This window comes from Triticum aestivum, chromosome 2A (genome assembly GCF_018294505.1).
Source record: "Triticum aestivum cultivar Chinese Spring chromosome 2A, IWGSC CS RefSeq v2.1, whole genome shotgun sequence".
NCBI lineage: Eukaryota > Viridiplantae > Streptophyta > Magnoliopsida > Poales > Poaceae > Triticum > Triticum aestivum.
The window spans coordinates 37951074-38095252 of record NC_057797.1 but is presented as its reverse complement, the minus strand read 5'-3'; the positions used below and the strand labels follow the sequence as shown (position 1 = coordinate 38095252).

At 42.7% G+C, this 144179-nt stretch overlaps 1 protein-coding gene across 1 annotated transcript in view; it reads left to right on the top strand.

The window, feature by feature from the left end:
- Positions 1-144135: 144135 nt before the first annotated feature.
- The window catches only part of LOC123187278 (acyl-[acyl-carrier-protein] desaturase 7, chloroplastic), a 1748-nt gene continuing 1704 nt past the window's right edge, over positions 144136-144179 (top strand). The window contains exon 1 of the mRNA XM_044599091.1: positions 144136-144179. This exon is cut by the window's right edge and continues 85 nt beyond it. Coding sequence (XP_044455026.1) covers positions 144158-144179 — 22 coding nt within the window. The 5' untranslated portion in view covers positions 144136-144157.

The following is a 144179-nucleotide window of genomic DNA, read 5'->3' as shown; positions in this document are numbered from 1 at the left end:
AGCAGATGTAGAATGATGTAGGTGTACCGGCCTATCCGTGGGTTAAGGGGGAACATTTTCGAAAGACTATATCTTGGTCATCATGTTCTCAAATGGGAGGCAATGCGAGAACTTCAAGGGAGGCGATCGAGTCTTGTGGGGAAAAGTGCGCAAACCTCTGCAGAGTGTTAAAACCTAATCGATTAGCCGTGTCCCCGGTTACGGACAACTTGAGCATCTAGTAGTGGAAATGCCGGGAGATCTCATCAGTCTTAATTAAGCAGTTGGGTTTTAAATGAAACTTTAGGAATGGATTGAGTTGGGTTTACCAACTCATCCTATGCTATACAATAGTGGTAGAATAATATCTTTTATTCTAGGGGAAAACTAGCTTTATGTAAAAACTAAACTTAGAGCTTTCCACCAGCCAAATTGCATGTACAAATAGGTTCATTATTCTTATGACGTGACTTGCCAGTACATTCAATGTACTGACCTACAGGGCTGCAACGTCTTATGCTGCAGGAATTTTCTACGACGAGTAAGAGTTACGTTGTAGGGTTAAGGTCTACACTCAACTTGCCGTTGGCGTTGATGGACTCCACACCCTTATGTTTGTTTCCGCTGAGACTTATGAGGTATATATCAGTTTTACGTTATTTATACACGTGATTGCACCTTGATATATATACATTGATGTACTATGTGTGCCAGCATACCGATCCAGGGATGGCACGTATACACAGAGGCTTGACCGTTTGAGGCCGGGTCTCTACAGAGATGGTATCAGAGCACATATTGACTGTAGGACGTGACCCTAGAAATTGGAAAGCCCTTAGGAAAGGATTTCTCTAAAACTTTATTTCCAAAAAAGATCCTTTACCTCTCTTCTTTTTTGAGATTTATCAAATCTTTCCTTTTACCCCAAATAGTTAGACAATACCCCTTTTCCCTTTGACCGCACGGAGGCAACTGATGAGACCACTCCGAGAAGGACAAGATATCAGACTTCACCATACACTAGAAGAGTTGAAGCTACAACAGTCAAAGACTCGAAGAATTTGAAGACACTAAAGAATTCCAAGATTTATATGACCTTTAGAAGACCAAACCCTTGTTGTATACTCACGTTAGATGCGATGATTCGTGAGCTATCATATTTGGTGTGTGTTTTCCGACAACAACAAATAAAACTTATTTTCAAAACTATATTGTTTGTATTGTGTTTATCTCTCTCTATCCCTCTTATCTTATCCCAAAACACTTGGACCCAATAGATGATGAATGAAGATGGACTTGTATTCTCTGGACCGATCACTCAGTTATAGGCAGAGCTATGGATTCAAAACATGGAGAATCACTTCAGGAGCAATTTTGTTGGAAGGAAGTATGAGGTTCAATACACTCTCTTCAGTACTTTACAAAAAGTGTTGCAACCTGGTGGAAAATGCATTAGGTCATACAAGGATGTAATGGAGCGAAAACTTGGGAGGAATTGAAGAAGACTCTGTTGGGATCCCGTCTTATCTGGAAGCACGGTGATAAACTGATGAAGGAACCTTGTGCCTGCAAGATATGCGGAGAAATAGGACACACCCATGAAGAACACAAGGATGGATGCCCTCATTGTGAAGGAAATCACCAATCTGAAGAATGCCCAACCATGAAGGTTACTTGTTTCTTGTGTGAAGGAACTACGCACTACCCTACCCAGTGTCATATTTATCCCAAGGTACAAGAAATTACCAAGCAGCAGAAGGAAGCAATGAAAGAAGCCCTCAGGGAAAGTTTAAGAAAACTGGTGATGAAAGAAGATGTTGACGACCCTGATGGAGAAAGCCTAAACATATTTTACTCCAATGCTTTCTATTCATGTGGAGAAGAAGGGCATTTTTCACAATATTGCATGAAGGAAAACCAAGAGTATCTGGGAGACTTCCCGATAGAAGAAGTGGAGTTTGATCCACATGAGATAGAAGAATTGATCTGAACAAAGAAGTCCAGGAAGAGAAAGAGCATGTGTCCCCAGAACAACCTAGTTTCTGCAGAAAAGGACCTGAGTCATATCACTTGTTACAGGTGCAAGGATTTAGGTCATTACGCTAGCAAATGCCCAACAAGGAAGCCAAGAACCCAAGGAGCCAAGATAACCACTAGGAAGCCCCTGGATTTGTCTGACGCCATTTGTTTACGCTGCAAAGGAGTAGGACATTTTGTCAGAGAATGTTTAGACCCGAGGAAAGCTTGAGCAGAGTAGTTGAGATCTTGATATTGGAATAAAGCATGTAATAAATGTGGAATACACTTTTATTTTTGGGGATGTTGATTTGAGTTATGAAATGGAAATTGTAATAGTTCGTGAAGAAATAAAAATTGATATGTTTGAAATCTCATATGAGGTGTTATGAGTTGTTTGTTGATTGTGAGTGCCTCCCTCACTATGTCACCCAGACTTAAACCTTGAACCCATGGACAAGCTGACCCAAACCTTTCCCCGAAAATAACCACATTTCACCCAAGGAAATAGATACATTATCCTAAGTACCCTTTCTATCTTATACCTGCAGATGACAACCCTTTACGAGTCTTTTCTGAAGGGTCCAGAAATGATCATGACCCTGACTAGTGATCGGGATTACCCAAAAATCCTGAAGGACATGATGAAGCATAGTCATCTTGAAGGAGATGCAGTCTACAAGGGTTATCCTTTCATGGAGAAGGGAGTTGAACTTTGGTATGTGGAGGTACACCTCCACCGTGTGAAGGGAGTTTTCCCAAAGACTATGGGTCAATACCTTTTCATTTCTCGAGTACCACGAGCAACATTCTTTGACTCTGTTCGTGAAGCTGCTATGGAAGCCATACGTCAGATTGGCGAAATACTTGAAGCAAGACTTCATTATACTCAGGAATACCTGAGGGAGGTGCATGCAAAGATGATGGAGATGAAGCTCATGGCCACCATGATGAAGCAAAAGGTCGATGATTTGAAGGACCACATCGCACAATTCTAGTGGGACTGAAGCATCTTCAAGAATGGCAATTGAATAAAGATGGAAGTAATGCTTGACCATACCAAACTATGTGGATGGCAACTTTTGTAATAGAGTACTTTTGAAATTTGAGTTTTGAGTAGTGGTTAAGGATATAATAAAGGATTTGATATGAAGAGAATATGAATTATGGATGAGCCAGTGCATTTTTGGCGATACTTGTTTGTGTGAACACTTGAACAATGGAAAAGAAAATGTATTCCATAGAGTGGAGTTTGGAAAAATGAGTTGGAGTTTGGTTTTAGTTATGATGGTTACCCCAAGAGTATGCAGGAATGAAGTGCTATTGGATTTAAAGGAGATGTAATGTTGGAATACGGAACAATAGTAACTCCAAAGATGAGTTAAAGATATACAAGTTTGAAGTGTGCCCATAACCCACAGGAACCAGGATTTGATAAGGGAACAAGCACAACCTTGTTGCAGGAAGAATTATGGAAGAAGCTGTGATTTCATCAGCGGATGTTCCATAGGAGGTTACGTAAACCCGAGAGTTGTGAAGAAACGATAGAGGTTTTGTTTGGCTTGCAGAACCAATGGATTTACCTAAACCCAGTTCGTGGAGAAGAAAAGCTCGACAATGCTTGTGAGGATGCCCAAGTGTTAGAATACATGATTCACTATTTGCATATGTGGCAATGATTCAAGTACGGGATGGATTGGCCCCCATACTGGAGACTTCTATCATGAGCTATCATATGTTGATAGAAAATCAGAGAGCCTTAAAACCCTAGAAGAGTGTCGACCCGACAAGCCAACAACCTTAGAATGGCAGGACGATGGAAACCCTGTACAGGCACCCGTTGCCAATCGTAGGTTATACAGTGAGATTCAACCCAGACCCATTTCCTGCAGGAGGAACCAGAAATTGTTGACCACCATGAGATTTCGATAGTTGTTTAGCATTGGCGACAGCCTGACAGCTAAGAAGACCCAGACTCGGAAGGATCTTATTTGATGCAAGGACTCCAGATTTTGAGGAAAGGGTCATGCCCTTACCTGAAGAACCTTAAAGAAAGAGTTACTCCGGGGAGTATGAGAGGACCGACGCCATCAACCCAAAGGGCGGAGTACATGAGTTTTTTTGGAACCATAACCATGCTTCTAAGGGTGGTAGCACCCCATACCTTGTGTTGATGAATGGATTTTCAAGAAGACCCCACCAAACCTAACCTTCTTTCTAGCCTCTCCGAATCTCGAGGATGAGATTCATTTTAAGGGTGGTAGTTTGTAACATCCCAAAATTCTAAATTTTGGAATGTTATATTAAATAAATTATTATGATTGTTGGTTTGATTGTTGTGTGATCGATTGTGTGAAAATGATTGAAAATTAAAAACTTTTTGAAAGTTGAATGAGAGGGAATAAAAGGACTTTCCCGAAACTTTCATCTTGCATTTTGATCACCATGAATTCAAATTCATTTCATCACAAAACCCTAGAGTGAAGATAATATGACTTCTTCCATTTAAAGAAATGAAAAGGGGTTTGAAAATGATGTGAATTCCATTTTGAAATATTTCAAACTTAGAAACTTTAAGCAACTCAATGAGTTCATGAGGGAAGATAAAATGACTTCTTCAAAACTCGAAGAAAGAGAGTTGGAAGTTGTTTGAAATTCCAAATTCCAACTTCAAAATCCTCTTGGAAGTTATTTAGTTTTAATTCAAGTTATTTTTCTCCTAAAAATAAATAAATGGAAATAAGGGTAAAATGATTCCCTTCACTGGAAAATTAGGAGAAAATAAATTTGAAATCATTTTGCTATTTTAAAAATGATTTTTATTGATTTTAAATGCAGCAGTAGCACTGTTTGACTTTTATGTTTTTATGGAATTTAGTTGAACTTGAAAAATAGTTCATCTTATTCTTGGTATTTTTTCTGAGCATTTTGATATATAATATGCCTATGTAAATTTTATTTATTTTCGTCTATTGTAATTTGTTTTCCTTCTGTAAAAAAAACACGCGCACCACCTGGACCGAAATCTTGTTCGGCCCAGGGGCACACGAGCCGGCCTGCTCGGGCTTTCGGCCCACAGCTCGTCTAGCCGCCGAAGCGGTACGCAGCCGCGATGCTCGCCCTCGCCTCTCGCCCGCACTCGCTGACCAGATGGGCCCGCCCCTATCTTCCCCAACCTCCCGCTCAATCCGCTCGGGATGAGCTTGCGAGCGTGCTCGCCCGAAACCGCCGTTCGCCTTCCGCTCGAATGAGCTTACCCGCCGCTCCCAGCGCCCCTACCCTCGCCTATAAAAGCCTCGGGACGCCCTCATCCGATCCCGCCCCTCCTCTGATCCCCACATCGCCTGTAGCCGCCGCCCCGCCAATTCGGATCTCGCCGGAGCCGAGCCGCCTCATCGTCGATTCTGTTGCTGGTGGTGCACCCCGGCCCCCATTCTCTTCGTCACTCGAATGCCCACATCCGCGCACTCCGTTTTGACATGATGGTTTTGCCTCTAGGTCATCGGAGCCGCCGCCTGGATGACCCGCGCTCTCGCCGGAGCATCGGAGCTCCGCCGCCTCCCTCCACTCGTCACCGGTGACCCCACCACCCGCCGACCCCACCAGCACGCCGCCCACGCCGCACCTGACCTCCCCGACCACTTCACCGCCACTGAGGATCGCCGGAGCCGCCGCCCGTCCGCCGCCCGACGCCTGCGCCGCCGTCTCCTACCGTCGTCGTCATCGGTAAGCAGTCGTTCGCCCGGTTCATTTTTATTAGTGTTAGATCAGTTAACTCTGGTTTTTAATAAACCGTGCGGTTTAGTTAAACCGATCTCGGTTTTATTGTATTAAACCGCGGTAGCTGTTTTGCTTAGATAGCGGTCGTTCGCTGTGTAAGCTTCTGTAGCGAACACCTTTTGGCCAGTAGGAATTTGCCACGTGTTAGGGACCTATTTGCGATAGTTTTCTTCACTGTTTAGTCCCTATAATTAGTAGATTAGTCCCTAAACTTAGAATGGCCACAACTTTTTACCCGTAGGTCCAAATTCGATGAAACCAACGGCAAAGTGTTCGTATCGAAGAGCTTTATCCAGAGAACCAACTCTGAAAATTTTGGCCAATTTAAAATTTGAATTTATTCAGGTTTGAATTCAAACTTCAATTGGCCATATCTCCTAAACCGTAGCTCCGATTGATGTGATTCTTTTTGCACCTTATGTCACTTCTTGTTAGCACCTAGAATTATTTGCATGCAAGTTATGTGTGTTGGATTTCCATTTGGTTTTCCAAGTATTTTGTGTTGCATGTTATTGCTCTCTGGAATGATTGCTTATGTATGTTATTTTACTTTGACGATAGACTATTCGGAGTGCAAAGCCGAGTACTATCGATCTCTAGAATTCAACTACCAATATCAAGGCAAGTTCACATTTGATCATTCTTTCAATTACTTGTGTTTTATATTATGCACTTAGTCCTTTTGTGGTAGGATTGCATGGTAGGATTTATTGTCGCCAGATGGCTATGCCGTTACCTAGTAGTTCATTTGAGGTAGGTCTGATCTATACATCCTTGTCACCACCGTGTAAGTTTATTTTTGCCTCGCTAAATGTAGACGTGGTTTGGGAAGCGAACATGGCGAGACATGAGTGACAAAGTAGTAATCAGGACCAAGACTTGTAAATGAACTACCTGGGCGGTATTTGGTTTGAATGGTGGCGAAGTACAGTGGGAGCTTGCATGGTTAATCCATGGTGGTGCACCACTAGTGGTCGGCCGCCCAGGCTCAAAGAGATCAATTGTATTCTCATGTCTAGAAGCTTACGTGTGCAGCCACAAGCCAATATGGGCTCTGGCTTAGTTGAGTAGTTAGTGTGACCCCTTCCGGGATGGGCTAGCATATGTAGAATGATGTAGGTGTACCGGCCTATCCCTGGGTTAAGGGGGAACATTTTTGAAAGACTATGTCTCGGTCATCCTGTTCTCAAACGCCAGGAAGTAAGAACTTCAAGGGAGGCGATCGAGTCTTGTGGGGAAAAGTGCGCAAACCTCTACAGAGTGTTAAAACCTAATCAATTAGCCGTGTCCTCGGTTACGGACAACTTGAGCATCTAGTAGTGGAAATGCTGGGAGATCTCATCACTCTTAATTAAGCAGTTGAGTTTTAAATGAAACTTTGGGAATGGATTGAGTTGGGTTTATGCTACCTCTTGAGCACTGCGTTGGTTTTCCCCGAAGAGGAAGGGATGATGCAGCGAAGTAGCGTAAGTATTTCCCTCAGTTTTTGAGAACCAAGGTATCAATCGAGTAGGAGGCTACGCGCGAGTCCCTCGTACCTGCACAAAACAAATAAATCCTCGCAACCAACGCAAATAGGGGTTGCCAATCCCTATAAGGCCACTTACGAGAGTGAGATCTGATAGATATGATAAGATAATATTTTTGGTATTTTTGTGATAAAGATGCAAAGTAAAATAAAGGCAAAGTAAATATCAAAGGAAATAACTAAGTAGTGGGAGATTAATATGATGAAGATAGACCCGGGGGCCATAGGTTTCACTAGTGGCTTCTCTCGAGAGCATAAGTATTCTACGGTGGGTGAACAAATTACTGTTGAGCAATTGACAGAATTGAGCATAGTTATGAGAATACCTAAGTATGATCATGTATATAGGCATCACGTCCGAGACAACTAGACCGATTCCTGCCTGCATTTACTACTATTACTCCACTCATCGACCGCTATCCAGCATGCATCTAGAGTATTAAGTTAAAAATAGAGTAACGCCTTAAGCAAGATGACATGATGTAGAGGGATAGACTCATGCAATATGAAGAAAACCCCATCTTGTTATCCTCGATGGCAACAATACAATACGTGCCTTGCTGGCCCTACTGTCACTGGGAAAGGACACCGCAAGATTGAACCCAAAGCTAAGCACTTCCCCCAATGCAAGTGTCGGTGTCAAAACCGGCGGATCTCGGGTAGGGGGTCCCAAACTGTGCGTCTAGGCCGGATGGTAACAGGAGGCAGGGGACACAATGTTTTACCCAGGTTCGGGCCCTCTTGATGGAGGTAAAACCCTACGTCCTGCTTGATTGATATTGATGATATGGGTAGTACAAGTAGATCTACCACGAGATCAAAGAGGCTAAACCCTAGAAGCTAGCCTATGGTATGATTGTTGTTTGTCCTACAGACTAAAACCCTTCGGTTTATATAGACACCGGAGAGGGATAGGGATACACAAAGTCAGTTACAATGGTAGGAGATCTACATATCCGTATCGCCAAGCTTGCCTTCCATGCCAAGGAAAGTCCCTTCCGGACACGGGACAAAGTCTTCAATCTTGTATCTTCATAGTCCAGGAGTCCAGCCGAAGGTATAGTCCGGCTATCCGGACACCCCCTAATCCAGGACTCCCTCAGTAGCCCCCGAACCAGGCTTCAATGACGACGAGTCCGGCACGCAAATTTTCTTCGACATTGCAAGGCGGCTTCTCCTCCGAATTCCGTGTACCTGTTGAATAATGTCTGATTCTTTGTAAATGTAGCGCTCCTTGGCTTCTACGCCCAATAATGGCCGTCTTCCACGTGTCAAACGAATACGAAAAGTCAAGGTGTTTTTATATTTACACCCCTAGCCACGTGAATGAGCCGCCTATTTAAGGGGATGAGGATTTAGATCCAAACCACACCTTCTCCCCTCCGCGAGTATTCATCAGAGCGTATCCGACAGAGGTCCATTCTATCATGGCCGGCCGCCGCAGCTCCTCCTCTCGTCCTTCCAGCCCTCAGCCTAGAGATTGGGAGAGATGCTCCATCCCGCACAACGAGCTAGTGACGCTCCAGGCCAAGGGATTTCTCCCCCGGCCTATATGGTCCCGGTTCGAGCCGAACTCGCCACCTATAATGGTGGAGAGCAAGCGGAGAGCGCCCCCAATCCCTCGAAAGGAGAGCGGGTATGCCTTGTCCCTTACTTAATAAGAGGGCTCGGATTTCCAATTCATCCGTTTCTTCGGGGGCACCTGGAGTTCTATGGCCTCCAGCTGCACAACCTCACGCCTGCCTCCATATTGCATATCGCGGGCTTCGTAGCCCTTTGCGACCTGTTTTTGGGCTGTGAGGCTCATTTCGCGCTGTGGAAAAGGCTATTCTGTCTTGTGCGCCGTTCTAAGAAGGGGTCAATATATCAAGTGGGCGGAGCCGAAGTGTGGCGCATCGCCAGACCGGATATCTATCCGGAACCCCAAAGAAGGCGTCCAAGGACTGGCCTTTGGTATGGTTTTATATAGAGGATGTCCCGCTGCCGGATCCTGTCCGGATCGACCTCCCTGAGTTCGACAGCGCTCCCCTAAAGAAGCACCTAAGCTGGCGTCCACGGAGCCCTTAGAGGGATAGTGACAAGGACGGTCTTTACCTGATGGGCCGGATAAAATTGTTAGCTCATTCCGGACTGACCATGATCGGGGTCATGGCCGCATGCATCATGCGGGGGGTGCAGCCGCTTCAGTATAGAGGCCACCCCATTTGGGACTTCAACGGGGAGGACGACGCCACCCGCCACGGCCGTAAGGGGCCGGATTCGGCTGCCGCTCTAATAAAGACCTTGTCCGCTTTGTACAAGGGAGAAGAGGAGGAATTTCTCCGCGTCAACCCACAGGGTGGATTTTCTATGTACAATCCCCCAAGTTGGGTAAGTGGACACTTTTACTTGCCCATCCGTTTTATATTCCCATCGTTAAATATTCAGTCTAACGACTTCAATGCAGGAACTGCGCCAGGCTGTTAAAGAAATAAACAACCCTCCTCCACAACCTGAGGATCCGAGACGGTCCCTCGACCCGGCCTCTCAAGAGGATCCGGACTTATCTGTGGAGCTAATTGATGGGTTGTTTCATCAATTGAGCAAGGACAACGCCTTGGTGGCCATTACGGCCGATTACCCAGGGCTACTCCCAGCCTCACAGGTAACTGAGACCGAAGTCCCAGCACTTTGAAAAGGGATCTATCCTTGCGTATTTTCGATTGCCGTGTGACAACCGTGTTTTGCAGGGGAGGTCCTTGAGACGGGAGGCCGAGCCTGCGGCGACTAGCCAATGAGGGGCGGCAAGGCCCCGCGGGCTGAAAAGAAGTGCGGTCCGGACTGAGACGCCGGCACAAAGGTATAGCGCGCCATCTTATTCCCAGGTGTTATTCCTTCAAGGCATATTAACGCTCGTGCTCTCTTCAGGACGAAGAGACCTTGCCGGACTATATCCGGAGAGGTTGCCAATTGCGCCTCCACCAGCCAGGCTCCAAAGCCTGGTCCGAAAGAGGAGGCGAACACAAGGCGTGCACCAGACGCTCCTCCGACAGAGGATGCGGACAGGCTGTCTGCCACCAATTCCGAGGTGGAGAGTGCCATGAACCACAGGCGTCGCTGGACAGTTCTTCGCGACGCTTGTTTCTCCCAAGAGGCATTGGATGCCTTCAATTCGGGAGATGCGTACCTCCGTGCCGCTCAAAATGGTCTAGCCAGAGCCACGGAGCAATATGTAAAGACATACGGGTAAGAAAATTTTGGTAATTATATATACCAGTAGCCCCCGAGACTTGAAGTAGTTAGAATAACTGATTTAAGGATCATTTGTTATGCATGTTCTTACAGAAAAGAATACCCTACTGTCCCAGGAGCTGGAAGAGTGCAAAGCCCAACTTGAGGCCGCACTAGCCGCGGCAGGGGAGCCCAAGGAGACCCCCTATGGTAATATACGCTTCGAAAGATAAGTATTTTGCAAAGTGCGGCGTGGGTGCAAATCAGACAAATGAAATTGCAGATGGAGTCGGATCAAATCCGGAAAAGCAACAACTCCTATGCCAGCTGAAGGCTGGTGAGAGTGTGTTGACAAAGGTGAGGCGGGAGAAGAACGATCTCCAAGATGCCAACACCAAGCTAGGCGTTGAACTGAAGGATGTTCGTGCCCAGCTGTTGGACTCCGTTAAGGAGAATCAGCGGCTTCGACGCGGCATATTTAGTAAGTGCTTAAACGAACTTTGGGAAAAGAGTTCAGCGAGGAAGTCAACTAACAGAGTAATGTCTGTAGGTATGCTAATAGGTCGTCCTGCAGAGGAAATGCCCGGTTCTATGGGTGACCTTCTTCCCGAGCTCTCACAACTGCACAAGCGAGTTCGGTAGGTGATGCAAGGCGTCGCCCAGGCCTTGTGGCCATCCGTCTCCATGCCCGAAGGCCTTGGAGAGCTTGTAGAGAAGTTAAAGGGAGCGCGGCGGCGCTTCCGATTGTGGAAGATGTCGTCCTGCCGTCAAGGCGCCAGGGAGGCTTGGGCCATGGTGAAGACGCGGTACACGAAGGCTGACCCAAACCACATGGCCGAGGTCGGACCCATGGGGCCCGATGGGAAGGAGATCCCTGTGATCTTAGTATACAGCCAAGTAGAATTGGCCGCAAAGTATTCCCAACAGGACTATAAACTAGACAGCCTGTTAGATGGTATTGAAGAGGAATACAATCAGTCAAATTGACTATGTAATTTTAATTGACATGTGTAATGCCTTCTAGCCGGATTGTAGATCGTTTGTCATGGCCGACCTTTTCACTTCAACCTCGGTACCTGACGGTCCGAAGTGTGTCCGAATACCCTCGCGGTTATATAAGAACCGGGGTATGCATGGAGACCAGGCGTAGGGGTCATTAGTGCTTGAACAGACAAGTGCCCAACTAGTTATGTTATATTACATGGTTAGTAAGAAACATCTTCCAGGGAGAATAGTTCCGTTAGGGGTTCCTTTCCCTGGGAGGCATGCCCTAAAGTGCATGTCCATTCTGCGAAAAGAGACACAGGAAAAACATCTAGGGGCGTATATATAAATAAGTGAAAAAAGATCATCTTTAGTTCACCGACCGAATATTCCCTTAAGAACACTAGCTTTTGGCTTCACCCAGTCTGAGGTACACATCCGGCTGACCCGGCAGTAACAATCGCAGAGGTGCTCCCTTTACCACCTAGCCGAACAATCGGGAACGTACGGGTAAGCGCAGGAGCCAGGCAACCCAGCTTGGCCAAAACTTAAGTCATATTGATGCATGTAATGGTGAATAAAAGGTACATGCGGAAGTGTGACACATGTGTTGGGCATGAAGCCCATATAAATAAGCTTTTGTTTAAAGAAGCCCCCAGGTTTAATGAGCGCGGGTGGCGCGTCACTTTATGAGCCTTTAAAGGCTATAAGAGAGAGAGAGAGAGAGAGAGAGAGAGAGAGGAGAAGGAGAGAAATGTAAGACAGAAAGTATATAAAAAATGGACAGAGGAAGGAGACGAACACAGAGTCCGGTGCTAGGCATAGAATCTTCGGACACGGGCTGCGTTCCATGGGTTCGGCTCGAGTCGGTTATCCGATGCATCTCGCAGGCGGTACGCTCCACCAGTCAGGACTTGGTCAATTATGAAGGGGCCTTCCCACTTGGGCTTGAGTTTGTCCTTTTTCTTGTCCGGCAGGCGTAGAACTAATTCGCCAACGTTGTAATTTTTGGCCCGTACTTCTCTGCTTTGGTATCTTCGAGCCTGCTGTTGATAGAATGCGGAACAGGCTTTTGCCACGTCACGCTCTTCCTCCAAGGCGTCCAAACTGTCCTGCCGATCGAGCTCGGCTTCTCTTTCTTCGTACATGCGCACTCGAGGTGAGTCATGAATTATGTCGCAGGGCAAAACTGCCTCTGCGCCATACACCATGAAGAATGGTGTGTATCCGGTGGTGCGATTCGGTGTGGTCCGCAGCCCCCAAAGTACGGAGTCGAGCTCCTCTACCTAGTGCGTATTAGATTCCTCAAGGGACCGCACTAATCTGGGTTTGATGCTGCTCATGATAAGACCATTTGCATGTTCGACCTGGCCGTTAGTTTGTGGGTGATAGACGGAAGCATAATCGAGCTTGATGCCCATGTTTTTGCACCAGAGTTTTACCTCGTCGGCCGTAAAGTTCGTGCCGTTATCAGTGATGATGATGTGGGGGACGCTGTAACGGTGTACAACCCCGGATATAAAGTCTATCTCCGGTCTAGATTCGACCATCTTAACAGGCTTGGCTTCTATCCATTTTGTGAACTTATCCACCATGACCAGTAAGTATTTTTTCTTGTGGGTTCCGCCTTTAAGGGGTCTGTCGTGGTTTTGTCACGGCAGATGTCCTAGAGAAAGGACTTAGTCGTGGAGCCATCGCTACAGGTTAGCTTGAAGGGGTTAAAGAGGACACAAGGACGCAAGAGAGTTTATACTAGTTTGGCCCCTTCAATGAAGGTAAAAGCCTACTTCTAGTTGTGATGGAATTGATGGGTGTTTCGATGACTAGGGAGCGAATAAGCTTCGCCTATGTCTCGAGTCGTTGCCTGTCCTCCTTGAACCGCCGCCGGGTCGTCCCCTTATATACATGGGTGACGCCTGCCGGTTCAGAGAGTCCCAACACCGGTTCATACTCGTATCCGGGTTGGTCTCTCCTTGTTCCTAACTCATATTACAAGTATGTGCACAAAGTTGATGTACGGCTACAGGTTGTAAACCGACTACGGGCCCTGGGCCTTTATCTGCCTCTTTGGTCTTTAACACCTTTGAACTACTGATGGAGTTAATCCGGCCCAGGTAGTCCGGTTTATGCCCAGTAGTAATATCCCCAACAGGGTCCAACCATGTCAAGCCCCCAGACCACGAAGGGCCAAGTGATGGGGATAGTTTGGAGGGTGGTGGGTGGCATATGGCTTTGGTTTGCAAAAAGTTGGCAACCAACGCATCGTTGGACTAAGTCCTGGGCGTCTGCCCGGGCCGTCGGCCAATAAAAGCCTGTGCGGAAGGCCTTGCTTACAAGGGACCGAGCTGCAGCGTGATGACCGCCGAGTCCGGCATGAATTTCTGCCAGGAGGTTCCGCCCTTCCTCTTCGGAGATGCACCTTTGAAGGACTCCGGTAGTGCTTTTCTTATAAAGCTCTCCCTCATGGACTTTATAGGCTTTAGATCGCCGCACTATGCAGCGTGCCTCATTTTGGTCCTCGGGGAGTTCCTGCCTAGTAAGGTAGGCAAGGAATGGTTTTGTCCACGGGGCGATGATGGCCATTATTACGTGGGCTGAAGGTGTTATTTCATTGGCAGAGCCTCCAATTATGTCAGAGTGTTCGGTGTCGGGCAGTGCGGTTGGGTCTGGGTTGTTATTGCCGGGTTCCCCTTCCCATACTATGGATGTCTTGAACAACCTTTCCAAGAAGATGTTGGGGGGGGGGGACTACATCGCGTTTTGCGCCGATGCATGCCAGGACATCTGCCGCCTGATTATTTTCCCGGGCTATATGGTGAAATTCGAGCCCTTCGAACCGAGCGAACATTTTTAGGACGGCGTTGCGATAAGCTGCCATTTTTGGATCCTTGGCATCAAAGTCTCCATTTATTTGGGATATTGAGAGGTTTGAGTCCCCGCGCTCCTCTAGGCGTTGAATGCCCATGGATACTACCATCCAAAGACCATGTAAAAGGGCCTCATATTCGGCTGCATTGTTGGAGTCTGTGTACATTATCTGGAGTACGTATTGAACTGTGTCTCCTGTGGGGGACATTAGAATGACGCCAGCCCCTAGACTGGCCAACATTTTGTAGCTGTCGAAGTGCATGACCCAGTTTGAATATGTGTCGTACTCTTTAGGGAGTTCGGCCTCCGTCCATTCTGCGACGAAGTCGGCCAAAACTTGCGACTTGATAGCTCGCCGTGGCTTGTAAGTTACGTCGAACGGGAGGAGCTCAATGGCCCTTTCGAGGCTACTGTTATTGAACACTCTTGAAAGTAGTGTCGCAGCTTCCGGGATGCCATAAATACCGCGTACGCAATCTTTTGATAATGCGGGTACCGTGACTTGCACGGAGTAAGGACAGTGGACACATAGTAGACCGGCTTTTGAAGGGGGAATTTGTGTCCGTCCGTTTCTCGTTCGACGACGAGCACTGTGCTTACGACCTGATGGGTTGCTGCAATGTATAATAGCATTGGTTCGCCAATGTTTGGCGCGGCCAGGATTGGGTTTCTTGCCAAGATGGCTTTTATTTCGCCGAGTCCGGCCGTGGCTGCATCCGTCCACTCGAAGTGTTCGGTGCACCGAAGGAGGCGGTAAAGGGGTAGGGCCTTTTCTCCCAAGCGGGAGATAAAGCGGCTTAGAGCCGCCAAGCATCCGGTTAATTTTTGTATTTGTTTGAGGTCCTTCGGGATATCCAATTGTGACAGAGCTCGGATCTTGGCTGGATTTGCTTCGATTCCTCTACCGGATACAATGAACCCAAGAGCTTTCCGGCTGGAACGCCGAAAACGCATTTTTCCGGGTTGAGCTTGATGTCGTATGTTCGGAGGTTACCGAATGTTAGCCTCAAGTCGTCTACTAGAGATTCGACATGTCTTGTTTTAACGACCACATCATCTACGTATGCCTCCACTGTTTTGCCGATCTGGTTTGCCAGACATGTCTGAATCATGCGCTGATATGTTGCGCCAGCGTTTTTGACCCCAAAGGGCATTGTGTTGAAGTAGAATGGGCCGTATGGTGTGATGAATGCCGTTGCGGCTTGGTCTGACTCTGTCATCTTTATTTGATGGTAGCCGGAGTATGCGTCGAGGAAACACAACGAATCATGTCCTGCGGTAGCATCGATAATTTGATCGATGCGGGGGAGATGGAAGGGATCCTTTGGGCAAGCCTTGTTAAGGTCTTTAAAATCAACACACGGGCGCCAGGATTTGTCCTTCTTTGGTACCATACCAGGTTTCCTAGCCAGTCTGAGTGTTTTATATCTTTGATGAATCCAGCCTCCAATAGCTTGGCTAGTTCCTCTCCCATGGCCAGTCTCTTAGGTTCGGAAAAACGCCGAAGAGCCTGTTTGACTGGCTTGAATCCTTTTAGGATATTTAAGCTGTGTTCGGCCAGCCTGCGTGGGATTCCTGGCATGTCTGAAGGGTGCCAGGCGAAAATGTCCCAGTTCTCACATAGGAACTCTCGCAGTGCGGCGTCTACATCAGGGTTTAACTGTGCCCCGATGGAAGCTGTTTTATTGGGGTCCGTTGGATGGACCTGGAATTTGACTATTTCGTCCGCCGATTTAAAGGAGGTGGACTTGGATCTTTGTCGAGTATCACATCGTCCCTATTCACCATGGAGTGCAGCGCAGTCAGTTCCTCAGCCGCTAGGGCTTCGGATAGCGCCTCGAGGGCCAGTGCGGCTGTCTTGTTTTCGGCGCGGAGTGCTATGTCCGGATCACTAGCGAGAGTGATGATTCCGGTAGGCCCGGGCATCTTCAGCTTCATGTACCCGTAATGGGGTATTGCTTGGAAGATTGTAAACGCTTCCCGCCCTAGCAGAGCATGATATCCGCTACGGAACGGGGCCACTTGGAACGTGACCTCTTCGGACCTGTAATTATCTGGCATGCCGAACACCACATCTAGTGTGATTTTTCCTGTACAGCGCGCTTCCCGACTGGGGATTATTCCTCTAAAGGTTGTGCTGCTTCGCTCAAAGCTAGCATCAACGTAACCATTTACGACAAGCTCTTTGTCACCTCCATACACGAGAAACATATCCTTAGTCCTTTTTAGGTATTTAAGGATGTTCTTGACCGTTGTCCAGTGATCCGCTCCTGGATTACTTTGGTACCTCCCTGCTAAACTTATAGCAAGGCACACATCAGGTCTGGTACACAGCATTGCATACATGATAAAACCTATGGTCGAGGCACAGGGAATGGATTTCATTTTCTCTCTATCTTATGAAGTGTCCGGGCAATGAGTCTGACTCAACTTCACACCTTGTAACACAGGTAAGAACCCTTTCTTTGACTGATCCATTTTGAACTCCTTCAAAATTTTATCAAGGTATATGCTTTGTGAAATTCCAATTAAGTGTCTTGATCTATCTATATAGATCTTGATGCCCAATATGTAAGCAGCTTCATCGAGGTCTTTCATTGAAAAATTCTTATTCAAGTATCGTTTTATGATATCCAGAAATTTTGTATTATTTCCAATCAACAATATGTCATCCACATATAATATTAGAAATGCTATAGAGCTCCCACTCACTTTCTTGTAAATACAGGCTTCTCCAAAAGTCTGTATAAAACCATATGCTTTGATCACACTATCAAAGCGTATATTCCAACTTCGAGAGGCTTGCACTAGTCCATAAATGGATCGCTGGAGCTTGCACACTTTTTTAGCACCTTTAGGATTGGCAAAACCTTCTGGTTGCATCATATATAACACTTCTTTATGAAATCCATTAAGGAATGCAGTTTTGACATCCATTTGCCAAATTTCATAATCATAAAATGCGGCAATTGCAGTAGGATTCGGACAGACTTAAGCGTCGCTACGGGTGAGAAGGTCTCATTGTAGTCAACTCCTTGAACTTGTCGAAAACCTTTCGCAACAAGTCAAGCTTTTTAGACAGTAACATTGCCGTCAGCGTCAGTCTTCTTCTTGAAGATCCATTTATTCTCTATGGCTTGCCGGTCATCGGGCAAGTCAACCAAAGTCCACACTTTGTTCTCATAAATGGATCCCATCTCAGATTTCACGGCCTCAAGCCATTTCGCGGAATCTGGGCTCATCATCGCTTCCTCATAGTTCGTAGGTTTGTCATGGTCTAGGAAGATGACTTCCAGAACAGGATTACCATACCACCCTGGTGCGGACCGAACTTCGATTGACCTATGAGGTTCGGTAGTAACTTGATCTGAAGTTTCATGATCATCATCATTAGCTTCCTCACTAATTGGTGTAGGCATCACTGGAACTGATTTCTGTGATGAACCATTTTCCAATTCGAGAGAAGGTACAAGTACCACATTAAGTTCTACTTTCCTCCCACTCGCTTCTTTCGAGAGAAACTTCTTCTCTAGAATGGATCCATTCTTAGCAACGAATATATTTCCTTTGGATTTGTGATAGAAGGTGTACCCAACAGTTTCCTTTGGGTATCCTATGAGGACGCATTTCTCCGATTTGGGTTCGAGCTTATCAGGTTGAAGCTTTTTCACATAAGCATCGCACCCTAAACTTTAAGAAACGACAGCTTAGGTTTCTTGCCAAACCACCGTTCATATGATGTCGTCTCAACGGATTTAGATGGTGCCCTATTTAACATGAATGCAGCCGTCTCTAAAGCATAACCCCAAAACGATAGTGGTAATGTTGGGGAACGCAGTATTTCAAAATTTTCCTACGATCACGCAAGATCTATCTAGGAGAAGCATAGCAATGAGAGGGGGAGAGTATGTCTACATACCCTCGTAGACCAAAAGCGGAAGCATTATGAAACGCGGTTGATGTAGTCGAACGTCTTCGTGATCCAACCGATCAAGTAGAGAACGCACGACACCTCTATAATCTACACACGTTCATCTCGGTGAAGTCCCTCGTACTCTTGATCCAGCTAAGGCCGAGGGAGAGTTTCTTCATCACGACGGTGTGATGACGGTGATGATGAATTTACCGACACAGGGCTTCGCCTAAGCACTACAACGATATGACCGAGGTGGAATTCTATGGAGGGAGGCACCGCACACGGCTAAACAATCAACTTGTATGTCTATGGGGTGCCCCCTCCCCCGTATATAAAGGAGTGGAGGAGGGGAGGGTCGGCCCTCATAGGGCGCGCCCAAGGGGGGGAGTCCTACTCCCAGTAGCTGTAGGTTTCCCCCCTTCCTAGTAGGAGTAGGAGAAGAAGGAAGAGGGAGAGAGATGGAAGGAAATGGGGGCCTGGCCCCCACCCAATTCGGATTGGGCTTGGGAGGGGGCGCCCTCCACCTGGCCACCTCCTCATCTCTCCCACTAAGGCCCAATAAGGCCCATTGACTCCCCGGGGGGTTCCGGTAACCCCCCGGTACTCCGGTAAATGCCTGAACTCATCCGGAACCATTCCGATGTCCAAACATAGCCTTCCAATATATCGATCTTTATGTCTTGACCATTTCGAGACTCCTCGTCATGTCGGTGATCACATCCGGAACTCCGAAGTACCTTCGTTACATCAAAACACATAAACTCATAATACCGATCGTCATCGAACATTAAGCGTGCGGACCCTACGGGTTTGAGAACTATGTGGACATGACCGAGACTCACTTCCGGTCAATAACCAATAGCGGAACCTGGATGCTCATATTGGTTCCTACATATTCTACGAAGATCTTTATCGGTCAAACCGCATAACAACATACATTGTTCCCTTTGTCATCCGTATGTTACTTGCCCGAGACTCGATCGTCGGTATCTCAATACCTAGTTCAATCTCGTTACCGGCAAGTCTCTTTACTCGTTCTGTAATGCAACATCCCGCAACTAACTCATTAGTCACATTGCTTGCAAGGCTTATAGTGATGTGCATTACCGAGAGGGCCCAGAGATACCTCTCCGACAATCGGAGTGACAAATCCTAATCTTGATCTATGCCAACTCAACAAATACCATCGGAGACACCTGTAGAGCATCTTTATAGTCACCCAGTTACGTTGTGATGTTTGATAGCACACTATGTGTTCCTCCAGTATTTGGGAGTTGCATAATCTCATAGTCATCGGAACATGTATAAGTTATGGAGAAAGCAATAGGAATAAACTAAACGATCATAGTGCTAAGCTAACGGATGGGTCAAGTCAATCACATCATTCTGTAATGATGTGATCCCGTTCATCAAATGACAACTCATGTCTATGGTTAGGAAACTTAACCATCTTTGATTAACGAGCTAGTCAAGTAGAGGCATACTAGTTACACTATGTTTGTCTATGTATTCACACATGTACTAAGTTTCCGGTTAATACAATTCTAGCATGAATAATAAACATTTATCATGATATAAGGAAATATAAATAACAACTTTATTACTACCTCTAGGGCATATTTCCTTCAGTCTCCCACTTTCACTAGAGTCAATAATCTAGATTACATTGTAATGATTCTAACACACATGGAGTCTTGGTGTTGATCATATTTTGCTCGTGAGAGAGGCTTAGTCAACGGGTCTGCAACATTCAGGTGTGTATCTTGCAAATCTCTCTGTCTACCTCCTTGACTTGATCGCGGATGGAATTGAAGCGTCTCTTGATGTGCTTGTTTCTCTTGTGAAATCTGGATTCCTTTGCCAAGGCAATTGCACCAGTATTGTCACGAAAGATTTTCATTGGACCCGATGCACTAGGTATGACACCTAGATCGGATATGAACTCCTTCATCTAGACTCATTCATTTGTTGCTTCCAAAACAGTTATGTACTCTGCTTCACACGTAGACCCCGCCATGATGCTCTGCTTGGAACTGCACCAACTGACAACTCCACCATTCAATAAAAAATACGTATCCGGTTTGTGATTTAGAGTCATCCGGATCGGTGTCAAAGCTTGCATCGACGTAACCATTTACGACGAACTCTTTGTCACCTCCATAAACGAGGAACATATCCTTAGTCCTTTTCAGGTATTTTAGGATGTTCTTGACCGCTGTCCAGTGATCCACTCCTGTATTACTTTGGTATCTCCCTGCTAAACTAATAGCAAGGCACACGTCAGGTCTGGTACACAACATTGCATACATGATAGAACCTATGGCTGAAGCATAGGGAAAAACTTTCATTTTATCTCTATCTTCTGCAGTGGTCGGGCATTGAGTCTGACTCAACTTCACACGTTGTAACACAGGCAAGAACCCTTTCTTTGCTTGATCCATTTTGAACTTCTTCAAAACTTTATCAAGGTATGTGCTTTGTGAAAGTCCAATTAAGCGTCTTGATCTATCTCTATAGATCTTGATGCCCAATATATAAGCAGATTCACCAGGTCTTTCAGTGAAAAATTCTTATTCAAGTATCCTTTTAAGCTATTCATAAATTCAGTATCATTTCCGATCAGCAATATGTCATCCACATATAATATCAGAAATGCTACAGAGCTCCCAGTCACTTTCTTGTAAATACAGGCTTCTCCAAAAGTATGTATGAAACCATATGCTTTGATTACGCTATCAAAACATATATTCCAATTCCGAGAGGCTTGCACCAGTCCATAAATGGATCGCTGGAGCTTGCACACTTTGTTAGCACCTTTTGGATCAACAAAACCTTCCGGTTGCATCATATACAACTCTTCTTTAAGATATCCATTAAGGAATGTAGTTTTGACATCCATTTGCTAAATTTCATAATCATAAAATGTGGCAATTGCTAACATGATTCGGATGGACTTAAGTATTGCTATGGCCAAGAAGGTCTCATCGTAGTCAACTCCTTGAACTTGTCGAAAACCTTTAGCAACAAGCCGAGCTTTGTAGACAGTAATATTACCGTCAGCGTCAGTCTTCTTCTTGAAGATCCATTTATTCTCTATGGCTTGCCGATCATCGGGCAAGTCAACCAAAGTCCACACTTTGTTCTCATACATGGATCCCATCTCAAATTTCATGGCCTCAAGCCAATTTGCGGAATCTGGGCTCATCATCGGTTCCTCATAGTTCGTAGGTTCGTCATGGTCAAGTAACATGACTTCCAGAATAGGATTACCGTACCACTTTGGTGTGGATCTTACTCTAGTTGATCTACGAGGTTCTGTAGTAACTTGATCAGAAGTTTCATGATCATCATCATTAGCTTCCTCACTTACTGGTGTAGGAATCACTGGGACTGATTTCTGTGATAAACTACTTTCCAATAAGGGAGCAGGTATAGTTAACTCATCAAGTTCTACTTTCCTCCCACTCACTTCTTTCAAGAGAAACTCCTTTTCTAGAAAGGATCCATTCTTAGCAACGAATATCTTGCCTTCGGATCTGTGATAGAAGGTGTACCCAACAGTCTCTTTTGGGTATCCTATGAAGACACATTTCTCCGATTTGGGTTCGAGCTTATCAGGTTGAAGCTTTTTCACATAAGCATCGCAGCCCCAAACTTTAAGAAATGACAACTTGGGTTTCTTGCCAAACCACAGTTCATAAGGTGTCGTCTCAACGGATTTAGATGGTGCCCTATTTAACGTGAATGCAGCCGTCTCTAAAGCATAACCCCCAAACGATAGCGGTAAATCAGTAAGAGGCATCATAGATCACACCATATCTAATAAAGTGCGGCTACGACGTTCGGACACACCGTTATGCTATGGTGTTTGAGGTGGCATGAGTTGCGAACGTATTCCGCATTGTTTCAAATGAAGACCAAACTCGTAACTCAAATATTCTCCTCCATGATCAGATTGTAGAAACTTTATTTTCTTGTTACAATGATTTTCCACTTCACTCTGAAATTCTTTGAACTTTTCAAATGTTTCAGACTTATGTTTCATCAAGTAGATATACCCATATCTGCTCAAATCATTTGTGAAGGTTAGAAAATAACGATACCCTCCACGAGCATCAACACTCATCTGACTGCATACATCAGTATGTATTATTTCCAATAAGTTCGTTGCTCACTCCATTGTTCCAGAGAACGGAGTCTTAGTCATCTTGCCCATGAGGCATGGTTTGCAAGCATAAAGTGATTCATAATCAAGTGATTCCAAAAGTCCATCAGTATGGAGTTCCTTCATGCGCTTTATACCAATATGACCTAAATGGCAGTGCCACAAATAAGTTGCACTATCATTATTAAACTTATATCTTTTGGCTTCAATACTATGAATATGTGTATAACTACTATCAAGATTTAGTAAAAATAGACCACTCATCAAGGGAGAATGACAATAAAAGATATTACTCATATAAACAGAACAACCATTATTCTCTGATTTAAATGAATAACTGATACGTCTCCAACGTATCTTTAATATTTGATTGTTCCATGCTATTATATTATCTGTTTTGAATGTTTAATGGGCTTTATTATGCACTTTTATATTATTTTTGGGACTAACCTATTAACCGAAGGCCTAGTGCAAATTGCTGTTTTTTGCCTATTTCAGTGTTTCGCAAAAAAGGAATATCAAGCAGAATCCAAATGGAATAAAACCTTCGCGAGGATCGTTTTTGGAACAAACACAATCCAAGAGACTTCGAGTGGACGTCAAGGAAGCAGCGAGGAAGCAACGAGGCAGGAGGGTGCGCCCAGGGGGGCCAGGTGCGCCCCCACCCTCATGGGCCCCTTGCAGCTCCACCGACCTACTTATTTCACCTATATATACTGCATATACCCTGAAAACATCCAGGAGGACCACGAAACCCTATTTACACCGCCGCAACCTTCTACACCCGTGAGATCCCATCTTGGGGCCTTTTTCGATGCTCCGCCGGAGGGGGGATCGATCACGGATGGCTTCTACATCAACACCATAGCCTCTTCGGTGATGTGTGAGTAGTTTACCACAGACCTTCGGGTCCATAGTTATTAGCTAGATGGCTTCTTCTCTCTCTTTGGATCTCAATACAAAGTTCTCCTCGATTCTCTTGGAGATCTATTCGATGTAATTCTTTTTGCGGTGTGTTTGTTGAGATCCGATGAATTGTGGGTTTATGATCAAGATTATCTATGAAAAATATTTGATTCTTCTCTGAATTCTTATATGCATGATATGATATCTTTGCAAGTCTCTTTGAATTATCAGTTTGGTTTGGCCTACTAGATTGATCTTTCTTGCAATGGGAGAAGTGCTTAGATTTGGGTTCAATCTTGCAGTGTCCTTTGCCAGTGACAGCAGGGGCAGCAAAGCACGTATTGTATTGTAGCCATCGAGGATAAAAATATGGGGTTTATATCATATTTCTTGAGTTTATCCCTCTACATCATGTCATCTTGCCTAATGCATTACTCTGTTCTTATGAACTTAATACTCTAGATGCATGCTGGATAACGGTCGATGTGTGGAGTAATAGTAGTAGATGCAGAATCATTTCGGTCTACTTGTCACGGACGTGATGCCTATATACATGATCATGCCAAGATATTCTCATAACTATGCACTTTTCTATCAATTGCTCGATAGTAATTTGTTCACCCACTGTAGAATATGCTATCTTGAGAGAAGCCACTAGTGAAACCTATGGCCCCCGGGTCTATTTTCCATCATATTAATCTCCCGTCAACTAGCTATATCTTTCGTCGTTTACTTTGCAATCTTTACTTTCTGATCTATACAACAAAAATACGAAAAATATTTATCTTAATATCTTTATTAGATCTCACTTTTGCAAGTGGCCATGAAGGGACTGACAACCCCTTTATCGCGTTGGTTGGAAGGTTCTTGATTGTTTGTGCAGGTACGAGGGATTTGCGTGTAGTATCCTACTGGATTGATACCTTGGTTCTCAAGAACTGAGGGAAATACTTACGCTACTTTGCTGCATCACCCTTTCCTCTTCAAGGGAAAACCAACACATGCTCAAGAGGTAGCAAGAAGGATTTCTGGCACCGTTGCCGGGGAGATCTATGCACAAGTCAAGACATACCAAGTACCGATCATAAACTCTTCTCCCTCGCATTACATTATTTGCCATTTGCCTCTCGTTCTCCTCTCCCCCACTTTTAAAATGATTTTCGAAAACCTTTGCCTTTTTCTTCGCCTTCTTCCCGTATGTATCTTTGTTTGTGTTTCCATGTTCCTTCTATTTGCTTTCATCTTTGCTTGCTAAAAACCTATTGATATCGATCCACTTAAAGTGTTCTACTTGGATCATCTTCGATCTCTATGCGCTCGTGCTGAAACCCCAACTAGCCTAGTTGATGGGAAATATTTAGATGAGCATGCTCATTTTGTGCGTCATCGTGTCTGAAAAAGGGAGACTCTTATGGGATCAAATAAACAGATTTCTGTGTTATGCTTGGTATCTTTGTGAAATTTATGATTTTACTTGTTGCTCTAGGAACCCTAAAAACACCTCCCCTACCTATGTGAGTTTAATGACAATGAAATCTTATCTTATTATGCAAAGGGTGTTTATAGTTACTACGATATCGAACAAATTGAAGAATTTGTTGCTTTTAAGGGTGCTTATGAAGTTGCTTCTTTGATTGAAAAGTATGATATTACTCTCTATGAATCTGGAAATTTTGACATACATAAATATTGCTACAAAAACTATGCTCATAATGTCTATGTCAAAGAATTTATTGAAAGAATGACCGTTGCTTCAGAAGAAAATAATTATATGCATGAATCTATAGATAATTATGATTCCGATGAGTTGATTGAAATATCCCTTGATGAGCATGATGCTTGCTATTCTTGTGGCCATGATGCCAATATTTATGAAGATGAATTTTCTATAGTTCCTTATGTTAAACATGAGGTTGTTTCTATTGCACCCATACTTGTTAGTTCTTCGATGAAAAGCATGATTGCGATGATTTTATTATAAATTCTCTTAATGTCAATTGTGTTAATGATATGCAAAACCTCAAGCTTGGGGATGTTAGTTTTTCTGTGACTACTATTTTTTGCAATGATCATGATTGGGGTGATTCTTCTTATGATCTTGAAAATTTATTTAGGCCCCATGATGAATATGAGATTGATAATAATGTTTGCAATAATATTGAAAGTGGGTTTGGGAGAGTGTAAACTTTAGATCCCACATATTTGGAGAATGTTCAATCTTATTAAGTTTTTGATAAAAGTGGGTTTGGAGAGGTCATGATTTAGTTAATGTTAATCCCACTATTTTGGAAGAGTGTCAACTTTGCATGCATGTGGATCGAGTTCAAAATATTTTATGTGATAGCTATTTTGTTGAATTTGCTTATGATCCCACATGTAATTATTATGAGAGAGGAAAATATGGTTGTAGAAATTTTCATGTTACTAAATTACCTCTCGTTATGTTGAGATTGCTATTGTTTCTCATTTCTTTCTTGCATATGCTAGTTTTTGCTTGTCTTGATAATTTCTTTGCCTATAAGATGCCTATGCATAGGAAGTATGTTAGACTTAGATGTGTTTTTCATATGCTATATGATGCTTTCTTTGTGCTTCAATTCTTGTCTTTCATGTGAGCATCATCGAAATTATCAATGCCTAGCTAGGGGGGTTAAACGATAGCGCTTGTTGGGAGGCAACCCAATTTTTTTTCCTTGCTTTTTGTTCCTGTTTACTAATAAATAAATCATCTATCCTCTGTTATTATTGTGTTTTTATGTTTTAATTAGTGGTTGTGCCAAGCAATGTTGAGGATATCGCCTCTCGTTAGCATCTCGGTCAGCTGGGGATTAGAGATTAATCAGAAATTGGCCGATTAATCGATTTTATCGGTCAACTATTAATCGGCCATTTTTTTGCAAATCTCAGGTTCCCAACACTAAAATATGATATATTCAACACCAAAACAATATTGGACAAAAGTGTTACCTTGATTCCTAGCCATCGAATCATCTTATAATGACAAACCAAATATGACAATAGTACATATTGCAAAACAAGGTACACAAAACAAAAATAGACATAGTTTTTGCAAACATAATGTTAAGAATATGCCTGATTTATCGGCAGATTCCTGATAAACCGCTTGTCCGAGTGATAAATCGGCCCAAACGATAAACGGTCAAGATAAGGCATAATATTATCGGTCACCCCATGAGTAGTGATAAATCGGATGATAAATCGCTGAATCGAAGATTTCTTGAACAGTGGTGCCAAGTAAAGCCTTTAGGATCTTCTTGGACGATTGTTGTTTGATCTTGCTGAAAAAACAGAAAGTATGCACTCACGAGAGTAATTTTCATTTTTAACTAGAGAGCGATAAAATACCAATTCCAACTACAGTAGATAAATATAAAAATTATTTAGGTCTTCCTAATTTGGTAGGATTTTTGGAGTTACATAAGTATTCTAAACTTACAGATTACTACAGACTGTTCTGTTTTTGACAGATTCTGTTTTCCTGTGTTGTTTGCTTATTTTGATGAATCTATGGCTAGTATCGGGGGGTATGAACCACAGAGAAGTTGGAATACAGTAGGTTTAACACCAATATAAATAAATAATGAGTTCATTACAGTACCTTGAAGTGGTGACTTGTTTTCTTATACTAACGGAGCTCATGAGATTTTCTGTTGAGTTTTGTGTTGTGAAGTTTTCAAGTTTTGGTTAAAGATTTGATGGATTTTGGAATAAGGAGTGGCAAGAGCCTAAGCTTGGGGATGCCCATGGCACCCCAAGGTAAAATTCAAGGACAACCAAAAGCCTAAGCTTGGGGATGCCCCGGAAGGCATCCCCTCTTTCGTCTTCGTCCATCGGTAACTTTACTTGAGGCTATATTTTTATTCACCACATGATATGTGTTTTGCTTGGAGCGTCTTGTATGATTTGAGTCTTTGCTTATTAGTTTACCACAATCATCCTTGCTGTACACACCTTTTGGAGAGACACACATGAATAGGAATTTATTAGAATACTCTATGTGCTTCACTTATATCTTTTGAGCTAGATAATTTTGCTCTAGTGCTTCATTTATATCTTTTTAGAGCACGGTGGTGGTTTTATTTTATAGAAATTATTGATCTCTCATGCTTCACTTATATCATTTTGAGAGCCTTCTAGAACAGCATGGTAATTTGCTTTGGTTATAAAATTAGTCTTAATATGATAGGCATCCAAGATGGGTATAATAAAAGCTTTCACAAAAAGTGCATTGTATACTATGAGAAGTTTGATACTTGATGATTGTTTTGAGATATGAAGATGGTAATATTAGAGTCGTGCTGGTTGAGTAGTTGTGAATTTGAGAAATACTCGTGTTGAAGTTTGCAAGTCCCGTAGCATGCACGTATGGTGACCATTGTGTGACAAATTTGAAACATGAGGTGTTCTTTGAATGTCATCCTTATGAGTGGCGGTCGGGGATGAGCGATGGTCTTTTCCTACCAATCTATCCCCCTAGGAGCATGCGCGTAATGCTTGGTTTTTGATGACTTGTGGATTTTTGCAATAAGTATGTGAGTTCTTTATGACTAATGTTGAGTCCATGGATTATACGCACTCTCACCTTTCCATCATTGCTAGCCTCTTCGGTACTGTGCATTGCCCTTTATCAGCTTGAGAGTTGGTGCAAACTTTGCCAGTGCATCCAACCCCCGTGATATGATATGCTCTATCACACATAAACCTCCTTATATCTTCCTCAAAACAGCCACCATACCTACCTATTATGGCATTTCCATAGCGATTCTGAGATATATTGCCATGCAACTTTCCACCATTTCATTTATTATGTCACGCTTCATCATTGTCATATTGCCTTGCATGATCATATAGTTTACATCGTATTTGTGGCAAAGCCACCATGCATAATTTATCATACATGTCACTCTTGATCCATTGCCCATCCCGGTACACCGTCGGAGGCACTCATATAGAGTCATATCTTGTTCTAGTATCGAGTTGTAATCATTGAGTTGTAAATAAATAGAAGTGTGATGATCATCATTAATAGAGCATTGTCCCCAAAAAAGAAATAAAAAGGACAATGCTACTATCCATTTTTTCCACACTTGTGCTTCAAAGTAGCACCATGATCTTTATGATAGAGAGTCTCTTATTTTGTCACTTTCATATACTAGTGGGAGTTTTTCATTATAGAACTTTGCTTGTATATTCCAACAATGGGCTTCCTCAAATGCCCTAGGTCTTCGTGAGCAAGCAAGTTGGATGCACACCCACTTAGTTTCTTTTGTTGATCTTTCATACATTTATCGCTCTAGTGCATCTGTTGCATGGTAATCCCTACTCCTTGCATTGACATCAATTGATGGGCATCTCCCTAGCCTGTTGATTAGCCGCGTCAATGTGAGACTTTCTCCTTTTTTGTCTTCTCCACACAACCCCCATCATTATATTATATTCCACCCCTAGTGCTATGTCCATGGCTCACGCTCATGTATTGCGCGAAAGTTGAAAAAAGTTTGAGATTACTAAAGTATGAAACAATTGCTTGGCTTGTCATCGGGGTTGTGCATGATGAGAGCATTTTTGTGTGACAAAAATGAAGCATAGCCAAACTATATGAGTTTATAGGGAAGCTTTCTATGGCCATGTTATTTTGATAAGACATAATTGCCTAGTTAGTATGCTTGAAGTATTATTATTTTTATGTCAATATTAAACTTTTATCTTGAATCTTTTGGATCTAAACATTCATGCCACAATAAAGAAAATTACTTTGAAAATTATGTTAGGTAGCATTCCACATCAAAAATTCTGTTTTTACCATTTACCTACTTGAGGACGAGCAGGAATTAAGCTTGGGGATGCTTGATACGTCTCCAACGTATCTTTAATTTTTTATTGTTCCATGCTATTATATTATCTGTTTTGGATGTTTAATGGGCTTTATTATGCACTTTTATATTATTTTTGGGACTAACCTATTAACCGAAGGCCCAGTGCAAATTGTTGTTTTTTTGCCTATTTCAGTGTTTCGCAGAAAAGGAATATCAAACGGAATCCAAACAGAATAAAACCTTCACGAGGATCGTTTTTGGAACATACGCAATCCAGGAAACTTCGAGTGGATGTCAGGGAAGCAGCGAGGAAGCCACGAGGCAGGAGGGCACGCCCAGGGGGGCCAGGCGCGCCCCCACCCTCGTGGGCCCCTCGCAGCTCCATCGACCTACTTGTTTCGCCTATATATACTCATATACCCTGAAAACATCCAGGAGTACCACGAAACCCTATTTCCACCGCCGCAACCTTCTATACCCGTGCGATCCCATCTGAGGGCCTTTTCCGACGCTCCGCCGGAGGGGGAATCGATCACGGAGGGCTTCTACATCAACACCATAGCCTCTCCGATGATGTGTGAGTAGTTTACCACAGACCTTCGGGTCCATAGTTATTAGCTAGATGGCTTATTCTCTCTCTTTGGATCTCAATACAAAGTTCTCCTCGATTCTCTTGGAGATCTATTTGACGTAATTCTTTTTGCGGTGTGTTTGTCGAGATCCGATGAATTGTGGGTTTATGATCAAGATTATCGATGAACAATATTTGATTCTTCTCTGAATTCTTATATGCATGATTTGATATCTTTGCAAGTCTCTTCGAATTATCAGTTTGGTTTGGCCTACTAGATTGATCTTTCTTGCAATGGGAGAAGTGCTTAGCTTTGGGTTCAATCTTGCAGTGTCCTTTGCCAGTGACAGCAAGGGCAGCAAGGCACGTATTGGATTGTTGCCATCGAGTATAAAAATATGGGGTTTATATCATATTGCTTGAGTTTATCCCTCTACATCATGTCATCTTGCCTAATGCGTCACTCTGTTCTTATGAACTTAATACTCTAGATGCATGCTGGATAGCGGTCGACGTGTGGAGTAATAGTAGTAGATGCAGAATCGTTTCGATCTACTTGTCATGGACGTGATGCCTATATACATGATCATGCCTAGATATTCTCATAACTATGCGCTTTTCTATAAATTGCTCGATAGTAATTTGTTCACCCACCGTAGAATATGCTATCTTGAGAGAAGCCACTAGTGAAACCTATGGCCCCGGGTCTATTTTCCATCATATTAATCTCCCATCAACTATCTACTTCTGTCGCCATTTACTTTGCAATCTATACAACAAAAATACCAAAAATATTTATCTTATTATCTTTATCAGATCTCACTTTTGCAAGTGGCCGTGAAGGGACTGACAACCCCTTTATCGCGTTGGTTGCAAGGTTCTTGATTGTTTGTGCAGGTACGAGGGATTTACGTGTAGTCTCCTACTGGTTGATACCTTGGTTCTCAAAAACTGAGGGAAATACTTACGCTACTTTGCTGCATCACCCTTTCCTCTTCAAGGGAAAACCAACGCATGCTCAAGAGGTAGCAGTAACCGTCTAGCATCAAACAAGATCCAGATATAATGTTCATGCTTAATGCTGGCAACAAATAACAATTATTCAGGTCTAAAACTAACCCTGAAGGTAGATGTAGAGGTTGCGTGCCGACGACAATCACATTGACTTTGGAACCATTTCCCACGCGCATCGTCTTCTCGTCCTTAGCCAATCTTCGCTTAATCTGTAGCCCCTGTTTCGAGTTGCAAATATTAGCAACAGAACCAGTATCAAATACCCAGGCGCTACTGCGAGCATTAGTAAGGTACACATCGCTTAATCTGTAGCCCCTGTTTCGTGTTCTCCGCCAAATACTTGGGGCAGTTCCGCTTCCAGTGACCAGTCCCTTTGCAGTAGAAGCACTCAGTCTCGGGCTTAGGTCCAGACTTGGGCTTCTTCACTTGAGCAGCAACTTGTTTGTCGTTCTTTTTGAAGTTCCCCTTCTTCCCTTTACCCTTTTTCTTGAAACTAGTGGTCTTGTTGACCATCAACACTTGATGCTCCTTCTTGATTTCTACCTCCACAGCCTTTAGCATTGCGAAGAGCTCGGGAATCGTCTTATCCATCCCTTGCATATTATAGTTCATCATGAAGCTTTTGTAGCTTGGTGGTAGTGACTGAAGAACTCTTTCAGTGACACTATCAACTGGAAGATTAACTCCCAGCTGAGTGATTGTGGTACCCAGACATTCTGAGTATATGCTCACTGATAGAACTATTCTCCTCCATTTTGCAGCTGTAGAACTTATTGGAGACTTCATATCTCTCAATCTGGGCATTTGCTTGAAATATTAACTTCAACTCCTGGAACTTCTGATAGGCTCCATGACGTTCAAAACATTGTTGAAGTCCCGGTTCTAAGCCGTAAAGCATGGCACACTAAACTATTGAGTAGTCATCATCTTTGCTCTGCCAGGTGTTCATAACATCTGGCGTTGCTCCTGCAGCGGGTTTGGCACCTAGCGGTGCTTCCAGGACGTAATTGTTCTGTGCAGCAATGAGGATAATCCTCAAGTTATGGACCTAGTCCGTGTAATTTCTACCATCATCTTTCAACTTAGCTTTCTCTAGGAACGCATTAAAATTCAACGGAACAACAGCACGGGCCATTTATCTACAACAACATAGACATGCAAAATACAATCAGGTACTTAGTTCATGATAAATTAAAGTTCAATTAATCATATTACTTAAGAACTCCCACTTAGATAGACATCCCTCTAATCATCTAAGTGATCACGTGATCCATATCAACTAAACCATGTCCGATCATCATGTGAGATGGAGTAGTTTTCAATGGTGAACATCACAATGTTGATCATATCTACTATATGATTCACGCTCGACCTTTCGGTGTCAGTGTTCCGAGGCCATATCTGCATATGCTAGGCTCGTCAAGTTTAACCCGACTATTCTGCCTGTGCAAAACTGGCGTGCACCCGTTGTATGTGAACATAGAGCTTATCACACCCGATCATCACGTGGTGTCTCGGCACGACGAACTGTAGCAACGGTGCATACTCAGGGAGAACACTTGTACCTTGAAATTTAGTGAGAGATCAGCTTATAATGCTACTGCCGTACTAAGCAAAATAAGATGCATAAAGGATAAACATCACTTGCAATCAAATAAGTGATATGATATGGCCATCATCATCTTGTGCCTTTTGATCTCCATCTCCAAAGCACCGTCACACTACAATAAATATGTCAACTTTTGACCTTCTGTCAGTGACCCTGGAAGAATTGGTCATAAATCTATGACCATTTGAGACCAATTGGTCAAAAGTTGTTCGGGGGGCTCCAAATCCTAAACTATATCGACCATTTTGGTCAGAAAGGTCGTAATTTCCTTACACAAAATGGTCATAAAGCAGACAACACTGGTCCGATGCCTTATTTCTAGCTGATCACGACCAATATAGATGGTCATAACCTTGTAAGTTGTGGTGGATTTCTATGACTAGGCGCCACCTCATCAGTTTTGCCTATGTGTCATGTCCATGTGTCGATTTTTGCCCTAGGTTGTGAAGCAACCTATATTTCTGTCATTCCCAAAATTCCCAAAAAAATCTCATAAATTCTTTGGGTCATATCTTCATCAAATATGTAAAAATACTTCCTTGCCTAGTTCAAAAATAATTCAACAATATTAATTTTCCTATTTTGTTCATAACATCACTTTGTAACTCCGCCTATGTTGTCTTAACATAGCCGGTCCCAAGCCCGGGTAAAGGAGGAGGGCTGTGATAGGCTTGGCGAGCCAACGTAAAAACTTAGTCACTCTTATGGAGATGAAACCCAAAAGATTTTCGTTGGGGCGTAACCCTCTCAGCGACGCGCTACATCGGAACCCGGGTGTGGTGGAAAATGGGCAAGGGTCGGGCCATCACCCCCAAGGTGGCGCGCTGTATCTTGATCCGGATACGGTGGCAAGTGAGCGAGGATCGGGTCGTCGCATCCTTAGTGGGGCGCTACATCGGTGCCCGGATGTAGTGGAAAATGGGCAAGGGTCTTCGCATTTGACTCGACGAGTCCGAAGGGTAAGGAAGCTAGCCGAGCCTAGGAGGATTCGCTTAGGTAGCTGGAACGTAGGGTCTCTGACAGGGAATCTTTGGGAGCTAGTTGATGCAGCGGTGAGGAGAGGTGTTGATATCCTTTGCGTCCAAGAAACCAAATGGAGAGGACAGAAGGCGAAGGAGGTGGAGGATACCGGCTTCAAGCTGTGGTACACAGGGACGGCTGCAAACAGAAATGGCGTAGGCATCTTGATCAACAAGAGCCTCAAGTATGGAGTGGTAGACGTCAAGAGACGTGGGGACCGGATTATCCTGGTCAAGCTGGTAGTTGAGGACTTGGTCCTCAATGTTATCAGCGCGTATGCCCCGCAAGTAGGCCACAATGAGAACACCAAGAGGGAGTTCTGGGAAGGCCTGGAAGACATGGTTAGGAGTGTACCGATTGGTGAGAAGCTCTTCATAGGAGGAGACCTCAATGGCCACGTGGGTACATCTAACACAGGTTTTGAAGGGGCGCACGGGGGCTTTGGCTATGGCATTAGGAATCAAGAAGGAGAAGATGTCTTAAGCTTTGCTCTAGCCTACAACATGATTGTAGCGAACACCCTCTTTAGAAAGAGAGAATCACATCTGGTGACTTTTAGTAGTGGCCAACACTCTAGCCAGATTGATTTCATCCTCTCGAGAAGAGAAGATAGGCGTGCGTGCCTAGACTGTAAGGTGATACCTGGAGAGAGTGTTGTACCCCAGCATAAGCTGGTGGTTGCTGACTTCCGCTTTCGGATTCGTGTCCAGCGGGATAAGCGTGCCAAAGTCGCTAGAACGAAGTGGTGGAAGTTCAAGGGGGAGGTAGCTCTAGCGTTCAAGGAGAGGGTCATTAAGGAGGGCCCTTGGGAGGAAGGAGGAGATGCGAACAATGTGTGGACGAAGATGGTGACTTGCATTCGTAAGGTGGCCTCAGAGGAGCTTGGAGTGTCCAGGGGAAGGAGAAGCGAAGATAAGGATACCTGGTGGTGGAATGATGATGTCCAGAAGGCGATTAAAGAGAAGAAAGATTGCTTCAAAAGCCTATACCTGGATAGGAGTGCAGACAACATAGAGAAGTACAAGATGGCGAAGAAGGCCGCAAAGCGAGCTGTTGGTGAAGCAAGGGGTCGGGCATATAAGGACCTCTACCAACGGTTAGGCACGAAGGAAGGTGAAAGGGACATCTATAAGATGAGCAAGATCCAAGAGAGGAAGACGAGGGATATTGGCCAAGTCAAATGCATCAAGGACGGAGCAGGCCAACTCTTGGTGAAGGATGAGGGGATTAAGCATAGATGGCGGGACTACTTCGACAAGCTGTTCAATGGGGAGAATGAGAGTTCTACCATTGAACTGGATGACTCCTTTGATGAGACCAACATGTGTTTTGTGCGGCGAATCCAGCAGTCTGAGGTCAAGGAGGCTTTAAAAAGGATGAAAGGAGGCAAGGCGATGGGCCCTGATTGTATCCCCATTGAGGTGTGGAAAGGTCTCGGGGACATAGCGATAGTATGGCTAACCAAGCTTTTCAACCTCATTTTTCGGGCAAACAAGATGCCAGAAGAATGGAGACGGAGTATATTAGTACCAATCTTCAAGAACAAGGGGGATGTTCAGATTTGTACTAATTACCGTGGAATTAAGCTGATGAGCCATACAATAAAGCTATGGGAGAGAGTCATTGAGCACCGCTTAACAAGAATGACAAGTGTGACCAAAAATCAGTTTGGTTTCATGCCTGGGAGGTTGACCATGGAAGCCATTTTCTTGGTACGACAACTTATGGAGAGATATAGGGAGCAAAAGAAGGACTTGCATATGGTGTTCATTGACTTGGAGAAGGCCTATGATAAGATACCGCGGAATGTCATGTGGTGGGCCTTGGAGAAACACAAAGTCCCAGCAAAGTACATTACCCTCATGAAGGACATGTACGATAATGTTGTGACAAGTGTTCGAACAAGTGATGTCGACACTGATGACTTCCCGATTAAGATAGGACTGCATCAGGGGTCAGCTTTGAGCCCTTATCTTTTTGCATTGGTGATGGATGAGGTCACAAGGGATATACAAGGAGATATCCCATGGTGTATGCTCTTTGCGGATGATGTGGTGCTAGTTGACGATAGTCGGACGGGGGTAAATAGGAAGTTAGGGTTATGGAGACAAACCTTGGAATCGAAAGGGTTTAGGCTTAGTAGAACTAAAACCGAGTACATGATGTGCGGTTTCAGTACTACTAGGTGTGAGGAGGAGGTTAGCCTTGATGGCCAGGTGGTACCTCAGAAGGACACCTTTCGGTATTTGGGGTCAATGCTGCAGGAGGATGGGGGTATTGATGAAGATGTGAACCATCGAATCAAAGTCGGATGGATGAAGTGGCACCAAGCTTCTGGCATTCTCTGTGACAAGAGAGTGCCACAAAAGCTAAAAGGCAAGTTCTACAGGACGGCGGTTCAACCCGCAATGTTGTATGGCGCTGAGTGTTGGCCGACTAAAAGGCGACATGTCCAATAATTAGGTGTGGCGGAGATGCGTATGTTGAGATGGATGTGCACTAATAGGGAAAACCCTAGCAGTAGCGCTGGTTTTGTGCTCACTAGTAGCGCGGGTAGGCGCGCTACTAATAAGGCGCTACAGCTATTGCTTAGCAGTAACGCGTGCCACACGCGCTACTGCTAGGACAAATAGCTGCAGCGCTTGTTCACTCCCACGCTGCTGCTAATGTAACTACTGGCAGCGTGTTTTCTTTCCATCGCTACTAGTATTGTTTTTTTTATTATTTTTAGTGTATTTATGCGCCATCGTACAAATATTGGTACAATACCAGTTATGAGGTTTACATCATTATGTCCATAACAGTGTGTCAAATGAAGGTGGATTAGGTTCAAGTGGAGGCAATATGTGGTGCATGTCAAAAGTATACTACTAATCCAAACTTGATCTAGTTTGGACTAGTAGTACTTTCGATGTGCACCACATGTTGCCTCCACTTGAATCTAATCCGCCAGCACAAGCTATTTAATCATCATCATAATCATTAGCACCAACAATATTTATTTAATCACCACTAACACTAGCTAATAATAATCATCAGTCATTACCACCAACACTAGCTATTTTATCATCATAGTAATAGTGTAGCACATCATCATCCTCAAACTCATTTCTAGCTAATCACTCCTGCTGCTCTCTCTTAGGTAAAACAACATAAAACATGTGTAGCTCTCCTCCTTGATCAAGTTGGAGCATGCAGATGAACCTGTCTCCTAATTTTGGGTAGCACATCTGTTTGCTGCCCCCTAGTACTTGTCTGCGCTCCCCCATCACATATCTGGTCCAGTCTTGCACTATTAAGCATTCATCGCTGATCTTGAATGCACTAAAGTAACATGTAGGATATCTTGGCCGTAAGCTAATAATACTCATGGTACCTTTAGTCTCGATCCCATAAGGCACAACATTCATCGGGAGTCCCTGTTGAAGAACATCGTATGGTCACATACTTAGCAATGAAGTTTAGCTTCACAAATAATGTATGGAAAAGATGCACTGAGGACAAATAGTAAAAATCTTACCATCCTTCCTAAATAGATGTGACCGTAGTTCATGACGAACACTATTGGTCGCACGTTTTCAGTACTAAGATTTCTAAGTCCAGGAAGAAAATTTGTCTTGACGGTATCAAGATCCTCAAGCCATGAAACATAATGACTTAGCTCCTCGCAGTTTAGTTCAGCCCCGGGACAGTAGTAGGTCCTGTCTACCAAGCGCTGGACATGTTTGCTTGCACCGAAATAAGCTGACAATACAAATTAGTTGTCAACTATTTTTGAATAAACAATATCAAAGACATAAATATGGTTGAGAAACTTACATTTTGGTGTAACTGGAGGCGTCTGCACATCGACCCAGATGTCGGTATTACCTTCAATATCATCTTCCGGACGAATATCAAAGGTGATAACCATATCAGGCTGAAATGCATAAGTCTTGCATAGTGCTCGCCATGTTTTGCATCCAAAATAGGTGTAGTCGTCTGAATTGTATAATTTTGCGTGGAAAATATAACCATGCTCGGTCTTCAAATAAACTTTCTTTACCTCCATAGTATGACTGAAACCTATCTTATCCAATACAAAAACTCTTGCATGGCAGGGGATACGCTAGTAGAATAGTAAAAAAATATAAGTTGAAGCAAATGAAGCAGATGTCATGCTTAATTACGAAAAAAGACTTGTCATTGTGACTTACTGTATCCACTTCGAAGTTCTCGTCCAGCTTGATGCTGAAGCGCCTATCATCATCTAGGAAGATTCCGTCGCACAGGCCGCGCTCGTCTTCGCAGTATTTGCAAATACCGAAATCCTTTTTGTCGTCAGACATTTCCTATGTTCATAGTTAAAACATTAATTGAAAATCGATAGAAGACAACTACCAGGATACTCAACACACAAATCCGGGGCACTCGATATTTCCTACATATTCTGGCAAAAGTCATGCCAAAATTCACGGAAAAATCCGGCATGACCTTTGCTAAAATAGGATATATCGAGCGCCTGAAATTTGCCAGAACGGAAATGAATCAACACTCCGGCAAAACATAGGCCACTCGGAGGTGTAACCTGCAAACATGACCGGCCACTTGGATATTGAGCAACACAAGATATACATTTCAAAATATCTTATAAGACTCAAATTAGCATGCATTCAATAAGCAAAAGTAAATCATCTCATGCGTCCGTACATCGTCGAATATTATCACTAATACATCCCGAATAGTGTCATACATATAACATCACTAGTACAACTAAAACCCTAGCACACGACGGGTATCGGCGCGGGCGGTGGACACCCATAGAGAAGGAACCATCACGGGATCATAGCTCCAGTGAGATCCCTGGAGAACCTGCCAGGTATTGGAGAACCTGTGCTCCAACGCAAACAAGTAGCGACGGACGTGCGCGTCCTCCTCACTGACACGGTGACGCACCACCTCCGCGGAGTCCTCGAGCCTCTGGACCGTCACTGGCCCACGCGACCGCCACCAAAGAAGGTTCGGGTCAACGACAGGCTGGCTCCTCACCAACCTGCGCCCCCGGTAGGTAGCGCCTCCCAGTACCACCCCGGCGGAGCCCAGTCCCGGACATGGCCCATCTGGTCAAGCAGGTGTCGTCCTCCGCCGACTCGACGACGAGGATGCGGGATAGGCATCGTCCACGTCGATGCGGGAAAATTGCTTTAACTAAAAAAATAGCAACAAGTTCTTACTAACTAGTTCTATTAATTCAACTAGTTCTTACTAAAAATAAACTTACTATAAATAAAAATATTCTAGTACCTAATTAGTACCTAGTTCTTACTAACTAATTAGTACCTAAGAACTACTGCCCTAATTACCATCTAATTTGATGAACCTATAGGGGTGGAAAGTGGTAGCGGATATTCCAATTATCCAACTATAAAGTGAAATAAGTGGTCAAATTTTACTCGTTTTATGATTCATCTTAGAAATTTGATTCGTTTCCACCCTTACATGAACCCTAACTCATTTGAGCCGCATCCGCATCCGATTCATTTCCATCCTAACTAATTTGATGGAGGTAGAAACCCTAGGCAGAGGTAGGGGAGAGGGAGGAGCAGGCGTGCTCACCTCGGGTGCCTGCGACGAGGGAGGGGTAGGCAGCGTCGAGGTCGTGGTCGGGGCTCCAGGGCGGCGTTGAGGTCGGGGGGCCGGGGCGGCGTCCGGGGCGGCGTTGAGGTCGGGGTCGGGGGCGGCATCCCGGGCGGCGTTGAGGTCGGGGGCGGGGCCGGCGTTGAATCTGGGGTCGGGGGCGGCATGGGGAGAGCGCGCGGCGGCCGAGGGGCGACGGCGGCGGCGAGAGTGGAGTTGATTTGGGGGATGAAGTGGCCGTGGGGAAGTACGAAGCGCGTGGTTAAGTCAGAAGTATCCAGTAGCGCGTTCCAGAAAGGGCACCACTGCTACGTTAGCTACAACGTGTTCTGGAATACACGCTGCAGCTATAGCGATTTTCTGCAGAACCCGCTACTGCTATTCCTTTCTCCTTTCCCCCTTTTTCTTTTATTTTTCTTTACATTTTATTTTTTCCCTTTCTCCTTTTTCTATTTCTTTCATTTTCATTTACTTTTCTACTTGTTTTTCACTTTATTTTATTTCCGTTAGCAGCAGCGCTTTACACATAAGCGCGCTGCAGCTAAGGAGATTAGCAGTAGCGCTGGGCCATTATACGCACTACTGCTAGGTTGGGCTAGCCATGTGTGCCCAGTTCAAACGTAGCAGCAGCGCTTTTCGCTAGTACGCGCTACTGCTAAAGTCATAGCAGTAGCGCGGTTTATTTAGGCGCGCTGCTACTAAGTAGCAGCAGCGCTTGATTTTGTACAGCGCTACTGGTAAAATTCTGTGTATAGGCTTTTCCCTAGTAGTGGTGTGGCCACATGAGGAAGGATCGAGTCCGGAATGATGATATACGAGATAAAGTTGGGGTAGCACCAATTGAAGAGAAGCTTGTCCAACATCGTCTGAGATGGTTTGGGCATATTCAGCGTAGGCCTCCAGAAGCTCCGGTGCATAGTGGACGGCTAAAGCGTGCGGAGAATGTCAAGAGAGGGCGGGGTAGACCGAATTTGACATGGGAGGAGTCCGTTAAGAGAGACCTGAAGGATTGGAGTATCACCAAAGAGCTAGCTATGGACAGGTGTGCGTGGAAGCTTGCTATCCATGTCCTAGAGCCATGAGTTGGTTGCGAGATCTTATGAGTTTCACCTCTAGCCTACCCCAACTTGTTTGGGACTAAAGGCTTTGTTGTTGTTGTTGTTGTTGTTCATAACATCACTTTGTGAAGGAAGTACTATTTATATATTCTTGATTGCCCTTAAAATTTTTGGGCACTCTTTCCTATCCAAATCATTGCCGCATGAAAAAATTCAGCTCCATTTACCCAGTAAATCTTCCTCAGTAAATTTCCAAAGTTTTTGTCCACCTAGAAGCATTGTGAAGGAAGTACAAGACAGGAATATCATAACGAGTTTAATTTTTGCCAAATATTTGATATGCCAAATTCATACCTCTACACAAAAGTTTAGCTCTATCTAACAATACATGTGAGCTCACCATTGAATCTTTGTTCCTGATAATATTTGTAGTTTGTGAAGGAACTACATTTTATATTGCTTTATAATTGCTGAAAATTTGCCAGGACATTACCCTGACTATACAAACCCCCTACACCAAATTTCAGCATAATCCAATCATCTATGTAAGCCCAGCTTCAATTTTTATTTTCTGTCCAAATTGGCACATTGCAAAGGAAGTGCTATCTAGACACCTCCTATTGTCCTCAAACTTTTTTGCCATCTTACATATAAAAATCATTGCCACATTCCAATATTCAGCTCCATTTTCCTATTAAATCTTCCTCAGCAAATTTCTAAAGTTTCTATCTAGAGAGAAGCTTTGTGAAGGAAGTACAAGCTACGATTATCCAAATGGTATAAAGTTTTACAGTGCTTTAATATGCCCAAATTACCATACTCCACAAAATTTCAGCTCAATCCACTTATCCATTTGAGCCCAGATTCAACATCCATATTTCTGCCCGATGTGGTACTTTGCAAAGCAAGTGCCATCCAAACTCCTCCATTTGAGCTGAAAATTTGCCAAGACGGTCTCCCTAGTAGATGATCATCCTCAGCCAAAACTTAGGCCCATTGGCCTTGTGAATTTCCCGTACTGCTTATCAAACACTTGTTTGCTAATTCATGTTAGTTCCGTCTCCTCGTGAGATTCTTCTGTTGTTATTTTCTTCCTAGCATCTACCTGGGGAGTGCTCAACCTACTAGACATGCCTAGGCTGCCCAGAACGCATGGCAATGCCACGGTCATGCGGTGACCACGCGGCGGGCATGCGACTCTACGCTCTTTGGAGTTGGGGCCCTGGGCCACCGTCCAAACCTCGATGTATCACCACCAAACCATGTATTTATGATTAAATAGATACTTATGTAACTATAAATGATTTTTGGAAAAAATAAAGAGCAAACTATAAGGCAGATGCAGTTCAAATTTGACACGTTTCCTACTGAATGGGCGAATTTTTTTCTTTTTCATGAGAGGTGGATAAAAACTTTTGACACTTGACACCCAACCATTTTGTCAATTGTGCATTAAATATCACCTAGTATTTTAGAAAATTGATTTGGTCACATTTTGCAACAAATATATGGTAGGTCCTTCACAAAAAAAACTCATTTCGGGCACTCGGAAAATGGAAAATAAATTTCCGTGCAAATAAAATAAAAACACCCTTAGGAAACATTGTTTGCAATTCCAATATGCACCCTTGTGCATAATATGAGATCATTTGAATAAACTATGCCATGAATGTGGCTATAAGATTGATCATTTGGCTTGAAAGCCATGAATCTTCACGCATGATAGCTCATTTCTGAGAACACTTTTTTAAAATAATTGCTGTATTACAAGTTTATTATTTTTTCCTGGAAACTTGGTCACATATAATGACACAATGCGAAGGTTTTCCAATTTATTGATTTTTTTGAATTTTTATGCCCGTTTCAAAATGCGGTCAAAACGGCGGGCTTGACCATTCCAAGCTAGTGGTTGAATCTAGGATTTTTTTTTGATGTTTCTCTGATTAAATAGATACTTATGTACCTAGAAATGATTTTTGGAAAAAATAAAGAGCAAACTATGAGGCAGTTGCAGTTCAAATTTGACCCGGTTCCTACTAAATCAGCGGGAATTTGTCTTTTTCACCAGAGGTGGATAAAAACTTTTGATACCCAACCATTTTGTCAATTGTGCATTAAATATGGCCTAGTATTTTAGAAAATTGATTTGGTCCAATTTTGCAACAAATATATGGTAGGTCATTCACAAAAAAAACTCATTTCGGGCACTCGGAAAATGGAAAATGAATTTTCCGTGCAAAGAAAATAAAAATACCTTAGGAAACATTGTTTGGAATTCCAATATACACCCTTGTGCACAACATGCGATCATTTGAACAAACTATGACATGAATGTGGCCATAAGATTAATCATTTGGCTTGAAAGCCATGAATCTTCACGCGTGATAGCTTATTTCTGAGAACACTTTTTTAAAATAATTGTTGTATTACAAGTTTAATATTTTTCTTGGAAACTTGGTCACATATAATGACACAATGCGAAGGTTTTCCAATTTTTTTGATTTTTCTGAATTTTTATGCCCGTTTCAAAATGCAGTCAAAACGGCGGGCTTGACCATTCCTAGCTAGCGGTTGAATCTTGGAATTTTTTTTATGTTTCTCTTATTAGATAGATACTTATGTACCTAGAAATCATTTCTTGGAAAAAATAAAGAGCAAACTATGAGGCAGCTGCAGTTCAAATTTGACCCGGTTCCTACTAAATCGGCGGGGATTTGTCTTTTTCACCATAGGTGGATAAAAACTTTTGACACCCAACCATTTTGTCAATTGTGCATTAAATATGGCCTAGTATTTTAGAAAATTGATTTGGTCCAATTTTGCAACAAATATATGGTAGGTCCTTCACAAAAAACTCATTTTTGGCACTCGGAAAATGGAAAATGAATTTTCCGTGCAAAGAAAATGAAAACTCCCTTAGGCAACATTGTTTGGAATTCCAATATGCACCCTTGTGCACAATATGAGATCATTTGAACAAACTATGCCATGAATGTGGCCATAAGATTGATCATTTGGCTCGAAAGCCATGAATCTGCAAGCATGATAGCTCATTTCTGAAAACACTTTTTAAAAATAATTGTCGTATTACAAGTTTATTATTTTTCCTGGAAACTTGGTCACATATAATGACACAATGCGAAGGTTTTCCAATTTTTTGTTTTTTTTAAATTTTTATGTACGTTTCAAAATGCGATCAAACGGTGGGCTTGACCGTTCCTAGCTAGTGATTGAATCTTGGAATTTTTTTATGTTTCTCTAATTAAATAGATACTTATGTACTTAAAAATGATTTTTGGAAAAAATAAAGAGCAAACTATGAGGCAGCTGCAGTTCAAATTTGACTCGGTTCCTGCTGAATCGGCGTGAATTTGTCTTTTTCACCAGAGGTGGATAAAAACTTTTGACACCCAACCATTTTGTCAATTATGCATTAAATATGGCCTAGTATTTTAGAAAATTGATCTGGTCCAATTTTGCAACAAATATATGGTAGGTCCTTCACAAAAGAACTCATTTCGGGCACTCGGAAAATGGAAAATTGATTGCGACCATTTTAGAAGGTCATAACATCATCAAAGCCTGCACTTCGTTCTGATTGGTCTATGGGCATGTCACACAGATCAAGCATTAGAGACCGTCAGATACTGCTAGATCCAACGGCCCACACCCCTCATCCTCTCCCTACCCACACCCACCCGAAAGCAGCTCCCCTCACCTACACCACATGTCGTTGAGGACACTGACATGTGGGCCTACTTTCTCACGGGCCCATCTATCAGTGGCCGAATGCCACCACTCACCCACCGCATACCACTCCTCCCCCCTCTCCCCCTCTCCCCCGCACACCACTCCTCCCCCCATGATCCGCAGCCCAAACCCTAACCCATCTCCCTTCTCCCTCCATTGGACCGCTGCCGCCACCTACGGCGGCCGATCCCGCCGCGTCCTTGCTACCTCTTGAGCACTGCGTTGGATTTCCCCGAAGAGGAAAGGATGATGCAGCAAAGTAGCGTAAGTATTTCCCTCAGTTTTTGAGAATGAAGGTATCAATCCAGTAGGAGGCTACGCGCGAGTCCCTCGGACCTACACAAAAACAATAGCTCAACACAACCAACGCGCTTAGGGGTTGTCAATCCCTTCACGGTCACTTACGAAAGTGAGATCTGATAGAGATGATAAATAATATTTTTGGTATTTTTGGTATAGAGATGCAAAGTGAAAAGTAAAAGGCAAAGTAAAAAAGCAAAGCAATAATAAAGTGATGGAGATTCATATGATGAGAAAGAGACCCGGGGGCCATAGGTTTCACTAGTGGCTTCTCTCAAGAGCATAAGTATTCTACGGTGGGTGAACAAATTACTGTTGAGCAATTAACAGAATTGAGCATAGTTATGAGAATATCTAGGTATGATCATGTATATAGGCATCCCGTCCGAGACAAGTATACCGACTCCTACCTGCATCTACTACTATTACTCCACTCATCGACCGCTATCCAGCATGCATCTAGAGTATTAAGTTAAAAACAGAGTAACGCCTTAAGCAAGATGACATGATGTAGAGGGATAGTTTCATGCAATATTATAAAAAACCCATCTTGTTATCCTCGATGGCAACAATACAATACGTGCCTTGCTGCCCCTTCTGTCACTGGGAAAGGACACCGCAAGATCGAACCCAAAGCTAAGCACTTCTCCCATGGCAAGAAAAACCAATCTAGTAGGCCAAACCAAACTGATAATTCGAAGAGACTTGCAAAGATAACCAATCATACATAAAAGAATTCAGAGAAGATTCAAGTATTATTCATAAATAGACTAGATCATAAACCCACAATTCATCGGTCTCAACAAACACACCGCAAAAAGAAGATTACATCGAATAGATCTCCATGAGAGAGGGGGAGAACATTGTATTGAGATCCAAAAAGAGAGAAGAAGCCATCTAGCTACTAACTATGGACCCGTAGGTCTGAAGTAAACTACTCACACTTCATCGGAGGGGCTTGGATGATGATGTAGAAGCCCTCCGTGATCGATGCCCCTCCAGCGGAGCTCCAGAACAGGCCCCAAGATGGGATCTCATGGATACAGAAAGTTGCGGCGATGGAATTAGGTTTTTGTCTCCGTATCTGATCATTTGGGGGTACATATGTATATATAGGAGGAAGGAGTACGTCGGTGGAGCTTCGAGGGGCCCATGAGGTAGAGGGGCGCACCCTAGGGGGGGCGCCCTCCACCCTCGTGACCGCCTCATGGCTTTCTTGACGGAGGGTCCAAGTCTCCTGGGTCTTATCTAATGATAAAATCGCGTTCCCGAAGGTTTCATTCCGTTTGGACTCCGTTTGATATTCTGTTTCTCCAAAACACTGAAATAGGCAAAAAAACAACAATTCTGGGCTAGGCCTCCGGTTAATAGGTTAGTCCCAAAAATAATATAAAAGTGGAAAATAAAGCCCAATATAGTCGAAAACAGTAGGTAATATAGCATGGAGCAATCAAAAATTATAGATACGTTGGAGATGTATCAAGCATCCCCAAGCTTAATTCCTGCTCGTCCTCGAGTAGGTAAATGAGAAAAACAGAATTTTTGATGCGAAGTGCTACTTCGCATAATTTCAATGTAAATCTTCTTAATTGTGGTATGAATATTCAGATTCAAAAGATTCAAGACAAAAGTTCATGTTGACATAAAAATAATAATACTTCAAGCATACTAAGAAAGCAATTATGTCTTCTCAAAATAACATGGCCAAAGAAAGCTATCCCTACAAAATCATATAGTCTGGCTATGCTCTATCTTCACCACACAAAGTATTTAAATCATGCACAACCCCGATGACAAGCCAAGCAATTGTTTCATACTTTTGACATTTTCAAAACTTTTTCGATCTTCACGCAATACATGAGCGTGAGCCATGGATATAGCACTATATGTGGAATAGAATGGTGGTTGTGGAGAAGACAAAAAGAGGGGAAGATAGTCTCACATCAACTAGGCGTATCAACGAGCTATGGAGATGCCCATCAATAGATATCAATGTGAGTGAGTAGGGATTGCCATGCAACGGATGCACTAGAGCTATAAGTATATGAAAGCTCAACAAAAGAAACTAAGTGGGTGTGCATCCAACTCGCTTGCTCACGAAGACCTAGGGCATTTTGAGGAAGCCCATCATTGGAATATACAAGCCAAGTTCTATAATGAAAAATTCCCACTAGTATATGAAAGTGACAGAATGAGAGACTCTCTATCATGAAGATCATGGTGCTACTTTGAAGCACAAGTATGGTAGAAGGATAGTAACATTGTCCCTTCTCTCTTTTTCTCTCATTTTTTGTTTGGGCCTTCTCTTTTTTATGGCCTCTTTTTTTCGTCCGGGGTCTAATCCCGACTTGTGGGGGAATCATAGTCTCCATCATCCTTTCCTCACTTGGGACAATGCTCTAAAAATGATGATCATCACACTTTTTATTTTTCTTACAACTCAACAATTACAACTCAATACTTAGAACAAAATATGACTCTATATGAATGCCTCCGGCGGTGTACCGGGATATGCAATGAATCAAGAGTGACATGTATGAAAGAATTATGAACGGTGGCTTTGCCACAAATATGATGTCAACTACATGATCATGCTAGCAATATGACAATGATGGAGCGTGTCATAATGAACGGAACGGTGGAAAGTTGCATGGCAATATATCTCGGAATGGCTATGGAAATGCCATGATAGGTAGGTATGGTGGCTGTTTTGAGGAAGGTATTTGGTGGGTGTATGATATCGGTGAAAAGTGCGCGGTATTAGAGAGGCTAGCAATGGTGGAAGGAAGGAAAGTGCGTATAATCCATGGACTCAACATTAGTAAAAAAGAACTCATATACTTATTGCAGAAATCTAGAAGTTATCAAAGCAAATTATTACGCGCATGCTCCTAGGGGGATAGATTGGTAGGAAAAGACCATCGCTCGTCCCCGACCGCCACTCATAAGGAAGACAATCAATAAATAAATCATGCTCCGACTTCATCACATAACGGTTCACCATACGTGCATGCTACGGGAATCACAAACTTTAACACAAGAATTTCTCAAATTCACAACTACTCAACTAGCATGACTCTAATATCACCATCCTCATATCTCAAAACAATTATCAAGCATCAATTTTTTTCTTAGTATTCAACGCACTAAAAAGAAAGTTTTACAAATCTTGAATACCAAGCATATTATTATTAAGCAAATTACCATGCTATTAAGACTCTCAAAATAATCTAAGTGAAGCATGAGAGATCAATAGTTTCTATAAAAAAATCCACCATCGTGCTCTAAAATATATAAGTGAAGCACTAGAGCAAAACTATAAAACTCAAAAGATATAAGTGAAGCACTAGAGTAAAACTATAGAGCTCAAAAGATATAAGTGGAGCACATAGAGTATTCTATCAAATTCCAAATCATGTATGGCTCTCTCAAAAGATGTGTACAGAAAGGATGATTGTGGTAGACTAACAAGCAAAGACTAAAATCATAAAAGACGCTCCAAGCAAAACACATATCATGTGGTGAATAAAATATAGCTCCAAGTAAAGTTACCGATAGAAATAGACGAAAGAGGGGATGCCTTTCGGGGCATCCCCAAGCTTTGGCTTTTAGGTGTCCTTAGATTATCTTGGGGGTGCCATGGGCATACCAAAGCTTAGGCTCTTTCCACTCCTTGTTCCATAATCCATCAAATCTTTACGCAAAATTTGAAAACTTCACAACACAAAACTTAAAGTAGAAAATCTCGTGAGCTCCGTTAGCGAAAGAAAACAAAAGACCACTTCAAGGTACTGTACTGAACTCATTATTTATTTATATTGGTGTTAAACCTACTGTATTCCAACTTCTCTATGGTTTATAAACTATTTTACTAGCCATAGATTCATCAAAATAAGCAAACAACACACGAAAAACAGAATCTGTCAAAAACAGAACAGTCTGTAGTAATCTGTAGCTAGCGCAAGATCTGGAACCCCAAAAATTCAAAAATAAATTGCTGGACGTGAGGAATTTATCTGTTAATCACCTGCAAAAATAATTAACTAAATAGCACTCTCCAAATAAAAATGACAGCATTTCTCGTGAGCGCTAAAGTTTCTGTTTTTTACAGCAAGTTCAACAAGACTTTCCCCAAGTCTTCCCAACGGTTCTACTTGGCACAAACACTAATTAAACACAAAAAACACAACCAAAACAGAGGCTAAATAAATTATTTATTACTAAACAGGAACAATAAGCAAGGAATAAAAATAAAATTGGGTTGCCTCCCAACAAGCGCTATCGTTTAACGCCCCTAGCTAGGCATAACAAGCAAGAATAGATCTAGGTATTGCCATCTTTGGTAGGCAATCCATAAGTGGCTCTCATGATAGATTCATATGGTAATTTTATTTTCTTTCTAGGGAAGTGTTCCATGCCCTTTTTTAATGGAAATTGAAATCTAATATTCCCTTCCTTCATATCAATAATTGCACCAACCGTTCTAAGGAAAGGTCTACCGAGAATAATAGGGCAAGAAGGATTGCAATCTATATCAAGAACGATAAAATCTACGGGCACATAATTCCTATTTGCAACAATAAGAACATCATTAATTCTTCCCATAGGTTTCTTAATAGTGGAATCCGCAAGATGCAAGTTTAGAGAGCAATCATCAAAATCACGGAAATCTAGCAAATCACACAAAGTTTTGGGAATAGTAGAGACACTAGCACCCAAATCACACAAAGCATAAAACTCATAATCTTTAATTTTAATTTTAATAGTAGGTTCCCACTCATCATAAAGTTTTCTAGGGATAGAAACTTTCAACTCAAGTTTTTCTTCATAAGATTGCATCAAGGCATCAACGATATGTTCGGTAAAGGCTTTATTTTGACTATAAGCATGAGGAGAATTTAGCACGGATTGCAACAAGGAAATACAATCAATTAAAGAGCAATTTTCATAATTAAATTCCTTGAAATCCAATATAGTGGGTTTAGCATCATCTAGGGTTTTATTTCTTTTAATCCCACTTTTATCAATTTCATCATCAAGATCTAAATACTCCGAATTTTTAGAACACCTTCTAGGTAAAGGTGGATCATATTCAGTCCCATCATTATCAAGATTAATATTGCAAAACAAAGATTTAATAGGGGACACATCAATAACTTTTAGATCTTCATCTTTATTTTCATAGGAATTGGAAGAACACGCTTTAATAAAGGCATCTTTCATAGCACGCGTCCTAGCGGTTCTTTCCTTGCACTCATCAATGGAAATTCTCATGGCTTTGAGAGACTCATTGATATCATGCTTAGGAGGAATAGATCTAAGCTTTAAAGAATCAACATCAAGAGAAATTCTATCAACGTTCCTAGCCAAATCATCAATCTTAAGCAATTTTTCTTCAATCATAGCATTAAAATTCTTTTGCGAAGAAATAAATTCTTTAATATTAGATTCAAGATCAGAGGGCATCTTATTATAATTTCCATAAGAATTGTTGTAGGAATTACCATAATTATTAGAGGGATTACTAGGATAAGGCCTAGAGTTGAAATTTCCTCTATACGCGTTGTTACCAAAAATATTCCTACCAAAAAAATTCACATCCATAGATTCATTATTATTCTCAATCAAGGCATATCATTAGGATCAGATGAAACACTCTTAGTAGCAAATAATTTCATAAGTTCATCCATCTTTCCACTCAAAACATTAATTTCTTCTATCGCATGCACTTTTTATTAGTGGATATTTCAGTGTGCCATTAAGAATAATTAACCATAATATTATCTAGGAGTTTAGTAGCATCTCCTAAAGTGATTTCCATAAAAGTGCCTCCCGCGGCCGAATCTAAAAGATTTCTAGAAGCAAAATTCAATCCGGCATAAATTTTTTGTATAATCATCCACAAATTCAAACCATGAGTAGGGCAATTACGTATCATTAATTTCATTCTCTCCCAAGCTTGTGCAACATGTTCATGATCAAGTTGCTTAAAATTCATAATATCGTTTCTAAGAGAGATGATCTTAGCGGGAGGAAAATACTTAGAGATAAAAGCATCTTGGCACTTGTTCCATCAATCAATACTATTTTTAGGCAAAGATGAAAACCAAGCTTTAGCACGATCTCTAAGCGAAAAAGGAAATAGCTTCAATTTAACAATATCATTATCGACATCTTTCTTCTTTTGCATGTCACACAAATCAATGAAGCTATTAAGATGGGTAGTGGCATCTTCACTAGGAGGGCCGGAGAATGGATCTTTCATGACAAGATTCAGCAAAGCAGCATTAATTTCACAAGATTCAGCATCGGTAAGAGGAGCAATCGGAGTGCTAAGGAAATCATTATTGTTGGTATTGGTGAAGTCACACAATTTGGTATTATCTCGAGCCATCGCGACAAACAAGCAATCCAACACACGAGCAAACAAAAAGCAAACGGGCAAAAGTGGCAAATAGAGAGGGAGGATAGAGAGAGAGGGCGAATAAAATGGCAAGGGTGAAGTGGGGGAGAGGAAAACGAGAGGCAAATGGCAAATAATGTAATGCGGGAGATAGGGATTGTGATGGGTACTTGGTATGTTGACTTTTGCATAGACTCCCCGGCAACAGCGCCAGAAATTCTTCTTGCTACCTCTTAAGCAATGCATTGGATTTCCCCGAAGAGGAAAGGATGATGCAGCAAAGTAGCGTAAGTATTTCCCTCGATTTTTGAGAACCAAGGTATCAATCCAGTAGGAGGCTACGCGCGAGTCCCTCGTACCTACACAAAAACAATAGCTCAATGCAACCAACGCGCTTAGGGGTTGTCAATCCCTTCATGGTCACTTACGAAAGTGAGATCTGATAGAGATGATAAATAATATTTTTGGTATTTTTTGGTATAGAGATGCAAAGTGAAAAGTAAAAGGCAAAGCAAAAAAGCAAAGCAATAATAAAGTGATGGAGATTGATATGATGAGAAAGAGACCCGGGGGCCATAGGTTTCACTAGTGGCTTCTCTCAAGAGCATAAGTATTCTACGGTAGGTGAACAAATTACTGTTGAGCAATTGACAGAATTGAGCATAGTTATGAGAATATCTAGGTATGATCATGTATATAGGCATCACGTCCGAGACAAGTAGACCGACTCCTGCCTGCATCTACTACTATTACTCCACTCATCGACCGCTATCCAGCATGCATCTAGAGTATTAAGTTAAAAACAGAGTAACGCCTTAAGCAAGATGACATGATGTAGAGGGATAGTTTCATGCAATATGATAAAAACCCCATCTTGTTATCCTCGATGGCAACAATACAATACGTGCCTTGCTGCCCCTTCTGTCACTGGGAAAGGACACCGCAAGATTGAACCCAAAGCTAAGCACTTCTCCCATGGCAAGAAAAACCAATCTAGTAGGCCAAACCAAACTGATAATTCGAAGAGACTTGCAAAGATAACCAATCATACATAAAAGAATTCAGAGAAGATTCAAATATTATTCATAGATAGACTGGATCATAAACCCACAATTCATTGGTCTCAACAAACACACCACAAAAAGAAGATTACATCGAATAGATCTCCACGAGAGAGGGGGAGAACATTGTATTGAGATCCAAAAAGAGAGAAGAAGCCATCTAGCTACTAACTATGGACCCGTAGGTCTGAAGTAAACTACTCACACTTCATCGGAGGGGCTTGGATGATGATGTAGAAGCCCTCCATGATCGATGCCCCCTCCGGTGGAGCTCCAGAACAGGCCCCAAGATGGGATCTCGTGGATACAGAAAGTTGTGGCGGTGGAATTAGGTTTTTGGCTCCGTATCTGATCGTTTGGGGATACGTAGGTATATATAGGAGGAAGGAGTACGTCGGTGGAGCTTTGAGGGGCCCACGAGGCAGGGGGCGCGCTCTAGGGGGGGCGCCCTCCACCCTCGTGACCGCCTCGTGGCTTTCTTCACACAGGGTCCAAGTCTCCTGGGTCTTATCTGATGAGAAGATTGCGTTCCCGAAGGTTTCATTCCGTTTGGACTCCGTTTGATATTATGTTTCTCCGAAACACTGAAATAGGCAAAAAACAGCAATTCTGGGCTGGGCCTCCGGTTAATAGGTTAGTCTCAAAAATAATATAAAAGTAGAAAATAAAGCCCAATATAATTCAAAACAGTAGGTAATATAGCATGGAGCAATCAAAAATTATAAATACGTTGGAGACATATCAGTCCTCCCCTCCCCTCCCACCTCAAGCCGCTCCTCCTCGCCTTCGTGGACGACCGCCTGCTCCCGCCGTTCGCGCCCGCGTGCGTGCTCCTCATTGCCTCGCTCTTGCCCGCGGATCGCAGAGCATCTCATGGCGTCGCCGGCGTGGCCAGCCTCCGTCTCCGGCCCTTTTGGCTCCGCCGCCGACCTCACCATCTTCTCCACTCCGACCACGACGCAGCGGGCGGATCCAGGCCGTGCGAGTGAGATGGCGGCCAGATCCTCGTATGGCGAGGACACGCAACGGTCCCCACCGGCTAAATCAGGTCCGTCTCCTCCCACAGCTGAGTCGTTTTACTGGCGGTTTGCCTCGCACGGCCACGACCTCTGACCCCTTCTCATTGATTTTCTCGGGCGGCCGCCTCTCCCACCATCGATGGCACGTGCTGAACACCGAGATCCTCCGCGCTAAGGCCAAGCTCCTCGAGGAGGATCCACCCAAGCTACACGCCGGCCACAGCCCCCCCACCAGTGAATCTTCTCCGGCCCCTTACGTCCCCACCAACGAAGGCGACATCCTCACGCGGATTCGCATCCTCCTCCCAAAGCATCCGTCCCCGGCGAGCCATCCTAGTGGCCAGAGGAGGTGGAGGAGCACCTGCCTCCTCTCCCCCAGCGCATGGGCCGGTGGCTGCTTCCTCTTCCCCGCCTAGTGAACGGGGTGAGATTCCCCTCTCTGCCTCCAGATCCAAATCAAATTTTTTCTATATGCATTTAGCCTCCACTGAATCTTTGAGTTCCAGTTTCATTCGTGTGTACTTATTACAATTGGTTTGTGTCAATGCAACCTTAGTCCAGATACCATCGTTCCCAGAGAATCCAAATTTCAGTTAGTTCATGTCAGTGTGGACTTATCAGCATGATTCGACCATGAATCCATGATATTATCTAGTGCAGCCAATGGGTTACTCATGGTACCAATTACTCTTATGAAATGGACAGTGCCATGTGCAAATGAAGTGAAACATTTTATTTTATTTTGCGGGTACTTTGAGTCTTGACCATCCCAGGTCTGAACCCTGCAACACAGCACAACACTGGTATAGTGCATGCATCCTATTAATGCGGAAGGTTTCATATATAGAATGATAATCCATGTGACTTTGACTGAATTGTTGAGTTAGTATATACTTGACCATCTCCGTCTGGCGCCCACACTCCCTCACACTACACGTCTTCATCCACTGGGATGGACAGGCGCTACGCACTTTACGTAGTATACATCTATGGTGAGCCAGTCAGTAGTCGTGGCTGAGTCATCAACACTCACCTAGCAGCCACTTGTTGGCCACTTGATTCAGAGTTTCAGACCATATAACCATGCTTTAGAAGGCTATATTTGGTAAACACCCAAAATGCCTCTTTTTTAGCTGATGAATCGTCCTACATGCACAGTTTGCTTGATGTCCTTGTTTATCCAGATTCTAGAATGTTTGATTGCAACATTCTATTGAAGATAGAAGTATAGGACCGGCGTACATGATCTGGAACCTTTTGGTTTCAATCAGTTGCTGCTGCTGATTTAATGACTATGCTTACGCTGTTGTTGATTAAATGCTTATGTTGTTGCTGCATGCTTATGCTACTGATTCAATGCTTAGGAATTGATTGAATTGAACCTGTTGTAATCCTTCCTGTTCCACTTGTATTTAAATTTTGGGTTTCTATTTGATTTTTTAGTCTGTTATTTACGGTTCATCTTCAGTTTCTTTTGTAACTTGCTTGGAGCTTAGAATACACAGCCCAACTAGTCTCATATATAACTAAGACCAATGATTCATGCTAAATGCTAAATTCTATATATATATATATATATATATATATATATATATATATATATATATATCTGTGTGTGTGTGTGTTGGACTGGAGAACCACTCGAGGAGGGAGGGAGGAAGCACAGAAGGTCACCATGGACCTCGCCCAACTCCCACCCATCTTCCTGCCTGCAGCTGTAGGTAACCCCCTCCCTCTCCCTGCCTTGTCAGACCTGAAGATGCAGTGTCCAAGATATTCAGTGAACTATGTGGATTCAGACAGCAACGCTTCAGTTAATTATGTAGATCATGTACTGTATTGTTAATCACCAGTTACTATTTCCTTTCACTGCATCGTTGTGCCGGTTACTACTACTGTTCCTACATAATCACAAGCGTGGATGGATGATTATCTCAGATCAGATGTTGCTAGATTACTTTCTTAGATTGGTTTTGTCACCAAGCCACACAAATCATCTAGTTAGATAGAATCCGCTATGCTAGGGTGATTAATGAACGAACAAACAATAATAGGAACATGGGCACCAGGTTTTAGAGGGCTTGTGATTCTGTGGTTGCAGCAAGCCCGCCTTGTACGCCCGACGAGTTTATCCTGTGTATTTTGTCTTGCTAGACGAGTTATCCAGCAATACTTGTGCATAGTAGAAAATTATCATAGATCCTGGCTGTAACCTGCTTTTGTGCTTGTGACTTTGGCCCGCATGATTTTGTGGGGATTTGGTAGCAGACTAGAGGTAGAGGCTGACAATTTCTTGTTGTTTCACTCAAGTGCTTGATAGATAGCTGTCTCATATGCATTTTCCGTTCCTAATGGTGCCTTTTCATTTCCTTGCCAGGCCAAATAAAGGATGTTGTTCTCGGTTGAGTTGTGCTTGAGGATGAGCAGAGAGAGAAATTTAATCAAATCCAATAGGTAGGTTCTTTGTTCTTATCACATGTTGGCAGATTCTATTTGTTGTGCATATGCCAAGTATGTCTACCTGATTGTAAACATAACTGCAATACTATATATATGTTGACAGTCTGGTAAAAACTTGTTGTTCCTGGGTTTGTGGATCTTAAAAAAATCATCTATCATTTCCTTACTCATACAAAAAGCCCAGCTGTTGTTCTTGTAAATACAGACGTGCATACCATCGGCACCTTCACCAAACAGAGAAGGCTCTAGCCACTTCTTATGTCAAGAAAAATAGAAGCGCCCCTAAATTTAAACATATTCCTCTTTACTGAAAACTCATTGTTCTTTTCTGAACTATTGCAAAAATCGAGCAGTGGTACTGATTATGTAAATTTTATATTGTCTTGGTAGCTTCACTCGTGTCTGCCACTGCTCATTGTCGTGTTGACAGAGCATTCACCCGATGGCGGAATACCACGCCACGGCGTGGGCAGTCGGCGGTTGTGCTATATACATTAGGTAACAAACATTACAGGCAGTGGAGAACTTTTAGCTTTTCCACACGTGTATATCTTTAGACAACTTTTAGTTTTCTTTTCATGTGCTGAAACTGAAAGAAATCTTTGATGCTAACTCTGCGTGTGATTATGGCAGTGACAAACCCGAAAACCATGACTTCGATCTACTGAGGAAGCTTGTGTTTCCCGACGGATCAGTCCTGCGAGCCAAACTGTCCAGGAGACAAACTGCACTATAGTTGTCGTGGAAATTCCATGCGATGGAAGCTTCTAGAGCCTTCTGGTACTTCCTAGCCAGAAGCACCACGAGCTCGATGTCCAGCCCTACATCCACCACCCCACGCACAAGGTTGCTCCCTGCTCCCTCCTATTAATTTATCTGTCTAGCTCAATCCTACATTCCTACCGCTATTGTTGCTGTTGGAATCGAGATGCTACCCTCATCCTGCTGTTGTCTGTCAATCGAATCAAACTGCCCAGAGAATGAATGAGTTTGCAATCCTTCCTAATTTTTTGTTCTTGTTCTATTTTGAAATGGACGCAACAGGTGCTCTGCTCTTGCTCACGTCTAGCACCGTCTCCAGCGCGGTGGTGCTTCTTGAGGCGACCGGCGTGACGGCGGTGACCAAAAGCTCTCTGGTGAGTCGGCTCCATCTTCTAGCCCTAGCTCCCTATTTTCTGCTCCTATAGCATGCTCTGTTGGTTTAGAACACTAGCAGCAGTAGCCTACCGTGTACACTAGCAGCTTGCTTACACACTTGTCACTTTTGCTTGTGGTAGCCATTACGTAGCTGAATCATGTTCGTGTCTACTAATCATCAGTTCATAGTATTTGGCTTCTGTGTGATGGTCTGTGACTATTTTATGGTGATGTGGATATACTTTATGATTTGAAGTTACTAATATTTTTTGTTTTGATTCTTTCTCTGGTGCGAGGAAAGCTGTGAGTAGACGTCAATGATGCCTACTTGCTTGGCTGCTACAGTGATGCATGCGCCGGTCAAGCAAGCACACATGCATATACGTACATGTTAGGATAGGAGCAGATGTGCCATAATTCCTGTGTAAGGAAATGTATTCCTGAGATGATTTTGTTATGTTATGTAAACCTGGGAGATGTGTTATGTGATGTGATATGATGGATGATTTGAATTCGACATTGAGTTTTCCTGATTTGAATATGAAACAATGTCGGATGCGTGTGTGTAACTGGATTAAATAGGTCTTGTGCCCAAACAATTTTTCCAAACATTAATTTAAAATCCGAGATCTAATACTGGACAACTAATTGCGCTGAAAAATGCCACAGCCCAACAAGCATTGGTCTGTTTAAAAAGTGAAACAAAAAAGCCTCAGAAAATAAAAAAATATATATTGCAAAAAAGGCCAAGGCGCCCTAATATGGAAGTATGGCCCATGTAGAAATTACCAGGGAAAACATACTAAATGGGCTGAATTAATAGGCTTGGCCCATATAGACACCTAATCGGACCGGGCTGAATCTTATCAATGGCCTTTTCAATTGGTCGCAATTTTGCCACGTCAGATCTGATGTGGCCTAGGCAGACAGCTAGCGACCAAAACAGAAGGTCATAGAATCAATGACCTTTTGTTTTGGTCGTGGAATTCCACGACCTTCTCACAATGAAGGTCATTAATTTCAGTTTACGACTGCCAGCTTTTGACCATTTGTTTTTGGTCACAAAAAGGTCACAAATGAAAAACAATGACCTTTTAGTGACCAATAGTGATGGTCGCAAGTTGACATATTTCTTGTAGTGTCATGATCACCATCGTCACCGGCTTAACACCTTGATCTCCATCGAAGCATCGTTGTTGTCTCGCCAACTATTGCTTCTACGACTATTGCTACCGCTTAGTGATAAAGTAAAGCAATTACATTGCAATTGCATTTCATACAATAAAGCGACAACCATATGGCTCCTGCCAGTTGCCGATAACAGTGTTACAAAACATGATCATCTCATACAACAATTTATATATTCACGTCTTGACCATATCACATCACAACATGCCCTACAAAAACAAGTTAGACGTCCTCTACTTTGTTGTTGCAAGTTTTACGTGGCTGCTACGGGCTTAGCAAGAACCGTTCTTACCTACGCATCAAAAACCACATGGCACTATCATTAGGAAGATTAACTCCCAGCTGAGTCAAGTGGTTATGGTACCCAGACATTCTGAGTATGTGTTCACTGACAGAACTGTTCTCCTCCATCTTGCAGCTATAGAACTTGTTGGAGACTTCATATCTCTCAACTCGGGCATTTGCTTGAAATATTAACTTCAACTCTTGGAACATCTCATATGCTCCACGATGTTCAAAACATCTTTGAAGTCCCGATTCTAAGCCGTAAAGCATGGCACACTAAACTATCGAGTAGTCATCATATTTAGCTTGCCAGACGTTCATAACGTCTGGAGTTGCTCCTGCAGCATGCCTTGCACCTAGCGGTGCTTTCAGGACATAATTCTTCTGTGCAACAATCAGGATAATCCTCAAGTTACGGACCCAGTCCATGTAGTTGCTATCATCATCTTCCAACTTAGCTTTCTCTAGGAACGCATTAAAATTCAAGGGAGCGGTAGCACGGGCCATTGATCTACAACAACATAGATATGCAAAAACTATCAGGACTAAGTTCATGGTAAATTAAAGTTCAATTAATCATATTACTTAAGAACTCCCACTTAGATAGACATCCCTCTAGTCATCTAAATGATCAAGTGATCCATATCAACTAAACCAATGTCTGATCATCACATGAGATGGAGTAGTTTTCAATGGTGAACATTTGTATGTTGATCATCTACTATATGATTCACACTCGACCTTTTAGTCTGAGTGTTCCGAGGCCATATATGCATATGCTAGGCTCATCAAGTTTAACCCGAGTATTCTGCACGTGCAAAACTATCTTGCACCCGTTGTATGTGAACGTAGAGCTTATCACACCCGATCACCACGTGGTGTCTCGGCACAACAAACTGTCACAACGGTGCATACTCAGGGAGAACACTTATACCTTAAAATTTAGTGAGGGATCATCTTATAATGCTACCGCCGTACTTAGCAAAATAAGATGCATAAAGATAAACATGACATGCAATCACAATATGTGACATGATATGGCCATCATCATCTTGTGCCTTTGATCTCCATCTCCAAAGCACCGTCATGATCTCCATCATCACCGGCTTGACACCTTGATCTCCATCGTAGCGTCATTGTCGTCTTGCCAACTATTGCTACTACAACTATCGCTACCGCATTGTGATAAAGTAAAGCAATTACATGGTGATTGCATTTCATACAATAAAGCGACAACCATAAGGCTCCTGCCAGTTGCGGATAACTTTTACAAAACATGATCATCTCATAAAATAACTTATATCACATCATGTCTTAACCATATCACATCAGAACATGCAATGGAAAAACAAGTTAGACGTCCTCTACTTTGTTGTTGCAAGTTTTACATGGCTGCTACGGGCTTCTAGCAAGAACCGTTCTTACCTACGCATCAAAACCACAATGATTTTTCGTCAAGTGTGTTGTTTTAACCTTCGACAAGGACCGGCCGTAGTCAAATTCGATTCAACTAAAGTTGGAGAAACAGACACCCGCCAGCCACCTTTATGCAAAACAAGTTGCATGTCTGTCGGTGGAACTGGTCTCATGAACGTGGTCATGTAAGGTTGGTCTGGGCCGCTTCATCCAACAATACCGCCGAGTCAAAATAAGACGTTGGTGGTAAGATGTATGAATATTATCGCCCACAACTCTTTGTGTTCTACTCGTGCATATCATCTATGCATAGACCTGGCTCTGATGCCACTGTTGGGTTACGCAGCAGGCAGATTCAAAAAATTCCTACGATCATGCAAGATCTATCTAGGAGATGCAAAGCAACGAGAGGGGGAGAGTGTGTCCATGTACCCTCGTAGATCGAAAGCGGAAGTGTTAGGTTAACGGGTTGATGTAGTCAAACATCTTCGCGATCCAACTGATCAAGTACCGAACGTACGACACCTCCGAGTTTAGCGCACGTTCAGCTCGATAACGTCCCTCGAACTCTTGATCCAGTAGAGGATCGAGAGAGAGTTTTGTCAGCACGATGGCGTGGTGACAGTGATGATGATGTGATCCGCGCAAGGCTTCGCCTAAGCACTACGTGAATATGACCGGAGGAGTAAACCGTGGAGAGAGGCACCGCACACGGCTTCGAACCTTTCGTGTGTCTCCAAGGGGTGCCCTGCCCACGTATATAAAGGAGGGAGAGGAGGAGGCAGACCACCAGGGGCGCGCCAAGAGGGGGAGTCCTACTAGGACTCCAGTCCTAGTAGGAGTCGCCCCCCCCCCCTTTTTTTTCTTCTCATGGAGGGGGAAAGAGGGAAGGAGAGGGAGAGGGGGAAGGAAAGGGGGGCCGTGCCCCTTCCCCTTGTCCAATTCGAACAGCCCATGGGGGGCCGCTCCCATCTCTATCCCCTATGGCCCATGTTGGCCCATTACTTCCCCGGGGGGTTCCGGTAGCCCCTCGATACCCCGATAAATATCCAAAATGTCCCGAAACTATTCCGGTGTCCAAATACTATCGTCCAATATATCAATCTTTACGTCTCGACCATTTCAAGACTCCTCGTTATGTCCACGATCTCATCCGGGACTCCGAACAATCTTCAGTCACCAAAACACCTAACTCATAATACAAATCATCATCGAACGTTAAGAGTGTGGACCCTACGGGTTCGACAAGTAGACATGACCGAGAACAACGGAACCTTGATGCTCATATTGGTTCCTACATATTCTACGAAGATCTTTATCGGTCAAACCGCAATAACAACATACGTTATTCCCTTTGTCATCGATATGTTACTTGCCCGAGATTCGATTGTTGTTATCCTCATACCTAGTTTAATCTCGTTACCAGCAAGTCTCTTTACTTGTTCCGTAATGCATCATCCCGCAACTAACTAATTAGTCACTGATACGTCTCCAAGGTATCTATAATTTTTGATTGTTCCATGCTATTATATTATCTGTTTTGGATGTTTAATGGGCTTTATTATACCTTTCTATATTATTTTTGGGACTACCCTATTAACCGAAAGCCCAGTGCAAATTGCTGTTTTTTTTGCCTATTTCAGTGTTTTGGAGAAAAGGAATATTAAACGGAATCCAAACAGAATGAAACCTTCGCGAGAATCCAAACAGAATCTAGGAGACTTGGAGTGGACGTCAAGAAAGCAGCAAGGAATCCACGAGGCAGGAGGGCGCGCCCCCCACCCTCGTGGGCCCCTAGCAGCTCACCGACCTATTTCTTTCTCCTATATATACTCTTATACCCTAAAAACCTTCGGAGAGAGCCACGAAATACATTTTCCACCGCCGCAACCTTCTGTACCTGTGAGATCCCATCTTGGGGCCTTTTTCGGCGATCTGTCGGAGGGGGATTCGATCACAGAGGGCTTCTACATCAACACCATAGCCTCTCCGATGATGTGTGAGTAGTTTACCACAGACCTTCGGGTCCAAAGTTATTAGCTAGATGGCTTCTTCTCTCTCTTTGGATCTCAATACAAAGTTCTCCTCGATCTTCTTGGAGATCTATTCAATGTAACTCTTTTTGCGGTGTGTTTGCCGAGATCAGATGAATTGTGGGTTTATGAACTTGATTATCTATGAATATTATTTGATTCTTCTCTAAATTCTTATGTGCATGATTTGATATCTTTGCAAGTCTCTCCAAATTATCGGTTTAGTTTGGCCTACTAGATTGATATTTCTTGCAATGGGAGAAGTGCTTAGCTTTGGGTTCATTATTGCGGTGCTCGATCCCAGTGACAGAAAGGGAAACGACACGTATTGTATTGTTGCCATCGAGGATAAAAAGATGGGGTTTATATCATATTGCTTGAGTTTATCCCTCTACATCATGTCATCTTGCCTAATGCATTACTTCGTTCTTATGAACTTAATACTCTAGATGCATGTTGGATAGTGGTCGATGTGTGGAGTAATAGTAGTAGATGCAGAATCGTTTCGGTCTACTTGACACAGATGTGATGCCTATATTCATGATCATTGCCTTAGATATCATCATAACTATGCGCTTTTCTATCAATTGCTCGGCAGTAATTTGTTCACCCACGTAATACATGCTATCTTGAGAGAAGTCACTAGTGAAACCTATGGCCCCCGTGTCTACTTTACATCGTATAAGTTTCCAATCTACAATTCTAGTTTACTATTTATTTTGCAATCTTTATTTTCCAATCTATACCACAAAAATATCAAAAATATTTATCTTATTATCTTTATCAGATCTCACTTTTGCAAGTGGCCGTGAAGGGATTCACAACCCCTTTATCGTGTTGGTTGCAAGGTTCTTATTTGTTTGTGCAGGTACTAGGCGATTTGCGTGTAGTCTCCTACTTGATTGATACCTTGGTTCTCAAAAACTGAGGGAAATACTTACGCTACTTTGCTGCATCAACCTTTCCTCTTCAAGGGAAAACCAACGCATTCTCAAGAGGTAGCAAGAAGGATTTCTGGCGCTGTTGCCGGGGAGATCTACGCACAAGTCAAGACATACCAAGTACCCATCACAAACTCTTATCCCTCGCATTACATTATTTGCCATTTGCCTCTCGTTTTCCTCTCCCCCACTTCACCCTTTGCCTTTTCTTTGCCTTCTTCCCATATGTATGTTTTTTGTGTTTCCATGTGCCTTCTATTTGCTTGCATCTTTGCTTGCTAAAAATCTATTGATATGGATCCACTTAAAGTGTTCTACTTGGATCATCTTCAATCCTTATGCACTTGTGCAGAAACCCCAACTAGCCTAGTTGATGGGAAATCTTTAGATGAGCATGCTCATTTTGTGCGTCACTGTTTGTCTGAGAAAGGCAGACTCTTATGGGATCAAATAAACAGATTGTTGTGTTATGCTTGGAATCTTTGTGAAATTTATGATTTTACTTGTTGCTCTAAGAACCCTAAAAAACACGTCCCCTACCTATGTGAGTTTAATGATAATGAAATCTTATCTTCTTATGCAAAGGGTGTTTATAGTTACTATGATATCGAACAAATTGAAGAATTTGTTGCTTTTAAGGGTGCTTATGAAGTTGCTTCTTTGATTGAAAAGTATGATATTACTCTCTATGAATCTGAAAATTTTGACATGCTTAAATATTGCTATGAAAACTATGCTCATAATTTCTATGTCAAAGCATTTATTGAAAGAATGACCGTTGCTTTGGAAGAAAATAATGATATGCACGAGTCTATAGATAATTATGATTCTGATGATTTGATTGAAATATCCCTTGATGAACATGATGCTTGCTATTCTTGTGGCCATGATGCCAATATTTATGAAGATGAATTTGCTGTAGTTGCTTATGTTAAACATGAGATCGTTGCTATTGCACCCATACTTGATAATTCATTCGATGAAAAGCATGATTGTAATGATGTTATTATAAGTTCTTTTAATGAAAATTGTGTTAATGATATGCAAAACCTCAAGCTTGGGGATGCTAGTTTTGCTATGACTACTATTTGTTGCAATGTTCATGATTGGGGTGATTCTTCTTACGATCTTGAAAATTTATTTAAGCCCCATGATGAATATGAGATTGATAATAATGTTTGCAATAATATTGAAAGTGGGTTTGGAAGAGTGTCAACTTTAGATCCCACATATTTGGAGAATGTTCAATCTTATGAAGTTTTTGATAAAAGTGGGTTTGGAGAGGTCATGACTTTAGTTAATGTTAATCCCACTATTTTGGAAGAGTGTCAACTTTGCATACATGTGGATCGTGTTAAGAATATGTTTTGTGATAGCTATATTGTTGAATTTTCTTATGATCCTACATGTAATTATTATGAGAGAGGAAAATATGGTTGTAGAAATTTTCATGTTAGTAAATTACCTCTCGTTATGTTGAGATTGCTATTATTTCATTCCTCTTCCTTGCATATGCTAGTTTTTGTTTGCCTTGATAATTTGTTTGCCTATAAGATGCCGATGCATAGGAAGTGTGTTAGACTTAGATGTGTTTGTCACGTGTTTTATGATGCTCTCTTTGTGCTTCAATTCTTGTCTTTCATGTGATCATCATTGAAATCTCTTTGCCTAGCTAGGGGCGTTAAACGATAGCACTTGTTGGGAGGCAACCCAATTTTATTTTTGTTCCTTGCTTTTTGTTCCTGTTTAGTAATAAATAAATCATCTATCCTCTGTTATGATTGTGTTTTTTATGCTTTAATTAGTGTTTGTGCCAAGTAAAGCCTTTAGGATCTTCTTGGATGATTGTTGTTTGATCTTGCTGGAAAAAAACAGAAAGTATGCACTCACGAGAATAATTTTCATTAATTACCAGAGCGATAAAATACCAATTACAAATGCAGTATTAATATACAAATTACCCTGGTTGTCCTAATTTGGTAGAATTTTTGGAGTTACAGAAGTATTCGAAACCTACAGATTGCTACAGACTGTTATGTTTTTGACAGATTTTGTTTTTCGTGTGTTGTTTGCTTATTTTGATGAATCTATGCGTAGTATCAGGGGGTATGAACCATAGAGAAGTTGGAATACAGTAGGTTTAACACCAATATAAATAAAGAATGAATTCATTACAATACCTTAAGGTGGTTGTTTGTTTTCTTATACTAACGGAGCTCATGAGATTTTCTGTTGATTCTTGTGTTGTGAAGTTTTCAAGCTTTTGGTAAAGATTTGATGGATTATGGAATAAGGAGTGGCACGAGCCTAAGCTTGGGGATGCCCAAGGCACACCAAGGTAAAATTCAAGGACAACCAAAAGCCTAAGCTTGGGGATGCCCCGGAGGCATCCCCTCTTTCATCTTCGTCTATCGGCAACTTTACTTGAGGCTATATTTTTATTCACCACATGATATGTGTTTTTCTTGGAGCATCTTGTATGATTTGAGTCTTTGCTTTTTAGTTTACCACAATCATCCTTGCTGTACACACCTTTTGGGAGAGACACACATGAATCAGAATTTATTAGAATACTCTATGTGCTTCACTTATATCTTTTGAGCTAGATAATTTTGCTCTTGTGCTTCACTTATATTTTTTAGAGCACGGTGGTGGTTTTATTTTGTAGAAATTATTGATCTCTCATGCTTCACTTATATTATTTTGAGAGTCTTTTAGAACAGCATGGTAATTTGCTTTGGCTATAAAGCTAGTCCTAATATGATAGGCATTCAAGATGGGTATGATAAAAACTTTCATATAAAGTGCATTGAATACTATGATTCTTAATAGATGTTTTGAGATATGAAGGTGGTAATGTTAGAGTCAGGCTAGTTGGGCAATTGTGAAATTGAGAAATACTTGTGTTAAAGTTGGCAAGTCCCGTAGCATGCACGTATGGTAAACGTTGTGTGACAAATTTGAAGCATGGGCTGTTTTTTGAGTGCTTTCATTATGAGTGGCGGTCGGGGACGAGCGATGGTCTTTTCCTACCAATCTATCCCTCTAGGGGCATGCGTATTAGTACTTTGCTTCGAGGGCTAATAAACTTTTGCAATAAGTATATGAGTTCTTTATGACTAATGTGAGTCCATGGATCATACGCACTCCTACCTTTCCGCAATTTTCTAGCCTCTACGGTACCGTGCATTGCCCTTTCTCACCTCAAGAGTTGGTGCAAACTTTGCCGGTGCATCCAAACCCCGTGATATGATATGCTCTATCACACATAAGACTACTTATATCTTCCTCAAAACAGCCACCATACCTACCTATTATGGCATTTCCATAGCTATTCCGAGATATATTGCCATGCAACTTTCCACCGTTCCGTTTATTATGACACGCTCCATCATTGTCATATTTCTTTGCATGATCATGTAGTTGACATCGTATTTGTGGCAAAGCCACTTTCATAATTATTTCATACATGTCGCTCTTGATTCATCGCATATCCCGGTACACCGCCGGAGGCATTCACATAGAGTCATATTTTTGTTCTAGTATCGAGTTGTAACATTGAGTTATGAATAAATAAAATTGTGATGATCATCATTATTAGAGCATTGTCCCATGTGAGGAAAGTGAAACAAATAAAAAAATAGGCCAAAGAAGCCCAAATAAAAAAAGAGTCCAAAGAAGACCAAACAAAAAAATGAGAGAAAAAGAGAGAAGGGACAATGTTACTATCCTTTTACCACACTTGTGCTTCAAAATAGCACCATGATCTTCATGATAGAGAGTTTCTTATTTTGTCACTTGCATATACTAGTGGGGATTTTTCATTATAGAACTTGGCTTGTATATTCCAATGATGGGCTTCCTCAAAATGCCCTAGGTCTTCGTGAGCAAGCAAGTTGGATGCACACCCACTTAGTTTCTTTTGATGAGCTTTCATCCACTTATAGCTCTAGTGCATCCGTAGCATGGCAATCCCTACTCCTCGCATTGACAACAATTGATGGGCATCTCCATAGCCCGTTGATTAGCCGCGTTAATGTGAGACTTTCTCCTTTTTTTTGTCCTCTCACATAACCCCCATCATCATATGCTATTCCACCTATAGTGCTATATCCATGGCTTGCGCTCATGTATTGTGTAAGGGTTGAAAAGGCTGAAGCATGTTAAAAAGTATGAACCAATTGCTCAGCTTGTCATTGTGGTTATGCATAACGGGAGCATTTTGTGTGACGAAAATGAAGCATGGCCAAACTATATGATTTTGTAGGGATAAGCTTTCTTCGGCTATGTTATTTTGATAAGACATAATTGCTTGGTTAGCATGCTTGAAGTATTACTATTTTTATGTCAGTATTAAACTTTTATCTTGAATCTTTTGGATTTGAACATTCATGCCACAATAAAGAGAATTACATTGAAAATTATGTTAGGAAGCATTCGACATCAAAAATTCTGTTTTTATCATTTACCTACTCGAGCACGAGCAGGAATTAAGCTTGGGGATGCTTGATACGTCTCCAACGTATCTATAATTTTTGATTGTTCCATGCTATTATATTATCTGTTTTCGATGTTTAATGGACTTTATTATACCCTTTTATATTATTTTTGGGACTAACCTATTAATCGAAAGCCCAGTGCAAATTGTTGTTTTTTTTCCTATTTCAGTGTTTCGCAGAAAAGGAATATCAAACGGAATCCAAACAGAATGAAACCTTCGCGAGGATCGTTTTTGGAACAAACGCAATCCATGAGACTTGGAGAGGACGTCAAGAAAGTAGCGAGGAAGCCATGAGGCAGGAGGGCGCGCCCAGGGGGGCCAGGCGCGCCCTCCACCCTCATGGGCCCCTCGCAGCTCCACCGACCTACTTCTTTCACCTATATATACTCTTATACCCTAAAAACCTTCGGAGAGAGCCACGAAACACCTTTTCCACCGCCGCAACCTTTTGTACCCGTGAGATCCAATCTTGGGGCCTTTTCCGGCGATCTGCCGGAGGGGGATTCAATCACTGAGGGCTTCTACATCAACACCATAGCCTCTCCGATGATGTGTGAGTAGTTTACCACAGACCTTCGGGTCCATAGTTATTAGCTAGATGGCTTCTTCTCTCTCTTTGGATCTCAATACAAAGTTCTCCTCGATCTTCTTGGAGATCTATTCGATGTGACTCTTTTGGTGGTGTGTTTGCCGAGATTCGATGAATTGTGGGTTTATGAACTTGATTATCTATGAATATTATTTGATTCTTCTCTAAATTCTTATGTGCATGATTTGATATCTTTGCATGTCTCTTCGAATTATCGGTTTAGTTTGGCCTACTAGATTGATCTTTGTTGCAATGGAGAAGTGCTTAGATTTGGGTTCAATCTTGCGGTGCTCGATCCCTGTGATAGAAAGGGAAACGTCACGTATTGTATTGTTGCCATCGAGGATAAAAAGATGGGGTTTATATCATAGTTCTTGAGTTTATCCCTCTACATCATGTCATCTTGCCTAATGCGTTACTCCATTCTTATGAACTTAATGCTCTAGATGCATGCTGGATAGCGGTCGATGTGTGGAGTAATAGTAGTAGATGCAGAATCGTTTCGGTCTACTTGACACGGACATGATGCCTATATTCATGATCATTGCCTTAGATATCACCATAACTATGCGCTTTTCTATCAATTGCTCGGCAGTAATTTGTTCACCCACCGTAATACATGCTATCTTGAGAGAAGCCACTAGTGAAACCTATGACCCCCGGGTCTACTTTACATCATATAACTTTCCAATCTACAATTCTAGTTTACTATTTATTTTGCAATCTTTATTTTCCAATCTATACCACAAAAATACCAGAAATATTTATCTTACTATCTTTATCATATCTCACTTTTGCAAGTGGCCGTGAAGGGATTGACGACCCCTTTATCGCGTTGGTTGCAAGGTTCTCATTTGTTTGTGCAGGTACTAGGCGATTTGCGTGTACTCTCCTACTGGATTGATACCTTGGTTCTCAAAAATTGAGGGAAATATTTACGCTACTTTGCTGCATCACCGTTTCCTCTTCATGGGAAAACCAACGCATGCTCAAGAGGTAGTAGTCACCTTGCTTCCAAGGCTTATAGTGTTGTGCATTACCGAGAGGGCCCAGAGATACATCTCCGATACTCGGAGTGACAAATCCTAATCTCGATCTATGCCAACCCAACAAACACCTTCGGAGACACCTGTAGAGCATCTTTATAATCACCCAGTTACGTTGTGACGTTTGATAGCACACAAGGTGTTCCTCCGGTATTCGGGAGTTGCATAATCTCATAGTCAGAGGAATGTGTATAAGTTATGGAGAAAGCAATAGCAATAAAACTTAACGATCATTATGCTAAGCTAACGGATGGGTCTTGTCCATCACATCATTCTCCTAATGATGTGATCCAGTTTATCAAATAACAACACCTGTCTATGGTTAGGAAACTTAACCATCTTTGATTAACGAGCTAGTCTAGTAGAGGCTTACTAGGGACACGGTGTTTTGTCTATGTATTCATACATGTATCAAGTTTCCAGTTAATACAATTTTAGCATGAATAATAAACATTCATCATGATATAAGGAAATATAAATAACAACGTTATTATTGCCTCTAGGGCATATTTCCTTCAATATCTTGTTGGTTACCGATAGCTCCTTAGAAGAGGATTCAGTGACAGATGACCAGTTATATTTCCCTCCTAATGTGTATACTCAAACTTTGCTGGATTATATTACTCATATCATGCGTATGGTGTCTTGCATTGCTTAGTTTAGACATCATATATGCGAATGCCACCTGCTTAATAGCTTAGTGTATAGATCATATATGTTAATAATATCATGCCATCATGTTTACATAGAGATCATGTATGTGAATTATGGCATGCTAACCTATTTAATAAAGACATCATATACTTATATCATGTCATCCTGTTTACATAGTCATCATATTTTGAGTTATGTCATTTTATCATGTTTAGTTAGCCATCATATATGTGAAATTGTGTCATGCTATCCTGTTTAGTTAGTCATAATATATGTGAAATTGTGTCATGTTATCATGTTTGGTTAGACAACATATATGTGAATTATGTCATGCCCTCTTTTATTCCCCACTATCCATTACACATGTCTATCATACAATGTGTGTACATTCAATTACTTTTCTTGTTTATTAGCCATTTGAATTAGAGTAGGTGATGGCGGTATCTAAGGGAGTAAAAACACGGTCTTCAGAAAAGATAGCGCTATCCATATGCAGATAGAACCATGGTTGTACTTGCACAAGAATCAGTCTGCCCATACATAACCCACACTTTCGCAGATTGTACACCTACCCTGTTGGGCAGAGAACCAGCTACACCCTATCTAACCCCAACCCCAGTAGATAGTAACCCAGTCCAGTTGACGAAGTACCATCTCCACCATAGAGCACCCAAACATCAGCAGTTAGTAAGGCAACTGCAGTGCCCAAGGCACGAGGACCACCACTACAAACCAAAACTCAACGCTTAAAGTAGAAGAACAACTATTATCAGGTCAAATTCTGTAGCTGTGGTGCATACTCCTTTGCTCTTGCATCACTTTATATACTCGGACCAACTAATTTCAAATTTGAAGGATTCAATTGAAACTCCAATGGTGCAACATGTATGTTTTAAACCTGCTTCTTTAACTAGCTTGCTATTGTAACTTCCGACTCTATGTCGATTCCAGCTTCAATTGTATAAACAGTTATGTTCTCGTGTCATGCACATTACAAGTATTGTTAGTGTTGTGTAGTTTCGCGCACTTATATTTTGTCTATGTTGCTTTGTCTTAAACAAATATGATTTGAATTGTCTCTCTATCTTAATTTGCCAACATAAACTAGGATGAAATAGACAATATAGTAACTGCTGCTTGTGAGCTGCGTTGGGATTTCTTCGAAGAGGAGAGGATGATGCGATATAGTTGAGATAAGTATTTTTCTCAGTTAAGAAACTACATAAACTTGTTTCTGTATTTGGCTGCTGAAAAAGGCAGTTTGATGCCACTTATATGTGATGGATGAATTGATTTCAGCAGTGTTGAACAACACCTTGAGAATGTGTGAAATGCATGTCCACCATCATATTTCGGACCCGATGGCGCTCTGTATAAGCAGCACATCATGAGGCAAGTAATGCATCGAGAGAAATTTCACGAAGCAAACAGTCTGAAAGTTCACGGATTGCATAATGAGAAAACTTGTGGCCCGTCATGGTGTCCTTATACCTGAACGACTACCGTTTTCTATTAGTGAAATTTCTCCATTTTGGATTTATGAAAATGGAACATATCACTATTTAGAATTCTATTGGTACGCTGTTACTGCAATTTAACATGACTGAAAGAGAGCGTGATATATATTTTTGTTAAGAGATTATCGTTGCTGCTGTCCGTGGTTAAAGAAATGAAAAGAGAGAGAGTGTGTGGATAGGATATAGCGGGTGTGTGGAGGATAGAAACAATCAACTTTAGGAGAAAAGTTATTTCTTTCCTTTGCATTTAGTGCATGTGTCTTTCTCTGAATTGTCGGTAGTGTATTCTCTATACAAAACGTAGACCATGCTTGCTTTTTTCATGTCCTATTAAATTTTTAAATTGTCGATAGTATATTAGATAGCGCTTGCTCGCATGATTGCCGCTTGGAAGTTTAAAGAACAGAAAACTATAAGTTCGGGTATGAAACCACAAAAAATTCGTAGAAAAAAAGTACGTACAGGCTGGAAAAGTTCAACCCGAGAAACATAGAAAGTTAAGAAAAAATCCAATAGTTCATTTTCGACAAACGTGAAGTTCAAAAAAAGAGAAACATCACTAAAAATATATGTGCAAAAAATACCAGAGATATTGGAGGAAAAAACTCAAGAATTTTGCGGGTATATCTTGAGGTCCAAGAATTTTGAAGAACAAACAAATTTCGTATACTAAATCCTAGTAATTTGCGGCCTAGTTCAACCCGGCTTCGCACTCGCATGGGAGGGCATGGGTGGAGCATGATCACGACAACAACTGGATCTGGCAGCAACAAGCTCCGTCGGCATCGTCACCATGCCCCAATTAAAATAAATAGAGGGGCTTACAAAAAAGTCATATATTTCATGTTTCTAAAAAAACCAATAAGTTAAATAAAAAATAAAAAGGAGCTCGATGGTGTCTTGAAATAATAATCACATTTCCCTTTTATAAAAAAACAAATGAAGTTCAAATTTTATTAAAAAAGAATTTCTCGTGACTAAAGAATAAAACAGCAAAATTCAAATTTTAAAATAATGAAGCTTTTCAATGTAAAAAATGGATTTTCCCCATTTCTTTAAGAACCTAGATATTCAAATTAAAATAGTGGAGCGCTTCGAAGTTTATTGCAAAACTACAGTTTTCCATTACTAAAAGAAATAAAACCAAGAGAAGTCCACATTTAAAAAACGACATCAGTATGGTGTTTATAGAAAAAACAGATTTTGCTCATTACCAAAGAAAAAAATCAAGATGTTCATATTAAAATAAAGGATGAGTTCAATGTATACAAAAAATTTGAAATATTTTCCTGTTTCTAGGATAAACAAAAGTATTAAGTTCATTTCTCAAAAAGTTATTCAATTATTACTTAAACATCAATTTTTTTCTAATAATAAAACCAAGAAGTTCAAATTTAAAAAGTGGCGAAGTTTATAAAAACATAGGATTTTCCCCATCTCTAAAAAATCCAGAAGTTCAAATTAGAATAATAGAGTGGTTCGATGTATATTACAAAACTCAAAATTTTCCGATTATCAAAGAACAAACAGTAAAGTTCAAAATTTAAAAGCAGAGGAGTTGAAAGATGTTTATTAAAAATGATTTTTTTCGTGTTTCTAAAAACACCTAGTAGTTCATATTGAAATAACGAAGTTATTTCAATATTTATTAAAAAACTATAAAAATTGTTACTGAACAAATAAACCAAGAAATCCAAATTACAAAAATGGAGCAGTTCGATATTTATAAAAAACTCAAATTTTCCTTGTTACTAAATAATAAAATCAAGAAGTTCAAATTAAAAATAACGGAGTAGTTTGATGTATACAAAAAACTCAAATTATTTATAATTCTAGGGAAAATAAAAGAATAAAGTTCAATTTTTAAAATTGTTTGATGCTTATTTAAAAAAATCTAAGAATAAAAGTAAGACATCCAAAATAAAATAGCAGCGAAGTTCAAAGTTTATAAAATACTCAGATTTTTTCTCACTACAAAATAATAAATGAAGAAGTTGAATTTAAAATGAAGGAACTACAAAAAAACTTAAAAAAGAACTTCCATGTTTTAAAAAGTAGAAGTTCAAACTAAACCAACGAAGTGGTTTGATAATTATGAAAAAATCTAGGATTTTACCATTTTTAAAAAGCTGAGATATTCTATTTTGTTAAAGAATCAACCATGAAAGTTTAAATTGAAAAATAGTGAAATTGGATGTTTATTTAAAAATGAATAACAAATGTTTACTCAAAAATAAAAAAGTGAAGTTTAAATTAAAATAACCCAAAAGTTCAAAGTATATTAAAACCTAGGACTTGCAAGTTCAATAAACAAAAAAACTATAATTTTTGGCATCATTAAAGACAACCCATAAACAATGATGAATTTTGAAAAAACTGTCTACATACCATCGTTTCTCTTATTCAAACTCTCTCCAACAGGATATCATATGATCTATTCCGGTCACCACTTTACAAATTTTGTATATATTGTTAGCAAAAAAAAGTTTTAACATATTCAAAAAAAGCTCTTAAACGTCCGCGGATTAAATAAACTGCTTAACACATAACGTTGCACCTTTTCGATGGCTTTCTAACGGTATATTTTTTGCTCAATTTGAATGAGTGTTTTAGGAGTTATGGGTAAAAAGGCAGAGAGAAGTTCAAAGTGAAAACAGTCAGCGATTCAACTACTACATGGTGTGTGTTTCATATACGAAAAGGGAATAAAAAGGCAAATTCTAAAAAGAGTATTGCTAGAAGTTCACATGGTCAGCTCAGGAAAGTTAAAAGTTCTTATAAAGGAGGTTCACCGTGTATTTACTTATGCAAAAACAAACAAAAAAATGTTGTTTTCATGTTTTAAAATAATTCTCTCAGTCAATACAAATTTGAAAACAAAAATGCTCTACATGAAAAAAAATCAAACTAATCAACAAATTTCCAAGTGTATATCATATTCCTATTCCAAAAAATGGTTAAAATAGATTAGTGTATGTTGTTCGAAACAAAAGTTTAATTGTATTAGGACAGGTTGCGTCTTCTCAACAGGTTTCTAGTGGTATATCATTTGTGGAAGTCCAACGAAACAGGTGAGGAATTACGAACAAAAATACGTGACCAAAGTTCAATGTGAAAACAACGAGCAGTTCAACTACTACAAGAAATGCGTTTCAGGTTAGAATAAAAAAATATAAAACTAAAAGCCGAAAATGTTTGTTGCAAGAACTTAACATGCTCCTCCCTACACGGTTCAAAATATATATCGTTAGACATCCGACCTTCAATTACATGTTAAAAAAGGCAAAAATGATGTTGTTTTGCCGTTTTAAAAACTGCTCTCAAACAGCAACGAATTTGTAAAAACTGTCTACATGAAAAAGTTGCTTCTATTCATAAGCCTTCCAATTTTATATTATATTCTACATTCTCATGAACGATTTAGAAGTTTTGTGCATATCGTTAAAACACATTTTTACATATTTGGAAAAATCTTTTGAACCGTCGTGAACATGAAAATGATCAACATGAGAAAGTTGCATGTTTCAACAATTTTCAATTGGTATATTATTTTCTTAATTCCACTAGGTGGTTGCGGAGTTACGGGCAAAAAACAACACGTCAAAAATAGATTGAAGTTCAAATAGACATGCCCATAAGTTCAACGTCTTCACCGAGTGCATTTCCAAAGACTCTTGTCATTTTTAAAATTACATAAAAATGGTTAGGAATCAGAGAAAACTTTCTATATGGAAAGGTTTCGCATTTATCATAGCTTTCCAACGGTATATTATTTGCCCCATTCCGATCAAGTTTTAGACAACTACGCCCAAAAAAATTAGCCATTTTTTAAATTGACTTAAAATCGTAAAGAATTGGGAGAAACATTATATAGAAAAAAGTTCTGCATTTGTTCAAGCTTTACAACGCTATATCATTTACTATATTCTGACAAACCATTTAAAGAATAATCTGAAAATACGAATAAGGAGGAACTTCGACCGTTTTCTAAATTACTCTTAAATCGTTCAACATTGAAACAAACTTTCTATATGAGCGCATTTTCATAGGCTTTCCAACGCCATATCATTTGCATCATTCCGATTAGCCGTTTTTAAATTATGCCAAAAAACAAGCTCGATTGTTTGGTTTGAGAAATTGCGCCATATTTTAAATTACTCTTTAATCGTAGGGAACTTGGGAAAATGTTATATATGTGGAATGTGCAGATTTGCTGCAGCTTTCCAATGTCATATTATTTGCCTCATTGCTATAAATGATTTTGAAATGAGCTAGAAAATACAATTCATGTTTTTTGTATTAAGAAAAACCGTTTCCAAAACTGCGCCTAAACCGTGTAGTTTTTGACAAAAATTTAACATAGATTGTGGTCCACGTGTCCATAGCTTTCCAACGATATACCGCAAGGCCCATTTGGACAATGTTTGCGGAAGTTCGACCTGTCCCTGGGTGATGTTCAATTACTGTTGCTGCGGCGGGTCAACTAGTTATTAGAATATTATTCTAATCCCATAAACAGAATAGTGTGTATATATGCATGTGAATTGATTAGTGTGTGTTTTTTGTAGAATATGTATTATATATACTTGCAAGAGTATGTGCGAGGGTACTTAATTGACATATCGTTCATATATAATTTTTTTGTAGAATTCGTATTATATATATGTTTGTTCTCATAAATTGCCTAAGAGGCTAGAGAAGAGTTGTGGCATTGAGGCTAATGAAGCAGACTATGCTGGAGTATGCCTTACAACAAAGGGCTCCGTCTCCACTTGTGCGTATGTAGCAGACATGGATGGTCGCCTTGTCTTCAGCGCGATGGGGTTGGGGACTTTCTTGTCGGCAAGAATCTGCAATGGACAAGCTATCATAGGTACTATCAGGAACACCACACGCCTTGACTTGAGGAGGATGATCGTCACCGACATCATTTAAAAGAATGTGTGTGGCAGGGCACATGTTGACAATGGGTAAGTTTTAAGTAAACTTGTTGTCCAGCATGTTTACAAGGATTAATTAGTAGCTAGAAATGTTTGTGAGATCTATATATGATTATTGGATATGATCTTGTCTATATAATTACATATGTTTGGCCATTTTGCCATTGCTAGTCTATATAATTGCCTATTTGATCGTCAGCTCCTATATGTAGGTGCATATAATTTTTTTTCACTAAAAAAGGTGCCCGATGGAGCTCATGGACATGCTCATCCTGCTCGATCTGGAGTCGGGCCATGGTGGCTAGCGACGGCGTCATCGACACAATCTCTCAGGCGATCTTAGCCAATAGCTTCGACGTTAGCAACGATGATAGTTGCGGGCGACGGCTCTATCCCCTCCGCCAGACAACCCGAGCCTGCCACCATGGTCCTCACGAGCAGGCGCGCTGCTCCTTGCTGGCGATGGCCACCGCCCGAGCCACTAAGCCGCTCCATGACCACATGCAGACCGACATTAACCATAACAGTGGGCCCCATGGCCCACATGTCAGGGTAAGAGTTTTTCTATGTTGGTTGTGGTCCACTTGTAAGTGAGAGTGAGGGGGTGAGAGAGTTTTTTTCCTAGGTCGGTCCCATGTGTAAGTGGCACATGCATATAGGGGCAAAAATGTCTAGCAAATGTTAAGAAAACGGTCAAAAATATTTGACTGGACGAAAATGACACAGAAGGGTAATTTTATAAGTGCAACTAACGACACATGGGCTAATTTGAGCATGCTTCAAAATTAGGAGCAAATTTTAGTAGTGGGTTCGAATTAGGGGCACAAATATAAATGTCCTAATCAAATAATCACAAATTTATAGAGAATAACAAATTATTATTATCAAAGGTTTATCAATTTTTTTATAGAAATTGCAACTAATGTATAGAAAATATCACAAATTGGATGTGAAGTTTCCAATGACATATCAGATGTACCGGTGGTTATGAACTAGTTTTTCATATAGTATTAACGTGCATCCATATACATGAAACTTGCTTTTGTAAGTTTAAGGGGAATTGCATTGGAGCTTCCGAATGCTCTGTCCTTCATATCTGACCCAATACAAGTGTCGCACTCGTGGAGTCTATTTCTTAAATTGTTGTTTTCTGTATGTATTAAATACAAGGGCTATGGCAACTAACAAGGTGAAGGCATCTTGAAAGGAGACCCTTCAAGCTTTGGTATATGTCTAGATTGTGGTGTTCGACTTTTATTATCCAACGAAAACTCCTATCAGCCCGCGAAGCCATCCGGGCATCCATTTCCCGAAAACTGAAAGCAACTTTGGCGGAGCTTTGTGGGAATCACGACATCCATCTGACCAACAAAAAGTAACCACGCATGGTCCTTCTCTCTTTTCACTTCGCCCTCTCTCTCCTCCGAACAACACATCACACACACATATCCATCACATGCATGGTCTCTCCTCTCCTTTCTCTCCTTCCAATCAGATAAATGATGATTTTTCGTGATTAAGGATTGGTGGCTCTCTCCGAATCATATCCGCAGACCACATCCCGATAAAAAAATACATTTGTGGCGTCATTTAGGGGCTAGCATTGAAGATGCCCTTGTTGGGGAACACATGAGGCTGGTCATAGCAAGAGTAACATAGATAGTAATATTGATGCCATATAAGTAAAAAATATGATGTGTCAAGTAATTTATGAGGAGAGAGACAAATACAGTGACATCATATAGGCCTTCCCAATGCAAAATGTCTCTACAAAGTAATAAATGAAGGCATCTATATTATCACACCTATGACACTACCAATAAGGCTAGTCATAGTGGGGAGTAACTTAGACTAGTAACATGCATATGTTACTAGTCTATGTTACTATCTTCATAGTGGAGAGTAACATATATGTAGTATCATGCAAGCCATCATTTATTAAGATGCAGACTCATTTTGCTTTGGGATGTGTTATGTTACAGTAACATATTATGTTACTCCAACCATCTCTCCCCTCATTAAATACATGCCATGTAAGCAAACTTTTCTGGGATGTGTTATGTTACTTGCTAAGTTATTTCCACTATGACCAGGCGAAGAAGGTACTAGTAAGACTAGCCACACTGGGAGTAACTTGAGCAGTAACATCGAGTCCAACTCAGCAAATTTGCTTATGTGGCAATGAGATAATAAGGAGAGAGGTAGTTCCAGTAACTTAGCTAGTTACTATAACATCACATGTCCCAATGCAATATGAGTCTATAACCTAATAAATAAACCTTTGCATGACACTACACTTATGTTACTATCCACTATGAAGGTAGTAATATAGTCTAGAAATATGTGTATGTTACTAGTGTATGTTACTCTTAATTGTGGCTAAGTGGGAGTAACATAGATGGTAACATCACACATATCTAGGCAAAATAGATGATGTGACAAATAATTAATGAAGAAATGGATGCATGTGATAAGGGCATCTCCAGCCGTTGGCCCCCCAGGAGGGGTAAAAAATCGCCCCCTGGGGGCGCACCGGCGCTAAACCGCGCACTGGGGGCGTGATGCCCCCCAGTCGCGGCCCCCACGGGTTTTTAAAATGTTCAAATTCGGCACAAACACAACGCAAACACGGGCGAGTTCGTTCAAATTTAAACATATTTTACAAAAAAAAAAACTACCGCGGGCTACCCCCGCCGTCTCCCTCGCCGCCCGCCTCGCTGCCCGCCTCGCCGCCCGCCCATGCGGTTCTACATGCCGAGGAGGCTGTAGAACCGTGTGTAGTCACCGCCGTCGTCATCGTCGTCATCATCGTCGTCGTCGCCCCCGCCTACGCCTCCGCCGTCCCTGCTGCATCCCTCCCCCGGTTGGCGTGGTGGGTTGGACGGTCTGGGGGCGTCGTCGTCGTCGCTATCGAGGACGACGACACCGTCCTCGTCCTCGCGCCCACATTTGCGGGCGGCGATCTCCTCCAGGGCCCGGCGCTGCTGGATCATCTCCTCGCGCAGGTAGTCATCGCGCGACCACCGCATGGCGTCCTCGTCGGAGAAGCCGCGCCCGGCTATCTCCTTGTACTCCGGGGGGAGGCTGGACTCCACCTTGGGCTCGACGAGGGCGCCGGAGCTGCGGGTGCGCGCACTGACAGGCGTGTCCTGGGGCTCCGGCTTGACGGGGCGGAGGTGGAGGCAGGGAGAGCCGCCGGAGCTGCGGGTACGCGCGCTGACAGGTGTGTCCTGGGGCTCCGGCTTGACGGGGCGGAGGTGGAGGCAGGGAGAGCCGCCGGACGAGGAGGAGGACACCCCGGTCTCCATGCGCCTCGGCGTCCAGGAGCTTCCCCGGCGGCGGCGTGAGGAGGACGGGGAGCGGGGTACTCGACGCGCGGCATGTTGCCGCCCTCGATGTACTCGACTACGGACTCCAACGTGCGCCCGGGCACGCCCCACCACCGACGCCGGCCGGCGGCGTTGAACCTGCCGGAGGACACGATGCCGTTGGTGGCCTCGAGCTGCTCGCCGTGCCGGCGGCGGAAGTACGGCTCCCAGATTGGGCTATCGGGGACGTATCGGGGCCCCTCCCTCGCCGCACGCGGCAGGGACGAGCGGATGCGTGCGATCTCCGCACGCCGCGCCGCGCCGGTGGGTACCGGGGGCACCGGCACGCCGCCGGCGCTGATCCTCCACGCTCCGGGCACCCGAATGTCCGGCGGGGCCGGGTACTCGGCCTCGAAAAGGAGGCGAGCCTCGTCCTCATGCAGATGACGGCGCCCGAATCCGTTCGCCACCGCGCCGTCGCCTGGGAAACGCTCGGCCATGCTTTCTCAACTGGTGACGGCGAGAGAAGGAAAGGGGGAGAAATGAGCGCGTCGTCGGTGGATGATCGGGGCGAGTCCCTCCGACGCGCTTGCAGTCGGCTTTTATAGGCGGAGACACCGCGTGGTAGGCTTGGCCGGCGCGTTACGCGTGGCGTGATTGCGTGGCGGCCGAGGGACGCGTCGCGCCAGCCTTCACTGCGCCGCCTGTAAGGCACCAATGGAGGCTGACCGGCGCGGCAGCTTTGGCATTTATTTGCCGCGGGAAACGAGGCGATGAGGACGACGAAGGTGCGAGAAGAGAGTAGAGTCGTTGACGCGGCGGGCCCACGGCTCTTCGCGCCAAAAACGATTCGCCCGGCGCCCCGAGCGACCCCCAGCGCGCCGGGTTCGGGTTGGGTCCGCCGGCGCCAATTTCTGCCCGAACCGGCGAAAACTGGGCTCTTGGGGGCGCGACTAGTAAGGAGTAAAAGGGATCGGAGGGAGTACTACTAGTAACATATGCATGTTACTAGTCTAAGTTAGTCTCCACTATGACTAGCGTGAGTCATCTAATAACTAACTTCTTTAATGAATTCAGTAGCATTTACCTTGCATGTGGACTCTTGCCCATAGTACTTTGCATCTGATTAACCTCCTTCAATGAATTGAATATATATAGCATTTACTACTGCATTGCAGCCAACCTGTATGAACCGCTACAGACTAATAATTTATATCGTACTCTATTCACAGCTCTGATGCATGTTTGGTGTCGGTTATTTTGCATTAACTGGGGAATATGTCAAGAGGCAGGGTGTATATAGCGAGCCATTTGATGTGTACCGAAACCAGAGAATTAATTCCATATTTAATGTGACCATCTCAATGCAAACACCATCGATAAAGATATACCAGTGAGTTGAGCAACCGATAGCCAAAAAAATGCCGTCCATCTCTTAGTATTAGTATCTAGCTTCGTTCTAAATAAAAATTATTTTATATAAATATTTGTCAAAACATACCAGAACGGGCTACAGTTTTACGTTCAATTAAAAGAAGGCTGCAGTTTTAAAAAGCTCACCATGAGATACCCAATGGTAAAATTGAATCATAATTTTGATGTTTGATTGATAATTTGTAGCATTTTGAAAAAAGTTTAATTCCTTTTTGCGAAAAGAATCCAGATCTCTATTGTAAAAATACACCTAAAGTACAAAGCACCTTAAATATAATTAAATTACATCAAAATTTCATGACTACCGAATGACCACTATGGTCATCAGAACGAGCCACCGTTGCGCAGCTGTTGTTGCCCCCCTACTCGAGCCAGCTTGTCCATATCGATGATCGCCGGGAAGTTTTCATGCACGTACCCCGCAGGACCAATGCCCTGAAGCCGCAGTCATCGCCGTTGAACCTTTGAATATATGTGAACTATCTAACACCGAATCTTTCCACACAACGAGAAATCCTAATTCACCAGTCCAAGAAGACGGCAAGAATCTACGTTGAAGGTCCGTTGACAGCTGCCTGTTGGACGAACTCAAGGAAGATCGGAGTTTAGAAGACTAATTCAACAAAGAACCGCCGCCATCCGTGAGAGCGCGGAACCTGCAAGGATTGAAAACCCAAACCTAAACTACTAGCATGAGCGAATGCACTGGGATTCCGCTCTACTCCACCATCCGCCAGAGCGGCAGGTAAAAGGGAGGCGAATCCACGGGCTCGCCGACGAAACTTGGAGAGTAGAGTTGCCCTGACATCCAAGGGATAGGGAAGGCAATGCTATTGGTAAAAAAAAAATCTTTTGAGAAAAATTAACAAAATTAAATGCACGGGAGATCACCCAAGCGCTTATGCAGAGAGAATATGTGTCACGATAGGGTGGGGATCATAGCAGGATGCTAGGCTGCTACTTTTCGCCACCAGGAACGTCTATTAGATTAACATATATGGGGTGTGTGCTTCTCCTTCATTTTCTATACTAGCAAATATTCGCTCCCTAGTGCCGTCCTTAAAATTTTGGACCAGTCCTTTTACTTAATCGTACTCATTCCGCATAAGAGTAAAACCCATTCCGCATAAGTCATCCTAATGTGTGCACTGTCCCTATTTAGAGAACAACAGTGATGGCTGTCTGTGACAGATCAACTGAATAATTTGCCACCTGACAAGTGACAAGTACAGAGGAACAGAAAATCTACGAATGAATACTAACTGAATAAGGTTTTCCTGTACATCTACTCCGTACATGAGTACCTCTTATAGTGTAATTAAAACGCGTCAGCAGTCGTGAACTGTGTGTGTCGCCCAACGTGGTCCTCCGTTTACGTAACCACTCATCATGACACTCAATGCTTGTTTCTAGTCACAGTAGCAACGCTATATAAACGTTTTCCTAAACTATGTTACTACCTTCATAGTAGGTACTCCCTCCTTTTCGGTTTACATGGCTCATCTCAAAACATTTGTTTTTCCATTTTATAAGTATCAATTCTGCTACTTATCACATGTTTAGATTTTAAGGTGTATTAAATCACTGCATGCAAGGATGAAGAAAAAACTCACCAATGCATGTAGAAGTTTTTGGTCATTTAGTGGTCATGCATGCATGTGGTGTAATTAATGCATCGGTATACATAATTTTTTAAGAAAAACAAGAGTACTAATTAAGTCCTTTTGCAAACTATGAAATTAATTCTACCATTCATCATCTACCTTGGTTGAAGAGATTTTCAAATTAAGCCCTATAAGGCCCCTCCCAATGCTCCACCTTGTACGGGTGCTAAGCATGCCATGTAGACGAAAAATCTGATGTGGCAAGGCAATTAAGAGGAGAGAGATGGGTTTGGTGACCCCAGAAAGAACCAATGCCAAACGCGCAAACCTAGGCAAAACGTTTAAATGAAGCAAACTCACCAATGCATGAGAGAGTTTAGTAGCCAAATCATTAAATGAAGGGAGCTTAGCTACAAGAAGCTAAGCACCTATGCATTGGGGAGTTTGGTTGCTAAGTTATTTAATATGCTTAGCACCCCATCTAAGTACCAGTCCATTGGGAGCAGCCTAAATCGAAAAGTAGACTAGAAACATATGTGTAGTGTCATGCAAAGCTTCATTTATTAGGTTATAGACTCATTTTATCTTGGTATGTGTGATGTTACTCATAGAGTGAGTAATTAGCTAAGTTACTCAATTTGCTGACTTGGACCCAATGTTACTCTTGAAGTTACTCTCATTATGACCACTCTAATATAGCCAATGTTGGTTGTTGGTTACAGTATGTTACTAGGGACGTGAAGTTACTGCTCCCGAACATATTTACACCTGTATGAACCGTAACACCGAAAAACTTTGAAAAAAAGTTCAAATAATTATGATTTTTTTGTAAACTTTGACAAATGTTTTAAGTGCTTGCAAGTTTTCATCGTGTAATCACATTCATGGAAGCCGTGCCCAAAAAAACAGAACTGATGCTCCAAAAATGCTACTTTTGAAAAAAAAATGCTATTTTCGAAAGCATTTTGGAGCACTGATTATGTTTTTTTTTCTGTGACTTCCACGGATGTGATTACTTCATGAATATTTGCAAGCACATAGAACATTTGTCAAAGTTTGCCACACAAAAAAAATCATTTTTTAACTTTTTTTCAATGTTTGGTGTCACAGTTCATCGGGAGCTCATTTGAGCTACCGAGCAGAATCGACTTCTGGTTACCATGTTACTGTATCCAAAATATATAGTAGTTAACTACAAAGAAGGACTATATTAGCACATATCTCACCTCACATTCTCTTAAAGTTTTTTGGCGTTTGTGCTATAGCTAGATCTTAATCTACAGCCACATCACTTTGCTCTTCTCATCTCTGTCTTTCAACCCGGAAAAAATAAAATATTTAAACATTTATACCCCACTTATATCATTTTATTATATTTTTACCCGATTAAAGTAGTTGTATGATAATTTGTTGATTGATGATATTGACATCTTTGCCAACAAGACAATCGACAAACTATTGGAGATGTCCTAATAGCACGATTATACCCCGCTTATGTGGCATTTGTCACTCTATTTAAAGGAGAGTGACATGGAAAAGTGAGGGGCGTGGGTTCTTACAACAAGTAGAATAGTGTGCCATAAGCCAGTTACATTGCACTTTTGCCTATGTGGAAGAGAGAGACAAGAAAAAAGTGAAAGAGCGAGCTCTCATGCAAGAGCCAACCTCTACATGTGTTACTAAGTAAAAACATTTAATGAAAGAAAACAAATATGGAGAAAAAAACTTGTAGTATTATAGCCAACATTTCTGCCCTATTGCAAGAGTTATTAGTAATGCTAACTATTGATGACATGACATATTTATATAGCCAACATTTAGTTATACTATTCCCCGATGCAGTAGTCTCCCTATGCACGTGCTTCTATGAAAATATAATAAATATAAAGAAAGAGAATAAGAGAACATAGATAAAGAAGTACTCCTGTAATAACCAATTTTCTAGTACGCGTTACTATACAATTGAATATTGATAATAGCTATAGATGATATGGTAGTTTTATATTGCTATCAGTTGGCTATAATATTAGTCAGGCTCATCATAGTGAGAGTAACTTATATTAGTGTCATATATATGGTACTAGTCTAAGTTAATATCTCCATATGAAAAGTATCATAATAGTAGTGTCATAGACGAAAATCTGCATCTGAGCACGGGCTCAGCTGCACCCGCTCAGAAAAAAATTCAAAACAAATACTAGAAAAATTCAAAAAATTCCAATTTTTTTGTGGTAGATCGTTTGATGCGTGAGGTCCGCTCCAAATTTCATCTCATTTGAACATCTGAGCAATTCTGGGCAAAAAAGATAAATCGGGTCAAAACAGTTCCTGAACAGTAAACTGTTTTACAGACCTCGATTTTGTCTTTTTTGCCCAGAGCTACTCAAATGCTCAAATGAGTTGAAATTTGGATCGAACCTCATGCATCAAATTATCTACCACACAATTTTTTTTGGAATTTTTTAAATTTCTCTAGTATTTTTTTTGATTTTTTCCGTGAGCGCGGGTGCAGATTCGCTGCACTCTGTCATAGATGATTTCATTATTATCTTGTGGACTAGTTTTGCCTTTGGAAACACCATATTACGGTAACATATTATGTTATCATAAACACCTCTCTCTCCTGATTAACTATTTGCACATAAGCAATTTTTTCTTGGGATGTGTTAAGTTACTCTCGCTATGGCTAGCGTCATACTAAATTCTAGGCTCTCCTTCCTATTTGCATATTTTAAACCTTCCATCCTCATGCATGTAGAATTAAATTCCTCTTTCAATTGCATCTTTTGAGGGCATCGTGAGAGGCTCGTTCCCACGATTCCAAACATAACACTGGTCTATCTCAGTGTGTCATGGTCGCGGTGTAGGTTGTAAGGTTGCCCAATAGTATCACACGTTACCGGCCCCCCTCTCCCCTGGTTTTCAGTACAAGGCCAATATTAAAAAAATTACATCTACACAAGGACACTATCTCTTCTCGAAAAGAATTGATTATATTTTTTTCCTCTTACGATGATGCTTGTTAAAGCAACCGTGAGACCATCTCGTTAATGTTGCCATCTCAAGTGGTACCCATGTGAGCATCGTAGCATGAAGTGGCCAACAACCCACGGATCGGCACCTCCGAATGCTATTTTCTAATATGGTACCCATGTGAGCATGGTGGGCTCGTGGAAACATGTCATGTTGGACGTCAGTTCGTCTCGTTAGCTCTATGTGTTTGCCTTCTCTTTCTACTTTGCATGAAGCTTGTGTTTGGCTCGCCAGTGATTTATTTTTACAAGCACAGTATAAACATAGAAATGCGGAGATCAGGAGAAACTCTTTGGTCTTCGGCGTACACGTTATAAGGAAATTAGGCAGCTTTTATTTAAGCTTAATTCAGATTAGCATCATCAAAAAATTATTGACATGGCAACTGGAAATACGACAGACTAGGAACATCTAGCACATAGATATATGGACCAATGACACATGTCAAAAGAGAGAGAGAGAGGGTTAGAACATACGAGGGCACCTCAAACTCCGGTGCAGCAAGAGACGGAGCCAAGAATCTTGGTAGAGGGGGGCCAATAGAAGAGGTAAAAGGTTGAAGGGGCCAAACATATAAATCTTGAGCATTTGAGCTAACAATACAGGGATGCTTTCAGATTATTTTTACCATGGGGGATGCCATGGCCCTGCACTCCCAACCCTGGCTCCGTCCATGGGTGCAGCAGCATATTTGGCCATCATCGTCAAGACAAGGTGTTCGGCCATAGGGAAAGTAGAAGTAGGCGACGAATATTGAGGGCGTAGTTGAACTTGAGAGCGGTTGCGCCGAGAGACTCTCCAAAAACCTTATCGCCCGTACCCAATGCAGGTTCTCAAGGGAAACAGTTTCGGAAGCCTGCTCTCCTGGACATATGTGCACATAGTTGCCAAGATGGGGTCGACGGAGAAACAACTTAGCATAGAGGAACTCGGTAGGTATCTGTATATGTGTTCTACTTTGTGTATTCTACTATGCGTATCCTCTCTCATCTATATTTCCTCCACATAGAGAGGCGTGTGTGGAGAATGAAGAGATTCAACTGACATATAGTGGAACAACTCATGCAAAATTTTAGTTCTAGTAATGTGCATAACATCACTAGTGCAGAAAAAGCCTGGTGATGGTGTGGCAAAAAGGGCCTTGGTGGAGTGGATACCCAACGCCATTAATATGGTGCCAGTGATAAAAATTAGTGATGACATTAGCAGCCAAGGCCACCATTAACATATATACTTATGGCATGCCACGTGTACAACGCCAACAGTAATATTCATCAAAATTGACAAACCATGTTTGCCCACATCACCAATTTGATTTTCACATATAAATAAATTGTGTAGCAGTGCTTTCCCAGCCAAATGACAACACAATTCAATTTAACAGTAGTAGTAAAATCAAGTTTGACAGTGCTAAATAAAGGTAAATGAAATCATTCTAGTTCGACAAAGTACTACAAGAATCGGGTAATTTGGCAGCCAAGGACAGCCGGCAAAGGCTGGAAAACAGACGGCAAAGACTTTGCCGTCAACTTGCTACCGCCAAACATTGTCAGCAAAGAGATATTTTGCTGTCACCTTTCATCAGACAAACGGCAAAGTCTTTGTCGTCAGCAATAACCTCTTTGTCGTCAGTGAGAATGCGGTTGACAGCAAAGAAAAGCAACTTCATGGAATGTCATTTAACGTCAGCTAGCTCGTCTCCCTTCATGGAATGTGGTTGACAGCAAAGAAAAGAAACTTCATTAAAAGCAACTTCAAAGAAAAGCAACTTCAAAGAAAAGCAACTGTTTTTTAGACTAACGGCAAAGAGGTTGGTTGATATTAAAAAAACAATGGGGTGCCGCTAGCTCGTCTCCCTTCTCTTTCTTCTCCCTTACCTCATCTCCCTCTCTATCTGATACGTCACCAACGTATCTATAATTTTTGATTGTTCCATGTAATTATATTATCTGTTTTGGATGTTTAGTGAGCTTTAATATGCTCTTTTATATTATTTTTGGACTAACCTATTAACAGGAGGCCCAGTGCCAGTTTTTGTTTTTTTGCCTATTTCAGGGTTTTGCAGAAAAGGAATACCAAACAGAATGAAACCTTTGCGATGATCTTTCTTGGACCGAAAGCAAACCAGAAGACTTGGAGTTGAAGTCTGGAACTCCGCGAGGCAGCCATGAGATAGGAGGGCGCGCCCAGGGGGTAGGCGCGCCCCCACCCTCGTGGGCCCCACGGAGCTCCACCGACGTAGTTCTTTTGCCTATATATACTCTTATACCCTAGAAACACCAGGGGGAGCCACGAAACCACTTTTCCGCCGCCGCAACCTTTTGTACCTGTGAGATCCCATCTTGGGGCCTTTTCCGGCGATCTGCCGAAAGGGCAATTGATAACGGAGGGCTTCTACATCAATACCATAGCCTATCCGATGAAGCGTGAGTAGTTTACCACAGACCTTCGGGTCCATAGTTATTAGCTAGATGGCTTCTTCTCTCTTTGATCTTCAATACAAAGTTCTCCTTGATGTGCCGAGATCCGATGAATTGTGGGTTTATGAACTTGATTATCTATGAGTATTATTTGGTTCTTCTCTGAATTCTTATATGTATGATTTGATAGCTTTGCAAGTCTCTTCGAATTATCAATTTAGTTTGGCCTACTAGATTGATCTTTCTTGCAATGGGAGAAGTGCTTAGCTTTGGGTTCAATCTTGCGGTGTCCTTTCCCAGTGACAATAGGGGCAACAAGGCACGTATTGTATTGTTGCCATGGAGGATAAAAAGATGGGGTTTATGTCATATTGCTTGAGTTTATCCCTCTACATCATGTCATCTTGCTTAAAGCATTACTCTGTTCTTATGAACTTAATACTCTAGATGCATGCTGGATAGCGGTCGATGTGTGGAGTAATAGTAGTAGATGCAGAGTCGTTTCGGTCTACTTGACATGGACGTGATGCCTATATTCATGATCATTGCCTTAGATATCTTCATAACTATGCACTTTTCTATCAATTGCTCGGCAGTAATTTGTTCACCCATCGTAATACATGCTATCATGAGAGAAGCCACTAGTGAAACCTATGGTCCTCGGGTCTCTTTCTTATTATATTGCATCTCTTTTATTATCGCATCTCATTTACTATTTTGCAATCTTTATTTTCCAATCTATACAACAAAATACCAAAAATATTTATCTTACTATCTCTATCAGATCTCACTTTCGCAAGTGACCGTGAAGGGATTGACAACCCCTTTATTGCGTTGGTTGCAAGGTTCTTGATTGTTTGTGCAGGTACTAGATGACTTGTGTGTTGTTTCCTACTGGATTGATACCTTGGTTCTGAAAAACTGAGGGAAATACTTATGCTACTTTGCTGCATCACCCTTTCCTCTTCAAGGGAAAACCAACGCATGCTCAAGAGGTAGCAAGAAGGATTTCTGGCGCCATTGCCGGGGAGATCTACGCCAAGTCAAGACATACCAAGTATCCATCATAAACTCTTCTCCCTCGCATTACCTTATTTGCCATTCGCCTCTCGTTTTCCTCTCCCCCACTTTAAAACGATTTTCGAAAACATTTGCCCTTGTCTTTCGCCCTTCTTCCGTTCGATCTTGTGTTACCATGTGCCTTCTTTTTGCTTGCATCTTCGCTTGATAAGAGTTTATGGATCCCCATCTGTTGGAAATATGCCCTAGAGGCAATAATAAATTGGTTATTATTATATTTCCTTGTTCATGATAATCGTTTATTATCCATGCTAGAATTGTATTGATAGGAAACTCAGATACATGTGTGGATACATAGACAACACAATGTCCCTAGTAAACCTCTAGTTGACTAGCTCGTTGATCAATAGATGGTGACGGTTTCCTGACCATGGACATTGGATGTCGTTGATAACGGGATCACATCATTAGGAGAATGATGTGATGGACAAGACCCAATCCTAAGCCTAGCACAAGATCGTATAGTTCGTATGCTAAAGCTTTTCTAATGTCAAGTATCATTTCCTTAGACCATGAGATTGTGCAACTCCCAGATACCGTAGGAGTGCTTTGGGTGTTCCAAACGTCACAACGTAACTGGGTGGCTATAAAGGTACACTACAGGTATCTCCGAAAGTGTCTGTTGGGTTGGCACGAATCGAGACTGGGATTTGTCACTCCGTGTAAACGGAGAGGTATCTCTGGGCCCACTCGGTAGGACATCATCATAATGTGCACAATGTGATCAAGGAGTTGATCACGGGATGATGTGTTACGGAACGAGTAAAGAGACTTGCCGGTAATGAGATTGAACAAGGTATCGGGATACCGACGATCGAATCTCGGGCAAGTATCGTACCGCTAGACAAAGGGAATTGTATACGGGATTGATTAAGTCCTTGACATCGTGGTTCATCCAATGAGATCATCGTGGAACATGTGGGAGCCAACATGGGTATCCAGATCCTGCTGTTGGTTATTGACCAGAGAGTTATCTCGGTCATGTCTGCATGGTTCCCGAACCCGTAGGGTCTACACACTTAAGGTTCGATGACGCTAGGGTTATAGGGAATAGATATACGTGGTTACCGAATGTTGTTCGGAGTCCCGGATGAGATCCCGGATGTCATGAGGAGTTCTGGAATGGTCCGGAGGTAAAGATTTATATATGGGAAGTCCTGTTTTGGTCACCGGAAAACTTTCGGGTTTTATCGGTAACATACCGGGACCACCAGGAGGGTCCCGGGGGTCCACCAAGTGGGGCCACCGGCCCTGGAGGGCTGCATGGGCCAAGTGTGGGAGGGGACCAGCCCCAGGTGGGCTGGTGCGCCCCCCCACAAGGCCCCAAGGCGCCTAGGGTTTGGGGAGGGGGCGCCCCACCTAGCTTGGGGGGCAAGTTTCCCCTCTCCCCCCCCCCCTTGGCCGCCCCACCAGATGGGATCTAGGCTGGCCGCCGCCCCTAGGGTGGAACCCTAGGTGGGGGCGCAGCCCCCTCCCTCTCCCCTATATATAGTTGAGGTCTTTGGGGCTGCCAACACATGATTTTTGACCTCTCCCTGGCGCAGCCCTACCTCTCTCCCTCCTCGTCTCTTGCGGTGCTTGGCGAAGCCCTGCTGGAGTACCACGCTCCTCCACCAGCACCATGCCATCGTGCTGCTGCTGGATGGAGTCTTCCTCAACCTCTCCTTCTCTCCTTGCTGGATCAAGGCATGGGAGACGTCACCGGGCTGTACGTGTGTTGAACGCAGAGGTGCCGTCCGTTCGGCACTAGGATCTCCGGTGATTTGGATCACGACGAGTACGACTCCTTCAACCCCGTTCTCTTGAACGCTTCCACTTAGCGATCTACAAGGGTATGTAGATGCACTCTCCTTCCCCTCATTGCTGGTCTCTCCATAGATAGATCTTGGTGACACGTAGGAAAATTTTGAATTTCTGCTACGTTCCCCAACAGTGGCATCATGAGCTAGGTCTATGCGTAGTTACTATGCACGAGTAGAACACAAAGTAGTTGTGGGCGTCGATATTGTCAATTATCTTGCCGTTACTAGTCTTATCTTGATTCGGCGGCATCGTGGGATGAAGCGGCCCGGACCAACCTTACACGTACGCTTACGTGAGACCGGTTCCACCGACTGACATGCACTAGTTGCATAAGGTGGCTGGCGGGTGTCTGTCTCTCCCACTTTAGTCGGATCGGATTCGATGAACAGGGTCCTTATGAAGGGTAAATAGAAATTGACAATTCACGTTGTGGTTTTGGCGTAGGTAAGAAACGTTCTTGCTAGAAACCTATAGCAGCCACGTAAAAACTTGCAACAACAATTAGAGGACGTCTAACTTGTTTTTGCAGCAAGTGTTTTGTGATGTGATATGGTCAAAGGATGTGATGAATGATATATGTGATGTAGGAGATGATCATGTTCTTGTAATAGGAATCACGACTTGCATGTCGATGAGTATGACAACTGGCAGGAGCCATAGGAGTTGTCTTAATTTATTTATGACCTGCGTGTCAATATAAACGTCATGTAATTACTTTACTTTATTGCTACCGTTAGCTGTAGTAGTAGAAGTAATAGTTGGCGAGACAACTTCATGAAGACACGATGCTGGAGATCATGATGATGGAGATCATGGTGTCATGCCGGTGACAAGATGATCATGGAGCCCCAAGATGGAGATCAAAGGAGCTATATGATATTGGCCATATCATGTCACTGTTTTTTGATTGCATGTGATGTTTATCATGTTTTTGCATCTTATTTGCTTAGAACGACGGTAGTAAATAAGATGATCCCTCATTAAAATTTCAAGAAAGTGTTCCCCCTAACTGTGCACCGTTGCGAAAGTTCGTCGTTTCAAAGCACCACGTGATGATCGGGTGTGATAGATTCTTACGTTCGAATACAACGGGTGTTGACGAGCCTAGCATGTACAGACATGGCCTCGGAACACATGCGAAACACTTAGGTTAACTTGACGAGCCTAGCATGTACAGACATGGCCTCGGAACACAAGAGACCGAAAGGTCGAGCATGGGTCGTATGGTAGATACGATCAACATGAAGATGTTCACCGATGATGACTAGTCCGTCTCACGTGATGATCGGACACGGCCTAGTTGACTCGGATCATGTAATCACTTAGATGACTAGAGGGATGTCTATCTGAGTGGGAGTTCATAAGATGAACTTAATTATCCTGAACATAGTCAAAAGGTCTTCACAAATTATGTCGTAGCTCGCGCTTCAGTTCTACTGTTTAGATATGTTCCTAGAGAAAAATTAGTTGAAAGTTGATAGTAGCATTTATGCAGACAGTAGAAGGCTTATGTCCTTAATGCACCGCTCAGTGTGCTGAACCTCGAACGTCATCTGTGGATGTTGCGAACATCTGACATACACGTTTTGATGACTACATGATAGTTCAGTGTGTAATGCTAAATGGTTTAGAATTGAGGCACCAAAGACGTTTTTGAAACATCGCAGAACATATGAGATGTTCCAAGGACTGAAATTGGGATTTCAGGCTCGTGCCCACGTCAAGAGGTATAAGACCTCCGATGATTTTCTTAGCCTGCATAATAAGGGAGAAAAGCTCAATCTTGAGCTTGTGCTCAGATTGTCTGAGTACAACAATCGCTTGAATCGAGTGGGAGTTGATCTTCCAGATGAAATAGTGATGGTTCTCCAAAGTCACTGCCACCAAGCTACTAGAGCTTCGTGATGAACTATAACATATCAGGGATAGATATGATCCTTGAGCTATTCGCGACACCGCGAAAAGTAGAAATCAAAAGGGAGCATCAATCATTGATGGTTAGTAAAACCACTAGTTTCAAGAAGGGCAAGGGCAAGAAAGGGATACTTCATGGAACAACAAATCAGTTGTTGTTCTAGTGAAGAAACCCAAAGTTGAACCCAAGCCCGAGACTAAGTGCTTCTGTAATAAGGGGAACAGTCACTGAAGCAGAACCACCCTAGATACTTGGTAGATGAGAAGGCTGGCAAGGTCGACAGAAGTATATTGGATATGCATTATAATGTGTACTTCACTAGTACTCCTAGTAGCACCAGGGTATTAGATACCGGTTCGGTTGCTAAGTGTTAGTAACTCGAGACAAAAGGCTACGGAATAAACGGAGACTAGCTAAAAGGTGAGATGACGATATGTGTTGGAAGTATTTCCAAGGTTGATCAAATATTGTACGCTCCCTCTACCATCGAGATTGGTATTAAAACCTAAATAATTGTTATTTGGTGTTTGCGTTGAGCATAGACATGATTGGATTATGTCTATCGCGATACGGTTATTCATTTAAGGAGAATAATGGTTACTCTATTTATTTGAATAATACCATCCCGATCATAGTGATACACATTTTTATGCCAAAGGTATAAGATAGTAATGATAGTACCACACAAATGTGGCACTGCAATTTGAGTCATATTGGTATAAAACGAAGAAGCTCCATGTTGATGGATCTTTGGACTCACTCATTTTTGAAAGAATTGAGACATGCGAACCATGTTTGTTGGTAGATATGCATGAAGAAACTCTATACAGATGGATCGTTTGGACTCACTTGATTTTGAATCACTTGAGACATGCAAATCATACCACATGGGCAAGATGACTGAAAGCCTCGTTTTCAGTAAAATGGAACTAGAAAGCAACTTGTTGGAAGTAATACATTTTGATGTGTGCAGTCCAATGAGTGCTGAGGCATGTAGTGGATATCGTTATGTTCTTACTTCACAGATGATTTGAGTAGATGTTGAGTACATTTACTTGATGAATCACGAGTCTGAATTATTGAAAGGTTCAAGTAATTTCAGGGTGAAGTTGAAAGATCGTCGTGACAAGAGGATAAAATATCTATGATATGATCATAGAGATGAATATCTGAATTACGAGTTTGGCACAGAATTAAGACGTTGTGGAAATTGTTTCACAACTAATACAACCTGGAACACCATAGTGTGATGGTGTGTCCGAACATCATAACTGCACCCTATTGGATATGATGCATGTAACGCCCCGAGACCGATGTGCCAGGTGTCGTCCAGTTATTCGCTGTTGTTGCGTTGTCATTCGCTTGCGTGTTGCATCTTGTCATGTCATCATGTGCATTGCATCATCATGTTTTCAAAACTTGCATCAGTCCCGGTCTCCTTGTTCCGTCCGTTGTCCGTTCTGAGCCCAGACACACTTGCACGCGCCCGCGGCATGTCCGAAATATTATTTTATAAGTGGCCGGAAAATGTTCTCGGAATGGGTTGAAAGTTGGCATGCGGTGTTGTTTTGTTGTCAGTAGACCGCCTGCCAAGTTTCATCGCATTCGGAGTCCATTTGATGTCCCAACGGATAAATATAGCGGCAATATAGCCGGTCTAATGTCGGACGTTTTCGGTCTCTGAAAACAGTCGCCGGGCCTTCCCCTCTCTTCTCTTCTCTCAGCTCGAGACCGCCTACACAGCTCACTACCTACCGCCAGGCCCAACCTAACCTCTCTCGTCAGCCCGCAGCCCCCCTCGCGCGCGTCCGAAAGTTGTCCCGGACCTGACCCGGGCAGTCGTCACCGTTGTGTCCGGGTCATCTCCAAACGTCTACAAAACGTCACCGTTTTCTTATTTGGACTCCCTAGCTATTTTATTCGCGACCGTTCGACTACGATCGTAGGGGTCCGATAGCCCCTACCCAATTCCTAGTTGCTATTTATAGCAGATGAAACCCTAGTCCTAGCTTGTCCCATCCTCCCTTCCCTCGCGCCGCCGCCACTTTGTTTTCCTCGGGATCCCTCACGATCCAGCCGAGCCGACCAACTCCCTCGTTTTCAACTAGGGCCAACCATCTCCTTCCCTCGATCCACGAATCCAGCCATCTCCCGACCCACCAACTCATCGCCACCCTCAGCCGCCTCCGGATCGAGAGCAGGAGCTCTTCCCGAGTGAGAGTGCTCGCTCCAGCCGGCGACCACGAGCCGCAGCTCGCCGGAGCAGCACCAGGCCAGTCCTGCGCCCCTCTCCTTCATCTCACTCCTCTGCTCATCTCCCTCTCTCCCGGAGCTCTCAAATCCCCTCCTCTGCTTCTTATCGCAGGAACGAACAGCGCCGCCGCCCATGGAACTCCTCGCCGTGGCCATGGAGCCCCAAGTCCCGCCGCCCTGGATCGCGTCTCCGGCAACCACGCTCCCTCAGCCGCCTCCCTCGCTCCAGCTCCGCCACCCAAGATGCGCCGTCGCCTGCCGCAGTCTCTGTCGTCGTCGTCTTCGAGGGTTCCTGACGAGGACGGCGCCCTCCTGTCCGTCTCGAGCGCGAAGTCCCTCGCCCGCACCTAGTTCCGTCGTTGTTGCTCTTCCGCAAGCCGCCGCCGCGCCAAGTCCCTCGCCTCGCCGCTGTTTGCCACGCTCGCCGGAGCTCTGCTCCCAGCCGCCAGCGCCCCTGTTTAGTGCGAGCAGAACGAGCGCCTGCATCGATCGGTCCAGCCGCGCGTTGACTCCCGCGTGGGTCGGATTCCTCTCCGCTGCATCGTCGCTTCGACCTCCTCTGCTCCGGCCCAGCGCGCCGCTAGAGCAGGCCAAGGCCCAGCTCCCTCTTCGCCCCAGCCACACACAGGCCTCAAGGCCCAATGTGAGCAGTACCCTGGCTTTTCCTCTATTGGGCTAGCCGGATTCGGCCCGATATCTGTTTTTGTTCAGTTCTGCGATTTAGTTATTATTCCAGAGAAGACCTGTTTTACAGAAAAACCCTTGCATTTCATTCATTTAATAACTCACAAATGGTACATCGGTTTAAAATAAGTTATATATGAAATATGATTAGATTTCTGTCTAGTTTCATAATCTGTCTTTTTCACCCATGTTTAAAATGATTAAATTGCTGTTTGTATAAATTTGCTCCTATGCCATGCTAAAATGATTTAATTCATAACTAATTAACCGTAGCTCCGGATCTAACAAACTTTATATGTAAATGGGGTAGAATTTTGCCTAGTTTAACATGGTGCACTTTTTTTTGCATTTTTAATAACCCTAAAATTATGTTTAGGGCAGAACAGTACCAGATCTATAATATGCTCATGAGGATTTTTCTGGACTTGTTGTTTTGTTGTTCCGGCCTCATTTAAACTTGCCTAGATAGATAGTTTCATCATGCTTCACCCCTTGCCATGCTAAACAACATTTAATATTGTTGAGTAGCTAAACGAGATCGAATTAAATAATGGGGTGTGGTCTTTTGTCAATATGCATCCCGTTGCATATTGAGCTCCACTTAACTTGTAGTGTTGCTTGTGCACTTTGCCATGCCATGCATACTTAACCCGGACATGCATCATACTTGATTGTGCATCGTGCCATGCTTATGTGATGGTTGTTTACTATGTTGTTTGCTTCTTTTCCGGTGTTTGCTTCTTCGGGTTGGTTCCGTTAATGTCGCGTTTGTGAGGATCCGTTCGTCTACGTCCGTTTGTCTTCTTCATGGACTCGTTCTTCTTCCTTGCGGGATTTCAGGCAAGATGATCATACCCTCGAAATCACTACTATCTTTGCTATGCTAGATTGCTCGCTCTTTTGCTATGCCATTGCTACGATGCCTACCATTTGCTTTCAAGCCTCCCAAATTGCCATGTCAAACCTCTAACCCACCATGTCCTAGCAAACCGTTGATTGGCTATGTTACCGCTTTGCTCAGCCCCTCTTATAGTGTTGTTAGTTGCAGGTGAAGATTGAAGTTTGTTCCTTGTTGGAACATGGAGATGTCGTTCCTTGTTGGGACATATTTACTTGTTGGGATATCACAATATATCTTACTTAATTAATGCATCTATATACTGGGTGAAGGGTGGAAGGCTCGGCCTTATGCCTGGTGTTTTGTTCCACTCTTGCCGCCCTAGTTTCCGTCATATCAGTGTTATGTTCCCGGATTTTGCGTCCCTTACGCGGTTGGGCTATAATGGGAACCCCTTGACAGTTCGCCTTAAGTAAAGCTCTTCCAGCAATGCCCAACATTGGTTTTACCATTCACCACCTCGCCTTTTCTTTCCCTTGGGTCAGCCAGCCCGAGGGTCATCTTTATTTTAACCCCCCCGGGCCAGTGCTCCTCTGAGTGTTGGTCCGAACTGAGCTGCCTGCGGGGCCACCTCGGGGAAACTTGAGGGTTGGTTTTACTCGTAGCTAGTCTCATCTGAGTGTGCCCTGAGAAAGAGATATGTGCAGCTCCTATCGGGATTTGTCAGCACATTCGGGCGGTGTTGCTGGTTTAGTTTTACCCTGTCGAAATGTCTTGTTGTACCGGGATACCGAGTCTGATCGGAATGTCTCGGGTGGAGGTCTATTCCTTCGTTGACCGTGAGAGCTTGTGATGGGCTAAGTTGGGACACCCCTGCAGGGATTTGAACTTTCGAAAGCCGTGCCCGCGGTTATGGGAAGATGGGAATTTGTTAATGTCCGGTTGTAGATAACTTGAACCTTAATTAATTAAAATGAATCAACTGAGTGTGTTACCGTGATGGCCTCTTCTCGGCAGAGTCCGGGAAGTGGACACGGTGTTGGAGTAATGTTTGCGCAGGTTGCTCTCTAGTTTCTCGCACGCGCTTTGCCTCCTCTTCTCGCTCTCTTTTGTGAATAAGTTAGCCACCATACTTGCTAGCCGCTTGCTGCAGCTCCACCTCATACCTCTTACCTTACCCATAAGCTTAAATAGTCTTGATCGCGAGGGTGCGAGATTGTTGAGTCCCCGTGGCTCACAGATACTTCCAAAACCAGCTTGCAGGTGCCAACGAGTCCGTGCAGATGACGTAACCAAGCTCAGGAGGAGCCCGATGCAGATCTTGTCCTTTGTGGTGTTTCGTTCCAGTTGATCAGTAGTGGAGCCCAGTTGGGGTCGATCAGGGACCTTTTGTCGCATTTGGGGTTCTTCTTTTATTTTGGCTCCGTAGTCGGGCCTTGATTGTATCTGATTGATGTAATGCTTTATTCATGTAATTGGGTGAAGTGGCGAATGTAAGCCAACTATGTGTCTCTTTCCCTTATTATATTACATGGGTTTTGTGAAGATTACCTCACTTGCGACATATGCCTTCAATGCGATTATGCCTCTAAGTCGTGCCTCGACACGTGGGAGATATAGTCGCATCGAGGGCGTTATAAGTTGGTATCACAGCCTTCCCCGACCTTAGGAGCCCCATTGCTTGATCGTTTTTAGCGGCCGAGTTGTGTCTAGAAAAATGTTTTGAGTCTTTAGGAATTATATATCGGAGAGATTATGAATTCTTTTTACTTCCCAGTCTCCTCATCGCTCTGGTAAGGCATCCTGACATAGAGTTTTGACTCTTCTCTTCTCAAATTTCACTAAAAAAAATTTTAGGATCACGCGGGTATCTTGGAATCGTTCCGATGGTTTTATGATGAGAACATTGTCTTGGTGCCTCCTGTCAGGGGTTTAGTGGAAGTGTCCCGGGGAGTTGAGCTCTGAGGTGTTGTCGTCATAATTTTATCGTTGCAGTTCTGGAATACCTGAGTTTAGTACGCCGACATTGAAAATCTCTTTTATGTAGTTCGTTGGTGAGATAACCTCGACGCCACCCAGTACTGGGGCGGGAGTTCGGGAGTATCGCCATAACTTGTATAACAGATGCTTTTCGAAGGTTGAGGTAGACGATTTCCGAAGGTTTCTTGGTTATGTGTTGAAGGATGGATACAGCTGGATGTAGGATTTGCTAGTTTGGGAGAGATATTATGCTTCCCCTGTATCCCCAACACCTGATTGCATAACCGGAAAGGTTCGGGAGTTTCATAGGTGGGAATTCAAGTAGCTCTTAGGATATCTTTCCGACAGATGTATGATATGAAATTGGGGTTCGACGTCTAGTGGTCCGCCTATTCACGGTCGGTTTTACAGTGGTCTCGTTGTGTCTTAAAGAGTCCTTGGCTTTGCCGACTCGGGGACGCTTCGTATGTCATGTGCACTGCCTTGTACATGATGGTGCTGTACGATCGAGCCCGTGTAGGCCCCACCACGAAAACTTCGGACGAAATCTCTATCATATGTTTGTTCCGGCTTATTCTGCAAGCCAATCCTTTGTTTTGTTTTCAGTTGTGGTATTCGAGTTGCTTCAATGTCAAATGTTGATTCCATACCTTCCCCAAATGGTGTTCTCATACTCCGATGCGAATACTAATCCTTCTTGATAATCGAGATTGTCATGTCAATCCTCTTCTCAACCGGTGTGCTTCTCTTCAAATGGATCCGATCATTGCAACATCCGCAAGTTTCAATCTCAACTTTCTCTATGGTGTTCGTTTCATCCATCTCAAGTTGCATTTGTTTTCCCACCCACCCACCCTTTTTCTTCAAGGACTCAGATTTCTCAATCAAGTATCATTTTATCGATGGAAGTCTCTCCATTCTTTTCCTTCATGTTCGTATCCGGTGATTGTCATGAAGATGCTTACGGAGTTTCAAGTTCGTCACTCGTTTTCTTCCCCGGTGGTTTCAAGTCAAGCTTTGTTGATCATATCATTTTCCTCGTTTCAATGTTTTCTCATGCTGGTGCAATTCTTAATCATTCACCTCTCGCTATTCAATTGTTCCGGAGTGCTGAAGATATCTCAGAAGGATCGTCTTGTCATTCAAGATCCGTTAATCCTATTTTGAGGATGTTTATCTCATTCAAGCCTTTTAATTCTACCGGTGCAATATCTCTTTTCAAGTAAATCATTCTACGGTGTTTCTTTTCAGTGGGCCCTAACCCACAGGTCTTTTTCCAGGATCTTACATGACTCTTCTTATTCTCCCGGAGTTATTCTCAAATTCATTTCAAGTATGACGTAAGAATGAATTGTCATCAGTCAAATGCTTTTCACCAAGATCTTTCAAATTCTTTTCATCGCTGGTTTAACCTCTTCGTTTTGATTCTTCCGGTGTGTCTAAACGATTCATGGTCGTGTTTCTCGTCATCATTCTCAACATTTAAAGACCAAGGAATAATTTTCTCTTCAATCATATCCGTTCTTGTGAAGATTCGTGATTCTAGCTTGTTGCCTTCCTCTCATAATTGTTTTGATCGTGAGAATTCTTTTCACCTATCCGGAGTAATTCAGGAGTCTTTTCAGTTTGATTCTTCGAAGCCCATCATCTCATAATTATTCATTCCAGCTTTCAACTCTCGTTCTCCAAATCATGCCGGTGCATCATTCAAGTATTCTTTTATCAGCTCGTGATCTCTTCGTTCCGATGTATATAAATTCCCCTCAAGTATCTTCATTTTTTCTCTAATTCTTCCCGGTGCTTCTTTATTTTTCTTCTTCGTTCATTTTCAATTCTTACGGTGGTTCATTCAAGATTCTTCTTACCTTGTTATCATATCAATTCATTTGTTGTTTTCAATCCTACCGGTGGATTCGTCGAAGACGTTCTCAAGTTTATGTTATATGTCTCTTAATCTTTTCCACGAGAATAAGTAATATGTCAAATCCGTTGATTGTCATCAATTTAATTGATGAAGGATAAACATAATGTAATTCTTATTCTTGTTTCATCGAGTAAATTCAATTCCTTATTCCGGAGCCTCATCAAAACTCTCGGTTTCACTTGTTTAATCTTTCTTTCCGGAGCTCAAAGTTGTTTAAATTATATCATTCCAAAGATCTATCTAATCATTACAAGGTTTCACCTTCTATTTTCAACTTCTCTTTCTTTTCGTTATCTTTTGTTTACCGGAGTTCTTCATGGAGGCTCTACATGATGGTTCATCAAGGATTTATTTCTTCTAGAAGTTTTTCATTGAGTTTTCTTTTCTAAGGAGCTCAAGCTTTCTTCATATTGTAATCCGGAGTGCATTCTTTCTTCCGTATCATTGGAGGTGCTATTATGTCATTCTTGATAATTTGAATTCATGTTTCATGATTCACATGTTGTCATGAATGAGATATTTTAAACCATCAATCTCGTCATTGGAGTTATCTTGGGTTATATTTCACCTAAAGCCTTCTCTAAGGATTGTTGCTATTATGGTGCTTACAAATGACCCAAGTTCTTCTTTTATCCTTCCGGTGAAATAAGTTTCTTGTCTCCTCGTTCATATCAATCCAATTCTTCTTCCCGTGAGTGGCAGGTTGTCACCTCATAATTTTTGAGATGTATTCCATAAGACCATATCAAGATTATTCTTTTCGTTGTTGGTTTTCCAACAACTCCGTTCTAGCATTTGTTGTAAGCGTGCTCCCTTGAGATCTTGTTTCCCTTTGTTCATCCCATTCCATTCTTACTTTTGTTCCGGAGGCTTTGTGATGTTGCTCTCTTCAACCCATCTTTCCGTTTTGTCAGGATCGTGTTATTTTCTTGGTTTATCCATTTAACCGGAGTGTTGTGTCCTTTTTCCTCAAGTTCTTTTCGCCTTATCAAGTCTTGCATCTTTTCTCAACCGGAGTGTTGTTCGAATTTGGTCTTCCTTGATCCCCTTCCTTAACCGGCGTGTTTTCAATATATATCTTCCCTTCAACCTCAAGGCTTTTTGCAATGTTCTTTCTTCCTCTTCCTAACGGAGTGTTTTCGACCTAGTTCACCTTCGTTGTATTCTTTTCTCGAATTTGTTCAACCTCTCAAGGTTTTTTGGTTTCACTCGTTTGTCAAAGAAGAAACTTAGTCTTACCTCTTCTCTTTCTCTTCCGTTATCCCTCCGGTGCCATTCTAGATCTCGGGACGAGATCCTCTTGTAGTGGTGGACTGTTGTAATGCCCCGAGACCGATGTGCCAGGTGTCGTCCAGTTATTCGCTGTTGTTGCGTTGTCATTCGCTTGCGTGTTGCATCTTGTCATGTCATCATGTGCATTACATCATCATGTTTTCAAAACTTGCATCAGTCCCGATCTCCTTGTTCCGTCTGTTATCCGTTCTGAGCCCAGACACACTTGCACGCGCCCGCGGCATGTCCGAAATATTATTTTATAAGTGGCCGGAAAATGTTCTCGGAATGGGTTGAAAGTTGGCATGCGGTGTTGCTTTGTTGTCAGTAGACCGCCTGCCAAGTTTCATCGCATTCGGAGTCCGTTTGATGTCCCAACGGATAAATATAGCGGCAATATAGCCGGTCTAACGTCGGACGTTTTCGGTCTCCGAAAATAGTCGCCGGGCCTTCCCCTCTCTTCTCTTCTCTCAGCTCGAGACCGCCTACACAGCTCACTACCTACCGCCAGGCCCAACCTAACCTCTCTCGTCAGCCCGCAGCCCCCCTCGCGCGCGTCCGAAAGTTGTCCCGGACCCGACCCGGGCAGTCGTCACCGTTGTGTCCCGGTCATCTCCAAATGTCTACAAAACGTCACCGTTTTCTTATTTGGACTCCCTAGCTACTTTATTCGCGACCGTCCGATTACGATCGTAGGGGTCCGATAGCCCCTACCCAATTCCTAGTTGCTATTTATAGCAGATGAAACCCTAGTCCTAGCCTGTCCCATCCTCCCTTCCCTCGCGCCGCCGCCACTTTGTTTTCCTCGGGATCCCTCACGATCCAGCCGAGCCGACCAACTCCCACGTTTTCAGCTAGGGCCAACCATCTCCTTCCCTCGATCCACGAATCCAGCCATCTCCCGACCCACCAACTCATCGCCACCCTCAGCCGCCTCCGGATCGAGAGCAGGAGCTCTTCCCGAGTGAGAGTGCTCGCTGCAGCCGGCGACCATGAGCCGCAGCTCGCCGGAGCAGCACCAGGCCAGTCCTGCGCCCCTCTCCTTCATCTCACTCCTCTGCTCATCTCCCTCTCTCCCGGAGCTCTCAAATCCCCTCATCTGCTTCTTATCGCAGGAACGAACAGCGCCGCCGCCCATGGAACTCCTTGCCGTGGCCATGGAGCCCCAAGTCCCGCCGCCCTGGATCGCGTCTCCGGCAACCACGCTCCCTCAGCCGCCTCCCTCGCTCCAGCTCCGCCACCCAAGATGCGCCGTCGCCCGCCGCAGTCTCTGTCGTCGTCGTCTTCGAGGGTTCCTGACGAGGACGGCGCCCTCCTGTCCGTCTCGAGCGCGAAGTCCCTCGCCCGCACCTAGTTCCGTCGTTGTTGCTCTTCCGCAAGCCGCCGCCGCGCCAAGTCCCTTGCCTCGCCGCCGTTTGCCACACTCGCCGGAGCTCTGCTCCCAGCCGCCAGCGCACCTGTTTAGTGCAAGCAGAACGAGCGCCTGCATCGATCGGTCCAGCCGCGCGTTGACTCCCGCGTGGGTCGGATTCCTCTCCGCTGCATCGTCGCTTGGACCTCCTCTGCTCCGGCCCAGCGTGCCGCTAGAGCAGGCCAAGGCCCAGCTCCCTCTTCGCCCCAGCCACACACAGGCCTCAAGGCCCAATGTGAGCAGTACCCTGGCTTTTCCTCTATTGGGCTAGCCGGATTCGGCCCGATATCTGTTTTTTTTTCAGTTCTGCGATTTAGTTATTATTCCAGAGAAGACCTGTTTTACAGAAAAACCCTTGCATTTCATTCATTTAATAACTCACAAATGGTACATCGGTTTAAAATAAGTTATATATGAAATATGATTAGATTTCTGTCTAGTTTCATAATCTGTCTTTTTCACCCATGTTTAAAATGATTAAATTGTTGTTTGTGTAAATTTGCTCCTATGCCATGCTAAAATGATTTAATTCATAACTAATTAACCGTAGCTCCGAATCTAACAAACTTTATATGTAAATGGGGTAGAATTTTGCCTAGTTTAACATGGTGCACTTTTTTTGCATTTTTAATAACCCTAAAATTATGTTTAGGGCAGAACAGTACCAGATCTATAATATGCTCATGAGGATTTTTCCGGACTTGTTGTTTTGTTGTTCCGGCCTCATTTAAACTTGCCTAGGTAGATAGTTTCATCATGCTTCACCCCTTGCCATGCTAAACAACATTTAATATTGTTGAGTAGCTAAACGAGATCGAATTAAATAATGGGGTGTGGTCTTTTGTCAATATGCATCCCGTTGCATATTGAGCTCCACTTAACTTGTAGTGTTGCTTGTGCACTTTGCCATGCCATGCATACTTAACCCGGACATGCATCATACTTGATTGGGCATCGTGCCATGCTTATGTGATGGTTGTTTACTATGGTGTTTGCTTCTTTTCCGGTGTTTGCTTCTTCGGGTTGGTTCCGTTAAGGTCGCGTTTGTCTTCTTCATGGACTCGTTCTTCTTCCTTGCGGGATTTCAGGCAAGATGATCATACCCTCGAAATCACTACTATCTTTGCTATGCTAGATTGCTCGCTCTTTTGCTATGCCATTGCTACGATGCCTACCATTGGCTTTCAAGCCTCCCAAATTGCCATGTCAAACCTCTAACCCACCATGTCCTAGCAAACCGTTGATTGGCTATGTTACTGCTTTACTTAGCCCCTCTTATAGCATTGTTAGTTGCAGGTGAAGATTGAAGTTTGTTCCTTGTTGGAACATGGAGATGTCGTTCCTTGTTGGGACATATTTACTTGTTGGGATATCACAATATATCTTACTTAATTAATGCATCTATATACTGGGTAAAGGGTGGAAGGCTCGGCCTTATGCCTGGTGTTTTGTTCCACTCTTGCCGCCCTTGTTTCCGTCATATCGGTGTTATGTTCCCGGATTTTGCGTCCCTTACGCGGTTGGGCTATAATGGGAACCCCTTGACAGTTCGCCTTAAGTAAAGCTCTTCCAGCAATGCCCAACATTGGTTTTACCATTCGCCACCTCGCCTTTTCTTTCCCTTGGGTCGGCCAGCCCGAGGGTCATCTTTATTTTAACCCCCCCCCCCCCGGGCCAGTGCTCCTCTGAGTGTTGGTCCGAACTGAGCTGCCTACGAGGCCACCTCGGGGAAACTTGAGGGTTGGTTTTACTCGTAGCTAGTCTCATCTGAGTGTGCCCTGAGAAAGAGATATGTGCAGCTCCTATCGGGATTTGTCGGCACATTCGGGCGGTGTTGCTGGTTTAGTTTTACCCTGTCGAAATGTCTTGTTGTACCGGGATACCGAGTCTGATCGGAATGTCTCAGGTGGAGGTCTATTCCTTCGTTGACCGTGAGAGCTTGTGATGGGCTAAGTTGGGACACCGTGCAGGGATTTGAACTTTCGAAAGCCGTGCCCGCGGTTATGGGCAGATGGGAATTTGTTAATGTCCGGTTGTAGATACGGTGCACGGTGTTGGAGTAATGTTTGCGCAGGTTGCTCTCTAGTTTCTCGCACGTGCTTTGCCTCCTCTTCTCGCTCTCTTTTGCGAATAAGTTAGCCACCATACTTGCTAGCCGCTTGCTGCAGCTCCACCTCATACCTCTTACCTTACCCATAAGCTTAAATAGTCTTGATCGCGAGGGTGCGAGATTGCTGAGTCCCCGTGGCTCACAGATACTTCCAAAACCAGCTTGCAGATGCCAACGAGTCCGTGCAGATGACGTAACCAAGCTCAGGAGGAGCCCGATGCAGATCTTGTCCTTTGTGGTGTTTCGTTCCAAATGATCAGTAGTGGAGCCCAGTTGGAGTCGATCGGGGACCTTTTGTCGCATTTGGGGTTCTTCTTTTATTTTGGCTCCGTAGTCGGGCCTTGATTGTATCTGATTGATGTAATGCTTTATTCATGTAATTGGGTGAAGTGGCGAATGTAAGCCAACTATGTGTCTCTTTCCCTTATTATATTACATGGGTTGTGTGAAGATTACCTCACTTGCGACATATGCCTTCAATGCGATTATGCCTCTAAGTCGTGCCTCGACACGTGGGAGATATAGTCGCATCGAGGGTGTTATAATACCATGATGTCTCTTATCGAATTACCTCGATAGTTTATGGGTTAGGCATTAGAGACAACGACATTCACTTTAAATAGGGCACCACGTAATTCCGATGAGATGACACCGTATGAACTATGGTTTAGAGAAACCTAAGCTGTCATTTTTTAAAATTTTGGGGTTGTGATGCTTATGTGAAAAAGTTTCAGGCTATACCTCCTGTCTCAGATCCGAAAGCAATAAGGGATTGTTTCTAGAATCGGGTCCTTTCTCGAGGAAAATTTCTCTCGAAAGAATTGAGTGGGAGGATGGTGGAGACTTGATGAGGTTATTGAACCGTCTCTTCAACTAGTGTGTGGCAGGGCACAGGGAGTTGTTCCTGTGGCACCTACACCAATTGAAGTGGAAGCTTATGATAGTGATCATGAAACTTCAGATCAAGTCACTACCAAACCTCGTGGGATGACAAGGATGCGTACTACTTCAGAGTGGTACGTAATCCTATTTTGGAAGTCATGTTGCTAGACAACAATGAACCTACGAGCTATGGAGAAGCGATGGTGGGCCTGGATTCCAAAATGGCTCGAGGCCATATAATCCGAGAGAGGATCCATATATGAAAACAAAGTGTAGACTTTGGAAGAACTACTTGATGGTCGTAAGGCTGTTAGGTACATATGGATTTTTAAAAGGAAGACGGACAATCATGGTATGTATCACCATTAAGAAAGCTCGACTTGTCGTTAAGATGTTTTCCGACAAGTTCAAGGAGTTGACTACGATGAGAATTTCTCACCCGTAGCGATGCTTAAGTCCGTTGGAATCATGTTAGCATTACCTGTATTTTTTGATTATGAAATCTTACAGATGGATGTCAAAACAAGTTTTCTTACCAAGTTTTCGTAAGAAAAGTTGTATGTGATACAATAGAAGGTTTTGTCAATCCTGAAAGATGCTAGCAAGTATGCAAAGCTCCAGCAATCCTTCTAAGGACTGGAGTAAGCATCTCGGAGTTGGAATGTACGCTTTGATGAGATGATCAAAGATTTTGGGTTTATACATAGTTTATGAGAAACTTGTATTTCCAAAGAAGTGAGTGGGAGCACTATAAAATTTCTGATGAGTATATGTTGTTGACATATTGTTGATCGGAAATGATGTAGAATTTTTGGAAAGCATATAGGGTTATTTGAAAAGTGTTTTTCAATGGAAAACCTGGATTAAGCCACTTGAACATTGAGCATCAAGATCTATAAGGATAGATCAAAACGCTTAATGGTACTTTCAAATGAGCACATACCTTGACATGATCTTAAAGGTGTTCAAGATGGATCAGTCAAAGAAGGAGTTCTTGCCTGAGTTGTAAGGTATGAAGTTAAGACTTAAAGCTCGACCACGGCAGAAGAAAGAGGAAGGACGAAGGTCGTCCCCTATGCTTTTGTCATAGGCTCCATACGGTATGCCATGCTGAGTACCACACCTGATGTGTGCCTTGCCACATATTTGGCAAGAGGGTACAAAGGTGATCTAGGAGTAGATCACCAGATAGCGGTCTAAATTATCCTTAGAGGAATAAGGATATGTTTCTCAGTTATGGAGGTGATAAAGAGTTCGACGTAAAGAGTTACGTCGATGCAAGATTAACACCTATCCGGATAGCTCTGAGTAGAGATACCGGATACGTATAATGGAGCAACAATTTAGAATAGCTCCAAGTAGAACAGTTATTTGACATGGCTCCAAATGTAGCGTAGTAGTTGCATCTACAAGATGACATAGAAATTTGCGAAGTACATACGGATCTGAATGCTGTAGACCCGTTAACTGAAACCTCTCTCACAAGCATAACATGATCAAACCCAGAACTCTTGGGTGTTAGTCACATGGGGATGTGACCTTGAGTGTTAATCACATATCGATGTGAACTGGATTATTGACTCTAGTGCAAGTGGGAGACTGTTGGAAATATGGCCTAGAGGCAATAATAAATTGGTTATTATTATATTTCCTTGTTCATGATAATCGTTTATTATCCATGCTAGAATTGTATTGATAGGAAACTCAGATACATGTGTGGATACATAGACAACACAATGTCCCTAGTAAACCTCTAGTTGACTAGCTCATTGATCAATAGATGGTTACGATTTCCTGACCATGGACATTGGATGTCGTTGATAACAGGATCACATCATTAGGAGAATGATGTGATGGACAAGACCCAATCCTAAGCCTAGCACAAGATCGTATAGTTCGTATGCTAAAGCTTTTCTAATGTCAAGTATCATTTCCTTAGACCATGAGATTGTGCAACTCCCGGATACCGTAGGAGTGCTTTGGGTGTGCCAAACGTCACAACGTAACTGGGTGGCTATAAAGGTACACTACAGGTATCTCCGAAAGTGTCTGTTGGGTTGGCACGAATCGAGACTGGGATTTGTCACTCCGTGTAAACGGAGAGGTATCTCTGGGCCCACTCGGTAGGACATCATCATAATGTACACAATGTGATCAAGGAGTTGATCACGGGATGATGTGTTACGGAACGAGTAAAGAGACTTGTCGGTAACGAGATTGAACAAGGTATCAGGATACCGACGATCGAATCTCGGGCAAGTATCGTACCGCTAGACAAAGGGAATTGTATACGGGATTGATTAAGTCCTTGACATCGTGGTTCATCCGATGAGATCATCGTGGAACATGTGGGAGCCAACATGGGTATCCAGATCCCGCTGTTGGTTATTGACCAGAGAGTTATCTCGGTCATGTCTGCATGGTTCCCGAACCTGTAGGGTCTACACACTTAAGGTTCGATGACCCTAGGGTTATAGGGAATAGATATACGTGGTTACTGAATGTTGTTCGGAGTCCCAGATGAGATCCCGGACGTCACGAGGAGTTCCGGAATGGTCCGGAGGTAAAGATTTATATATGGGAAGTCATGTTTTGGTCACCGGAAAAGTTTCGGGTTTTATCGGTAACATACCAGGCCACCAGGAGGGTCCCGGGGGTCCACCAAGTGGGGCCACCGGCCCCGGAGGGCTGCATGGGCCAAATGTGGGAGGGGACCCCCCCACAAGGGCCCAAGGCGCCTAGGGTTTGGGGAGGGGCGCCCCACCTAGCTTGGGGGGCAAGTTTCCCCTCTCAACCCCTTGGCCGCCCCACCAGATGGGATCTGGGCTGGCCGCCGCCCCTAGGGTGGAACCCTAGGTGGGGGCGCAGCCCCCTCCCTCTCCCCTATATATAGTTGAGGTCTTTGGGGCTGCCAACACATGAGTTTTGACCTCTCCCTGGCGCAGCCCTACCTCTCTCCCTCCTCATCTCTTGCGGTGCTTGGCGAAGCCCTGCTGGAGTACCACGCTCCTCCACCACCACCGCGCCGTCGTGCTGCTGCTGGATGGAGTCTTCCTCAACCTCTCCTTCTCTCCTTGCTGGATCAAGGCATGGGGGACGTCACCGGGCTGTACGTGTGTTGAACGCGGAGGTGCCGTCCGTTCGGCACTAGGATCTCCGGTGATTTGGATCATGACGAGTACGACTCCTTCAACCCGGTTCTCTTGAACGCTTCCGCTTAGCAATCTACAAGGGTATGTAGATGCACTCTCCTTCCCCTCGTTGTTGGTCTCTCCATAGATAGATCTTGGTGACACGTAGGAAAATTTTGAATTTCTGCTACGTTCCCCAACACCATCCACTTGCTAACCTTTTTAAAGGATCCAATTATGATGAACCTATTGCTAGTGAATTGAGTGCACTAGATTATCTTTATGGAGTTTTGCTTGAAATCCGTGAATCTGAAAATTGTGATGAAGTGCTTTATAAAGTGATTCACGATAGATCTTTGAATAAAAAGCATGATTGCAATGATGTTACTATAAATTCTATTAATATCAATTGTACTAATAATATGCAAAACCCTAAGCTTGGGGATGCTAATTTTGCTATGTCTACTACTTGTTGCAATAATCATGATTGGGGTGAGTCTTCTTATGATCTTGAAAATTTATTTAAGCCCCATGATGAATATGAGATTGATAATAATGCTTGAAATAATACTGAAAGTGGGTTCGGAAGAGTGTTAACTTTAGATCCCACATATTTGGATAATGTTCAATCCTATGAATTTTTTGATAAAGGTGGGTTCCACTAGTGCAGAACCGGGCAATAGCACCGGTTCGTAAGGCCCTTTAGTGCCGGTTCGGTAACCGGCACTAAAGTGTGGGCACTAAAGCCCCCCCCCCCTTTAGTACCGGTTCAGCATGAACCGGTGCTAAAGGGCAACCACGTGGCACGAGCCAGCTTCGGGGGCAGGGAGCCCTTTAGTACCGGTTGGTGACACCAACCGGTATTAAAAGGTTGGGGGGGTTGGGCTTATGATTTCTTTTTCATTTAATTTTGTGTTTTCCATTTAATTCCTTTTCGTTTGCTGGTATTTTATGATACTACATATTGTACACGTTATGCATATATATAAATAGAATTTCTTGTAGAACCGATCATAATATATATATATACAATTAGCTAGCTATCTACAATTTCTCCTAATTAGTGCCTTCGGAGCCAGTGGCATTAGCCTAATTGGTGCCTTCGGAGCACGATAACAATTGGAAGTGGTTCATGGGGGCGGTAGCGGGTAATAGTATTCTCCTTTGGGATCTATGACCTGGTCGAGCAAAAATCCCGCTATTTCCTCTTGAATTTCTTCTATGCGGTCCTCTGGTAGGAGCTTCTCCCGCACCTCTTTGAACTCTTAAGAAGGAGATCAATATGCATGTGTATTAGTTGTGTGACTAGATATCGATAATGGTGTAAAAATTGTGAATAGTGTTCTGACAAACGTACCCACTCCTGTCTTTGAGATCTGCTCCTTTCGGACGCCATCATGCGAATGTTCTCGCAAACGTAGTATGCACACAGATTATTCCCCGGCGCTTGCTTCAGGGCCTTTATGAGAATGGAATTTGATCAGATAATAATTAATCAAGCATGATAATTAAAAAGATGGCAGCTAGCTAGTACTACTTAATTACTTACCTGGGGTCGATACCATTTCAGATTTTGTTTCCATGGGCCTGGAGTGGCCCTGATGAACTTTGCCCAAGCCCTGCCCGCCGACAAAGAAAATGAATAAATGGGTTATTAAATAGTTATTATCAGGAAATGACGAACTAATTAAATAGGCCGAGATATAGTTAATAATGATTGAAATTACATGTTAACTATCCCCTTCATGATGGTGTAGTCAGTTGGTTTCTTAAGTAGTGAGTCTAGTACTTCAACTGTTCCTTCATAAACTTTAATGATTAATAAGATTCAGTGAAATCTGCATGCACACACGTTTACATGTCTTAATTAAGTGGGCATATGTAAGAAAAAACATGTAGCTAGCTAGTAGGCAAAAACAGAATTTGTAGTACAAGACAGTGTGACTCACTCGAAGTTGTAAGGAAGTAGTATATCTTCATTGTATTTGAGGCACTTGAAGAACTCTAGCATGCTTTCCTCTACACTTTTTTTCGTAATATGGATCTAATTTCCATGTGTATTCATTAATGGTATTTGGGTCAACGAACCCAATGCCATAGCATCGACCTTTTTTCATTTCATAAATCTTCATCCTGCATAATATCACAGAAAAGAATATAGTGAGGATAATTACAGGTAATGATTGATCAAAATGATCACTACAACTAGCTTGAGACTTAAATTACAGAAAGAAATCACTTACAGACAATATCAACTGACGATAGATTTGTCGAGTGCGTCTTGATTGTATAGCTGAAATAGTTCTGAATACTCAACGAACACAGATTTCTCATGGTAGTAATGATCCTTCTTGACATTCACCATGAGGGACTCTCGATTGGAAATCTTGGTAATGTCCGTATACCATTGATGCAATTCATACATTCTCGTTGGGAGCTTCTTGACCTCGTCTGGCTCGACCAAAGGTTGGCCCCGGACATATTTCCATTTTATTTCCTCCTCTCTAGTCGGAGACATGGGCTCGATATCGAGGAGTTGTCCAACAGTGATCATGAGCGTTTCAGCCTGCTCAATATGCTCCTCGGTTATTACCACATCGCCTAGCCCGGGAACGTTAATGGTTTTCCCACAATAATATTGAGCGTGCCTACTCTCATGTGTTGTTGGCACAACAAGCGGGGGGATTGATTGCGCCGCCTGTTCTCCCAGCTGGGGAACGGTTTTACCGCTCCTTTTGCCAGCTGATTTGCTCGAGCTCGAGCTCGCCTCTTTCTGTAGACGTGTTCGACTTAACTTCTTGATGTGGCGCTCATAGTCTGTGTCAACATGCTTGGGAGCTGGTGCTCTAGCCATACGAATGAAGTGGTTAATCTTTTCCTCGGGCACTTTCTCCCTTGGCGGCGGGGGTGGTTTCGGTGCAAAATGGGCTTCCACCTCGGCCTTCGATATGGCTACGTTTTCCTCCTCGGACTTGTCGTAAGGCCTCTACGGAAGAGGCGTGAGGCTTGGACCATATTGAAATCGCTTGCCTCCGCCTGTACCTCCAGTACTACCTTGACTTGTACCGCTACGCACCATAGCTGAGGCGGCGAAGACGGCTGACGTGGCTGAGTTGGAGGAGGAGGAGTGGCCTAAAGCTGTGCCGGACTTGGAGGAGGAGTGGCCTAAAGCTGTGCCGGACTTGGAGGAGGAGTGGCCTGACGCTTTGCCGGACTTGGAAGAGGAGTGGCCTGACGCGTTGGTGGACTTGGAGGAGCGGGAGTCTGCTGACTCAATGGCGGACTTTGACGAGGAGTCGGATGAGGCGGTGTCGGTGGCCTTCGAAAGATGATGCAATCCTTTCTTCATAGGATGATATGATGGTTGGCCTCTCCCAGTGTGTGCTCATCGTCACCTCCAGGAATGTCAAGCTCTAGCCCCGAATATTGGCCCACCACCTCATCAACCAAGACACGACAATAGCCCGCTGGAATCGGGTTGCAATGGAAGGTTGCCTCGGGGGGATTTGTAAAAGCAAGGGCATCCGCCACCTTCATGGATATGTTCTTCATTTTGAAGTGTAGCTCGCAGTTAGTGTTCTCCATGATGTCATCCGCTGGGTAGCTATCCAGCAATGCATCACCCGGGGCGGAACCCACGCTGCTTCTCGGCATGGATGGGACGGTGCTATCCAATGCTGGATCATCCGCTAGCTGCTGCAGCTGCCGAGACCCCCTTTGCTGGCTAAGTGAGTCGATATGCTCCTGCTGCCGCTGGAATTTGACTGCCAAGTCCGCGTGCGCTGATTCTAGGCCTTGAAGGCGTTCATAGTCTAGCTTCCTCTACTCCTCCTCCATCTTCCTCTTCTTCTCCTCCGCAATCTTCTTTCTCGCACGGGTTCTGTAGTCGGCGTTCTAGTCCGAAAACCCCTCATACCACGGAATAGCGCCCATGCCTCGTGTTCTTCCCGGATGTTCAGGATTTCCCAGGGCACGCGTAAGCTCGTCGTTCTCTATGTTGGGCTGGAACACCCCCGATCGAGCCTCTTCTATTGCAACAAGTAGCTTATCTTCGGCTCCGTCCAGACATGCCTTCTTCAAAACTTTGCCTGTCTTCGGGTCCAACTCCCCCCATGCGCATAGAACCAATTCCTGCACCTGGGGTGCCAGCTCAATGTTTCTGGAGTGACACCTGCATCCTCCATCTCTTTCTCAGACTTATCCCACTTAGGCATTCCCATCGCATAGCCACCTGGCCCCAGCTTATGGAACTTATCCTTTTTTGCGGCATTGGCCTTGTTTATTCTCGATCGTTCCTTAGATAATTCCAAATCCTTGAATTTCATGAAATCGTCCCAATGAGCACTTTGCTTCTCTAGTGTTCCCTCGAATACTGGAGTCTTCCTTCCTCCCTTGACGTAGTTGGCCCATTCACGATTCTTGTGGTTGTTGAAGGCAACCGCCATCTTCCTAAGAGCAGCGTCCTTGACTTTCTCCACATCTGCATGTGTGAAATGATCTGGTAGGGTGAAATGTTCCATGAGCATTTCCCAAAGCAGAAGTTTTTGTCTGTCGTCGACAAAAGTAACTCCTGGACGTGGCTTTGCTGGCTCTCTCCATTCTTGAAGGTACATCGGGAGTTGGTTCTTCACAAGAACTCCGCACTGACGAATGAACTTGTCCGCAATCTTCTTAGGCGCTAATGGTTCGCCATTAGGTTTGATGGTCTCGATATTGTACTTTACGCCCTCCTTCAACTTTTTGTTCGGGCCTCGTTTCCTATTGCCTGAAGATTTGCTCGATCCGGATGGCTGAAAGAAGAAAGATCGATTTGTTAATATATCTTCAACTCATTTAAAACATGTGATGATCACCAGATGCCTGCTTATATAAATATATATACCTCGCCGGTGTTTGTTGTTTCAAGATCAACATTTTCTTCTTCATGTTCATAGTTCATGACTTCATCAATTCGGTCGTCGCGATCGAATATCATATCACCCTCCCCGGTGTTGTTTAGATATTCGGAGCCGTCATAATCTTCTTCATTCTGATCATCATCTGGCCCGCGAGGATTGCGTATGATATTGAACAGGGCCTTTTCTCCCTCTCTGCCGGTATTGTCCGCCATAGGTTTTGTTTAACTAACCCAAAAGAAATATATTCAAATTACAATGCATGGATGCAATCAATTAATAAGTAAAAACTGAATCAATCATAGTACATAATAAGCATCATCGACTATAATCTCGAATACGTCGTCTCGAATAATAGACATAATCTCGAATACATCATCTTGAATAATATATATAATCTCGAATAAATCATCTTGAATATTATATATCCAATACATCACTAGCTAGCTAGCTAGCTAATAAAGATCGAATACTAGAGAGTAATCTAGGCGGTGGACAACCAAAGTGAAGGAACCATCACTAGATCATAGCTCGGGTGATCTCCCCAAAGAACCTGCCAGGTATTGGAGAACCTGATGTCCATAGCAGCCATGTAGCGATGGACATGCTCGTCCTCCTCCCTGACACGGCGACGTACCACCTCCGGCGGGGCCGGCTCCCTCCGCACCGAAAGTGGCCCACGCGAACGCCACCAAATGAGATGAGGGTCGACGACGGGACCCGGGGCCGGGTTCCTCACCAAGCATCGCGCCCCTGAAGGTAGCACCTCCCAGTGCCAGCCCGGCGGAGCCTAGTCCCGGACATGGGTCCTCTGAAGCAGGACGTTGTCGCGAACGGGTCGACGGCGAGGATGCGGGCCGGGCATCGTCGACAACAAATACTATATGCCGCAAAAGTAAAGTAACATTTTTAAATGATGGATTATGATTTCATATATGCAAATTCTAAATTTTATAACTAAAACTAACATTTCTAATATTTCTATAACTAAAACTAACATGTCTAATATTTCTATAACTAAAAAACATTTCTATATAACTAACATTTCTAATATAACTAACATTTCTATATAACTAACATTTCTAATATTTCTATATAACTAACATTTCTAATATTTCTGTAACTAAAAACCATTTCTATATAACTAACATTTCTAATAATTCTATAACTAAAAAACAGAAATATTGTGTGTGTGTGTGTACATGGCGGACGGGGCAGGAGCTCACCGGCGAGGCGCGACGACGGGGGGCGGCGACGGGGACGGGGACGGAGACGGAGACGGGGACGGGGCAGCGACGACGGGGACGGGGCGGCGACGGGCCGGGCGGGGACGACGGGAGGACGGGGCGGGGCGCGACGACAGGGCGCGGCGCGGCGACGGGGACGACGGGGACGACGGGGACGGGGACGGGGACGGCGACAGGGTCAGCGACGAGGGGCGGCGGCGACGGGGCAGAGGAGAAAGAAGCAAAGGGAGAGATGAGAAACTGACAAATTTTTTGAAGTGTTTTCTTATATAGAACAACCTTTAGTACCGGTTGGAGCCACCAACCGGTACTAAAGGTTTGTTTTGGCCAGGCCAAGCGGCGGGAACGGCACCCCTTTAGTACCGGGTGGTGGCTCCAACCGGTACTAAAGACCCCCCCCCCCCTTTAGTACCGGTTTGAGCCACCACCCGGTACTAAAGGGGGTGCGCTGGCGCAAGTGCGGTGCGAAATGTTTAGTCCCACCTCGCTAGTCGAGGGGTGTCCGCACTGGTTTATAAGCCCCAGTGCGGTAGCTCCCTCGAGCTCCTCTCCAAAGTAGGCCTACTGGGCCTAAATGTTCTGTGCTGCCCTGTGGGCCTACTGGGCCTTTGCGGGCATGCATCCTGGCCCAACAACAGGTTGGATTTCTAGTCGTATGCAGGCCGCTGTGGCGCAGTAGGTGGGCTTTTTTTCTTATTTGTTTGCTTTATTTATTTTTGTTTTATTTATTTTTGAGTTGTTTTTTGCTGTATTTAGAGTTTCTTTGTGAATATTTTTGCTTTAGGTACAAAAAATTACAAACTTTCTGTTAGTACCGGTAGTTTACAAATTTGAATAGTTTAAATTTTGAATTATTTGAAATTTGTGTGAATCACTAGTTTGTGAATAACTTAACTTTGAAAATAGATTTTTCAGTGATTCTTTTTTCTTATGTTTAATATTAGTGTGTCTTATCATTATATTCAATTTGGTAATGCTTAGGTTATTTAAAAAATGAAATGCCTTTGTAACGGATGAGTTTTCGTCCGAAACCCTGATCTTCGAAAGAGATTGTCCATTTTGTATACGAAGTGCATCCAGTTTTTGCGGTAACCCTCTCTACTTTTTTGCACATGCTATGTGGGTGAAATTATGATACCATGCCAACTTTCAACCTTTTCTGAGTTCATTTGAAATGCTTTTCAATTTCAGGGTCATTTAGCTAAAAATATCAGTAAATGCATGAAAGAATTTGCCTGCGCATAAAATTTCTTCGCATTTCAAATGCCAAAACACATAACTAGCTACCCTAACTATTACAGAGATTCCCTCCTGGGTGTGAAACACAGAAGAAAGTGATGATAGTGAAGCCGATCACATCCCAGATCTTTGGGTGTGAAACTTTTTCTTCGCGTGTGTCCCTTTGCGTCGTACCCATGGAAAATCTTCATCATTTAACTGGATGCTCGGGTCAATATTCACTGTGAATGGAGCAATTTCATCAAACTTTTCATAATCTCCTGACATGTGTGTCTTGTCATCCACTCCCACGATGTTTCACTTCCCAGAAAGAACTATGTGAAGGAAATATGCCCTAGAGGCAATAATAATGTTATTATTTTATTTCCTTACATCATGATAAATGTTTATTATTCATGCTAGAATTGTATTATCCGGAAACATAATACTTGTGTGAATACATAGACAAACCAAACTTCACTAGTATGCCTCTACTTGACTAGCTCATTAATCAAAGATGGTTATGTTTCCTAACCATAGACATGTGTTGTCATTTTATTAACGGGATCACATCATTAGGAGAATGATGTGATTGACATGACCCATTCCATTAGCTTAGCACCCGATCGTTTAGTATGTTGCTATGGCTTTATTCATGACTTATACATGTTCCTATGACTATGAGATTATGCAACTCTCGTTTGCCGGAGGAACACTTTGTGTGCTACCAAACGTCACAACGTAACTGGGTGATTATAAAGGAGCTCTACAGGCGTCTCCAAAGGTACATGTTGGGTTGGCGTATTTCGAGATTAGGATTTGTCACTCCGATTGTCGAAGAGGTATCTCTGGGCCCTCTCGGTAATGCACATCACATAAGCCTTGCAAGCATTTCAACTAATGAGTTAGTTTCAAGATGATGTATTACAAAACGAGTAAAGAGACTTGCCGGTAACGAGATTGAACTAGGTATTGAGATACCAACGATCGAATCTCGGGCAAGTAAAATACCGATGACAAAGGGAACAACGTATGTTGTTATGCGGTCTGACCGATAAAGATATTCGTAGAATATGTAGGAGCCAATATGAGCATCCAGGTTCCGCTATTGGTTATTGACCAGAGACGTGTCTCGGTCATGTCTACATTGTTCTTGAACCCGTAGGGTCCGCACGCTTAAGGTTTCGATGACAGTTATATTATGAGTTTATGAGTTTTGATGTACCGAAGTTAGTTCGGAGTCCCGGATGTGATCATGGACATAATGAGGAGTCTCGAAATGGTCGAGACATAAAGATTAATATATTAGACGGCTATATTCGGACACCGGAAGTGTTCCGGGTGATTTCAGAGAAAACCAGAGAGCCGGAGGGTTACCGGAACCCTACCGGGAGAAGTAATGGGCCATATGGGCCTTAGTGGAGAGAGAGAGGGGCAGCCAAAGTGGGCCGCACGCCTCCTCCCCCCTGGTCCGAATTGGACTAGGAGAGGGGGGGCGGCGCCCCCCTTTCCTTCTCCCTCCCCACTTCCTTCCCCCTCCTAGTAGGAGTCCTACTCCTACTAGGAGGAGGACTCCTGGCGTGCCAATAGGGGCCGGCCGGCCTCCTCCCCTTGCTCCTTTATATATGGGGGCAGGGGGCACCCCTAGACACACAAGTTGATCCACGTGATCATATTCTTAGCCGTGTGCGGTGCCCCCTTCCACCATAATCCTCGATAATATTGTAGCGGTGCTTAGGCGAAGCCCTACGACGGTAGTACATCAAGATCGTCACCACGCCGTCGTGCTGACGGAACTCTACCCCGACACTTTGCTGGATCAGAGTCCGGGGATCGTCATCGAGCTGAACGTGTGCTAAAACTCGGAGGTGCCGTAGTTTCGGTGCTTGATCGGTCGGGCCGTGAAGACGTACGACTACATCAACCGTGTTGTGCTAACGCTTCCGCTGTCGGTCTACAAGGTTACATAGATCACACTCTCCCCTCTTGTTGCTATGCATCACCATGATCTTGCGTGAGCGTAGGAATTTTTTTGAAATTACTACGTTCCCCAACAGTGGCATCCAAGCCTAGGTTTTATGTGTTGATGTTATATGCACGAGTAGAACACAAGTGAGTTGTGGGCGATATAAGTGAAGGAAATATGCAACCATTATATTCTACCCCGACACTTCTTTTTTGTCTTCTCCGCAACCATTATATTCTATTCCACCTATAGTGCTATGTCCATGGCTCACGCTCATGTATTGCGTGAAAGTTAAAAAGGTTTGAAACAATTGCTTGGCTTGTCATCGGGGTTGTGCATGATTTGAATATTTTGTGTGATGAAGATGGAGCATAGCCAGACTATATGATTTTTTATGGATAGCTTTCTTTGGACATGTTATTTTGAAAAGACATAATTTCCTTGTTAGTATGCTTGAAGTATTATTGTTTTTATGTCAATATTAAACTTTTGTTTTGAATATTATGGATCTGAACATTCATGCCACAATAAAGAAAATTACATGGATAAATATGTTAGGTAGCATTCCACATCAAAAATTCTGTTTTTATCCACTGGTGCGCGTCGGTCCTAAACAAACGGTTTTTTACCCCTTTCTGCGACGGCATTTGGAACCATCGCCAACTGAGTGTGTGCGATAGAGTGTCCTTCCCACACGACCCAGCAATCGTCGGGGATAGGCCCTCCTGGGACCTAGGCTGGGGCCGTGTGCGATCAGGCAAGGCATCGAAACCCAATTATTTCTGTAGGTATGTACATCCCACACGGTGCATCCCAGAAATCATTTCCGTAGGTATGTACATCCCACACGGTGAATCCCAAAAATCATTTCCGTAGGTATGTACATCCCACACGGTAATCCGAGAAAATCATTTCCATAGGTATGTACATCCCACACGGTGAATCCTACAAAAACATTTCCGTTCGTATGTATATGACACACAGTCAATCCAAGGAATAGTTTCCTTTCTTATGTACATCCCACCCAGTCAATCCAGGGAAAACGTTTCCGTTCGGACGTAAATCCCACACAGTTTTATGTGTAGGCTTGTGTGTGAAAGGTGTAACTATCACACACGGTCTTCCTTGGTTAACTGTTTGCTTTTATCAACTATATCACACACGATTTGATGAAGAAAAATGTGTGGCATTGGGCTATCCATCGCAACCGCTTTTACTGCTAGAACCGTTTACAAAGGTCCATCACACATTTAGCAGGTTTATTAGTTTACAATTAATAATTCCAGTATTACGCAAATTCACATTTCATATCGAACAGCTGTTTGCCAATTTCATATCAGGCACATAAATATATTATAACATCACAGTACGGTAGCTACATGAAAATAGCACAATACAACATATAGCTAGTTCAACTTCATAAGAGCAATATATTCATTTCACTAATCGAGATCATCCAGGCTCGTCTTATCCACATCTGCTTTCAGTTCAGTAAGAACCCGTTTTGCACAGGCCAACTTGGAAAGTGCCTCCTCCTTCGCCAACACCATCTTAGCATGGACACATTCACTTTGAACGCGCGCGGTGCCGCCGGACCATTCACTTTGAACGATTGTGTGCATCACAAATGATTCTTCTGCTTTACGGGCATGGGATGAGTTTGAAAATTCAAATTTTGGTCTCAAGGCATGGGCACATTCACTTTGAACGCGCGCGGTGCCGCCGGACCATTCACTTTGAACGATTGTGTGCATCGCAAACGATTCTTCTGCTTTACGCGCATGGGATGAGTTTGATAATTCAAATTTTGGTGGAAATTTCCTTGGGTACGTCATTGCATAATTTAAAATCGCTTGCTAATTTGGGCACACAAAAGAGCGTACAGCAGACAGACCACACTTACTGAATCATGCAATTTCAGTAATTACACAGAGCCAGTTGACCTAAACATTGCTCTAACAAAAGAACAGCATTAAACACAAAGCCTAAGTACGCATAATTAAAAATCCGCCGCCGCGCCGGGCTATGAATCGTCGGTGTGAGATGAGACATCGATGACTTGTCCTGGCGACATGCCGCCGTTGGTGGACTCTGCGTCCCCCTGCTGAAGTCGACCGCGTCCTCGTCCTCGTCCTCGGCGCCGCCCTTAAGGTTGTAGTACTCGTAGTAGTGGCAGCGCCAGAGCTCGCGTTGGTACTCCACCAACGATTCCTTGATGGATAGACTCTTCTCTACCTCGACATCGGCCACGCGCAACTCCTTCTCGTAGCTATCCTCGATCTCCGCCGCCTCCTGCATCTCCAGCTCCCGCTCGGCGACCTCATGAGGAAGCAGGTGCTCCATGGCCATCACCGCCTTTTCAGACATGGGTTGCATGCTGGAGTCTGAGGTGGCCTGGAATATCTTGGCGTGTGCATCCTCGATCTTGGCGTGGATGGCCTCGACCCAGGCTAGGGCGACATCAGCGGCACGGACGGCAGCTCGAGCACTCTCGGTGTTTGTAGCAGTCGTCGCAGCAGCAGCTGCAACTGTCTCGGCTGCTGCAGCTGCCCTGTCGGCTGCTGCAGACACCCTCTTGGTGGAAGCGGCTGCGCTCAATGCGGATACAGTGGCACTCTCGGCGTAGGCGGACACGCTCTTGGCGCAGGCGGTGGCGCTCAGGGGGGGGGGGGGCGCGGCCATCGTATAGGCCTTGACGAAGCGTTTCCACGGCATCATCTTTGCAAGAAGGGAGTGCGGGAATGGGGACCGGGATTTGTGGATTCATGGATTCGGGGGTTGCCGGCACTAGAGCAGACGAGCCGGCGAAGCATAAGGAGGGAGACTTAAATAGACTCAGATATTTTCATCGCAAACGGTTCCTAGAAAATAGTTGTGTGTGATGTTGTAGATATTTTTTATTAGCTGTGAAAGACGAATTTGGAATAAAGTGCCAACAGATGGTGTTTTAAATGAACAAGAAATTTTGTAGTACTAATACAACTGTCATGTCAAATTTTGGAAAATTTCAGGGGTCATTTGACCTTCTAAGACATTTAAGTGATTTTCTAGCCATTTAATGACCGTAATTGAAATTTGAACTACATGTACATGCAACAGCTAACCATAATGGTTTGAAAACTCATATTTTGTAAACTTGTGTGCGGTTTAATTCCATGTGCAGTAAATTGGAAAGAATTTTCAAACATATTGGTCTAACGGCTATTACACAATTAAGCATGGTGTGACATGGCATTTTAATTCCAAAAAATTAAAAAAAACAGAAACACATGAAACCTTGGTTGATGTAATGTCATACCACCAAGATGATATGGTAAAAAATTGGCATGTTTGACCAAAGTTTGGACACACACCCCTCACAAACCGGAGCAACTCACTAGAAGGCTCGTGGTTACGAGAGGGAATAGTGCATGTTCGATGACGAACGGGAGATAGCTTCTTCTTACGGCCTTCAAATTTTTTTTCTATGTCTAATGTGCACTACTACAACTGTAATGTGAAGTTTTTGAAAATTCTAGGGGTCATTTGACCTTTTAAAGACATTTCAGTGATTTTTTAGCCATTTAATGACCGTAATTCAAATTTGAACTACATCTACATGCAACGCGTAACGGAAACGGTTTAAAAAAATCATATTTGTGTACTTGTGTGCGAGTTAATTCCATGTGCAGTAAACTAGAAGGAATTTTCAAACATATTTGTATCATGACATGGACACATATATGCATGAATACGTATGCATGGAGTGGCATGGCATTTTAATTCCAAAAAAAATCAGAAACACGTGAAACCTTAGTTGATGTAATGTCATGCCACCAAGATGATGTGGTAAAGAAATTGGCATGTTTGACGAAAGTTTGGACACACAACCCTCACAAACTGAAGCAACTCGCTAGAAGGTTCATGGTTCCGAGAGGAAACAATGCATGTTTGATGACGAACGAGAGATAGCTTCCCTTTACGGCCTTCAAATTTTTTCTACGTCTAACGTGCACTACTACAACTGTAATGTGAAATTTTGGAAACTTCTAGGGGTCATTTGACCTTTTAAAAACATTTAAGTGATTTTCTAACCATTTAATGACCGTAATTCAAATTTGAACTATATCTACATGCAACGCCTAACCAAAACATTTTGAAAAATCATATATGTGTACTTGTGTGCGAGTTAATTCCATGTGGAGTAAATTAGAAGGAATTTTCAAACATATTGGTTTCATGACATGGACACATGCATACGTATGCATGGAGTGACATGGCCTTTTAATTCAAAAAATAGAAAAATGATGAGAAACACATGAAACCTTGGTTGATATAATATCATGCCACCAAGATGATGTGGTAAAGAAATTGGCATGTTTGACGAACGTTTGGACACGCACCCCTCACAAACCGGAGCAACTCGCTAGAAGGTTCGTGGTTCCGAGAGGGAACAATGCATGTTTGATGACGAACGGGAGATAGCTTCCTCTTACGGCCTTCAAATTTTTTCCTACGTTTAACGTGCACTAATACAATTGTCATGTGAAAATTTGGTAAATTTCAGGGGTCATTTGACCTTTTAAAGACATTTAAGTGATTTTCTAAACATTTAATGACCGTAATTCAAATTTGAACTACATCTACATGCAATGCCTAACCATAACGGTTTGAAACATCATATTTTTTGTGTACTTGTGTGCCAGTTAATTCCATGTGCAGTAAATTCGAAGGATTTTTCAAACATATTGGTGTCAAGGCATGGGCACATGCATAGAGTGCATGCCATGGCATTTTAATTCCAAAAAATTAAAAAATGATAAAAAAAATGAAATTTTGCTTGATTTAATGTCATGCCACCAAGATGATGTGGTAAAGAAATTGGCATGTCTGACGAAAGTTTGTACACACACCTCTCACAAACCAAAGCAACTCGCTAGAAGGTTCGTGGTTCCGAGAGGGGACAATGCATGTTTGATGACGAACGGGAAATAGGTTCCTCTTACGGCCCTCAAATTTTTTGAACGTTTAACATGCACTACTACAACTGTAATGTGAAATTTTGGAAAATTCTAGGGGTCATTTGACCTTTCAAAGACATTTAAGTGATTTTCTAACCATTTAATGACCGCAATTTAAATTTGAAGTGCAGCTACATGCAACGCCTAACCACAACGGTTTGAAAAATCATATATGTGTACTTGTGTGCGAGTTAATTCCATGTGCAGTAAATTAGAAAGAATTCTCAAACATATTGGTCTCACGACATGAACACATGCATACGTATGCATGGAGTGACATGGCATTTTAATTCAAAAAATAGAAAAATGATCAGAAACACATGAAACCATGGTTGATGTAATTTCATGGCACCAAGATGATGTGGTAAAGAAATTGGCATGTTTGACGAACGTTTGGACACATGCCCCTCACAAACTGGAGCAACTCGCGCTAGAAGGTTCGTGGTTCCAAGAGGGAACAATGCATGTTTGATGATAAACGGGAGATAGCTTTCTCTTACGGCCTTCAAATTTTGCCTATGTTTAACGTGCACTAATACAACTGTCATGTCAAAATTTGGTAAATTTCAGGGGTCACTTGACCTTCTAAAGAAATTTAAGTGATTTCCTAACCATTTAATGACTGTAATTCAAATGTGAACTACATCTACATGCAACGCCTAACCAAAATGGTTTGAAAATCATATTTTTGTGTACTTGTGTGTGAGTTAATTCCATGTGCAGTAAATTCGAATGAATTTTCAAACATATGGTGTCAAGGCATTGGCACATGCATGGAGTGCATGCCATGGCATTTTAATTCCAAATAATTAAAAAATGATCAGAAAAACATGAAACCTTACTTGATTTAATGTCATGCCACCAAGATGATGTGGTAAAAAATTGGCATGTTTGATGAAAGTTTGGACACACACACCCTCACAAACCGGAGCAACTCACTAGAAGGTTCATGGTTCCGAGAGGAAACAATACATGTTTGCTAACGGACGGGAGATAGCTTCCTTTTACGGCCTTCAAATTTTTTCCTACGTTTAACATGCACTAATACAACTGTCATGTGAAAATTTGGAAATTTCAGGGGTCATTTGACCTTTTAAAGACATTTAAGTGATTTTCTAACCATTTAATGACTGTAATTCAAATTTGAACTACATCTACATGCAACCTTAACATAACGGTTTGAAAAATCATATTTTATGTACTTGTGTGCGAGTTAAAAAATTATCAGACAATGTAAATATCTTGTGTTCGAAAAAGAAAATGTAAAGATCTAGCAAGACAACCGGCCCCCACACGATTGGCAGTCTATCTCGCGGCTCGGGGTTTGGTAGGTGAATGGCGGGGATCATTAATCAGACATGGTTCTGCATTGAAAACCGTCAGCTATTACGTTCACACGCGGATTTTGGCTATTATGTTCACACACGGATTTTGCTGCGGGAATCATTTGTAATTCAAACTACAGTACGCATAAATTTCGGCTATGGGCGTTTGTACTATCCCCGTCGATCTATATTCCGGCCGCCAATAAATACTACCTTTCTCACGTCGTCCCGCCTGCATTCTCATCTACATTCTCCCGTCGCTCGCCCTCTCTCTCTCTCAAATCTCTGCCATGGCGCCGCCGGTCTGCCCACGCGCTGACGAGGAGTCGCCGCCCCCCGAGGACGCTCACTCGATTAGCAGCGATGAGGACCCCTACGCGCCGCCTGATGTGGTTGCGCCGGACCCCCCAACTTTGGATTGGTTTTGGGGCCAGTACAATCTTTGTCTATGGAAGTCGCTGCCGCCGGCTGAGAAAGCCAGGAAAATGGCCTTCAAGAAGGAGATGGCGGAGGAAGAAGCCAGGTACCAGGTGACCTGCGAAGCCCATGATGCCGCTTGGAAAAAGGAGGCGGTGGAGCTTTGGGGGCGGGCGCGTCGTCGTGCCGAGGAGGTGTACAAAGACGGGTACTTCGCGAGGAAGGTCATGGGTGCTGGGCGCCTAGTCGCTGCGTGGAGTTGGGCCGATAAGCTCCAGCGTGCCATCGACGAGGAGCTCCGGTGGATGCCCAAAGAAATGGCAACATCAGCCGCGCGCGTCCGCCAGCAAGAGGCATATCGGTACGTCAAACGCTGTGAGGCGGAGGAGTCGGAGTATTGCCTCCAAACTGGGAAGACGCCGCGCACCAGGGAGCTGCTCGCGAGGGGCTGCCAGAATACTGGCCTCAGGAGGGATTATTAGTTTTAGTATTGTTCATTTTCAATTTTATGCATTGTACCTAGTAGTTAAGTATCATCACGTATATGTGATGATATTATATATATATATATATATGTGTGTGTGTGTGTGTGTGTGTGTTTGTATACTAATTTAAATCTAGCTGTTATCATCCACATATACAGAATGGAAAGCGTATATACACACATTGAAACAAGACATACTAGAATGGAAAACAGAGTACACACATTGAAACAGAGCAATAAAGAGAGTAATATTATGATTGCTGCGAATACAAAGCTATCCACGTTGAAACAACTTTTTAAAATAAAACGCGTCCATGAGACCATGACCAGCAGCCCTTGCCTAGGGTAGCTCTTGGCTCTGTCTGAACAAGTGCAGGCATTCGTCCAAGCGGTCGACACGCTCGCGGCACATGTTCCTCTCGAGCTTCAAGTTGGCTATTTCATCGGAGATCATCAGCTCGAGGATGCGACGGCCATGTTCCTCTACTGCGCCTAGGTGGACACCTGGGCCAAGGAGGTGGTCGAGCCTATGGACCAGCGCGTTGGCATCCAGCGGGCCACGAACAAGGCGAACGGCGACACCCATGCGAATAGCGCGGCAGGCGTCCGGTGCAAGTATAGCGTGGCCGACATCTGGTGCAAGTACGGTGCTGAGGGCCTCTGCCCACTCCTGGCGAGGAATGGGGGTACTGACGGGACGTGTACACAGCTGCGACGTTGTGTCGACAGCAGACAAGCACCGACGGATCAGTTCTTGTTGTGCAGCGCGTCGTGCCTCTCGCTCTGCGGCGCTCCAACGGTCTCGCCGTGCGGCGAGCCGCAGCCTATCGGCACGGGCGCGCCTAGCTTGCTCTGCGGCGCATCATCGATCATGTTGTGTGGCAAGCTGCAGCCTGTCGGCGCTGACATGCCTATCTTGATTCGCGGCGCTCAAGCGCCACGCGCCAAAGGTCTGCTCGACCCTGGCGATGACGCGCATCACAGCATCGTCCATCGCATTGCCGGGGAGCGCCTCGGCCTCGACGGGCCGTGGCGTCTTCTCGTTTTCCTGGTCAACAAGGTTGATGGCAGAGGCGGCGCTTTGGTGGGTTGGCATGCTTGGAAAAGGTGCATGTGCTACAGGCTGCGCTTGTCGCCTCCGTGTGTCGCGCGCCCCCTATGCGCAATATAGTAGGGTGGCGGGAAACAGGTGAGGAAATGGCGGGAACAGTGGTGTGTTCATAAAACACCATCAATTAATGGAAACTTAGCATCGAGCTAGCACAAGAAGTAGATGATGATAAGATGAACACGTGCCACACTAGGGATTCCGTCGGTGAAGAATTCATCAATCCCAAACGGTTGAATACTAGAAAGCGTTTGCCCAAGACACACGCGGCATATGATACGTCTCCATCATATCTAATTTTCCAAACACTTTTGCCCTTATTTTGGAGTCTAACTTGTATGATTTGAATGGAACTAACCCGGATTGACGCTGTTTTCAGCAGAATTGCCATGATGTTGTTTTATGTGCAGAAAACAAATATTCTCGGAATGACCTGAAACTCCACGGAACATGTTAGAAAAAATAATAAAAAATCCTCGCCAAAGATGAAGACCAGGGGGGCCACACCTTGTCCACGAGGGTGGGGGGCAGCCCCCCTAGGGCGCGCCCCCTACCTCGTGGGCCCCCTAGATGCCCTCCGACGCCAACTCCAACTCTATATATTTGCTTTCGGAGAGAGAGAAATCAGAGAGAAGAAATCATCGCATTTTACGATACGGAGCCACCGCCAAGCCCTAAAACCTCTCGGGAGGGCTGATTTGGAGTCCGTTCGGGGCTCCGGGGAGGGGGATTCGTCGCCGTCATCATCATCAACCATCCTCCATCACCAATTTCATGATGCTCACCGCTGTGCGTGAGTAATTCCATCATAGGCTTGCTAGACGGTGATGTGTTGGATGAGATTTATCATGTAATCGAGTTAGTTTTGTTAGGGTTTGATCCCTAGTATCCACTATGTTCTGAGATTGATGTTGTTATGACTTTGCTATGCTTAATCCTTGTCACTAGGGCCCGAGTGCCATGATTTCAAATCTGAACCTATTATGTTTTCATGAATATATGTGAGTTCTTGATCCTATCTTGCAAGTCTATAGTCACCTACTATGTGTTATGATCCGGCAACCCCGAAGTGACAATAATCGGGACCACTCTCGGTGATGACCATAGTTTGAGGAGTTCATGTATTCACTATGTGCTAATGCTTTGTTCCGGTTCTCTATTAAAAGGAGGCCTTAATATCCCTTAGTTTCCGATAGGACCCCGCTGCCACGGGAGGGTAGGACAAAAGATGTCATGCAAGTTCTTTTCCATAAGCACGTATGACTATATACGGAATACATGCCTACATTACATTGATGAATTGGAGCTAGTTCTGTGTCACCCTATGTTATGACTGTTACATGATGAACCGCATCCGGCATAATTATCCATCACTGATCCGGTGCCTACGAGTTTTCCATATACTGGTTTACGCTTATTTACTTTCCCGCTGCTACTGTTACAATCACTACAAAATACCAAAAACATTACTTTTGCTGTCTTTACTTTTGTTGCTGCTACCACCACTATCATATTACTGTGCTACTAAACACTTTGCTGCAGATACTAAGTTTCCAGGTGTGGTTGAATTGACAACTCAGCTGCTAATACTTGAGAATATTCTTTGGCTCCCCTTGTGTCGAATCAATAAATTTGGGTTGAATACTCTACCCTCGAAAGCTGTTGCGATCCCCTATACTTGTGGGTTATCAAGACTAATTTCTGGCGCCGTTGCCGGGGAGCATAGCTCTATTCTTTGAGTCACTTGGGATTTATATCTGCTGGACACTATGAAGAACTTGAAAGACGCTAAGACAACAATTTATCCCTCAACTACGAGGGGAGGTAAGGAACTGCCATCTAGCTCTGCACTTGATTCACCTTCTGTTATGAGTAAGCTAGCGACACCTAAACCTGCTTCTGCTATTCGTTCCGATATGTCGCATGTTATTGATGATGCCACTTCTGCTATGCATGATACTTATGATGAAACTGCTTCTATGCCTGATACTACTGTGCCCCTTGGTGAATTTCTTGATGAACAAATTGCTAGGGCTAGAGAAAAAGAAATTATTGAATCTGAATACGATGATGATAGTGATGATGAAAATATGCCTGTTATCCCTGAGGGTTATCTTTTTGATATGGAATCTTCTGCCGCTATTTTAGCTTGCAGGGATAGATATGAGCTTAAGAGGTTATTAGTTAAATGGAACAAAGAATCACTTAGAGATAAAATGAAACCCGACCCTGCTTTTGCTACTTCACCTATATGTGTTCCTGATAAGGATTATGAATTCTCTGTTGATCCTGATATAATTACTTTGGTTGAATCTGATCCGTTTTATGGCTATGAATCTGAAACTGTTGTGGCACATCTTACTAAGTTAAATGATATAGCCGCCCTGTTTACTAATGATGAGAGATCGCGTTACTTTTATATACTCAAAATATTTCCGTTCTCATTAAAGGGTGATGCTAAGATATGGTTTAATTCTCTTGATCCTGGTTGTGTGCGTAGTCCCCAGGATATGATTTATTACTTCTCTGCTAAATATTTCCCTGCTCATAAGAAACAAGCTGCTTTGAGGGAAATATACAACTTCGTGCAAATTAAAGAAGAGAGTCTCCCACAAGCTTGGGGGAGGCTTCTCAAGTTACTTAATGCTTTGCCTGATCATCCTCTTAAGAAACCTGAAATACTTGATATCTTTTATAATGGACTAACCGATGCTTCCAGAGATTACCTGGATAGTTGTGCTGGTTCTCTTTTCAGGGAAAGAACACCGGATGAAGCTGAAATTCTATTGAATAATATGTTGACAAATGAAAATAATTGGGCACCTCCTGAGCCAGCTCCTGCCCTCTCCAATTACTGAGTCTATTCCTAAACCAACTCCGAAGAAGAGAGGTGTTCTATTCCTCAGTCCCGAAGATATGCAAGAGGCAAAGAAATCTATGAAAGAAAAAGGTATTAAAGCTGAAGATGTTAAGAATTTACCTCCTATTGAAGAAATACATGGTCTTAATATACCGCCTGTTGAAGAAACATATGATCTCAATTCTTTATTTATTGAAGAACCTCCTGATCCCGATATCCCGACACAGGTAGTAAAGGTAAATTCTCTCTATAGATATGATAAAGTTGAAGTCCCTCCTACTAAAATTGCTAGTCAGTGCTTGGATGAGTTTGATAACTTTATGTTTAAGCAAGACGACTTCAATGCTTATTTTGGTAGACAATTAAAAGAAAATGCTTATATGATTAGACGCTTGGGTGATTATATGGCTAATATTAAAGGTGAACTTAAACTTGTTAGCAAACATGCTTCTATGGTTACCACTCAAGTAGAACAAGTACTTAAGGCTCAAAAAGAAGTGCTTGATGAAATGAATAGTAAGAAAAATGATTATGCTGTTAGAGTGGCTACTAGAACTGGTAGAATGACTCAGGAACCTTTGTATCCTGAAGGCCACCCTAAGAGAATCGAGCAAGATTCTCAAAGAAATAATATTGATGTTCCTAGTTCTTCTAAAAAGAAGAAGAAGAAAAATGATAGAACTGTGCAAACTTCTAGTGAACCTATTGCTGAACCACCTGATAATCCAAATGATATCTCTATGTCTGATGCTGAAACACAATCTGGTAATGAACATGAACCTAATGAAAATATTAATGATGATGTTCATGATGATGCTCAACCTAGTAATGATAATGATGTAGAAATTGAACCTGCTGTTGATCTTGATAACCCACAATCAAAGAATCAACGTTATGATAAAAGAGACTTTGTTGCTAGGAAACATGGTAAAGAAAGGGAACCTTGGGTTCAGAAACCCATGCCTTTTCCTCCGAAACCATCCAAGAAAAAGGATGATGAGGATTTTGAGCGCTTTGCTGAAATGATTAGGCCTATCTTTTTGCGTATGCGATTAACTGATGTGCTCAAAACAAATCCTTATGCTAAATATATGAAGGATATCATTACTAATAAAAGAAAGATACCGGAAGCTGAAATTTCCACCATGCTTGCTAATTATACTTTTAAGGGTGGAATACCAAAGAAACTTGGAGACCCCGGAGTACCTACTATACCTTGCTCCATTAAAAGAAATTATATTAAAACTGCTTTATGTGATCTTGGAGCCGGTGTTAGTGTTATGCCTCTCTCTTTATATCGTAGACTTGACTTGAATAAGTTCACACCTACTGAAATATCTTTGCAAATGGCTGATAAATCAACTGCTATACCTGTCGGTATCTGTGAGGATGTGCCTGTTGTGGTTGCAAACATTACTATTTTAACGGACTTTGTTATTCTTGATATTCCCGAGGATGATAGTATGTCTATTATTCTTGGAAGACCTTTTCTTAATACTGCAGGGGCTGTTATTGATTGCAACAAAGGCAATGTCACTTTTCATGTTAATGGTAATGAGTATACGGTACACTTCCCGAGGAAACAACCTCAAGTTCATAGTATCAACTCAATTGGAAAAATTCCATCGATTATAATTGGAGGTTTTGAATTTCCTCTTCCTACTGTCAAAAAGAAATATGATATTCTTATTATTGGGGATGTGCATATCCCCGTTGAGGTAACTTAGTGTTATTCGAAATTTCTCCGGTTTCATGATTATTAGAATGAGTTTGTTAACAAGACTTGATCAACCTTGTTAGTGGATTCTTTTTGATGAGCATGAGATGGATGAAACTAGAAGCACAAACTTCTGTACCCTCTCTATACTTTCTGTTAATTAGTAGAAATAAAGTAAAAATAGTATTTTTCTGTCTGCTTCCTGACTTATCCGTGCAATATAAAAATATCCCGAAAATAAAAGTCCTCAGAATGCCATGCCAATTTAATATGATTTTTTAGAGAATATTTGTGGATTTACTGTGCAAAAATTACCGCGGGAGGAGCTGCCACCTGGCCACGAGGGTGGTGGGCGCCCCCCCCACCTAGGGTGCGCCCCCTGCCTCGTGGGCCCATGGTGGCCCTCCTCCACTTATCCCAGCACCCATCTTCTTCCTCTATCTCGCACAAACCCGAAAAACCAACTCAAGGACGAGTTCCAGCCACTTTTGCTGTGATTTTCGATGTCCTTGCTCAAGGCACCTCTCGCAAAACTGCTTGGGGAGATTATTCCTTGGTATGTGACTCCTCCATTGGTCCAATTAGTTTTTGTTCTAGTGCTTTATTCTTTGCAAATTTGTGCTGCATAGGTGACCATGTTCTTGAGCATTGCATGTCGAATTTATATCGTTCCAACTAGTTCTAATGCTTGATTTAGGCTCTAGGCACTTGTAGGAGTAGTTGCTATCAGTTTTATTGAAGTTGGTTCACTTTTGTTTGAAGTTACTAAAAAATTTAGATTATTTCAGAAAAATAATGAGGAGACTTTTGAGGGGTTCATCGAGCCGAAGCTCAAAGGATAAACAAAATGAAGAATATCAGAGGCCCAAATATAATTTGCCTCGTACTGCGGAGATTCGGCCGTGTGAATGGCCTTCTGATAATTTCTTGAGAGAGGTCGGGATTTATGAGGATTTCTATTCATTGATTAAGAATGCTGGCCTCACCAACTTCGTCCGCGACCAACATCCACAGTATCTCTTACTCACGAATACTTTTGTGCAAAACTTCTACTTTTTCCCTAAAGAGTCACCTCCTTCAGTAGAGTTTCATTTATATGACGTTGTGAAGAAAATTCCATTGTCTGAATTTTGCGCAGTCTACAACATACCTACTGATGGTATCTTAGAGGAACCACCTCATAAAGAGTTGGAACCATTTATTAACCTTATCTCTGTGGGAGAAACCAGGAGGGTTTCTGATGCAAGAATCACTAGCATACATTTTCCTGTGTTACGCTATTTTGCTTTATTTGCTAGTCGATGCTTGATTGGTCGTGGGAACTATGGGAACCTTAGTGTTCCTGATATTATTATTCTGTTCCATGGTTTATACCGCAACAACACTGTCAGTATGGGCGGAATTATTGCTAGGCGGTTGAGTCTGAACCGTACTAAAGGCCCCATCTTTGGAGGCATTTATGCTTCTCGCCTTGCTGCACACTTTAACATAGCTATTAGGCATTATGAGAAAGAAGAAAAATTGCTGCCTAATGCTTATCTAGACTATAAGAGCATGATAGCCCATGATTTTCTTGTTAAGGACAGGAATGGAGAGCTCAAATATAAGTTATATTTTGATAAACATTATCCTGAAGCTATTACGTTGTCTGCTCCTTCTTTGTTTAATTTTGTAGGACCCTACCTCGTTACGTGGGTTGTCGTCCAAGCTTACAAGAATCCTGCACCAGCCCCGGAACAGGAACCACAAGATGAGCCTCCACGACAATCTGTTTATTCTTGGGATCCAGAGATGACTGTCAGCCAGTGGCAGTCAGAGTCTTCTTCTTCATCACAGTATGACCCCAACTATTCTTCATTGCAGTACGACCCCAGCTACACTTACGGGTATCCGCCAGGCTATCCCTGGCAATAGACCAACTTAGGCCAAAAGCCTAAGCTTGGGGGAGTACATATTTCTCACCGACATTACATTTATGTTCACACACACTCATTGCTAGATGTCGGTGCTCATACTCTTTCACTGTAATATCCATGCTAGTTTATTTTCTTTTTCCTGCTTTCTTCTTGTGTGTTTGTTAAACCTTAAGAAAAGCCAAAAAAATAGTAGTAGTTTATTTTTCTGCTGTAGTAGTAATAATTAAAAAGAAAACCCCAAAATATTTCCCATTCTTCTTTTGCTTGTTGGAAGCTTTCCCGTGTAAATAGTTTTATTTCTTTTCTTTTCTTTGGGGGTCAGTAGGAGAAGACCATAATTAAATTGTTGAAGTGGCTCTTATATGCATTATTGTTGAATTAGCCCAAAGCCCATATTGCCTTGTCTTCTCCTGTTTATTGAATGCTCGCAGATTCCAGCTTAGTCCAATGCACGTGCACTCTTATTATTATTCACATCGTTCGGTCGTGCAAGTGAAAGGAAATTATGATGATATATGATGGGCTGACTGAGATGAGAAAAGCTGGTATGAACTCGACCTATTTTGTTTTTGTAAATATGATGAGCCCCTCGTTCTTGATTCAGCTTATTATGAATAAACATGTTTGCAATGACAATTAGAGATCATAGTCGCTTGTGCCATGCTTGATTAGCTATGAGTTATAATGGTTTACCTTGCGTGCCAACATGCTATTGAGATAGTTATGATGTGGTATGATGGGATGGTATCCTCCTTTGAATGATTTAAGTGACTTGACTTGGCACATGTTCACGCATGTAGTTGAAACAAAATCAACATAGCCTTCACGATATTTATGTTCATGGTGGATTATATCCTAGTCATGCTTGCATCCAATGTTTATTAATTTTAATGCATGTACATGGCTGTTGTCGCTCTCTAGGTGGTCGCTTCCCAGTCTTTTGCTAGCCTTCACTTGTACTAAGCAGGAATACTGCTTGTGCATCCAATCCCTTAAACCCCAAAGTTATTCCAGATGAGTCCACTATACCTTCCTATATGCGATATCTACTTGCCGTTCCAAGTAAATTTGTATGTGCCAAACTCTAAACCTTCAAATAAACATTATGTTTTGTATGCTCGAATAGCTCATGTATCAACCAAGGTTGTCCTTATCTTCCATGTTAGGCGGGTTATTCTCAAGAGGAGTGGACTCCGCTCCTCACTCACGAGAAAATGGCTGGTCACCGGGATGCCCAGTCCCATGCTTTATGCAAACTAAATCAAAATTAATTACAAACAAAACTCCCCCTGGGACCTGATGTATGTTGGAGACACTCGTTGTTTCGAGCAAGTCATGGATTGATGCTTGTTGGTGGAGGGGGAGTATAAACTTTACCATTCTGTTTGGGAACCGCCTATAATGCGTTTAGCATGGAAGATATCGCCATCTCTTAGTTGCTACGTTGACAATGAAACTATACTGCTCAAAATACAATTTATCTCTGTTGCAAAACCGAGCTCTGGAACCTCTACAAATCCCTGCTTCCCTCTGTGAAGGGCATATCCATTTACTTTTATGTTGAGTCATCACCCTCTTATTAAAAAGCACTAGTTGGAGAGCACAACTGTCATTTGCATTCATCACTATTAATCTGTGTGGGGTGTGACTATGATTGGATCTCTTTTACCATGAATTACAATGTCTAGTCAGTCCTTGATCTTTAAAGGTGCTCTGCATTTATGTTTTGCGGTCTCAGAAAGGGATAGCGAGATACCATCTTGTTATATCATATTATGATTGTTTTGAGAAAGTGTTGTCATCCAAGATTTATTATTATGGCTTGCTAGTTGATTATACTATTGATATGACTAATAATGAGACCTGAGAATTATTGCAAATGTGGTTAGTTACAACAACAAGAGCAAAAAGAGTTTGTAAAAGTTTTTCTTTCTTTCTTTCAGTTTGTCAACTGAATTGCTTGAGGACAAGCAAGGGTTTAAGCTTGTGGGAGTTGATACGTCTCCGTCGTATCTACTTTTCCAAACACTTTTGCCCTTGTTTTGGACTCTAACTTGTATGATTTGAATGGAACTAACCCACACCCTATCCACGAGCGTGGGGGGCGCCCCCCCTCTAGGGCGTGCCCCCATACCTCGTGGGCCCCCTGGATGCCTTCCGACGCCAACTCCAACTCTATATGTTTGCTTTCAGAGAGAGAAAAATCAGAGAGAAGAAATCATCGCATTTTACGATACGGAGCCGCCGCCAAGCCCTAAAACCTCTCGGGAGGGCTGATCTGGAGTCCGCGAGGGGCTCCGGAGAGGGGATTTGTCGCCGTCGTCATCATCAACCATCCTCCATCACCAATTTCATGATGCTCACCGTCGTGCGTGAGTAATTCCATCGTAGGCTTGCTGGACGGTGATGGGTTGGATGAGATTTATCATGTAATCGAGTTAGTTTTGTTAGGGTTTGATCCCTAGTATCCACTATGTTCTGAGATTGATGTTGCTATGACTTTGCTGTGCTTAATGCTTGTCACTAGGACCCGAGTGCCATGATTTCAGATCTGAAACTATTATGTTTTCATGAATATATGTGAGTTCTTGATCCTATCTTGCAAGTCTATAGTCACCTACTATGTGTTATGATCCAGCAACCCCGAAGTGACAATAATCGGGACCACTCCCGGTGATGTCCATAGTAGGAGTTCATGTATTCACTATGTGCTAATGCTTTGTTCCGGTTCTCTATTAAAAGGAGGCCTTAATATCCCTTAGTTTCCGATAGGACCCCGCTGCAACGGGAGGGTAGGACAAAAGATGTCATGCAAGTTCTTTTCCATAAGAACGTATGACTATATACGGAATACATGCCTACATTACATTGATGAATTGGAGCTAGCTCTGTGTCACCCTATGTTATGACTGTTACATGATGAACCGCATCCGGCATAATTATCCATCACTGATCCGGTGCCTACGAGTTTTCCATATACTGGTTTACGCTTATTTACTTTCCTTCTGCTACTGTTACAATCACTACAAAATACCAAAAACATTACTTTTGATGTCTTTACTTTTGTTGCTGCTACCACCATTATCATATTACTGTGCTACTAAACACTTTGCTGCAGATACTAAGTTTCCAGGTGTGGTTGAATTGACAACTCAGCTGCTAATACTTGAGAATATTCTTTGGCTCCCCTTGTGTCGAATCAATAAATTTGGGTTGAATACTCTACCCTCGAAAGCTGTTGCAATCCCCTATACTTGTGGGTTATCAGCTTATTCCATCACAAATAGGTCGGATGGATCAACTGGATGCCACGTATCCGGATGACTGCCCGCCCCACAATGGCCAATAGATGTTGTGTAGACAGAGCATATCACAGACGTCTTATTAGAAGCAATCGTCTGCGTTATTATCGGTCTTCGCACACATTTCTGATTACAGACCTGTTTGCCGCGTATCACACACATCTTGTTATATTGAATCGTTTATGTTCTCTTGCCTAATCACAAACAGTTTATCCGAGTGAACCGTACGTTGTACATCGCACACACCTTGATCGGGCTGTCCATTTCTTTTGTGTTGCCTAATCACAAACAGTTCATCGAGTGAACCGTATGCTGTATATCGCACACACCTTCATCTGGCTGCCCGTTTATTTTGTTTCTCCTCATCACAAACTGTTAATTGAACTGATACGGATGCCCTTCATCGCACACGCAACTAAAAACTGAACCGTGTTTGATGCATCCGTCATCGCAAACGTTTTATACATTTCTGACGGTTTTCCTACACCACCGTTTGCGATCATTGCATCGCACACAGTTTCTCGAAGGATCTCTGATCGTAGTGTCACGTTAGCAGCATCCTGCAGTAGTGATCATTTACCTACTCGAGGACGAGCATGAATTAAGCTTGGGAATGTTTGATACGTCTCCAACGTATCTATAATTTTTGATTGTTCCATGCTATTATATTATCTATTTTGGATGTTTTATATGCATTAATATGCTATTTTATATTATTTTTGGGACTAACTTATTAACCTAGAGCCCAATGCCAGTTTCCGTTTTTTCCTTGTTTTTGAGCTTCGCAGAAAAGGGATACCAAACAGAGTGCAAACGGAATAAAACTTCACGATAATTTTTCTTGGACAGTAGACACCCCGGGGGACTTGAAGTCCAAGTCAGAAGAGCCGCGAGGTGGTGGCAAGGGTGGAGGGCGTGCCCTAGGGGGGTGCCCCTACCTTGCCACCTCCTCGGAACTCATATGACCAAGCCCTTGGCCCTATATATTCACATATATTCTAGAAACACCAGAAGCATCCACAAAAGCACTTTTCCACTGCCGCAACCTTTTGTTCCCATGAGATACCATCTTGGGGACTTTTCCGTCATCCTGCCGGAGGGGGATTCGATCACGGAGGGCATCTACATTAACTTTATTGCCCTTCCGATGAAGCACGAGTAGTTTACCACAGACCTACGGGTCTATAGCTAGTAGCTAGATGGCTTCTTCTCTCTCTTTGATTCTCAATACCATGTTCTCCTCGATGTTTTTAGAGATCTATCCGATGTAATCTTCTTTTGCGGTGTGTTTTTTGAGATCCGATGAATTATGGATTTATTATCAGATTATCTATGAATATTATTTTAATCTTCTCTGAATTCTTATATGCATGATTTGATATCTTTGTATTTCTCTTTGAACTATCAGTTTGGTTTGGCCAACTAGATTGGTTTTTCTTGCAATGGAAAAAGTGCTTAGCTTTGGGTTCAATCTTGCGGTGTCCTCACCCACTTACAAAGTAGGGGTAGCGAGGCACGTATTGTATTGTTGCCATTGAGGATAAAAAGATGGGATTTATATCATATTGCTTGATTTTATTGCTCTACATCATGTCATCTTACTTAAAGTGTTACTCTGTTCTTTATGAACTTAATACTCTAGATGAAGGCAGGAGTCAGTTGATGTGTGGAGTAATAATAGTAGATGCAGGCTTTTCTTTTTCGTCAATGACTGACGTCAAATTATGTCTTTGTCGTCAGCTAAATAAAAACACAGACGTCAAAGTATGTCTGTGCCATCAGCCAAATAAACACAACAAAGTCTTTTTTGTCCTCGGCCAAATAAACACAGATGGAAAAGTCTTTCTTTGCCGACAGCTTTTCTTTGTCGTCAACAATTGATGGAAAATTATGTCTTTGCCATCTGCCCTGACAAAATGCTGACGGCAAAGAGCAGTATTGACATCAAATTTCCTTATTTCTGTAGGACTTAGGGTTGTATGCTCGAGTAATGAAATCATACTAACTAGACACTTTGGCGGTTGGACACAGGGTCGTAGTCTAGAGTAAGGGAATGAACGCTATCAACGGGCCTATACTACACCATGATCTCCTCGTGATTATACTTGAGGTAGAATGTGGCCTTCACTCCAGATTCCATCATGTAGGCATCTGCAAGTTCTCTCCAACCAGCGCACCCAATATAAGTGCAGTGTGCCTTTGTTGGTGACAAGACAAGTGAAATTTAGAGTCGTCTGCATCTTCATGAGGGTGCACTGGAATGTGATCGTTGCATCAAACAAAATGTAAAACCTCTCCAGGAAGTCATGCCATGCCCCCCACAGGATGGCCTAAGAAAAATTAAAAGAAAGCGATAGTTAGACAATTTTGGTCGCAACTATATGAAATTCAGCCAAATATGTTGAACTAAAACATACCGTCCTACCCAGGCAGTCATCTGGAAACTCTATGAAGAACTTCCTATCCTTCAGGCATCTCACTACGCCACAGGTCGCACACGGGGGATCAATTTACTGCATTCATGTTAACAAAATAAACATACATCATGATCCAAAATGACTAACAGAATACATAGATATGTATATAGCTATGTTCAGATTTTGGAGATAGTTTAAGCACTCTAGTAGTTAAGCAGTGCTATAACCACATGCATATAGTTCAACATAAAACACATATATCTTGGTTCATTTGATAGTCTAAATACTCTAATAATTAAATAGTTTAACAAACCATGCATATAGTTAAAACATGCATAATGTTAAATAGTTCATACGATCAACTAAATATACACCAGTAGTTAAACTAGCTACGACAATGAATTAGCCCTCCCCATCTAGCTAGTGGTCGGGAGTCACACTCTCGAGTCATGAGCCTAGTCGTAGTCGTCAACCCCATGTCGGATGGACCGGCCTCATGGTCATCCCTAGTGACCGATGACCTCCTGCTCATCATCACTGTCACCATCATCCAAGTTCCTATTTTTTGTTTCACGGAAAAATCATACCAAGCAAAGTCCAAACATGATGAAAATTACGGTGATTTTTTATGGACCATAAGAGACCCTAGAAGCTTCGGGGGAGGCCTAGAAGATCTACAGGTGGGGCACAAGCTTGTGGACCCCATGAGTGTCCATTTTCCCTAATTGCAAAGCTATAAATTCATAAATATTCGGAAACCCCTAGAGCGAGACCCGAAACAATTTTATCATCGTCACAAGCCTCTGTTCTTCCCATCTGGAGGTCTCAGTCGGTACTCTGCCGGAGGGGAAATTGGTCATGGAGGCCGTCTACATCAACCATGTTGCCTCCATGATGATGCGTGAGTAGTTTCCAAGGACCTACGGGTCCATAGCAGTAGTTAGATCTCTGTCTCTCTCTCTCTCCTCTCTCTCTCTCTTGATCTTCAATAGCTTGTTCTCATCTAAGATTGATCTGATGTAGTCTTTTGCCATGTGTTTGTTGGGATCCGATGAATTGTGGGTTGATGATCAGATTGTTCATTGAAAGTAATTGAGTCTTTTATGAGATTTCTCATGTGTGATTTTTATAGCCTTGTATTTCTCTGCGATCTATCTATATATTTTGTCCAATTAGATTAATTTATCTTTAGTGAGAGAGGTCGTTGGTTGTAGGTTCAATTTTGCGATGTCCTCACTCTTTGACAGAACGAGTAGCGAGGCACGTATTTGTATTGTTGCTAGTAAGGGTAGAACGATGGGTGATGGCTCTATACTTTACGCATTTTTAGAGCTCATATGTTGCATGTTCTCTTCATATAGCATGTCCCATTGAACCAAATTTATGTCCATTATGCATGATTACCAATTTTTTCACTTATCATTGTGAGCATTGCACATTTGTGTATTTATTTTGTTTTTATTAGTTTTCCTTTATTTTCTTGTGTTTTATGCGCTTGGTCCTAGGTCCTTTATATTCGAGCAGCCTAGGACCAAGCGCATTGAAAGGACCTAGGATGGGTTCAATATGGAATTAGCGAGTGGTCAGACTTAGCCATTTCGAAGGTTGGGAAAAGTCATTTTTTTCCAAAGTGATCCAAATCAAGATCTAATATCAGAAATGGATCAGCATCGTTCATACGAATCCAACCAGCCCAAGAACGTCAAATTCCGATTTTGTAATAAGACATGATGAATATTTTAACGGAGGGGTTAGATCAAAAGACGACATTCCATATGACCTCCCGCGGTCGTTTCGACGGTCATTTGACGTGTAGACAACTTCAAAAAGTTACCCTTCTGGACAGGATTCTTCACCAATTTCGTCCCCAATTGTTCCCACGGGATCCTTGTCGCATAATGAAGGGATTGGGAGAACATAAGGCTCATCTTGAGCCCACATAAATGGAGGAGATATCGGGAGGCCTTCATATAAGGACCATCAACCCTAGCCATCGTCTCCTCCTCATTCATCCATCCATGCAGCCGTCATCCATCTCCATTGTTGCCCGAAGACCACTTCCATAGAGAAGAGAAGGGCCAAGCCAAGAGGAATAAGAAGGGGTGCCTCCACCATGCACACTGGCCTTCAGGCCAGTGCGGTCTTTACCACCGTCGGCGGCATGATTACCACCACCGGCGTCGCCATGCCCCTTTCCTCCACACAAGCTTCACGCTGGCTTGCCCTCTCCCTCTATGATGTTTGAGTAGTTGTATTAGTTCTTGAGGAATTGGATGAACCCTTGCATGATTAGTACTTTGTTAAATAAGCGATCCAATATTATATTTATATGTATTGTGTTGATTATCTCATGGTGTTGTGAAGAGCGCTTGCAAAACATTAGCCCCTTGTGGACTTGAGGCAAGTCGTGTTGGTGAGCGGCATGGTTGTGGAGGGTCGGTGGTGACAGTCCTATTCTCCCTTCGTCCCTAGTTAGTAGGGATTAGTGGAGAACCCTAGAACTTAAGGCCTTAACCACGGGAACTTTACTCCCCTTAATCATCATTGTGATAACCGGAGTGGGAGGCACGGTGGTGGCATGAGTGTACGCAATAACCGGAGTGAGGAATGCATACTTTATTGGCTCCGCCCACAAGAGATCATACGCAAGTGTCTTAGTGATACAATTAGAGAGCCATGTCTATCATGTGTTGTCAGCATCATACTTGTGGTGATGACTCTGATTCCCTTGAGAATGTTTACTACTCAAGCACTGTTTCTTTTAGTTTAGTATTTTTATTCTTCTGTCTTTATTTCCTGTTTGTAGTTTAGATAAACACTGTCCTTTTATTTGTCATCCTAGCAACTTACTGTAATAAGCTATTTTTGAATTGGGTGGGCACGTAACTAGATAAGTGATAGCATAGTTGCGGGGTTTGTAATCCCTTTCTATTTGCTCCATGTGGGTTCGACACTTCACTTATCAGAAATTGCTACAACAGCCTTGTGCACTTCCAGGTCATCATGGGGTTCAATCATATTACTTGATTTTACTTTGTATTTATTATGTCATCATGCTTCAAGCATTACTCTATTTGTTATGAACTTAATACCTTAAGATGTATGTTGGATAACGTTCAAGGGGTGGAGTAATAGTAGTAGATGCAAATGTATGTCGGTCTACTTGTCTCGAACATAATGCATATGTATTGATCATGCCATGAATAACATCATGACTATGCGCTTTCTATCAATTGCCCAACAGTATTTTGCCTACCGACCGTTACTATGCTCATGAGAGAGATGCCTCTAGTGAACGCTATGGCCCCAGGGTCCATTCACTTCATATTACTAAAGTAAACCCTAAAAATACTTGCTGCAATTTATTTGCTTTTAGTTTCCTTTTTATTTATCTATTTACCGCTATTAGATTTAATCCTTGCAATTAATGAGTACAAGGGGATTGACAACCCTCTTGTTTGCGTTGGGTGCAAGCATTTGCTTTGTGTGTGTGTGTGTGTGTGTGTGTGCAGGTACTGCTTATAGTTTTTTGTGTGGTGTCTCCTACTGGTACCATTAACATTGGTTCATAACTGAGGGAAATACTATCTGCTAATATACTACATCATCCTTTCTCTTTGGGGAAATCCCAATATCTATCACAAGTAGCATGTACCTGTGTGGATGAAGCGGGACTTCATGCGTGCCTCGTCGGGTTATACATTGGTATTACTCTTCACAAATCATTTATGTTGGAAACTGATTGCTCTTTCATGGTCTCCTTTGTGAAAAAGGAAGTGTTGAGCGTCTCCAAGTTTATCAAAGATCTCAAGATTATTAAGATTAACCAACAACACAATCTGGTGGTGCATGAGAATGCAAAGTTTAGTTTTGATAATAGATCAGACGGTGTGCTTTGTAATGGTGGTCCACCTTGCGTGACTAATACTATAATGAATGATTGTAAGAACCTTTTAATCACTTAATATATGTGAAGGAGTTTCATAAAAAAAGATCACGAGTGATCTCTACTCTAATCTCTTGGTCCCCCTAATTTTACCGTGCGGCAGGAGACTGACTTTCTAAGATGGAAAGAAATTAAGAGATATGTTTTGTCACCGAGATGAGCCGGTAAAATATCTCTTTTCTTTAGTGTAAGTTAGTTGGAGTTGTTTGGTCTTTTTTTTTATTTTTTGAAAAACACCCCCCATATATAATATTGTTACAATAATACCTTACAACATATGCCATGCTGAGCGAACACTACTTACAAGAACCCTATTGGAATCCCTTGCAAAAAAGAACCATAAAGGAATGGTTATCAAAATTAAACTTAGCTAACTCATGTGCCGCCATCTAAATGTATATCCTCCTTGTAGCGTGCATTTTTTTGGCACCTGGTTATCGTGTATCGATAATTGGTATTCTTCCCATATTCTGGTGAGGGCGAGTGACATTACGTTTGGCCTTTATAGTTTGTATTATACACTTATATATGTATTACTCTGTATGTTGTTTATCTATAGTAGTGGGAGGACATGGAGCTGTTTACGATGGCATGTTACATGTTGGAGCCAACAAACTGGAATATATTTTTACTACACATGGCTGGCGGGGAGAGGATTTGTGGCACACAGGTGTGGCAACACGCAGATAACTGGTTTGGTATTTGCATGAGTTTTAACAACTAATCAAATTATATGGGGTCCATGCGTGTGCAGCTTTTAACAGGTTTTGGCAGCACCACCCATCCCATATTCTATGTTTTTTCTTTTGATTTTCGAACATGAATCTATTATATCTTTTGAACCAAAAGCCCAATTTATATCTCTTTTGCATATTCATGGGTATGATCAAACAATAAAATCCTCCTCGTGCAGAAGCCAGTGACTCCGTAGATCACGAGAAAAATGGGCTGCCAGTCAGGTTTCAACTACTAAAACTTGATAGAAATGATGATAAATTTAGCAAGTTTTAAAAACTAACACTTAAACCCTAAATCCTAAGTTGTAAACCCTAAACCCCTAAGCCCCGAGCCTAAACCCTAAAAGCATATGTAACTTGGTCAAACTTAATGTTACGACTATCAAATTTCGATATTTGAAACTTGTATTTTTTTGGAAGTTGTTGAAATGTATTGAAGATTGGTTTTGTTCAAAAAATTACGTAGCGGCGAACAGAGATATGCAAACGAAACTTAATTTGGTCTTTCGGTTCGAAAGATATACTAAATTGAAATTAAAAGATGAAATGACAAAGGCATGGGACGTGAAATGGATGGCGCATGCAGCTCTGACAAAAGCTGCCAAAAGTATGCATGAATCGACCCCGCCCTACAGTAATCAGAAGTCTAAAACTAGTACAAGTTTTTTGAATCTTAAGCCAATCGGATGACCAGGCACAACTGCACTCGCACTTCCATACCCCTATGAATTTCCGATGGCCGGTGGTTTAGTCTACGAACCAGTGCTTCAGCATCAGCAATCCTTTTTGTGTGTCTTCGAAAAACCATACCGTGTTTCTTTATTTGTGTGTCTTCGAAGAACCATACCATGTTTCTTTATTTTATCAGTTTTTCTAAAGCACATGTAGATACGTCATAAGTATTGCACATCTAAATTCTATGTCATTAATCACGGGTATGGGTATTTTTTTATTTTAATTTAATTTTTAGGGATGCGAATTTAGCGCTAGCTTGATACCCTTGAACATCACGGGTATGGGCCCCTTATCCTCCTAATCTTCAATAAAAAAACTGCCACCTAACTACAATCCGTAACCTGTCCGTGACTCGGGATCGAGTCGGGACACGGCACTTTCTCTAGAGTGAAGCTGCTCTATAAATAACGTTCCGACCGTGCCAAAGAAAACATAGCTTCATTCATCTTGCGAGAAGCAGAGTGTGATATGGCGACGTCATGGCTCCTCA